General features: G+C 40.9%; 6 protein-coding genes and 1 pseudogene across 7 annotated transcripts; 3 read left to right on the top strand and 4 right to left on the bottom strand.

The window, feature by feature from the left end:
• The first annotated feature begins 13,312 nt into the window (after positions 1–13,312).
• Positions 13,313–15,923, top strand: agrp (agouti related neuropeptide). The gene is made up of 4 exons (XM_057332995.1): positions 13,313–13,539; positions 13,681–13,851; positions 14,269–14,354; positions 15,018–15,923. The coding sequence occupies exons 2-4, from the start codon at positions 13,743–13,745 to the stop codon at positions 15,207–15,209; spliced, it is 387 nt and encodes a 128-aa protein (XP_057188978.1). The 5' UTR covers positions 13,313–13,539; positions 13,681–13,742; the 3' UTR covers positions 15,210–15,923.
• A 15,357-nt stretch (positions 15,924–31,280) lies between these two features.
• LOC130556937 (chymotrypsin A-like) lies at positions 31,281–32,859 on the bottom strand. The gene is made up of 7 exons (XM_057338294.1): positions 32,808–32,859; positions 32,605–32,708; positions 32,448–32,527; positions 32,248–32,326; positions 31,940–32,120; positions 31,565–31,698; positions 31,281–31,448 (listed from the first exon to the last, which is right to left on the bottom strand). The coding sequence occupies exons 1-7, from the start codon at positions 32,857–32,859 to the stop codon at positions 31,287–31,289; spliced, it is 792 nt and encodes a 263-aa protein (XP_057194277.1). The 3' UTR covers positions 31,281–31,286.
• Positions 32,860–59,686: 26,827 nt separating this feature from the next.
• On the bottom strand, positions 59,687–61,233 carry LOC130557024 (chymotrypsin A-like). Its single transcript, XM_057338437.1, has 6 exons — positions 61,112–61,233; positions 60,928–61,031; positions 60,642–60,721; positions 60,234–60,493; positions 59,944–60,077; positions 59,687–59,848 (listed from the first exon to the last, which is right to left on the bottom strand). The coding sequence occupies exons 1-6, from the start codon at positions 61,161–61,163 to the stop codon at positions 59,687–59,689; spliced, it is 792 nt and encodes a 263-aa protein (XP_057194420.1). The 5' UTR covers positions 61,164–61,233.
• An 874-nt stretch (positions 61,234–62,107) lies between these two features.
• ctrb.3 (chymotrypsinogen B, tandem duplicate 3) lies at positions 62,108–65,592 on the top strand. The gene is made up of 7 exons (XM_057347959.1): positions 62,108–62,435; positions 63,201–63,304; positions 63,448–63,527; positions 63,728–63,812; positions 63,921–64,101; positions 64,644–64,777; positions 65,170–65,592. Exons 1-7 carry the CDS (start codon positions 62,384–62,386, stop codon positions 65,329–65,331), a joined length of 798 nt encoding a protein of 265 aa, XP_057203942.1. The 5' UTR covers positions 62,108–62,383; the 3' UTR covers positions 65,332–65,592.
• Positions 65,593–73,511: 7,919 nt separating this feature from the next.
• Positions 73,512–112,843, top strand: galr1b (galanin receptor 1b). The gene is made up of 3 exons (XM_057347946.1): positions 73,512–74,287; positions 75,063–75,128; positions 111,599–112,843. Exons 1-3 carry the CDS (start codon positions 73,634–73,636, stop codon positions 111,914–111,916), a joined length of 1,038 nt encoding a protein of 345 aa, XP_057203929.1. The 5' UTR covers positions 73,512–73,633; the 3' UTR covers positions 111,917–112,843.
• A 1,112-nt stretch (positions 112,844–113,955) lies between these two features.
• ddx28 (DEAD (Asp-Glu-Ala-Asp) box polypeptide 28) lies at positions 113,956–116,467 on the bottom strand. Of its 2 annotated transcripts, XM_057337510.1 has the most exons (2): positions 114,849–116,467; positions 113,956–114,746 (listed from the first exon to the last, which is right to left on the bottom strand). In XM_057337510.1, exons 1-2 carry the CDS (start codon positions 115,752–115,754, stop codon positions 114,054–114,056), a joined length of 1,599 nt encoding a protein of 532 aa, XP_057193493.1. In that variant the 5' UTR covers positions 115,755–116,467; the 3' UTR covers positions 113,956–114,053. The 2 variants fall into 2 exon arrangements, with proteins under 2 accessions (XP_057193493.1, XP_057193485.1); XM_057337502.1 differs by having other exon boundaries at positions 113,956–116,465.
• A 5,004-nt stretch (positions 116,468–121,471) lies between these two features.
• LOC130548358 (amine sulfotransferase-like) lies at positions 121,472–123,615 on the bottom strand (annotated as a pseudogene).
• Between the last annotated feature and the right edge of the window lie 546 nt (positions 123,616–124,161).

Below are 124,161 nucleotides of genomic sequence, written 5' to 3'. Positions count from 1 at the left end.
TAGGAAATGTGTAGGTCTGTCATGTGTTGGTCTGTCTTGCTGTTAAAAACTGCAAAAGCATTACACAGAGACGTTCAGGAAAAGCCCATGGTTCTTTCACTTTCGATTTCTCCATATATCAAACAAAACAAGTAAAGGTACTTATCAAAACAATAATAGCCATGGAGTATTATCCTCCCAAGATGGCGGCGCCACTGCAACATAGGGCGTGACGTCAGCTTCACATTCTCTATTACAATGATGGCCTCCTGGAACACAAACACACACAGTCTGATTCATCCTTACAACATTTATTAGGGGTCAAGCCAAGAAGTGGGGTTTGCACACACATAGGCCACGTACACACTGCAAAGTTTCGGGAGTGACAACCGCCTTTATATGCAGGAGTGAATTCACCAAACGATTGTTCCATGTATGTACAGAGCGGGAGTTCCTCCCGCATTTTGCAAGTTGTAACTATAGTAACGCGTTGTCTGAAGCAGTAAAGAAACACGAAGAGTTTAACCAGTTTGGTATGTTGTTTTCCGGTAAAGATTGGTTATGTTCCACATTTTGAGATTACAGTACCGCTAACTCATGTACCGCGTCAACGTATTCGACAGTGAGTACACTAAAATGTATTTAAGGCTGTTTCTTCTCCAAACTTTCATGTAGCTATTGACATGAAACTTGGTATGTCATCACAGTCATGAACTGACGTAACATACACAGTTTCGGCACAGCAAAATCCAGACATGTTAAAAATGACTATTTTTGCATATAACTTTTGAAAACGTTGGTCTAAAACAGTTCTCAACTCTGGCCCACGAGATCCATTTTCCTGCCGAGTTTAGCCCCAACTCTGATAAAACACCTGAAGAAGCTAATCAGCGACTTCAGGAACAGATGCGCTCAACTTAATGTGGGGCTGCGCAGATTGTTTGGCACATCGCATTAAAGTACCACGAGAGTGATTCAAATGCGTACGGAGCAATCTACACTTCGCTATCGCGGTATCGCACAGAATCGCTATCGCGGTACTTAAATGTCATACGCTGATAGATTTGCACAGAGCCGCATTAAATTGAACGCATCTATTCCCAGTGGTGTAAAGTATTTGAGTAAATGTACTTAGTTACTTTACTTAAGTATCTTTTTGGCTACTTTGTAGTTGTACTGAGTATTAAAGATATTAGCAAATTTTACTCTCTAATTGACTACATTTTTTAACAAGTATATGTACTCTTTACTTCACTACATTTGCAATTACCAATGCAATAACACATTACATTTACTCAACTTTTCTGAAAAATAAAGGTAATGACCTGGTTTAATTTAATTTTAAGGTAAAGCAAATTATGTCGAAACAGTTAAGTCTTCGTATGGAACATTTAATTACACCATTTAAATTAGTTAAACCAGATAGATTTTAGTAGACTAATATAATGTAGATTTCGTCGACTAAAAACAGACTAAAACTTGATAAATTGGGTTGACTAAAACTAAATTGCATTTTAGTCAAAAGACTATGACTAAAACTAAATCAAAATTTGCTGTCAAAATTGACACTGATCTTAATTCTAATTTCAGTTAAGCCTTAAAATGTTAAAATTCTTTATTATGTTGTATGTGCTACAAAATAAGTTACTGAAATTGTTAATATTTTGAAAATAAATGTTATTTGAATTTTTAATTTTGTTCAAAATATCGAGATGTGTGTCGTACCTTGAACCCAGCATCGAGATATGTACCGAATCGTGAGCTGAGTGTATCGTTACACCCCTAGTATTAAGTAATTACTTATGATCCGGAACCGTATTATAAAGTGAAAAACATGATAACTTTTTAATAATTACTCAGGTCTTATCACAACAGTATTAAGTAATTACTTATGATCCGGAACCGTATTATAAAGTGAAAAACATGATAATGTCATGGTAACGAGGAGAGACATGGACAGAGAACCCAAGTGCAGACAGCGGGTAAGGGGTTAACATAAATGTTTAATAAAATACAAAACATGAAACAAAAACCCACGAGGGGGTAAAACATCACACAGCAAGGATATTAACAAGAAGGGTAAACAGGGACCTAGACAACTACACTAAACTAAACTCAACCCAACAAGACTATATACAATACAAGCCATAAACTACCATTAACAAAACTATACAATGCACTACAGATAGGGATGGTGACAAGGTACGGACCAGGCAAAATGAACTGACACAAGACAGAAAGCACAAGGGCATTAAATAAGGGAACAAATCAAGAGGGAACAGCTGACGGGCATGAAACAACAACGAGCAATAATGAGGAGCCGAGAGGGCGGGAACAGAGACAGTCTGGAGGGAGTATGGCAAGCCATAAGGGCCAAAATTACCTCCCTCCACATAAAACATGAGGTTCTGTCATGAACCATGACAGATAACTTTTTAATAATTACTTAGGTCTTTTCACAACAGTATTAAGTAGTTACTTATGATCCGGAACCGTATTATAAAGTGAAAAACATGATAACTTTTTAATAATTACTCAGGTTTTACCATATCAGTACTAATTACTTATGATGGATTATAACAATTATAAAGTGAAAATCATGATAACCTGGTAATAAAAAATTAATTCTGGGGTATATTCCAAGTATTACCAATAAATAAAACAGTACTGTTAAAACAAAAGCTTGTAGTGACTAATTTACCATCCACACATACACACACACACCTCAATAGAGCTGACTTTTATGGACACAATAGATACATTTTAATAAATCCTAACAAAAACTTTACAGCTACACAATAGTCACAGTAGTCAATGCAATATGAAATTGAAAATGGTTTTATCGCAGAACTTAAAATAACTTAACATATCTGACACAAAATGTCAACTGTAAATGCAGGTTTCGGTTATTAGCTTCCAGTTGTTTCTGTGAATCACAGCGCCTTGTTTGCTTCTCTTTTCTGTAGCTTTCTGTATCTGTCTGCATAAAGACATTGGCGATTGCACGTTGAATATATCAATAAAGTAAACTGCACAACTGGTCTTTTTCATTTTAGAAGCGCTTTAGCGTTAGCAGCATTCTGTCATGGCTCTGCTTCATTTAGTCATGTTTTTCTTGGTCCTGTAGCAGAGCCATGGCAAAGCCTTCGGTTCTATGTGAGAAAGCCATGAGATGTTTATGTTTTTGACATCTCATGTGTTTTCTCGTGTCTTTGTCATTGGCCCCGCCCCTCTCATTTCTTGTATTGCTTCCCTGCCGTGTCTAATGTTTCCCACCTGCCCTGTGTCATTATCCCTCATTTGTCTCTCCTTTAAAATGCCCTCGTTTCATTGTCTTGTTGCTCTTGTATTACGTTTGATGTGCGTTCTGTGCATGTATTCCTGAACGTGTCTCGTGTGAGTATTTACCTTACCTTGTCTTGTTTGCTTTTGGTTATCCTTTTCCTGCCCCTGGACGTTGTGTTGTGTTGTGTTGTGTCGTGTTTTGTTTTGTTTAGTTTAGTTTTGCCCCATCGAGGGAAGTGTTTGTTTCTTGTTTTGTATTTTAGTTCGTTCCTGTTTTGTGACACCCCCTCGTGGGTTTTTCCTTTGTTTGTTTATTGTCAAGAATAAAAGATTTCTGTTAACCCCTTCACCACCTCTGCCTGCCTGCAATTGGGTTCTTCTTTCCACGCAACCTTGACAGAATACAAGAACCATACTGAACCCAGCAGGTATGGACAGTTCCCTGCAAGCCCGCCAGACCCGGTTATTGTTCGGGCTTCGCCAGGGGGATCGGGGGGTACGGGAGTTTGCCCGTACCTTCCTGGATGCGGCGGCAGAGACGGGGTTCGGTGAGAAGGAACTTACCGTAATTTTTAATGGCTGTCTCACCGAACCCCTCAAGCCCAGCGAGATGAGGATGCTGAGTCCCCTGTACTTTGGTGACATGCTCAGGTACGCGGTCAACCGGGATGAACCATGGCCCACTACGCCATCCTGGGTATCCTCTCCGCTGGCTACCGTCCCGGAAGACCTTGTCCTGGCCACCGTGACCTTGGGGGACTCAGCCCCTCCATCCTCAAGCTCTGTCGTTCCGCCCACCTCCAGCTCCGCCGATCCATCTCCACCCTCCGCGACCCTCCGTGGCAAGCGGGGAAGGAGGGCATCCGGGGAAGTGTCTACGGACTCCTCCGGTGCGAAGCTAGCCACTCCCTCCACTGCTGCCTCGCAGCCAACCACAGGCCCTGCGGTTCGGTTAAAGAAGAAGAGGCAGCGGAGGGGGGGACGCAGACTCCTGAACAGCCTGTGTCCAGTCCTTTGTCCAGTCATGTGTCCAGTCCGGTGAGCCAGCCGGCATCCAGTCCGGTCCAGCCAGCATCCAGTCCGGTCCAGCCGGCATCCCAGCCGGTTATCCAGCCGGCATCCAGTCCGGTCCAGCCGGCATCCCAGCCGGTTATCCAGCCGGCGTCCAGTCCGGTGCAGCCAGTGTCCAGTCCGGTGCAGCCGGCGTCCAGTCCGGTGATCCAGCCGGCGTCCCAGCCGGTAATCCAGCCGGCATCCCAGCCGGTGATCCAGCCGGCGTCCAGCCCGGTGCAGCCGGCGTCAAACCCTGTCCAGCCGGCTTCCAGCCGGCCTTCCAGCTGGGTCCCAGCCTTGTCCCGCCGATGCTCAAGTCGGCGGTCCCCTCCAGGACTTCCCCTACGTCCCCCAGGACTCCGCGCCCTCGAGCGCAGCCGGGGACTAAGACTATTCCCCCTTCTCCCTACCCCCATGGACTGCCCCCTATGAGCCCTTGTTTGGCCCCCCCCCCCCCCATGTTTGTTATTTTTATTGTCCCACCCAAGCCCTGTTGTTATTTTGTCATGTCTGCCGTTGATTTTGTTTTCTCTGTTTTGCCTTGTCCTGTCTGTCACCCAGTCGGTCTTGTCCCGTCCGTCTACCCCTTGGTGAGCACCTGGAGGTGCTCATTAAAGGGGGGGCTTCTGTCATGGCTCTGCTTCATTTAGTCATGTTTTTCTTGATCCTGTAGCAGAGCCATGGCAAAGCCTTAGGTTCTATGTGAGAAAGCCATGAGATGTATGTTTTTGACATCTCATGTGTTTTCTCGTGTCTTGTCATTGGCCCCGCCCCTCTCGTTTCTTGTATTGCTTCCCTGCCGTGTCTAATGTTTCCCACCTGCCCTGTGTCATTATCCCTCGTTTGTCTCTCCTTTAAAATGCCCTCTTGTTTCATTGTCTTGTTGCTCTTGTATTACGTTTGATGTGCGTTCTGTGTATGTATTCCTGAACGTGTCTCGTGTGAGTATTTACCTTACCTTGTCTTGTTTGCTTTTGGTTATCCTTTTCCTGCCCCTGGACGTTGTCGTGTTTTGTTTAGTTTAGTTTAGTTTTGTTTTGCCCCATCGAGGGAAGTGTTTGTTTCTTGTTTTGTATTTTAGTTCGTTCCTGTTTTGTGACACCCCCTCGTGGGTTTTTCCTTTGTTTGTTTATTGTCAAGAATAAAAGATTTCTGTTAACCCCTTCAGCCTGCCTGCAATTGGGTTCTTCTTTCCACGCAACCTTGACAGCATTCAATCTGAACACGCTGCTGCTGTGACTTCCGCATACGCTGATGTCATTTTCATGCCCCTCCTCCTTAAAGTAAAAGTGCATCATTTGTAGTTAAATAGTGTAATGGTTGATTCACAAGAAAAGCTTTCAGTTTTACCACAGAAACATTAGTGACAATACAATGATTAAGAGGGAGATTATTTTTTTTACTATTTTTGGTTGAAAAGCACAATAGATTGATTGATTTGTTTTGAATCAATTTAAATTAAAATATCACAGTATTGAGATTTCTACGAAATTCCCAAAAGAATTTGTTGAAATTAATTTCAACTATTCATATAATTAATTCGGTAACACTTTAGTATAGGGGGCAATTCTCACTATTAACTACAGTAGTTGTTATTAGCATGCCTGTTATTGTCATATTGGCTGTTTATTAGTACTCATAAAGCACATATTCTGCATGACCATACTCTACTTCCCTAATCCTACCCAATACCTTAACCTAACAACTAATTACTAACTATTAATAAGCAACAAATTAAGAGTTTATGGGGGGAAAAGTCTTAGTTAATGGTTTGTTAATAGCGGGAATTGCCCCCTATTCTGAAGTGTGACCATTAATTCTAATACCAAAGATGTATCTTTAATAGGCTGCTTACCGGCAAAATTATGTTTAGCAACTGTTAATGAGTAGTTAATGGATAGCTATTTTAAATGGGTCTTAGTTACTGTATAGTTCTGCAGGAGACATACAGCATTTAGTTGTTATTAATGACAATTAAATAAGTAATAAGTAACTAATTGTTACTTACTTTAAACATCGGCATGCTGTTACCTACTGGTTAGTTAATCTTTCTTCCTTATTAGTTATCAGCAGGCACGTGCAGGGGGGGGGCTTTGGGGGCTTGACCCCAGGCCCTTTTTCTTCCTCGAGAGAAAGTGCCCTTTTTTCTGGGATTTTTAAAAATAAACAAATGTGTGTGTGTTTGTGTGTGTGTGTGTGTGTGTGTGTGTGTGTACGTGTGCGTGTGCGTGTGTGTGTGTGTGTGCGCGCGCGTATGTGTTTCTGTTCGCGCACAGCTTTCCCTGTCAAACAAATAGAACATCTCAGGTCAAGTCGGGAAATGTTGAGAGTTCCGATGCATTTCTTCCATCCGCGTCTCCACGCAGGCGCGTAGCAGCGCATAGCGGGCACGCGCAGCGCACTGAGCACAGCTGTGTGCAGCACGTTTGGCACATCAGGCAGAGAGCCGCAGAAGTGAAGCCCTCCCTCCTTTCCAGTAGCGTTTGTCTTGGCGTGGAGGTGAGTGGTGATGAACAGACTAGCTACATGTGCCTCGAATTCACAGCTAATTATCCAAAAGACAAACCGCAAATATTGTTTTGCTAACATCCATCACTTATGAGCTGAGTTAGCTAAAGTTTCGCTAAGGCAGTATATTATTAACTTACATGCTAACTAAATGAAGTAACGACAGCTGAATACAGTATAATTAATAACGTCATCAGAATCGCCTCATTGATATGTAGGCATTAAGTAATTAAAATGTGCTAACTTGCAGGCAATGCAGATGAATATTAAAAAAAACTAAAGCATATCACCAGTTATTAGTTAATATGACTTACATCAAGAGTATTTTCCCTTGAAATGTTATGTTTAAATAGTCAGATATATATGCAGCTTGTTTTGGGTTAATTTAGAAGAAATCTACAGAAGCAAACAGACGAGGGTATAGAAGGCTTAAAACAAACACCTTAATGTGTATTTTGGATGTTTCCTTTCCATTAGAGCAAAAGAAGACATGAAAGCAAAATAGACCAACATCTCAAAATTGAACAGTACATTAAGTGTCCCGCCTTAAACAATTTGACAAGTTTGATGTCAGACTCCTCATCTAATAACTATGCAGACTCCTCATCTAATAACTATCCATTTTATATGTTGTGTATGCTGATAGATCTAAGCAGCCCTCCCTCAAAAGTGAAACAAAGTTCTTGTCACCATCAGTGTGTGTGTGCGTGGTACAGTAAGTGTAATTATAACAACAATAATAATATTATTAATAATAATAATTAGTTAAGCTGCTGTATTTGTGTATTTTGTCAATCATTTTTTGCAGTGTGTTTTAATTAATTTTTCAGGTTTTTGTCATGAAAAATATCAAATTAGCACCGACTGCCTTTTTCAGTTTAGTGTGAAGGTCATTGTTGGTGTCCCAATAACACTAAAATAATTAAAAGTTTATTGGCTTGTGCAAAATAAACAAATTATTAGTGAAAATATGTCCTTTTCCTTTGTGCAGTCATTTATTCTATGTATATACTTGAAACTTTAGCATAGAAATCATACACATTGTGGCTTAGTATCCTTTGTTGTTGCCTGTTCTTGTGATAAAATTAGTGAATTCTAAGGAAGACAATGGTCTCTATGTGAACTGATTATTTTGTAGACATTGTTGGAAAATGAAACAACATGAAACAATTGGGTGAGTGTGAGGGATTTTAAAAAAGTTGTTTTTAATATATTTAACATTTTGTTTGGAAAAAATTAAAACAAATATGAGAGGTGCCCTTTTTTTCCACTTGAGCCCATGCCCCTCAAAATGTCTGTGCACATCCCTGGTTATCAGTAATGACTACAGTGTTAATGCAGAACTAACCATTTGTTCTGCATTAGTTCCTACATAACTATACTATAAGTATGAAACAGTATTATGATACCGCAATTTATTATATTCTGAGTGCCTTTACCTGTTTTTAATATTGGTTTAATATTAATCTGACATGTCCAAAATATTTCCCCTTGGGCCATTGTTGAGCCTGACCCCGTAATTACTACTTGCAGCTATATTTCATACTTAAGTATATAAATATATTATTTCTTTCTATGTGGAATCTTTCTGTGTGTTGAATGTTGGAACATTTTGAACTATTTTTAATTCCTTGTTTTACATATTCTTGGTGTCAAGGATTGGCAGAAGAACCCAAGCGCAGGCAGGCAGTGAAGGGGTTAACAGATATTTATTTTAACAACAAAACAGAAAACACCCACAATGGGGGAAAAACAGAACTAAGAAATATATATATATATATATAAAACAAAAAACTTCCCACGATGGGGCAAAACTGGAAAATAACAAAACAGACTTACGACACAACGTCACAAAACAAGGCACAGAACAGGAACCAAGGTACACAGGAACATGAGCACAAACGCAATGCATACACAACGTAGTACACGCAATACAAGAGCACAGGACAAAGAAACAAGAGGGTATATATAGGGAAGACAAACGAGGGATAACGACATGGGGCAGGTGTGGGACATTAAACACTCAGGGAAAGATAACGAGGAAACGAGAGGAATGGGGCTCAATGACAAGACACTGGAGAGAACGTATATTATTGTCAAACGGACAATAATATGTTTCTCTCCACACATAACCAAAGACTTTGTCATGGCTCTGCTACAGGACCAAGAAAAACATGACTAAGGAAGCAGAGCCATGACAGAAGCCCCCCCTTTAATGAGCACCTCCAGGTGCTCACCAAGGGGTAGACGGACAAGACAAGGCAGACCGAGACAAAGACAAAAACCAGACAAACATGGTGAACATGACAAGGGGTAGACAGGACAACAAGACTACAGGATTGGGGTGGGATAACAAGAACAACAAACATGGGAGGGGGGGTGGGGCAAAACAAGAATTTACAGGGGGAAAACCAAAAGGGTTGGGGGGAACAGTCCCAGTCCCCGGCTGCGCTCGAGGGCGCTGAGTCCTGGGGGACCTAGGAGGAGACCCGGGGGGGACAGTCTTTGACCCCGGGGTCTCCCCGGGGCCTGCTTGGCTGCCGGACTAGGGACCGGCTGGAAGGCCGGCTGGACCGGGCTTGACGCCGGCTGGAAGGCCGGCTGGACAGGGCTTGACGCCGGCTGGAAGGCCGGCTGGACAGGGCTTGAGCCGGCTGGAAGGCCGGCTGGACAGGGCTTGACGCCGGCTGGGCGGGACCGCTGGTCACCGGACGCCGTGAACCCGACTGGCAGCTGGACCACGGACTGGACCCGTCCACCGGACTGGACGCCGGCTGGAACGACTACGGGACCCGGACTGGACGCCGGCTGTCCCGAGACTGGACGCCGGCTGATCACCGGCACTGGAGCCGGCTGGACACCGGACTGGACGCCGGCTGTCACCGGACTGGACCGTGATCACCGGACTGGACCGACTGGACGCCGACTGGACCGCTGGACGCCGCTGGACCACGTGGACGCTGCACCGGACTGGATGCCGGCTGCACCGGACTGGATACCGGCTGCACCGGACTGGATCCGGACTGCACTCGGCTGGACACCAGACTGGACACCGGACTGGAAGGAGCCTGCGCTGCCCGCCGCTGCCTCTTCTTCTTCAGCCGAGCCACCCGCCTGGAGGTCGGCTGAAGGAAGGATGTAGAAGGCATGGCTGGTTCCGGCTGGGACTCCTCGGAGGTGGACTCCCAGGATGCTCGCCTCCCCCGCTTGCCAACGAGGTGGATGGTGGAGAGGCTGCCGAGAGTGGGAAGGATGGAGTGGCGGTGCCCACAACCCCGATCTGCAGGGAACCACGCTCAGGAATCGTGACCAGCGGAGATGGGTAGCTGGTAATTGCTGAGGCCGTGGACTCCGATCGTTCCGCGGCGGACAGCCACACAGCGTCGAAGTCCAACGGTCTCAACGCCCTCATCTCCGCCCGCAAAAGTGGGTCCCTGAGACCGGAGTTAAATAGCACCGCGAGCTCCTCCTCCCCGAAGACGCCATTCTCGACGACGTCCAGGAACCTGTCCACGTACTCATCCATGCTCTCGTTCCCCTGGCGAAGTCCGCAGAGGAGGCGAGCTAGGTGGGACCGCCCGGTGCTCATGCTGCCTGCTGGGTTCAGTGATGGCCGTGATTCTGTCAAGGATTGGCAGAAGAACCCAAGCGCAGGCAGGCAGTGAAGGGGTTAACAGATATTTATTTTAACAACAAAACAGAAAACAGAACAAAAACACCCACAATGGGGGAAAAACAGAACTAAGAAATATATATATATAAAACAAAAAACTTCCCACGATGGGGCAAAACTGGAAAATAACAAAACAGACTTACGACACAACGTCACAAAACAAGGCACGGAACAGGAACCAAGGTACACAGGAACATGAGCACAAACGCAATGCATACACAACATAGTACACGCAATACAAGAGCACAGGACAAAGAAACAAGAGGGTATATATAGGGAAGACAAACGAGGGATAACAACATGGGGCAGGTGTGGGACATTAAACACTCAGGGAAAGATAACGAGGAAACGAGAGGAATGGGGTCAATGACAAGACACTGGAGAGAACGTATATTATTGTCAAACGGACAATAATATGTTTCTCTCCACACATAACCAAAGACTTTGTCATGGCTCTGCTACAGGACCAAGAAAAACATGACTAAGGAAGCAGAGCCATGACACTTGGTATATGTCCATTTGAAATATATTACACTTACATTACATTACATTTAGTCATTTAGCAGATACTTTTATCCAAAGCGACTTACAGAGAGTTCAGGGAGCAATAAGCGATATGTCATACAGGAGCAATAATACAATAGGTGCTAATACAAAGTTACTAGTTTCAGCAAAAGCCAGACCACTACCTGTTGAGAGAAAGAGAGAGGGTTAGTGTGTTTTTTTTCTCATTTGTCTGTCAAATTCACAGAAGAGATGGGTTTTAAGTCGTTTTTTGAATGTTGTGAGAGATGTGCTTGACCGGACTGAGTTAGGAAGAATGTTCCACCAGGAAGGAGTTGTGAAGGAGAATGAGCGGGAAAGAGATTTACTGCCCTTTTGAGAAGGCAATACAAGACGCTGCTTGTTTGCTGAACGCAGGGATCTTGATGGGGTGTAGGAGTGTAGGAGGGTGTGAAAGTATGCTGGTGCAGATCCAGTGATAGTCCTGTAGGCAAGCATTAGTGACTTGAATCTTATACGGGCTTCAACCGGTAGCCAGTGGAGAGAGATGAAAAGGGGTGTCACATGAGCCCTTTTGGGCTGTTGGAAGATGAGGCGTGCTGCTGCGTTCTGAACCATCTGGAGTGGTTTGATAGCCTTTGCAGAAAGACCAGCATGGAGAGCATTGCAGTAGTCCAACCTTGAGATTACCTGGACAAGGAGTTGTGCCACATGCTCAGTGAGATAGGGTCTAACCTTTCTAATGTTGAATAAGTCATATCGGCATGACCACGTTGTCTTTGCAATGTGATCATTGTAGGACAGCTGTTCATCAAATATGACTCCCAGGTTCCTGGCTGTTTTGGAAGGAGTGATTGTATATTGCCAAGATGGATGGTGAGATCGTGTTGCACCGTGGGGTGTGCCAGAAACACGAGTACTTCTGTCTTGGCAGGGTTCAGCTGGAGGTGATGCTCTTTCATCCATATATCTTTATAAAGCAATTAAAATGTGTTAAATACATTAAAAAGCCTTTGGATTAAAGGGTATTGGCTTTTGAAAGACACCGGATTCATGTTTATGGTGCACTTGAATCAACTTCTGATGTTTTGTTTCATGGTAAGGTTTATTGAACATTGACATAGCCAACCTATGATGTGATAAATGAAAAGGCTGGGGATAATGGTCTTGATCAGAACCTGGTAATTCATGTACATTTTCACATGGATTATTAATAGATTTCTGTGAACTCAGCATTGCTTTTTTGTAAATTCCTGTTGCTACAAGATTAAATGTTGATAAATTCGCTTTCAGATGAAACGCTCAGTCCATTATTCGTTCAGATATGTCGTTTATGTGTTCCAAACAGCAGGATATGAACTAAAATGAGCTTAATTCAATATCAGACATAAAAGCTAATCATGGTTTAAAATAGCAGCAGGTATTTGTTGATGAGACGTCATTCCTTTATATTTTAGCATTACAGACACACACTCACATTTAATGTAAAATATGAACATATATATACTGTACACATATTTCATATATCATTTTTATTTCTTTATTAATTTCTAGTTTCACTATTATAATATAAGAGATAAAATAATACTGTGACCACTTCTCATATGAACTGACCTTTTATTTGACAGTTATGTAGCACGTACTTAAACAACATATGCTTGCTTAACACATCCTTGTATGCTCACATACACACAACCAAAAAATCACAAAAAAATCTCTTCTCTGCAAGTTGTATCTTTTGTACAATGTGACAAATAAATAAGTTGAATTCAATTGAATAAGTTACATTTTGTTAAATCTTATACATTCTATAGATCCTATACATTCTAGTTGTCATTAGAAGCACATAAATCTGACCTTGCAAAGTTCATCCTCATAAATGTTATTTTATTTGATCCTTGCAAATGGATGTTGTCTTGCGTCATGAGCACTAAACAGCAGGCTGGAGTCATCAGCTGATTGTAGATGTATTAGCGTCATAACCCGCTTTGAGTAATGAAGTGTATACTGGTTAGTAATCAAAAGTGAGGGGCAATATTATGTATCAATATGGAATGTTGGCTTAAACTCAGATTCCCTGAAGTACATGCGGTGCCTTGCACAAGGATTAACCAATGCCCGTAACCAATTAATTAGTAGTTTAGATTTTTATTATTATTATTCATCACACTGCAAAATCTAAATCTTGTCACTTTAATATTTAAAAGATCATAATATATGAACGACCAGCAGTCCCCATGATGGAAATTGATTATTAAACATATTAAATGATGTAAAAATGCAAAAAAAAAATGTTTGTGTGATGGTTAGGTTTGAGGTGAAGGTTAGGGGATAGATTAAACAGTGTTTACAATATAAAAATCATTAGGTCTATATCATTGTTACTATGTGTGTGTATGAGTGGTTTTGCCAGGCACACGAGACCACTCCTCCAGCAATGATCAGCACGATGTGATCCTCACCTCCCACTTCAAGAAGCAGCTTTATAAATCAAGAGTCTTGTATACGCCCTCAACCAGGGACGCAGATCACTGCAGGTAGGTAAAACACCCACACTTCAAAACTCCACACACAAATTTGAAAACAAACAGACTGACAAAAACATTTGCTGATTCATGCAAGATTTCAAACATCTTAAAAGGGCTTAACCTTAATCTGTATTTCCTTGATTTCTTTAGTGAAAAGGTTCAAGTAGATCATCAAAAGGGTGGCTGAAGTTAATCTTATATGTGAGTTGATTATGATGCTGAACGCAATGTTTTTCTGCTGGGTTATAATGAATGTCATGGTGTTGGCATTACATCCAAATCTGAGGCGAAGTCAAAACTCTGTTGCCTTTTCTGATGCAGGTAAGATTCTTTTATTCAAGTTGTCTCTAAGACATAAAACGCGAAAGAGTGCCTCATTTTCTGTTGATAAATTAAAATATGAATATGAATGTGAATTAAAATTGTGGAAAAAGAAAATGTATATTTGTAAAACAGAAATTTAAATAGTTTCTAATGTATTTTGATAAGTTGCAGATAATTTCTTGTTTTTGTAAGTCAAATAGCAGATGACACTGTGTCAGAAGGAAACATTTGCATATAATATTTGCATTTTAATCATTATTTTAATATAAATATTTATATTTAAAAGAAGTAACTTAAAAGACTTTAGCATTAATACTACAAAACATTACGTTTCAAAATTATGAAATTTAAAATATTATAATATAGCTTTTAAAGCAGTTTGTGTTTGGTTTATTTGTATTATTCATGGTGAAGACTTACTATCTGAAGTGGATCCAGAGCAATTTGAAATAAACTCAGCAGAAGACAAAATGATAGAAGAACTTGGCTTCTATGATGAGGTAATGACATTTAATGTACTGTATCTAAAATAAAGTGACTTGCAGAAGTTTACTTTTATTATAGGGGATGCTCTCATTCAAATCTGTGCCTTATTCTACCATATAGGGATAGTTCACCCAAAAATGAAAATTCTGTCATGAAGTACTCATCCAAACCTGTATACATTTCTTTGTTCCGTTGAACACAAAGAAAGACATTTGGATAAATGTTAGCAACTTAGTTTTATGGGGCACCATTGACTACTTTTTTTGTTCTGTTAAACACAAAAGAATATATTTAGAAGAATTTATGACAACAAAGAGTTCTGGGGCACCTTTGAATACCATTTTTGACTACCCCAGATATCCCTTTAAAGGTATAGTTCACGGAAAAATTACCCAACATTATGTCATCATTTACTCACCCTCTTGTCATTTCAAACCTGTATGACTTTCTCTCTCCTGCAAAACACAAAAGAAGAATGAAGAATGTTGATAACTGAACACTGTTGTTCTTTAAAATATCTTCTTTCATACAAGTTTGAAATGACGAGAGCGTGAACTATCCCTTGAAGCAAAGGTTTAGTGTTGATTGAACTTTTCTGTCATTAACCACAGTCATTATTTGCATCATTAACTGATGAAGTGTTTTTTTAAGTGTACTTTATCTTTCCATGTCCACAGGATGGCGGTAAAGCTGTACAGCTGCAGAGAAGAGGCACTCGCTCCCCTAGCCGCTGTATCCCACATCAGCAGTCCTGCCTGGGACACCACCTGCCCTGCTGTAACCCCTGCGATACGTGTTACTGTCGCTTCTTTAAGGCTTTCTGTTACTGCCGGAGCATGGACCACACCTGCAAACATGAACATGCATAGAGCCCAGCATTACCATGAACTGCGTCCATTTATAGTGTATACTACTAAAGAATGTGAATATGGATAGTGCAAACATACTGCCTACACTGCTTTATAATATCCACAAAGAGGTTTGTTACTATAGAACACATATGTGACCCTGGACAACAAAACAAGTCTTAACGGTCAATTTTTCAAATTGTACATCACATGAAAGCTGAATAAATAAGCATTCTATTGATGTATGGTTTATTAGAATAGGGTAATATCTGGCGAAGATACAACTGTTTAAAATTCCGGAATCTGAGGGTGCAAAAAAATCAAAATATTGAGAAAATTGCCATTGAAGTTGTTAATCAGACGCACTGTAGCAGGCCATCCACTCATAATTTTTTTATATATATTTACTGTAGGACATTTACAAAATATCTTCATGGAACATGATTTTTACTTAATATCCTAATGATTTTTGGCACAAAAGAAAAATCTATAATTTTGACCCATAGAATGTATTTTTGGCTATTACTAAAAAAGTTCCCATGCTACTAAGACTGGTTTTGTGGTCCAGGGTCACACATATTATAAAAAGAGATATAAGGTGCCCAATGCATAGAACAAAGAGCATTTCATCTTTTTATTCCTGCAGGACTGCAGGTGTTGTTTTCTATCAACTTTAAGGTTAATCTTAAACGTTGTCCTAAATATTTTTCATATATTTGCGTTCAATAAACAATGGTTACTGCATACAGTACTGTATGTTTGTTTGTTATTGGAAGAGCTATAAAAAGTCATAAAACATCAGTTCTAAACTATTAAAATAATTAAGAAATAAAGAATTAAAAGAAAAAACTATCTGAAGGCTCCATGAATCACGTGACGCTCGAAAAATTAGAACTTCCGTTGTCGCACCTCTCTCTCTCAAAGGCTGCGTCCTCCAGAGGTCTCATTCGAAGGCTGCTATGTCATCGAGGCTGTCTCGTTTCATAAAATCAGGTAGGACTCTCCGGAGGCACCCTTCAAATGTGACCTTCTTCGACAGGAATTCGGAGGATACATGAGCTGTATCCTTCGTTGCTGGAGATAACCCACGATACGCCCTTTTCACAATGACGTCACTTAACTTCCGCCTTTTTGCAAAGCAGTATCATAACATCCGTCTTGCAACAAACAAGAAGAACAAGAAGAAGAAGAACTTCCGTTTTGCCGTCGCGATGGAATTTAACAACAGTGAGAAAAAAACTGACAGAACACTTATTCAAGTACTTATCCTAGCACCTTTGCTAATACAAAAAGAAAACAAAACACTTACCTTCATAATCAAACAGGTACTGTTCAACGAAGAATTTGTATCCTTTCTCTAGCTTTGATCTTGTCGTTAGCGAAAATTTGTCTGCAAGACGTTGTGCATCATCTAGCCGTATTTGTGGCAGATGTGCAAGCCACTTGGTAAACTCCATTCTGAGGCGCTAGCGGAAGTAACTTCTTCTTCTTGAGTTTTACTGGCGGTTGGCAAATCTGCTTATAGGTGCATTACCGCCACCTTATGAACTGGAGATGCTAGCGGAAGTAATGATACACTGCTTCGCGGCAGAACGGAAGATGCGTGACGTCATGTGAAAAGGGCGTATTCTTTGCGTCGACCAACGTCTGTTATTTGAATAAACAGCAACAGCTGCACATTCAATCAAATATGTGGTGTTTAAATATTAACAGTTTACAATTTGTGCCACTTTTTTCATCTTAGCAGGCATATGTAGTAAATAGGTTTACAAGTGTTTAGTGATTTTTAAACGTTTTGAAACAGTAAGGCAAATTTTTTATATTTGTTTAACTCTTTTGGCATTGTTTAGGCTAGAAAGTAACCAACTTATACCTCTTAAATCATGTAGAAATAATTTTAATTAATTTGACAGGTGTGTGAGTGCAACGTGTTGTCATAGCAACGTGGTACTTCCTATTTCCTTTTCTGCAAGGATGATACCTCTGGAGGACACAATGACGCAGCCTTACGAAACGAGATACAGCTACTGGCTGCGTTCGGAATCGCATACTCAATGAGTAGGTACTTAATTTCAGTAGGTACGTACTCAACGGGGCTAAATGGGTAAGTAACAGTTACTTGCTGCGTCCCAAACCGCATACTGTCATACTATATAGTAGGCAAAAAGCAGTAGGCGAAAGAGTAGTATGTCCCAAACCTCAGTATTCATAAAACAGTAGGCGAGAAATTTACGCCCGGTGCACTATTTCTCGCGAGATTTGGACGTGTGTATATTACTGTGGCGTCCGAAACCGCCTACTTACCTACTATATAGTATGTGAAAACAATATACAGTAGTATGTCTCCAACCTCAGTATTCATAAAAGAGTAGGTGAGAAATTCCCGGATGGCTTAGTGGTTACTTCTACATTATGAAGCACCCAGCGACAGATACTTGGGATACTACTATATCCCATGAGCCCACGGGAATTGATAAGTTCAAACAGTAGCATGGCGGAGAACTGCGAGGCAGGTGTTTTCAAATGTGAGTATTACTAGCCAACAACGCTTCTCTTGGCGTTGCTGTAGGGGGCCAGTGCCCCTGTGTCAGCACACTTGGCACCCCACTGGCCCCCCTAAATCTGGAATCGTTTCTGGAATTTTTTACCACAACCGAGCAATTTCGGGTGCAATACACAGTTTGTCCTGCGAGTGGCAGTAACGATGCATGTGTGCCAAAAGGAAGATTATGCAAGCAAGACGCAAACAATCTCGAGTCTGTGTGCATAAGCAAGATTACGTCTACATCATACAGGTAATGGAAATATTTTGTAAAAATATAACGAAAATGCATATCATTACACATCATATTAAAATACTGACCTATTTTTTCCGGTGTTGCGCATGTTAAATCTACATATAAAGCAGTCGTGACTCGTGCGCACACAAAGAATCAGCTGCTGCCAGAGAACGTGTAACACACTAAAGAAATTTTATTTGTTGATGAAATGAGATCAAATGCAACTTACATTCATTGGGGTGAATGTTTGATAAAATGCACTTTTGCCTTATAATTAAAATAAATGGTCTGTCATTCCCAAGGAATTAGCAGAGCAGAGGTGGACAGTAATGAAGTAAATTTACCTAAGTACTGTACTTATATACACTTTTTCAGTGTATATACACAATCTGTACTTTACTTGAGTATTAATTTTTCTGAGTACTTGTACTTTAACTTCACTACATTTGAAAGACAAATAACATACTTTTTACTCCACTATGTTTAAAAAAGGTCCAAAAGTAGAAAATGGTTTCTATGCAGCGGGGTTTCCTGTGTGCGCAATTTATCTGGCTTGCGATCGCCAGGACCTTTTACTGTTGCCAAGTATTTCAGTTTTTCTAAGATCGCGGTTTTCCGGCAAGCTTTGAATGGCCATTTGGCAGATTTTTTTACGCAAATCTGGCAACTCTGGGATCTTCCCTGCTAAACTAATGTAAACGTAGGCGCTGTTACATTGTTGATAACGCTCTAAAAAGGCAAATAGAACAATAAAAGAGGAAAAAGGCACATGTTAAAGTGTGGTGTAATCATCTGTGGGTTACGATCAGTCAAAGATCGTTGAAACATTGTCATGAAAATGATCGGCATAAATAAGCATCACATACACCTTGAGCTACGCGTGCGTGTTAACTTCTGAACTGCTGCTATATCATTTAAAGCGATTTGGAAAATGAATGATGTTTTTACCAATGGTGTAAAGAGTACCTGAAAAGCATACTTAAGTAAAAGTACAGATACCTTGCAGTGAAAATTACTCCATTACAAGTTACAAGTCACCAATTCCAAAACGACTTCAGTAAAAGTCTTCGAGTATCTGATTTTAACAGTACTTGAGTATTTTACTCATACTGAATATAGGCTCAAAGCAGCACTAGTCCTCAACACTTAAGAGACATTAAATCATAATAAGACTGAACACCTCAAAATTGCAACAAATCATGGTCGACACCATAACCTACATCTATTACAAACACCCAAGTCTCATTTAAGTTCAAGTGCTCATAAGTAAGCCAACATTCTTCAAGAAGGTCTCTTCAATATATCGGACAAATAAAATAATGTTAGGTAAAATTAAAAAGTCAAAGTCATCAATTGTGCACTGATAATGCACTCGTATTCACACAAAGAAGCCATGTTGACAAGTTTCAGTAAGTAAGGGCAAAATTCACAAGAAGTACATTCAATGCCCTTTAAATGGAAATATTAATTCTTCTGTAGCAAAAATAAACTGCTGCAAAAAAAAGATAGGTTCCATGCAAAATGTAATGTGTAATTGCATTAGTCATTACAAATGTAGTGGAGTAAAGAGTACATATACTTGTTCAAAAATGTAGTCAAGTAGAGAGTAAAAGTTGCTGATATCTTTAAAGAGTACATTCCTCGAGATCATAAAAAATACATTTCATGAAGTGTTTAATTTTGCCGTGTTTGAATGTAAGCAATCTGCCAAGTTGTAAATCCGAAGGTGAACGAATAACAAAGTTATTAGCTTATAAAAAAGGTAATCGACTCTGAATCACGCGAACAAGCCATGACCTGTCCGAATCTTTAACCACAATGTACCTACGTCACTAGAAAAATCCCCGCCTACTGACTGCGAAAACTTAACTCTCTCCTCCCCAAACACTGTACTAGCTCATTCGTGACGTGTGCATCATGTCTAAGAGAAGCTGTGTTCTATGTAGTGAAACTAAGTCAGTCTTATTTTCACTACCAAAGGAAGAACTTCTGAGGAAAAAATGGACACCAAAGGAGTATAAACCGAACGTTTTACTTTGCGCGCGTCATTTTACCGAAGATTGCTTCATCAATCTTGGCGCCTTTACTGCAGGATACATTAAACGTTTTTCCTTAAAAGATGTTGCAATACCAACTTTATTTGGACCTGTAAGCTCCACCGAATCACAACCTGTAAGTGTGACTCTTTATTTTTGTCTTTACTTAAAATTAAATTTGTGTGACGTTATCTCATGTCTGCGTTTAGCTAACGTTACCGTTATTTTTGGGGTTGTTACTGTTTGTTTACCTAACGTTAGCTATAAACTCGTTGCGCTAATGTAAGTGTTCAACCATATTAACTCGCAAAGTCTTTATTTCAAGAACTGCGTGGTGTACTATAGTTATAATAACATCTGAAGATATGAACACCGTACACTGTATGCCGTGATAACTAACTGTTACAAGAGAAGTGTCTAAAACCTGTCCTTTTTCTTACTGGCATCTGTATAAGGATTAAAGAATGACTCGTCAGACTCGGGCTCGAACTGGTAAGGTAAAATCGACGCCATCTCTCTCTATACACTGTTAATATCCAACCACCTGCAAACCGTAATACAGCAGTAATGATAGGCGGTCCATTTGCGACACATGCTGAACGCGTTTGACCAATCACAGCAGACTAGACCATTTGACCAATCACAGCAGACTAGACCATCTGACCAATCACAGCAGACTACACTGTCTGACCAATCAGATCAGACTACGCTGGCGGAAAGGCGGAGATTACACAGATGAATCGCGGAACGAATCATTTGAGAGTCAGTCAAGAAGTAAGGTAATAAAAACTGCTTATTATTACGAAATAATAGTATTTTTACATCATGTATGTACATAAACTTGTTGTCGGACACTCCATAAACCAAAATAAGCCCTTAAAAATATTGAGGAATGTACTCTTTAATACTCAGTACAACTACAAAGTAGCCAAAAAGATACTTAAGTACAGTAACTAATTACATTTACTCCAATACTTTACACCACTGGTTTTTACTGAAGTAACTATAGTTTAAGTATTCTTGTTGAAATAAAAACAATAGAACCCTGCCCAAAATACAACATAAAATGTAATGGATTCAATGGTTATAATGGGAATTGTACTATGGATACTTGTTGTCTACTTGTATGTGATGGATTGTATTGGTGGGATGGTAAATCCTATTGGAATAAAACCCAAAACACACTACAAAGAGGAATTTAATTTTAAAATCTCATTCTAATTCAAAAATTCATTGTTTTTTTCAGCAGGGATGGTATTTGCAGTAAAACCACAGTATCCACATATTTACCATTTTCTATATATGGGAACCATACTCCAATTAATAATCTTTAGTAAAACCACAGCAACTAAAAATACCATAGTTTCATTTTACTAGCTATAGTTTATGTTTGTAGTTAAATTATGGTAATACAAATGGTAATAAATCCAACGAACACATGGCTTCTACACTTTACTATTTACAAGAACCTTATTACTTACTGGTAAATTGCTGTTAAAACTGGTTAAGGGAATATACAAAATAAAAGAACACTGCTCATAAATACATATTGGCCCAGGGGGCTAATGAGGATAATTAGGCTAAATGATCATACAGGATTATATCTAAACTAAACATACATGTGAACATATAAAGCTCTTAAAGGAGTTGCTCACTGCAAAATTTGCCCCCATTGACTTTCCATAGTAGGAATAAAAATTACTATGGAAAGTCAATGGGGGCAAATTTTGAAGTGAACTACTCCTTTAATACAACTGATACTGTGAGATACTCAGTGTATTCAGTAGGTTGCTTCAGAGGCATAAGGTATAGACAATAAAACAATGCACAACTGACATAAAGGAAATTTACTTTTAATACTTGAGTACTTTTAAAAGCACGTACTTCTGTATTTTACTAAGTAAGAATCTGTCTTTTCAACTTTTACTTGTAGTGGAGTAATATTTGACCAGTAGTATCTGTACTTTCACTCAAGTAAGGAAGTTGTGTACTTCGTCCACCTCTGTAGCAGAGTTCAAGTAATCAATACAGTTTATTCTATACTGTCCTGTATATTACTTGTGGTGTATTTGAGAGTCGAGCTTTAGGTTTCATTTACACATTTTCATAATTTTCCATTTGCAGTTAAAATGAAGAGAAAAATTCTAAGGACATAATGTCCTTTTTTAATAAGAAAACTAAAGATAATAGTCAGTCAAGGCTGGAGAAAGAAGATGCTTCTGAAAAAGAGTCAGAATCAGAGATGCACAAAAGCTTAGAGAATGAAGAAAGTCCAATAGAACAGAGGACCCATCAGCAAGGTGATTTAGTTGTGCAGAGAGACAACTTTTGTAACCCTGAAATTCCATGTGAAAAACATGAGTTTTTACATGAGTATTTAGTTAACATGGCATTCACATGGAAATGTGCCAAAACCACATATATCACATGTGAAAATTTTGAAATTCATGTTTTTTTTCTTTGTGTAAAGGAAATACCTGATAATGTGACTCATGTTAAGATGACTGCTTAAGTTGATTTTTGGATATCTTGTTTGTGGGTAGTTTTTCATTTATGTATGTACATTTAAGAGGCAGAAAAGTGCCTAAATGTTATTATTGTTGTCATTGTTATTTTGACTATATACAATGTGTTGTGAAATAAATTACCATGGAACATTAATTTGAGCTGAACTTGTTTTATTAGCTTATTAGTTTACTTGGAGAAAACAGTAATACATGACAGTGAAAAATGACTGAAAATTAATCATGACACATGTTAGTGTGCCCCCTAAAAGCATAAGTGGCCCCTGCCTGGCCCCCCCAATTACAGTAGTCTAGAACCGCCACTGCCCGTGTCATGACATGTTTTAATATGTATAGCATAAAGGGGAGCTCCACACACACACGCGTCTTCGAAGTAGACTTAACGTTATATATATTAAAACCATACGCATGTTACAGCCGCTTTTTAATGTCTGTGTAACATGTGACCTGTCATTTCTCGAGAAGTATTGCAAATGAGCACATCACAACATGAAATACACTATCACAGTAATGGAGCTTATGTCTGTTACAGTTTTTCTCAATTGCTTAAACACATTTCTTGAAATTATGCCTCGTATTCTCAAAACAGTAAACACAAATCCATAACGTCTCACCTAATTCCCCAAACATCCTATTTTCAGTTCAAAATGAAGCTCTCTTCTCAAAACCATTCAAACTTGCTGAAAAACCAAACTTTTCCTGCAGACATGATTTACAAGCCCTCAAAATCACCCACACTGCAACATAGTTTTAGACACTGGTGAGATCAATTCAAAACACTGTTACTAAAACTCTTAGTGGGATTCAAGAATAATTTGACAGCTTAGTGTTTGTTAGAATATACAACATAAAAGAGTGCACATAGAGCAAAGTGTAAGAATGAGCTTTAGGAAAAAATAAAACATTACACTACTGTAAAGTAGATGAAGATGATCTTACAAGACAAGAGAAGTTCAAAAACCAAAGAATTTAGCAGATGCTTTTATCCAAAGCGACTTACAGAGACGATAAAGGAAACAATACAGTGAAGCGATTTGTCAATAGGAGGCAATGTAAAAAATATGGCATCCTCTGCACCTTTGGCCCAATTTTGTAAAAGTATTCCGTATTTTCTGCAAAAATACCGAACAGGTAAAAGGGTGTACACGTGCTACAGTTTACTGGATACAGAATAGAGAAATTTCTCTCATATAAAGTGTGTACTGTAATTATACTGTATGTTTACAGTAAGTAGTATAAAGCCCAGTATGATTCTAGGATGCACAATTACCTGTGCTCCTATTGATATTATCCTGAGATTCTGATTGGTGTGTCATCAGTTTTGCAACTGAATGTTTACTGATGGACATATTGTTACAGATAGTTTACATATTGACACTTCAGTTCATGTGTGTTTGTGTTTTCTGAATGAGAACATGGTTAAACCTTTGCAAATTGAGACTGTTTGTGTGTGGGGTTTGTACAAGTTGGTGTATTGTTCTGAGAATGTGTTTATAGTTGTCAGAAAATGGTGAATTGTTTCATGAATTGTGTGTTAGCAATCGAGAAAAACTGTAATATGTGGTACAAAGCATTGCTCACTGCTTGCATAGATACATATAAGTAATGTAAATAAACTTAATGTATATATTTTATTTTTCCTTTAGTACTGATGATGAATTCAGGAAAATTTGAGTTGAATAAACAGCGAGTTAACACATGTGCAACTACCTCCACATTTAAATGCAGTATTGAGCACAAATCACAGAGGTCACTTGAATCTTGTTTGACTGTTACAGGGATGGATGAGCACACTCTTTAAAATCACGAAGGTGGCAACGGTGGTCAGCTGCGAGATGGCAGTAGGGTGTGGGGTTCAACAATAATTTGTTACAACAATAAATTGAAATAAAGCTTTGATTTATGTGATGTTTACTTGTATATGTATTAATAATGATTAAATTAATTTATTTTCTTACATCAATTGTACGTATTTTTTATTCATGTTTATTCTATAGTTTTCTGTAAATAAAACATATTACATTACTTCATGCATTATGTCATTGCTTCACTGAAAACGTATGCATTCACATTTTTGTAGTCTGTATTAATGCATATATGGCATATACAATTAAATTTAGTAGCCTGTTTTAATACAAAATATCATTTGGTCAGCACTTATCAATAATATTGTGCACAAGTGTAGGTGTGGGCTAGCAATGCATTTCTAGGGTACATTTAATTTATAAGCAATAATACTTATATTCCTTGACAATAAAATCAGCAGTGCTCTCCTAATTTAAGGCGAGATCGTCTCCTTTGTGAAGGCATTACAAACATGTTGCAAATGCTGGGAAAACTCATGGAAGGTAAATTTAGCATTACTGATGTTAATGCACCTGTCTCTCATAACTTGAAGTTGTTGCGGTTGTTATTATGTCGATTGTTAATCTCTGGCCATGTACACTCCAGTACAGTAGGTGGCGGATATGCACCACAACCGTAATTTGCTCCCCGCCATTAAAAAGGAGAAGAAGAGCATCAATATGGCGGACACCGGCTGATCGCGAACATACTACACCCATTCACGGAAAATAGTACGTACCCATTTTGCCCCGTTGAGTACGTACCTACTCATTGAGTATGCGATTTGGGAGCAGCGACTGTTTTCCCTGAATGGGTGTAGTATGTGATGATCTTCTTTTCCTTTTTAATGGCGGGGAGCAAACTACGTTTGTGGTGCATGTCCGCCACCTACTGTACTGGAGTGCACATGGGTCAGAGATTAACCACGCGACGTAGTAACAGGGCAGCTGCTCGACGATCTCGCCTTAGGAGAGCACTGCTGATTTTATTGTCAAGGAATATAAGTATTATTGCTTATAAATTAAGTTTATTCTAGAATTGATCTAATTGATAAGTGCTGACCAATACTTATTAAATTTTTCCTGAAAATGATACATTGTATTAAAATAGGCTACTAAATATAATTGTATTGCCATATGTCATCTATTAATATAGACTACAAAAATGTGAGTGCATACGTTTTCAGTGAAGCAAAGACATAATGCATGAAGTGTAATATGTTTTATTTACAGAAAACTATAGAAAAAACATGAATAAAAAATATGTAAATTTGATGTAAGAAAATAAATTAATGTAATCATTATAAATACGTATACAAGTAAACATCACATGAATCGAAGCTTTATTTCAATTTATTGTTGTAACAAATTATCATGTATCTACAGGCATTGAACCCCACATCCTACTGCCATCTCGCAGCTGACCACCGTCGTCGTGATGTTAACGAGTGTGCTCATCCGTCCCTGTAACAGTCAAACAAGATTCAAGTGACCTCTGTGATTTGTGCTTAATACTGCATTTAAATGTGGAGGTAGTTGCACATGTGTTAACTCGCCGTTTATTCAACTCAAATGTTCATCAACAGTAGGCTACTAATGGACAAATAAAATATATACATTATGTTTAGTTACTTAAGTAAATATGTTTATTTACATATATGTAGGCCTATCTATGCAAGCAGTGAACAATGCTTTGTACCACATATTAACAGACATAAGCTACGTACTGTGATGTGATGTGTATTTCATGTTGTGATGTGCTCATTTGCAATACCTACCGAGAAAATGACAGGTCACATGTGTAAGACACCACCCGCTGGTCCAATGACGGTATCCAGAGGCGTGGCGAAGGCTTCACACGTGTTCTTGTCTTCCTTTGTTTAGTGAAACAGTATTTGCATGAAAGCACATTTCACTTAATTACCTCTATTTTATCTGACTCCAATTTAATATCTCGACTTCTCATTTAGTTTACATTTAACTTTTATCATTAATAATTGTGATATTTGGACGGATGTCTGATTCCTCTGTTTTATTCTAAATTACACTCCTTCATCCGATTCTCAATGTCGCTTAGAGTCTCGCGCCGGCCGTTATACGCGGATCTCACGGTCACAAACTCGCCAGTCTTGGTCACTGCCAGAGGTTTCTATGACTAGTAATGCTCAGATGGCCGTCTCCAACCAGCACTTCCTGAAACATTATTTGATCTAGTCCCCTTAGACTATTGACAACTTAATTAAAGTAATGATTTTTCCAACCAGAGGTCATGACCACTCCATAGAGATAAATAGACCAATCTTACTTCCTCTGACGGTAGCTTTATATAATCATGCCATAGTTTCCTATGTACACTTAGTTAGAATAATATTACAATAACCAGAGGTTTTGGTGACTTGCCCTATTTAGATTGGTCAGACAACCCATGTGCTGTTCTAAACGGAAACGATAGCCCCTACGGTCTAATTACACTTAAACTAATGCCAAGCAGTTAGCCGGAGCTCTAGAATCTCAGCTGGCGTGCCCAATGCTCCACCTAATACAGGATTCTAGTCCGTCACTAACCTGAACGTAGATTTGCGGTAACAAAGGATATAGCGTGTTTATAAGTTTATAAACTCGGAACAATACAGAATGAATTCAAACATAATTTATTAGCCAGGTAAGCATAATTCAAAATCCAATTCAAGGTTCAATTCAATAATCAATGGCAATCAATATAATTCAATAACAAATAATAGAAGATCATAAGAAATAAAGCAAAGAGAAGTTCAATGTTGCATACCTGGCAAGAGACGACACACAGGAATTTGTGTGGGAGATCTGGCTACAGATTCCCTGATATTTTTGTCAACTTCCCTTAAATACCAAACCAGAACAAAGCATTATGGAAATATTCTTTAGAGTTAGGAATTTGGCTGTGATTGGGTCTTGTGATCCCTGGGGCTGTACTTAATCTGCATACAGTAGGTGATTGGTGAAAGTCACCAAATGTGTGAGAAATGTTCCAGCACTGAGGGAAGTTTGTTAAGTTCTTACAAAACTTTGTCATTACATTGTTGTTATGGGAGTGAGACCATTGTACCAGTTGCACTGAGACCTTTTGGACGTTACCAAACATGTGTATGTTTTTTTTGTGTATGTGTCGTGTTCTTTTCTTGTGTACGGTTCTCAGGGCTTTTGGGTGTCCTGTGTTGAGTGAGAGGGGAGGAAAGGAACAGTTGGGGGTGCAGGGTGAGGTCTGCATCTGTGATTCACTTGTATGCATCGTTTGAGATGTAGGTGTTAGCTCAGTAGGGAGTTTGCTGTACTGGAGGGAGTCCGTTGTTTCTCAAAGGAAGGTGTCCTTTTGGTTCAGGTTTCTCACTGTATTGAGAGATGCTCTTTGTCCTTTTCCCGAGATGATTATCTTTAGATCAGGAATCGGTGTGTTCTTTCAGGAAGGGGCACCCTTTTTGCCTAGGTTCCCCACTGTGCTTAGAACCTTTCTTTGTTTCTCATGAGAAGAATAGTCTCTGGTCGGGACATCTTGGCTCCGACCTTACACATGTTACACAGACATTAAAAAGCGTCTTTAACATGCATATGGTTTTAATATATGTAACGTTAAATCTACTTAGAAGACGCGTGTGCGTGGATCTCTTTAAACTATAAACACTGCATTTTCACAGCCAGCAAAATCACAAATGTACTTTATCTAGCATCTTACAGGTTAACTTTATGCTACAACACTTCAACAAATGCGACTGCAACGCAAAGTAAAGCGTTGTTAGCTAGTAATACTCACATTTGATAACACCTGCCCCGCAGTTCTCCGCCATGCTCCTGTGTGATCTTATCCTGTCCCGTGGGCTCATGGGTTAGAGAAGTATCCCAAGTATCTGTCGCTCTGTGCTTCAGAAAGTGGGCGTAACCAGTAAACCATCCAGGAATTTCTCACTTACTCTTTTATGAATACTGAGGATTCGGACATACTACACTTTTCACGTACTGTTTTCTCCTACTACATAGTAGGTAAGTAGGCGTATTCTATTCGGACGCAACATTAGGCTTGTTTGAGATGCACCTTGCCTCGCCTGAAAAGAAGACGAGAGTAGGCGGCTGCAGTAAGGGGAGTATACTGAAAACAGCGCAAGCAAGACGGACACTTCCCAAATCGCGCTATCGAGTCGAGTGGAAACGTCAGCAATGGACTAGATCGCGTTCACGTTTTTTATCGCATTTTTCTTGGGCCAAGTGAGTTTAAAAGTGAGAAATGTTCTAAATCGTATATTAGACAAACTCTCAACCATGTCAAGGCTGTACGAAAGAATTTAGATATGTTCTTTGACAAACGAATGCTTAAACTTAGAACCTCCTATTTCAAGTTTCCAGTTTATCCCAAGAAAAATACATTTCAAAATTGTATGTGATATTTATCCTTCTGGGGAGTTCCTATATTGTGTAAATTCTGTAACTCATTTCCAGAAAACTCATTTTTTCATAGCATATTTTTCCTGGACAAAGTGCAATAATTGTGGTTAAATGAGTAAAATGTTGTGAATTTAACATGTCGTTTATAAAAGATGTAATATGGAAACTGTGAAAAAGGAGGTCTAACTTTTTTTTATATATTAATAACTTACTTTTGTTAGCTAAGAATTTAATTCCCAAATGTATTTTTTTAATTGTTTGTAGTATTTAAGAATTATTTGGGACAATATTAAAAAATGCTGTCAAAAGCAAATAATAAAAAGCTGGAATTTTGTAAGACTTATTCGATAATATAAATTATATTTCTTGTTTTGAATTTATTAATATGGATGAATTGAACATTTTGATTTTTTTTCTTTCTTTTTTGTCTTTGTTGTTTGGTTTGTATTATCTTTTATTATTTTTTTCTCGTCTGTTTTTGTAATGTTTTTGTTACTTTAATAAAAAAGCGCTTTTTATCGCAGATGAAATCTATGCAATTGAATTGCCACTGCTTTTAGATCAAGGTGGTTATGAGGACTATATATTTCACATAGGTGTGTTTTTTCCACATATAAATCTCAAAACCTACTTCAGTTAATGGACTTATTAATGGAACGCTTAAGAAAAAAGATATCAGCTGACATTCTCGCCCAATGGGCATTTAAGCTGTGTCGTCAGCAAGTTGTTTCCCATCGTGCTTTTCATCAGCGCAGTCGGTGGAGAGCAACTGCGCCCGACTGGAGAATCCGATACAGCCGCCTGGCCGTCGCGAGAGTTTTTTGACACACGTGAGCATGACATCAGAGCAAGGCGGACGTAACTCGGACACATTTCTTACCGGCATGCATCTCGCGCTGATCACCGGTGATCGGTTCTGCGCAGAATTTGGTCATCTCAAACGAGCCTATTAGTATACGCACGTCCAAATCTCGCGAGAAATAGTCCAACAGATATTTCTCGCCTACTGTTTTATGAATACTGAGGTTTCGGACATACTATTTGTTCGCCTACTGTATAGTATTAAAGTATGCGATTCCGAACGCCATTGGCTCTGGGTTAGTCCAGTTATACCGTACATTAAAGTAACATGACTTTTTGATGTGCGTGCGTCAAGGAATTTATTGGGTAAATATGTTTTTTTTCGCATTTCATTACTTCTAATCAAATAAACAAATGATCCGACTCAATTGAGCGCATTCGTTTTTTTATGCACATTTTTAGAATTTATGCGCATGGCATTTACATCCAGCATCGTTCTTTGCGATATCCCAACATGCAGATAAAAATAGGTGGATGAAAACATGTTTATAAATGTTTTTTGACTGGTTCATTAAAGGGGTGGTGCAACAGTGTGTCATGCATTCTGTCTTCTTTACAATGTTAAATGTGCTGTCTTCTCATGCAACTTGTCAAAAAATGAGTTGGGCGTATTACTTAGTATTTCTGTGCTCGATACACTCCCCCAGCGATCGTACAGGTTTCAGAAAGTTTTTTTCGAACATATAAAACTGTTTCGTAACAATTTTTCTTAGTCCCTTATTGGACAATTCTCCCGGAAAAGCATGCGGCAGCAAGGAGAGCAGGAGAAGGAGCATGCGCAGACGTCACTTTCACTTGTGTGCAGGAGAGAGAGAGAGAGCATATGTTCGCGAAGTTCAGGTGTTTATTTGTTCACTGCATTTGGGTGTTGAATGTTGTATAAACAGTTGATATAACACTGGATTTGGAGATCGTTTGAAACTGATATATGGAGCCGTCCCAGCACTAAAAGATACCGGACATGAACCGCATGCGGTGAGTGAAACTGATGTCTGTGTTTTGTTGGCAATGGATGCGCACATGCTTTAGTTCAGCCTACCCCTCCCCCCCGCACGCGCCGTATGCTTTCGGAATTAATCGTACAGCTGTATCTATCTTTTATAAATGTGATCAAACTAAATACTCTTCGAAGATATGAAGTTTGCAATACTACTCAATAGGTACCAGTGGCGATCCGTGACTCCTCTTCCGGGGAAGCAGTAATGCGAAGCTTGGCAAAACATGTATTTAGCCCGTCATGTGTGTGGCGAGTCATGTCAAAATACGTGCCTGCTGCAGACGCATCGAAAGGGTTTTTAATAAAAGAGACGCTCGCTTTTGCTAACTTAGTCGCATGTGTAATCAGAGTTAAGTGTAACGCGAGCGTCTCTTTTATCATAAACCCTTTCGACGCGTCTGCAGGAGGCATGTATTTTGACATGATGCGTGATGCACATGAATTCACGTGAAGCGCTGAACACGTATTTTGAATTCCTGCTTCCCCTGAAGAGGAGGCACTGATCGCCACTGATAGGTACTCAAGATTAATGCGAGATTGGTAGAAACCGCGTGTGTTATGGCCGCTTTGACCCAGGAAAAGGAACCGAAAGTGATATCATACATCTTTATTGTTGATGAAACAAAGACAGTAGGTCTTAGTTTAGTATGAAGCAATGGTCTGGTCAATCCAGGCACGGAGCTTGGTGACACGGGCATACACTGCAGGAGTGGAGGTGGAGCATGTTCCGCTTCCCCATGACACGATACCGACCAGAGTCCAGATGTTACTCTTCTGACAGACCAGAGGACCGCCAGAATCTCCCTGAAACACACATAGGAGAGTTTGGTTTCTATCAGCGTACAGTTTCAAAAGCAATTAGTGTGAATATCAGGATTAAACAATTTGTAGATTTTATAACTGTATCTGGGGCAACCCACCATGCAAGAAGAGACACCAGAGGCACCGGCACAGATCATCAAATCAGTGATACTGCTTCCCCAGTAACGCTTGCAATCATCATTGGTCAGCAGAGGCAGAGCAGCCTGCTGGAGACGAGCAGGAGTATCAGGGGCTGAAATGCAATAAAAGATTGGAGAGCACATTTTAATAACCTTTAACATACAGTCCTAAATGATTCAGGCTTGAGAACGGGTTCAGTAGCCTAAGTAAGGTTTGAGTTTATCCCTTAATAAAACTGAGAACACTACAAAAGTTACAGAATGCAAAACTGAGAAAAGTATATGCATTTGAAAAGCATATATACAATAAAATAAATGCACTGAAACTTTATCACAAGTGAGTAATGAACCTACCATTGTATCTGGTCAGACCCCATCCAGTGGTGACACATTTCATTCCACCAGGGAAGTTGTCAGATGTTTCAGCAACACACACAGGAGACACACGACTGTTCAGCTGAGCAGGGGTGGCCAGTTTGATCAGTGTGATGTCATTGTTAATGGTGTTGCTGTTGTAGTTGGGGTGCCTGAAGACCTTTGGGAAGATGAAGCAATTCAGCAATTGTGTTTTTAAGCAGCAGCTGTTAATCTTTTAGGCTTTAAATGGTCAAGAAAAATACTTTTGCCCAGGTACAGTACGAAACAGAATCAAATATATATACCCTGCCAATGCTCATGACTTGAATGGCCTCAGAGTTAGAGGAACGATCATGCTCACCCAGAACGACGCGATGAGAGGTTCTATAACAAAAATGTACATTCCAGATTAACTCTGCGAGTGGGTCAGTGTATTTATTAGAATATTAAACCTTGTATGATTTATTATTATTATCATAAGTTTGTTCTTTAATACGTGTCTTACGTCACACCACAGTGAGCAGCTGTCACAACCCACAACTCGTTAATCAGAGAGCCACCACAGAAGTGCCAGCCAGTGTAGTCCTGTGACGAACATAATATTAATGTGCAAGTCTGAAGGTAATTTAACGTGCAAGATGCCAAGTGATGCCTATGTTTACCTGCAGAGACACCTGCCAGGGCCAGGAGTGAGGACGTGCCTCCTCACCATTTACAATCCTGGAGTAGCCAGTGATGACAGGGGGAATGGCAGGATCGCCACAGCCTGGAAGACAAAAGTGATTTCAAATCATCCTTCCATAAATTACAGAAAAAAGTCAGGCAGGTATTAAAGTGTTTTAAAATAAGAGCAACAGGATCATACCATAGGTTGTGCCGATGAAGGCAAGGCAGGAGAGGATCCAGAGGAAGGCCATTGCTGGAATTAAAGGTGTCTGCTATTCTGAGGTCTTTATATATCCAATCCCCAACTATCTGCTCAATGTTTTATCGCACCACTCTGACATATTGTACAAAAAAGATATTTCTTCAGCTTACAAAAGATAAGGCTCCCTCTGAATGATAGCAGTTGCTTTAGATTAACATTAAATCTTTCACACATAAATATCCTTCAGAACGAATGCCAATAATTCACTATGTGGAACGACATTATGTTTATAATAAATAAATATTTTCTCTATATAAAAGAAAGTGGAAATTTGCTTTAATGGTTTGTTAATCAGTGTTAACCTGTGCTCAGAATTGCGTGTGTTATGTAAATGGAAATATGTGATAATAGCTGTTTACTAGAAATGACCATGACACATTTCACATATACCTGTAGCTGCTAGTGCCTGTATGCTTTTTTTCATGAAATGTATGTAATTTCTCTTAATTATCCAGCATAAAAAGGATGTTGTAGCTTTATCTGGAAAATGTTACAGTAGATTTGCACCGGTCTATTTACTGTACATTTTCATCACATATAAAGTAACATCATTTTTAAAGTCTTTGACTGCAGTAACCTTGACTTTACAGGTTATATTTCTCTTCATACTGATAAACACATGGTTCCATTTTCAAGGCCTTTAATTCACATCTGCACAAATTCCCAGAACACATAAAAGTCCTCAGGCAGCCTGTTACTTATACGTGAATGATTGAGGCTGTCCTTGTACATTTACTTTATGCACATTGCTGAAGCAATACTATACAGTACTTCATACTAGGATTACCTTACCGTGGTCCTTTCCCGGGTCCTTTACCCCTCTCATCCCAGCATTTCCTGGGTCTCTACACTGTCTGGCAAAAAAACTATAAAAAGGCCAAAAAAAGAAGGTGTAATATAAGAAGTGCTCTAAGCCAAATATTTGAATGGTCAAATGTTGCAGAAATAGCGGATTGTTTAATTCAGTGCCGATATGATGTCATACGGTATGTGGCTGATACTGTAATCATAAAAGAAATTTCTAGGACACATTTAAATTGAACTATTGGGATTTATTGGGATATTTACGTGGCCTCACTCTCCTTGAACCTTCTGATTCTAATTTACATCAAAAAGATGTACAACAAAAAATGTAACTCATGATGATTACACATAGTACTGTCAGGATCAGTAACATCAAAAAACGATTGACAATTACCATACAGTTTATATTGGCAGTATGGTTCTGTTCTGGTCAAAAACTCCCTACCCATTCATGCAGCCAGCATGACCCCCCTCAGGGTAAACAGACCTAACAGATGTCATTATTTCTTAATGGCATTTAAGGTGACACATAATTGAGACTTATGAAAAGGAATAGCAGAAAGTCGAATCCTTGATTGTAAACGTGAGGTGAAATTGGCGACGGAAGAGGGTAATTTGTTCCTGAGCAACATGATGCTGATAGCTGAATTAACTTTAAACGGAAGCTGTGATGGCATCATATTTCTGTAGGTAGATGATGAGGATCAGCTGATGTGAGCTTGACTCACGTGATCTGCCAGAACTAACGCTATACGCTTGTGTTACGACCCCCTGTGCCCTCCTTAGGCCTTTCTTTGCCAGTGCACGGGCATGGTTGGGCCTGAGTGGCTCGATTAGATAACTGGGCACACCTGGGGCATGGGTCTTGGTATGCCTTTGGTTTTCTATATAGGGAGCTGGGTTGTTGGTTTCCAGGAGGACACTCTCTTACTTTTTTGTTTTTCTTCTTTAAAATATTGATTTTCTCCTACTGTATTTGAATATGTGTTTAACATATTTTTATTTTTCCCCTAGATAATTTATATTATTATTTTTAATTGCCTATATCTCAATTAATTATAATTTGTTTAAATCTTATTTGTGTTGTCCAACTCCCTCTTTATGTTGCGGTCTTTGGAACGAGCTAGACCATAACATAAATTGGGGGCTCGTTCGGGATATTTTTGATTCATTGTTATCCAGGTGATTATGTCTTCCGGTCGTTTGATTCACGACAGAACAGAACTCTGGTTACTAAGAGTGCTTCAGCTGGATCGTTTTTACGGTCCTTCCTGCGGAGTACTGTTTGTTATTTTGGTTTATTATTTTGTTTTGTTATTTTTAGGGGTAATTCCAGGTGGGAATTATAATTTCCTGTCGGTGGTACGCTTTCATGCAGTAGCTAAATGCACTGCAACAAAGTTGAGCGTTTCAAGTTGCCTTGTGCCTGGAAATCCCTGGAATACTTGTCAAGTGGAGTTAGTTATTTGCATGGAAGTTAGGATTACCGGGGCTCTGTTCAATGACCAGTCGACGTGGTTTTCACCTGGGCGAACGTGGAGTATGGCATGTTGAAATTTGGTAAGTGATTTGTAGTCAGTTGTGTCTTTCGCTGTATTAAGGGCGTAGGCTATATGAATCATGTCTGCATGAATGCGTTTATTTATTAAGTATTCATTATAGCCTTAGGTTGTTTGTCTGCGTTATTAGATGGAACATGCGGATGTATAGGAGGGCTAAGCTAATGCTTGCTCAGCATTATGAAGTAATAATCAATTTTCAGTAAAATAAATTAAAAAAGACGTTAGTAATTGCTGTTAAAAAATAACTTTTTGAGAGAGAGGTGTTTGGGGACGCTAGTGCCTCACCAGGAAAGACAATCGAGCTTGAGAAATGGAGGGCTGAAAGAGAAGTCCAAGTGCTAAAAGAGATTGAATTTCGTAAGCTTGAACAGCAAATCGACTTAAAACAAATGGAAAGTGAAGAACGTGAACCTGAGCGTGCGTATGAACGCGAACTAGATGAGCGTGCATTTGCTCTTAAGAAAATAGAACTGGAGATTGCTGCCAAGCGGGATGACTCTCCAAGGCGTAGTGAGTCTCCCAGGCATGATGAGTCTCCCACGAGTGGTGAGCCTCTGACCTGAATCTCTGACCCCCTTAGACTTGGAAATTACCAAAAATATCTGTCTTGTGCCTCCCTACTCAGAGAAGGATATTGACCGATATTTTGTTCATTTTGAAAGAGCAGCAACCACGCTGAAATGGCCAAAAGAAATGTGGCTACTTATGTTGCAGTGTGTTTTTACGGGCAAAGCCCAAGAAGTATTTGTGGCCCTTGGTGATGAACAAGCTAGTCAGTACGACATTGTTAAGGCTGCAGTCCTGCATGCTTATGAATTAGTTCCTGAAGCTTATAAGCAAGGAAATTGGAATAGCCGACTTTTGTAGAATTCGCTCGAGAGAAAGAGGGACTGTTTGACAGGTGGTGTGCTTCACAAAAGGTAGAGTCTAGAGAAGACTTAAAACAACTCATCATTTTAGAAGCAGGTTTCCATCAGAAACGAGTGATGGAAATGCCAAATTTTGAATTAAAACCCTTAATTTGCAAAAAGTGTTTACTTTAGGTGTTTTTTCATTTTTTTGAAAAAGAGTTAATGCGAATAATGGGAGATGGAAACGCATTTGCCGAATACATTCATCCAAAAAGTCACGTAACTGCACTATGGCGTAACCTGACTAACCAGAGTACTGATCTTGTTACACAGCATCAGAAATGTTGTTATGGTCATTCTAAAATGCCTGAGCAAAGTCGTCAAGTTTTTCTGTAATTGCCTCTTAGAACTGTCACGACTATGTTTCCCAAACAGCAGGCATCCACAAAAGCACCGCATTTCTTGTGTTTCGTAATCGTCTGCTTCCGCAAGTATTATTATATGTGAAAATTATTATATTCAGTGGCTTCTCTTACTGATATTTAGTGGCAGTTTATTAGGAAAGTGACTGCTGACTAGTTGGATGGAAACGGTGCTTATTCGTAAATGTTTTATGCGATATTCCAATTTTGCACAGAAACACACGTGCCTCTCCGCAGCACGAGCACAGAAGGTGCATAAAGCCACGTTTTAAAGGTTGGAAAGCGATCAAGTTAATTTAAGTGTTGTGTATTTTCGTGTTAACAGTTTTGATCAAAGTAATTTCAAGTTTAACCTGCGTTTAGAAGCAGACAACGCTATTCTCGCATCTGACCTTATGTTTGGTGATTATGTCACGGTCCTGCCTTCTTGTTCAAGATTTTCTGGTCGTGTGGCAGGTTCGGGACAGAGCCCTTATGTTTAGTGTGAGAAGCCATGGGGTGTTTACCTTTTTGACATTCCATGTGCCTTCTCGTGTCTTGTCATTGGCCCCGCCCCTCTCATTTCCTGTATTGCCTCCCTGCCGTGTCTTATGTTTCTCACCTGCCCCTCGTTATCTTCCTTTGTTTGTTCCCCTTTAAAATGCCCTCATGTTTCATTGTCCTGTGCTCGTTCGTTGTGGTTGTTGTGCCTTGTGCTATGTTTTGTCAAGAGTTCCATGTACCCCGTGTCCGTTCCTTGTACTGTGAGTTCCTGTGCATTGTCCGATACCTGTGCCTTGTTTGTTTATTTTTATTACCATACCCTGCCTTGATGTTGTGTCGCTTATTGTTTCGTTTTTCTTGCCCCATCGAGGGAAGTGTTTTGTTTTAGTTTTGTATTTTAGTTCGTTCTTGTTTTGACACCCCCTCGTGGGTATTTCCTTTGTTTGTTATTTGTAAAATAAAGTCTTTGTTAACCCCTTATTTCCCGCCTGCCTGCACTTGGGTTCTTTTGCCTCGCAGTCTTGACAGATTAGGACTCTTGCATTCATCCATAATTTAGCTAAAGACAAATGGTAGGCCTATTTTTTAGTTTTTGATTTACTAACGAACAAAAAATACTTGCTTAACTATATTTGTTTTCATACTCAAATTATTTATGGTGTATTATAGATGTGTGTCATCACTACACAGCTTTTATGGCATAGTTTCTGCCTTTGGTTACTAGGTCCCCTTTCCGGAATCACTTTTCGGATCAATCCGGGATGCGTTTGTGTTCACACAGAAGGCACTCTGGCAATTTTTTGGCAATTTTCTGGGATCAGCGGGCTGTGTGAATGGGGTTTAAGAATTGTCTCCCTGAAGTTGTAGCTGTTTATTTAATTGAACCGAAAGCGAAACTACTGGATGAGGCTGCTTTGTTGGCTGAACAATGTTTTAACCCATAAGCATGTTTCTGAGCGTTAGGTTAATAATCAGGAGAAAAACTGGATTTTTCCCCCATAGAAATAAACAGCCTAATGTTGGAGACACTAACTCCTTATGGTCCCTTCTTTCTGCTAATTCCAGGCGTTCTCCTACAGTCAAGATAGAGATATACTTGTTTTTTTATTGTAAGAAGGTAGGCCACAAGGGGCCCGTTTCAGAAAGGAGGTTTAGTGAAAACTCTGAGTATATTAACCCTGAAATGAGGGAAACTCTGGGTTCCCTTTCTGTCGGTTTCTCGACGTTGTGTCGAACCGACAGAATGGGGTTTGTCTTGAGAACCTATCATCTTCTGAGTATTTAGAAAAGGCCAATGAAAATTGGCGAATGAAATTTGCATGCCGGGCTCCTCCCCAGATGTCCGGGTATAAGAGGGAAGCCGGCGTGCTCATTCATTCACCTTTTGTTCTTCAGAGCCTACGCATCTGGTGAGCTTCTCTACGATCTGGATAATCTTTCTTTCTGCTGGAATCTACGACGTGGACAGCGGATGGTCCCTTCCTGCAGTGACTCTCCCCTGGGCGTCTCGGCAGTTCCGGAGGTGTTCGAGCAAATTTCCTTTTCTAAAAGAGCAAATTTCTCCAGTGTGGCTTGTCCCGCTGTTCTCATGGGTGCAACACACTCATCAAGGAGGGGGACGGACACAATGCCTGCTTCCAGTACGCTGGGGCAGACGTTGTGGATACGTCCTGCCCGCACTGCGGGCGGTGACGATTCAGACGTTGCGTCACAGGTGGCTGTGTTCCCACGGGACTCAGCCACCACCTCGTTTGCTCCCCGTTCCGTGGCGGCAGGACTACGGCCCTGCCGTCCGCTATGGCAAGCAGCGAGGGTGAGATGAGGATTACTGTGAGCGATAATCCGCCAGCCACGGCTCACGGACCGTTCACACCTCGTTTCGCTCGTCTGACCGTTCCCCAAAAAGACGGTCCGCCGTCTTATTCCTCAATCACGTATTCGGACACGATGCGTGATGATGAGAGGTCTCTTGCAGCATCGGGGGGTGACGTACTGCCATCCGACTCCGACGATTCCTCGGGCTCCCTCCCTCGGGGGGTCGAGCCCAGGAAAAAGCGGATGTCGAGATGTCGGCCATGCTTTCCCGGGCCGCCGTGAGTGTTGGGTTGCAGTGCCCGCACTGCCTCTCCCGGCGCTCGCGGCTGGCTACATGGCGCCTCGGGTTTGAGCGCGGCTCCAAGCCGCGCCCGCCCCCAGTGCCGTGTTTACCGGAAGTGCATGAGGAACTTTGTAAGACCTGGAACGCCCCTTCCCGGCACGTTTCACGTCAAACAAAGTTCTGTCACCCTCTCTTCCCTCGAGGTTGAGACAGCTGGAGGATACGTCGGTGTCCCCCAGGTGGAGTATGCCGCCGCGGTGCACTCGTGCCCGTAGGTGGCGGCCACCTGGGGGGGCTCGACCTAGACTCCCGTCCAAAGCATGTGGTGTCTCGGCATCTCTGGTGTCGAGAGCTTACATTGCGGCGGACCAAGCTGCCTCCTCTCTCCACGCTATGGCTCCTGCCAGGCCAGGGCGTTGAGAGAGCTCCACGAGGGTAAGACCGACCCAGCGCTTATGCAGGAACTCCGCGCCGTCACCGACCTCGCTCTACGGGCGACCAAGGTGACCACGGGGGCCCTGGGTCGGACGATGTCCACACTTGTGGTCCATGAGGAACTCCTCTGGCCGATACTTGCGCAGATGAGTAACGCTGAGAAGGTCCGCTTTCTCGACGTACCCGTCTCGCAAGGGGGGGCTGGTTGGTGTTACTGTCGAGCCGCAGCGGCCCCGCTCACCCCCCGCCCGTCGGGGGGGGCGCGAGACCCGCACGCGGCCTCCCCGGAGGGTTCTCGACAGTAAGAAGCAGTCCTCCGTGCCGCAACTCGGCCGCCTCGGCCGTCGAGTCCCGTGCACTGTCTGCTTCCCAGCAGCCCTGGTCCTCTTCAACGCCCTCCAGCTCTGGCGCCCCCCACTCAGGCGGCCCCCCCTGGAGGAGACAGCGAAGAGGAGACCATCGCCCCATCAGCAGCCGCGGGGCAGCGGCCGTCATGGGAACACCTCAGGGGGATCGAGGCTACCATTGGGCCCGACCCCAGCCACATCGCTGGGAAGTCGGATAGGGACGGATCCTGCCCCGTCCCTCCATCTGCTGGCCCCCTCCGGGGGGCTGGCGCCCACTTACTCTCAAAAAGGAGAGTTTCCTCTCTCTCTGGGTTACCACAGCCGCTCTCACCCTCTGCACGACGGTGAACGGCAAACTCGACGTTGCGTCATGGCGAAGCGCAATGTCGAGTATAAACACCAGCCCTCAGCACTCTCAGTCAGACAGTGCGTTGAGCTGCGCAGTCGCCAGGCAGGAAAAACAGCAGAGCCGATCTCCTCCCCGGGGGACCTCCCCCGGCAAGGAATCCGTACTGCTAGCCATCGAACCACCCCCCGGGGGGACGATGAAAAAGATCGTACCTTTAGTCCCCGTCTCATTTCTGGGAGCCTGTCCGGCTTCCCAGACTGTCAGGCTGGCTAGGGAAGACGATCCGTCTCGGCTACGCGATCCAGTCGCCTCACGCCCGCCAAGTTTCAGGGCATCCGATATACCTCAGTCAGAGGCTAGGATGTTCCCGTACTTCGGGCCGAGGTCGCCACCCTTCTGGTGAAGGGAGTGATCGAGCCCGTCTCACCAGCCGAGATGTTCAACGGGTTTTACAGCCTGTACTTCATTGTCCCCAAGAAAGGCGGGGGGTTGCGCCCTATCTTGGGTCTGTGTGTTCTGAACAGGCACCTACACAATAGCTGCCTTTCAGGTTGATCACGCAGAAGCGCATCCTGACGTCCGTCAGGTGTCAGGACTGGTTCATGGCAATCGACCTGAAGGACGCGTACTTCATGTCTCGATCCTCCCTCGACATCGGCCGTTCCGACGGTTCGCGTTCGAGGGACGGGCATATCAGTACAGGGTCCTCCCCTTCGGTCTGTCCCTGTCTCCACGAGTCTTTACGAAGGTCGTGGAAGCCGCCCTCCTTCCCCTTAGGGAAGGAGGTGTGCGGGTACTAAACTATCTCGACGACTGGCTCAGTTTGGCGCACTCTCGAGATCTGTTGTGTACACACAGGGACCTGGTGCTCCGGCACCTAGATCGGTGGGGCTACAGGTCAACTGAGAAGAGCAAGCTCTCCCCGGTGCAGAGCGTCCTCTTTCTCGGTATGGAACTCGACTCTGTCCTCATGAGCGGCCCCGCTCACCCCCCGCGGGGGGCGCGAGACCCGCGACGAGGAAGCCCGCACCCACGCGGCCTCCCAGAGGCAGTGCGACTGACTACAGAGCGCACCCGATCAGTGTTGAACTGCCTGAAGCTTTCAGACAGTCAGCGGTCCCCCTGAAACAATTTCAGAGGCTCCTGGGATACATGGCATCCTCGGCGGGGGTGGTCCCCCTCGGGTCGATGCACATACGACCGCTCCAACACTGGCTGCAGAGTCAAGTTCCTTGGAGAGCGTGGCACACCGGCAGCAGGCGTATGGTCACACGCTTTTCTGCCGACACACCCTAACCCCCTGGTCTCCATGACCTTCTTGCGGACAGGGGTCCCCTTTGGGATGCCTCCCTGCAAGGTTGGGGTGCCGTGTGCAACGGGCAAGCAGTGTCGGGGCGGTGGACGGGCCCCCGCCTGCGTTGGCATTTCAACTGCCTAGAGTTGTTGGTTGTGCTACTTGCATTGAGGAGGCTACTACCTCTCGTGCAGGGAAGCACGTGCTGGTCCGGTCGGACAGCACAGCTGCTGTGGCGTATTCTTTCACTCACAGCAGCTAACATGACTCGCCCGACGCCTCCTCCTCTGGAGTCAGCAGGTGATCAGCTCCCTGCGAGCCACACACATCCCAGGCGTCCTGAACCAGACAGCCGATGCGCTCTCTCGTCAGTCGACGCCTCGCGGAGAGTGGCGACTCCCTCCCCGCGCAGCCGGCTCATTTGGGGCAGTTCGGCCAGGCACAGGTGGTCCTGTTGCCTCCCCGGACTCCACCCATTGTCCGCTTTGGTACTCCCTGTCCGAGGTACCCTCGGCACGGATGCCCTTGCGCACAGCTGGCCGCGGGACAAGCGGAAGTACGCTTCCCCCCAGTGAGCCTCATTGCACAGGGCCTGTGCAAGGCCAGGGAAGAGGAGCATCAAGTGGTACTAGTTACGCCCCTTCGGCCTAACCAGGACTTGGTTCTCGGAGCTGAGGCTCTGACAACAACTCCCCCCTGGCCGCTCCCCCTGGCGGACAGCTTCCCCAGGGGAAGGGGCACGTTACGGCATCCCAGGCAAAACCTGGTCTCCATGTCTGGACGGGACGAGGAGATCCTGAGTGACCCACCCCCGGTCCGGTTGGGACGTCACTCAGGCTAGGGCTTCGGCCACTGGGCGGCTATACGCCCATAGGTGGCGCCTCTTCTCGTCCTGGTGCTCTTCTCGGCGAGAAGACCCGCGGAGTTGCTCGGTCGGGTACGAGCTGTCCCGTCCTCAAGAGAGGCGGGGGAGTAACCTCTCCCCCTCCACACTGGGAATGTATGTAGCCGCTACGGCCGCTCATCATGACCCAAGTGCTGGGTAGCCTCTGGGACAGCACGACCTGGTCATTAGGTTCCTAAGGGGCGCGAGAGGGTGACCACCTTACCCGCGCTCCGTACCCTCTTGCGACCTAGGTGGCGGGCCTCAAGAGGCCCCGCCCCCTTCGAGCCTCTCGGGGTTGCCGCTCTTTCTCAGTCTTGATAAAGACGGCTTTCCGCATGGCGCTCACCTCCAAGAGGGTAGGGGATCTACAAGCACCCTCCGTGTCCACAGATTGCCTAGAACTCGGGGCCGGGATTCTCACGTTATCTTGAGACCCCGCCCCGGCTACGTGCCCAAGGTTCCCACCACTCTCCCGAGAGACCAGGTGGTGAACCTGCAGGCGCTCCCCACCGGGGAGGAAGACCCAACCTATCCGTGTTGTGTCCAGTACGCGCACGGCGCCTCTACTTGGACCGCACGCAGAGCCCAGAAGCTCTGAGCAGCTCTTTGTCTGTTTCGGAGGTCAGCAGGAGGGCTGTCTCCAAACAGAGGCTGGCGCACTGGATCGTGGATGCCCTCGTTAGGGCATACCGATCTTTTTTCCTGCCCGTTGGGGGTGAGGCACACCCCTCGTGGCTGGCTCAGGGCGCCTCTCTGGCAGACATCTGCGGAGCTGCGGGTTGGGCTATGCCTAACAACTCCGTGAGGTTCTAATACCTACGCGCGGAACCGGTGTCAGCCCGCATCCTGGCAAGGTGTGGGACCGGCAGCCGGTAGGGCGTACGCCTGCGGAAGCCCTTCCCCCTCCGGGGGGAGCAGTGGCGATCCCGCCTCACTTCTTTCCCCTCGGGTAAAGAACAGGCATTCCATCCATCACTAAGCACCCTTCCAGGGGACAGGCTGGGCAGAGCAGCCCTGCCCCCTTAGGCCGGGGAACAGTTGAGTTATCTCCCACATAGCTCTAACCGGACCTAGTGCTCCAGACGTGGTAACCCCCCCTCCGTGGGCTGTTCCGTCTGATGTATCCTCATGAATGGTTCCCACCTTGGCAACCCATGACCTCCCCAGGTGGACTCCCACCTTGCGGTTAACTCCTGCAGTCCGCACATTCCTCCCATGAGTTCTCCCCTGATGGTGAGACCATGTGGTGTCTCCACTAATTCCTCCCTACGGTAGGTAGTGGCCTCTGCAGCGTTTTTTCCCCCCAGGGGGGAATAATGCTTACCCAGTGGCCCGTACGGTGCCGGGCGGCTTCTCGCCATTTAGAGAATCAGGCCTCCGCCCGTGACGGCCGGCGTTAGGGGGCTTCCCAACTTTTTGTGGAAAGCTCTGGGTCCCCCTTCCTCTCCACTGGAAGGTCATAATTTCGCGCTAGCGTGTTCGTCTGACTCGCCCAGGCCAGTCAACGTCGCTCCGCAGAGATTGTGACGCGGCTCAGTGCTGTGGCGTTTTCCATAGGAACCCCATTCTGTCGGTTCGACACAACGTCGAGAGACCGACAGAAAGGGAACGTCTTGGTTACGGATGTAACCTCGGTTCCCTGATGGAGGGAACGAGACGTTGTGTCCCTCATGCCACAACACTGGCCGCCCACCCCAGCGGTCGGGGGAGGATGTTTAGGCTCCTCAGACAAAAGGTGAATGAATGAGCACGCCGGCTTCCCTCTTATACCCGGACATCCGGGGAGGAGCCCGGCATGCAAATTTCATTCGCCAATTTTCATTGGCCTTTTCTAAATACTCAGAAGATGATAGGTTCTCAAGACAAACCCCATTCTGTCGGTTCGACACAACGTCTCGTTCCCTCCATCAGGGAACCGAGGTTACATCCGTAACCAAGACGTTTTCCATTTCAGAATGTGAGGTATGTCAAACCTGAGAAAGCGGGGTAACTCAAGCCCGTTTCTAAAGGAGAGGTAAGTTATACTCAGAGTCAGTAACCATAGTAACTTACTCTGTGAAGCTAACCTGTTCGGGAGCAGGTTTTCTTTGGTAAACCCAGAGTTTATTTTGATCTCCTCCCCCTTTTAAAGTGCAAGTGGTGTAACTCATTCATTAATACAGTCATTCATGGCACACATTTTGATCACACAGAGACCATCTCAGTGACTTATATAGCCTGTCATATGTGCTTTTATAGAGGATTCATGAAGAGGCTGCATTAATTCATTGGGGTGTACTTTGATTTCAGCAATTTAGGACCCAGGTGGAATTTTGTCATTTCCCTGTACATTTTTATTAAAACTGTACCGTTTTTCTTTACAGTGAATTAGATATATCAAAATATATCTCATCCATCCTTACAACAATAACATCAGCCACCGTACGTGTATTACATCAGAGCATAATTTTCTACAGACGATGAGAAATTACTTAATAAAGTGTATAAATAAAGTGCATGAATAAAGAAATTAATAAATACAGACATACTGTACATGCAGACATGAAGCGATAAAGGTAATGAACAAGTAATTTTGACGTGCAGCCATTCCAACTAAAATCTGCTCAGAGCAGGGTTCGAACCGGCAATCAGTCTAATTTTGCCCGAGAGTCTGACGCCCTACAGGTATCCTATACACCATGGCATCTCATTCGCGTAACAAGAGCTGTCATGGCGAGTGAGAACATACGATTTCTGTTTTATTTCTGTTGTTTCATTTTCATTTAATGATTAATTTGTTTGTTTATTGGTACATTTATCTATTTATTATTTTAAACTTAAGTCATTTTTAGCACATCAGTAAATCCACTGTATGCAGAGCGGAAAGTGTGCCTCACTCTCAAGTGCTTTCTACCGCCATGTTGCTTTTTTTGGTGCCGTTGCCATGGTGAATCGTAATATCAGAGCTCCATTGATGATGGCTTTTTATAGTTGTGGTGCACATACTTAACCCAGGGTAAGCCTACCCAGAGTAAATTGAACTAACTCAAATCAGCTGTTCTGAAACCAAAAACTCAAAGTTTCTAATTTCTAAGTAAACCAACTCTGAGTTCGAGGTTTAACCTAGAGTTGGTTGAACCTCCTTATTGAAACGGGCCCAAGGTGTCTGACTGTTCAGCTCTTAATAGAAAGAGGAAATCTGCTAAATCTGTGGTCTTAATTACTAATGATAATGATTTGTCTGGCAGGAAAAGTGAGGGAAAATGTAATTGTTTACAGATGACTACACCATCAAGTTTTAAAGACTGTAATGAAATAGACTATGCTACCTTTGTCATGATTCTGTCCTTCTTGTCATGAGTTTTCTAGTTCTGTGGACAGAGTCGTGACAGTACCATGTCTTTTGTGCTTGTTGTGTTATGTGTGGAGACACGTGGCCTTTGTTGTGACTTTGCGCCAGGTGTCCGCCTGTCATGTCTCTTAGCCCCGCCCCCTTGTTTCCCGTAATCTCTTAGTGTTGATTCCCGTCACCTGCCCTATGTAATTATCCTTTGTTAGTTTCTCCTACTTAAGGCCCTCTTGATTTTTGTCCCATGCTGGTTCGTTTTGATTGATTCCCTGATACCTTGTCTGTCTTGTTCCTGCCCAGCTCCTGTAAATAAGTAACCTTGTTGATTCCAGTTTTTGTTCTTGTTATGCCCCCTTGCAGAAAGTGTTTATTTTGTTGTTAGTATTCTACCCTTGGTTCCTTGTTTATGTTCTCTTTACCCCCTCGTGGGTGTTTGTTTTATTAAATAAAGGGACACATACTTAGGGACACAGGGGCTGCTTAGTCCTTTTTATTAGCTGGGGTGTTGCCACTTTCAGAGTATACTGCCACTGGAAAACATGTATTGGTTCGTGGACTAGAAATGAGCCCTGTTTCAGTACAATTACATAGAATTCACCTTACATCTAAGTTAGTTACCGGTGATTTAATAGTAGGGGTGCATTCATTTCTCCCAGTGCCTGGTGTCACTTTTATACTAAGTAATGATTTAGCGGGAGGTAGAGTGTGGGATAGCACTGACACAGTGTCTCCACCTATAGTGGTGGCTATACCTGAGGCACCACAGAAACCTGATGAATGTGTGCGCAGACATCCCTATCTGTTTCCAGCATGTGCTCTCACACGTGCTATTGCAAAACAGCAGGACCTTGGGGTTGGTTCAGATTTAGCATCTTTAGAGGACACATTTATGACTACATCTGAGGTTGATGAGGCAGAGCAGAATAATTTCTAAGAGTTCTCTGTAGATCAGGTAAATGAAAACTTTACTCCTTTTGATGATTGTCAATGTGTTAAAGGTGAGCATAAAGACACTGACTCTGAAATGGCTTATGGGGATTTAACTCTTACAACATTGAAAGATGAGATGGATGTTTGTTCGTTGACTGAATTGTTCAAGGTTTCTCGTAATGAGTGGATAACTGAACAGGATGCTAACCCTTCTCTAGGTTTAAGAGAAGGGTTAGCATCCTGTTCAGTTATCCACTCATTACGAGAAACCTTGAACAATTCAGTTGTTAGCGTTAGCCCTGTCTAAAGAAACTCCTGAGATGGAGTCCCCACGCTATCTTATGAATGAGGGTTTGTTATGCAGTCATTGAGTATCAAACAGGGATTTTTTTTTAACCCTGTGTTGCAAATTGTTGTACCAAATAAGTTCAAAAGAGCTGTGTTAGAACTGGCTCATAATGGTATAGGGGGACACACTGGTGTGCGGAAGACTTATGATAGGATAATACGCAGGTTCTTCTGGCCAAAATTAAAGAGGGATTGTCATTTTATGTAAAACCCTGTCAAACATGTCAGATGACAGGTAAGCCCAACCAGAGGGTTCCAGTTGCTCCTGCTCTAGCGAACCCCTTTGAGCATCTGCTTATTGACTATGTGGGTCCCTTGCCGTGTTCAAAAGCTGGAGATAGTTTTTTACTAACTGTTATGTGTCAGTCTACTTGTTACCCCGTGGCATATCCTTTAAGGTACATCACCACTAAGTCTGTTTTAAAGGCTTTTACTAACATCATGTCTATCTTTGGGTCACCTAAGGTTATCAAAGTGACAAGGGTCCAATTTCATGTCCAAGCAGTTCTCTACAGGCATACCTGGAGCTAGACAACTCACGGAGTATGTGGCAAGGGATACAGCACATTACCAACTACAAAGGCAGTACCCATAGCGAGGTGAAAGGGGATGCCTCCCTGTGCGAGCAGCTGAATTGCTTCTTTGCCCGGTTTGAGGCTAAAGGGCCTGTTTTAACATCTCCCTCCACACCTGACTCTGGACATTACGCACTTAAGCTGCAAGAACATGATGTGAGGCATGTATTGAGAGCAGTAAATCTTAGGAAAGCCACTGGACCTGATGGAGTGCCAGGTAAAGTGCTCCAAACCTGTGCTGACCAGATCACCGTGATCTTTACAAAAATATTTAACATCTCTTTATCACAGGCAAAAGTTCCATCTGGCCTAAAAACCGCTATCATTATTCCAGTCCTCAAAGAGCAAGACCCCTCAGACCTAAATAACTATAGGCATGTTTCCCTCACCTCTATTATAATGAAGTGTTTTGAAAAACTGGTCTCGTGTTATATTAAAGGCAACCTCCCTCCATCCTTTGATTCATATCAGTTTGCCTACAGGGCTAAACGAGCTACTGAAGATGCCATCGCTTTAGCCATCCACTCAGCTCTGCATCATCTGGAACGTCGGCAGAGCTATGTTAGGAGGCTGTTTATCGACTTTAGCCTTTAATACTATCATACCAGACATTCTTGTGGATAAATTGTTGCTCCTAGGTTTTCATTATTCCACATGCAACTGGATAAAGGATTTCTTAACAAACCGCTCTCAATATGTTAAACTTGGTGTGGCGAGGAGGACGTGGTTTAGCGAGGACTGCGGCAGGAGAGAGAGCCGGGAGATGAGCGGTAAGTGAGTGGTGTAAATGCAAACAACCAACACCTGTGTCTCGTTCCAGTAAGGGCGCAGGGAGACGATATATAAAGATCCAAGGGATGCTCAACGGGGAGAGAGAGAGACGGACTGCACACGGGCTGCCATGACCACAGAACCTCTCAGGAAAGAGCGAAGGACTTTGCTGGATTAATATCTTCTCAAGCCAGGCTGAAGGAAAAGCCGTGGATTTATTTGTTGTATGAATGGACTTTTTGTTTTCTTGTGTGGCAAAGGAATAAAAGCTTGTGTCAGTCCCGCCAACCTCGTCCTCTTCCTTCCTTATTATAGCGAACCCGCTACACTTGGTTCACACACATTACATTGAATATTGGGGCTCCCCAGGGTTGTGTGCTGAGTCCAATTTTGTACATCTTGTACACCTATGACTGTTTACCTACCCATTCATCAAACACTTTTAATAAGTTTGCTGATGATACAACGTCTTGGTTACGGATGTAACCTCGGTTCCCTGATGGAGGGAACGAGACGTTGTGTCGAACCGACAGAATGGGGTTTGTCTTGAGAACCTATCATCTTCTGAGTATTTAGAAAAGGCCAATGAAAATTGGCGAATGAAATTTGCATGCCGGGCTCCTCCCCGGATGTCCGGGTATAAGAGGGAAGCCGGCGTGCTCATTCATTCACCTTTGGTCTGAGGAGCCTAAAGCATCCTCCCCCGACCGCTGGGGTGGGCGGCCAGTGTTGTGGCATGAGGGACACAACGTCTCGTTCCCTCCATCAGGGAACCGAGGTTACATCCGTAACCAAGACGTTCCCTTTCTGTCGGTCTCTCGACGTTGTGTCGAACCGACAGAATGGGGTTCCTATGGAAAACGCCACAGCACTGAGCCGCGTCACAATCTCTGCGGAGCGACGTTGACTGGCCTGGGCGAGTCAGACGAACACGCTAGCGCGAAATTATGACCTTCCAGTGGAGAGGAAGGGGGACCCAGAGCTTTCCACAAAAAGTTGGGAAGCCCCCTAACGCCGGCCGTCACGGGCGGAGGCCTGATTCTCTAAATGGCGAGAAGCCGCCCGGCACCGTACGGGCCACTGGGTAAGCATTATTCCCCCCCGGGGGGGAAAAACGCTGCAGAGGCCACTACCTACCGTAGGGAGGAATTAGTGGAGACACCACATGGTCTCACCATCAGGGGAGAACTCATGGGAGGAATGTGCGGACTGCAGGAGTTAACCGCAAGGTGGGAGTCCACCTGGGGAGGTCATGGGTTGCCAAGGTGGGAACCATTCATGAGGATACATCAGACGGAACAGCCCACGGAGGGGGGGTTACCACGTCTGGAGCACTAGGTCCGGTTAGAGCTATGTGGGAGATAACTCAACTGTTCCCCGGCCTAAAGGGGCAGGGCTGCTCTGCCCAGCCTGTCCCCTGGAAGGGTGCTTAGTGATGGATGGAATGCCTGTTCTTTACCCGAGGGGAAAGAAGTGAGGCGGGATCGCCACTGCTCCCCCCGGAGGGGGAAGGGCTTCCGCAGGCGTATGCCCTACCGGCTGCCGGTCCCACACCTTGCCAGGATGCGGGCTGACACCGGTTCCGCGCGTAGGTATTAGAACCTCACGGAGTTGTTGGGCATAGCCCAACCCGCAGCTCTGCAGATGTCTGCCAGAGAGGCGCCCTGAGCCAGTGCCCATGAGGGGTGTGCCTCACCCCCAACGGGCAGGGGCGAAATGAGATCGGTATGCCCTAACGAGGGCATCCACGATCCAGTGCGCCAGCCTCTGTTTGGAGACAGCCCTCCCTTCTGCTGACCTCCGAAACAGACAAAGAGCTGCTCAGAGCTTCTGGGCTCTGCGTGCGGTCCAAGTAGAGGCGCCGTGCGCGTACTGGACACAACACGGATAGGTTGGGTCTTCCTCCCCGGTGGGGAGCGCCTGCAGGTTCACCACCTGGTCTCTCGGGAGAGTGGTGGGAACCTTGGGCACGTAGCCGGGGCGGGGTCTCAAGATAACGTGAGAATCCCGGCCCCGAGTTCTAGGCAATCTGCGGACACGGAGAGTGCTTGTAGATCCCCTACCCTCTTGGAGGTGAGCGCAATGCGGAACACCGTCTTTATCAAGACTGAGAAAGAGCGGTAACTCCGAAAGGCTCGAAGGGAGCGGGGCCTCTTGAGGCCCGCCACCTAGTTCGCAAGAGGGTACGGAGCGCGGAAAGGTGGTCACCCTCTCGCGCCCCTTAGGAACCTAATGACCAGGCCGTGCTGTCCCAGAGGCTACCCAGCACTTGGTTCATGATGAGCGGCCTTAGCGGCTACATACATTCCCAGTGTGGAGGGGGAGAGGTTACTCCCCCGCTCTCTTGAGGACGGGACAGCTCGTACCCGACCGAGCAACTCCGCGGGTCTTCTCGGTGAGAAGAGCACCAGGATGAGAAGAGGCGCCACCTATGGGCGTATAGCCGCCCAGTGGCCGAAGCCCTTAGCCTGAGTGACGTCCCAACCGGACTGGGGGTGGGTCACTCAGGATCTCCTCGTCCCGTCCAGACATGGAGACCAGGTTTTGCCTGGGATGCCGTAACGTGCCCCTTCCCCTGGGGAAGCTGTCCGCCAGGGGGAGCGGCCAGGGTGGAGTTGTTGTCAGAGCCTCAGCTCCGAGAACCAAGTCCTGGTTAGGCCGAAGGGGCGTAACTAGTACCACTTGATGCTCCTCTTTCCTGGCCTTGCACAGGCCCTGTGCAATGAGGCTCACTGGGGGAAGCGTACTTCCGCTTGTCCCGCGGCCAGCTGTGCGCAAGGGCATCCGTGCCGAGGGTCCTCGGACAGGGAGTACCCAAGCGGACAAAGGGAGGAGTTCGGGGAGGCAACAGGACCACCTGTGCCTGGCCAAACTGCCCCCAAATGAGCCGGCTGCGCGGGGAGGGAGTCGCCACTCTCCGCAAGGTGTCAACTGACGAGAGAGCACATCGGCTGTCTGGTTCAGGACGCCTGGGATGTGTGTGGCTCGCAGGGAGCTGATCACCTGCTGACTCCAGAGGAGGAGGCGTCGGGCGAGTCATGTTAGCTGCTGTGAGTGAAGAATACGCCACAGCAGCTGTGCTGTCCAACCGGACCAGCACGTGCTTCCCTGCACGAGAGGAAGTCCCTAAATGCAAGTAGCACAACCCACAACTCTAGGCAGTAGAATGTCAACGCAGGCGGGGGCCCGTCCACTGCCCCGACACTGCTTGCCCTTTGCACACGGCACCCCTTAGGGTGTGTCGGCAGAAAAGCTTGTGACCAACGCCTGCTGCCGGTGTGCCACGCTCTCCAAGGAACTTGACTCTGCCGCCAGTGTTGGAGCGGTCGTATATGCATCGACTCGAGGGGGGGCCACCCCCGCCGAGGATGCCATGAATCCCAGGAGCCTCCTGTTACAGGGGGACCGCTGACTGTCTGAACTCAGGCAGTTCAACACTGACCGGGCGCGCTAGTCCTCGCGCCCCCCCCTGGGAGTGAGCGGGGCCGCCCGTGAGGACAGAGTCGAGTTCCATACCGAGAAAGAGGATGCTCTGCACCGGGGAGAGCTTCCTCTTATCTCAGTTGACCTGTGGCCCCACCGATCTAGGTGCCGGAGCACCAGGTCCCTGTGTGTACACCACAGATCTCGAGAGTGTGCCCAAACTTGAGCCAGTCGTCGAGATAGTTAGTACCCGTACACCTCCTTCCCAACGGGGAAGGAGGGCGGCTTCCACGACCTTCGTAAAGAATCGTGGAGACAGGGACAGACCGAAGGGGAGGACCCTGTACTGATATGCCCGTCCCTCGAACGCGAACCGTCGGAACGGCCGAAGTCGAGGGTGGATTGAGACATGAAAGTACGCGTCCTTCAGGTCGATTGCCATGAACCAGTCCTGACGCCTTACGGACGCCAGGATGCGCTTCTGCGTGACCTTCCTGAAAGGCAGCTAGTGTAGGTGCCTGTTCAGAACACACAGACCCAAGATAGGGCGCAACCCTCCGCCTTTCTTAGGGACAATGAAGTACGGGCTGTAAAACCCGCTGAACACCTCGGCCGGTGGGACGGGCTCGATCGCTCCCTTCACCAGAAGGGAGGCGACCTCCGCCCGAAGTACGGGGGCATCCCTGCCTCTGCCTGAGGTAAAAGGACGTCCCGGAACTTGGGCGGACGTGTAGCGACTGAATCGCGTAGCCGAGACGGATCGTCTTCCTCAGCCCGCCTGACAGTCTGGGGGCTCCCAGAACTGTGACAGGGGACTAGAGGTTGATCTGCTTCATCGCCCCCGCGGAGGGTGGTTCGATGGCTAGCAGTACGGATTCCTTGCCAGGGGAGGCCCCCCGGGGAGGAGATTGGCTCTGCCATATTTCCTGCCTGGCGACTGCGCAGCTCAAGCACTGTCTGACTGAGAGTGCTGAGGGCTGGTGTTTACCGACATGCGCTTTGCCATACGAACGTCGAGTTTGCCGTCACCGTCGTGCAGAGGGTGAGAGCGCTGAGGAACCCAGTTTTACTGACATTGCGCTTCACCATGACGCAACGTCGAGTTTGCCGTTCACCGTCGTGCAGAGGGTGAGAGCGGCTGAGGTAACCCAGAGAGAGAGGAAACTCTCCTTTTTGAGAGTAAGTGGGCGCTAGCCCCCCGGAGGGGGACAGCAGATGGAGGGACGGGGCAGGAACCGTCCCTATCCAACCTACCAGCGCTGTGGCTGGGGTCGGGCCCAATGGTAGCCTCGATCCCCCTGAGGTGATCCCATGACAGCCGCTGCCCGCGGCTGCTGATGGGGCGATGGTCTCCTCTTCGCTGTCTCCTCCAGTCACTTGACGACCGGTAGGTGGCCAGGTCGTGGCACGGCAGGATCTGTTTGATGGCCTCAGCCTGCTTCTGCACCGCAGAGAGCTGCTGTGACACATCCACCACGGTGTCACCGAACAGCCCAGCTTGCAAGATGGGCGCATCCAGAAGGCGGGCCTTCTGGGTGTCACCCATCTGTGCAAGATTGAGCCACAGATGTCTCTCTTGGACCACAAGTGTGGACATCGACCGATCCAAGGCATGTGCCGTGGCCTTTGTCGCACGGAGTGCGAGGTCAGTGACAGTGTGTAACTCGCTCATGCGAGTTGGATCAGCCTTCCCATCATCCAGGTCTTTCAGGGCTTTTGCCTGAAAGACCTGAAGGACTGCCATAGCGTGGAGGGCAGAAGCGGCCTGACCCGCAGCATTGTAAGCCTTCAACACAAGTGTCGAAGAAAACTTACAAGCTTGGGAAGGAAGTCTAGGTCGACCCCTCCAGGTGGCAGCTGTCTGTGGGCACAGATGCACTGCGACTGCACGCTCCACCTGGGGGATGTCGACATAGCCCTTGGCCGCCCCACCATCCCGGGAAGTAACAGCATCTGAGCCGGCAAGCCGAGAACGCGTTGAGAATGGCAGAGTGTGCTCCGTCCCCAGAAACCATAAATCCAGCTGCGAGAGTTTCAGGGAGGGCGGTGCTATGCACTGCAACCCGATGCTCGCGGCTGCACGGGCAAGCATGGCTGACATCTCAGCATCAACCTCATCTTGGGCTCGACCGCCTGGGGGCGGGAGCTCCGAGAGGTCTTCCGCATCTGATGCCAGGAGGTAGCTGTCCAATGCGATGACAGATAGTTCGTCCTCATCCCTCTGTTGAGTCTGCCCGCTATGGGAAGGTCCACCACCGCCCATCGGGGATGAGCCAGGTGAGCGTGATGGGGTATGGGTGGTCCGCGAAGCTGAAGCTGACGGAGCGACATCCATAGGAACCCCCAAATCACCCCTGCTGCTCGCCAAAGCGGTTGACCTTGCCGAAGCGGCAGTCGAACTCGCTCAGGAAGCAGACTCAGGATGAGTCTGTCACGCCCAAGAACACAGCTGCGAGACATGCTCGCAGCTGCAAGGAATTTGCTCTTTTAGATCTGTAGCTCACTGCCGAGATGCCCAGGGGAAGTCCGCTATCGAGAGGGAGAAGTCTGCTGTTCTGCGTTGTAAATCCAGCAGTCTGGAAGAGTCTAGAAGAATCTAGAAGAGATAAAGCGCTTGACATGTATGTCACGCAGGTTCCGAAGAACAAAGGATGAGTGAATGGCTGCCGCCACCTCCCTTTTATACCCGTATGCACGGGGCAGGGGCTGGCGTGCGTGTGCCATTCGCCAAGCCCATTGCAGTTTTNCCTAATACCTGTGTTTACATAGACTCTCATAATGCAGTTAATGCCAAATAGTCAACAACGTCAAGAGTCTTGATTACAACAATAAACATTATTATGCTTTTTCAGCCATACTCATCTCTAAAAAGAAATTTGATCTGTCCCACCTTCTGTGGATAAAACATCGATACAACAATTAGCACAGCCTTTTATGCTTAACTTGAACAAGAAAAAGCATACTAAAATATGATATAAGTGTCATAAAAACCATGTAAATGTACCTTTTTTACACATTATTATGTGTATCTCAGGAGAGAGTAGATATTATTGAATTAATCAATTCTTTCCCTTCCTTGTTCCCGGATGTTCCAACTCATACCTCTGTGATTTACCATGATATTGATGTTGGTGCAGCGCCACCTACTAAACAACACGCATATTGTGTTAATCCTAGAAAGAGGGAAATATTAGGTAAGCAACTATGTAGAGTCTTGTTCCATACCGAGATAAGAGGAGCTCTGAGCTGGGGAGAGCTTGCGCTTCTCTCAGTTGACCCGAAGGCCCAGACCTTCTAGGTGCCGGAGCACGAGGTCCCTGTGTACACAACACATCTCGCGAGTGAGCCAAGATAAGCCAGTCGTCAAGATAGTTGAGTATCCGCACGCCTTGCTCCCTGAGGGGAGCTAAGGCAGCCTCTACGAGTTTGGTAAAAACCCGGGGAGACACGGCCAGACCCAAGGGCAGGACCTTGTACTGATACACTCTTCCCTCAAACGCGAACCACAGGAACGGCCAGTGCTGAGGGAGGATGGAGACGTGAAAGTACGCGTCCTTCAGGTCGATTGCCACGAACCAATCTTGGTGACGAACTGAGCCCAATATGCGCCTCTGCATCAGCATCCTGAATGGCAGTTTGTGTAGATGCTTGTTCAGGAGGCGCAGATCCAGAATGGGGCACAGCCCCCTGCCTTTTTTGGGCACTATGAAGTATGGGCTGTAAAACCCGAAAGACAACTCGATTAGAGGGACGGGTTCGTTAGGACCTTTCGCCAGAAGGACGGCAACCTCGGCCCGAAGCACGGGAGCGTTCTCCCCTCGAACCGAGGTGTGGAGAACGCCCCAAAACCTGGGCGGGCACCTGGTGAAATGAATCGCATAACTGAGACGGATCGTCCTCTCTAGCCTGCATGACGGGCTGGTGCACTCTAGCCAAGCGCCCAAGAACAGTGACAGCGGAACCAGAGGGACGATATGCTTCACCCTGCCGTGGGAGGCTGTTTTGGTGTCTGACAGAGCGGTCACCTCGCACAAGGCGGAACCCCGGGGAGATTGACAGCTCTGCTGACTTACCTGCTTGATGTCGCTGACCGGCGCAACGTCCGATGTAGGTTGCGGCCGGCAGCATAGTGTGGACTCGTCCAAGACACCGTCGAGTCGAGGGTGCTGTGTGGAGAGAAAACCCAGGAGAAAAGCTCTTTTTGTGAGAATGTGGGAGCCAGCAGGCAGCATCCCTCTCCGACCCATCTCCGAGATGGTATGGCCGGGGTTGGCCCAATGTTGGACTCCCTGGATTCTTCTCGTCAGGGCCGCTTACAGGTTTTCATCGCGGACTGCTGATGGGGGGCAGATGCCTTCCTCTGCGGGGGCCTACGTCTCTGGTGTGCCGTCGTCTGGGAGGGCCCTGGTACCGAAGGAGCTGCCGCAAGGCTGCGGGGAGCAGGCTGCGCTCGGGACCGTGACGACCGGTAGGTGGCCAGGTCGTGGCACGGCAGGATCTGTTTGATGGCCTCAGCCTGCTTCTGCACCGCAGAGAGCTGCTGTGACACATCCACCACGGTGTCACCGAACAGCCCAGCTTGCAAGATGGGCGCATCCAGAAGGCGGGCCTTCTGGGTGTCACCCATCTGTGCAAGATTGAGCCACAGATGTCTCTCTTGGACCACAAGTGTGGACATCGACCGATCCAAGGCATGTGCCGTGGCCTTTGTCGCACGGAGTGCGAGGTCAGTGACAGTGTGTAACTCGCTCATGCGAGTTGGATCTGCCTTCCCATCATCCAGGTCTTTCAGGGCTTTTGCCTGAAAGACCTGAAGGACTGCCATAGCGTGGAGGGCAGAAGCGGCCTGACCCGCAGCATTGTAAGCCTTCAACACAAGTGTCGAAGAAAACTTACAAGCTTGGGAAGGAAGTCTAGGTCGACCCCTCCAGGTGGCAGCTGTCTGTGGGCACAGATGCACTGCGACTGCACGCTCCACCTGGGGGATGTCGACATAGCCCTTGGCCGCCCCACCATCCCGGGAAGTAACAGCATCTGAGCCGGCAAGCCGAGAACGCGTTGAGAATGGCAGAGTGTGCTCCGTCCCCAGAAACCATAAATCCAGCTGCGAGAGTTTCAGGGAGGGCGGTGCTATGCACTGCAACCCGATGCTCGCGGCTGCACGGGCAAGCATGGCTGACATCTCAGCATCAACCTCATCTTGGGCTCGACCGCCTGGGGGCGGGAGCTCCGAGAGGTCTTCCGCATCTGATGCCAGGAGGTAGCTGTCCAATGCGATGACAGATAGTTCGTCCTCATCCCTCTGTTGAGTCTGCCCGCTATGGGATGGTCCACCACCGCCCATCGGGGATGAGCCAGGTGAGCGTGATGGGGTATGGGTGGTCCGCGAAGCTGAAGCTGACGGAGCGACATCCATAGGAACCCCCAAATCACCCCTGCTGCTCGCCAAAGCGGTTGACCTTGCCGAAGCGGCAGTCGAACTCGCTCAGGAAGCAGACTCAGGATGAGTCTGTCACGCCCAAGAACACAGCTGCGAGACATGCTCGCAGCTGCAAGGAATTTGCTCTTTTAGATCTGTAGCTCACTGCCGAGATGCCCAGGGGAAGTCCGCTATCGAGAGGGAGAAGTCTGCTGTTCTGCGTTGTAAATCCAGCAGTCTGGAAGAGTCTAGAAGAATCTAGAAGAGATAAAGCGCTTGACATGTATGTCACGCAGGTTCCGAAGAACAAAGGATGAGTGAATGGCTGCCGCCACCTCCCTTTTATACCCGTATGCACGGGGCAGGGGCTGGCGTGCGTGTGCCATTCGCCATGCCCATTGCTGTTTTAAAATTCCTCACGGAGATGATAGGTTCTCAAGATCAAACCCCAGTCTGTCTCTTAACACAACATCGAGAGACCGACTGAAGGGGAACTCTCTGCATTCGTGACACCTGATAATTTCTTGCAGTACAAGGTCATGCCATTTGGAGTCCGAAACGCTCCACACACGTAATCGTGTGTTATATGGGATGCGTGGGTGTGAGGCATACCTTGATGATGTGGTTATACTGTACATAGTAATACCTGAACTGATCACTGTCAACTTTTTTCTCATCTCGGCGCTGCTAATCTTATTATAAACCTGGCCAAGGGTGAGTTTGGAAAGCCCAGGGTCACTTATCTTGGTAAGGTAGTGGGTGGTGGGCAGGTTAGGCTTATGGAAGAGAAGATTGAGGCTATTTGTGAATTCCCTGTGCCTCAAAACCGACATTAACTTCGCAGATTTTTGGGTATGGCAGGATATTATAGTCTTATGTAAAAACTTTGCCACTTTCGTGGTACCTTTGACTGATTTTCTTAGTGCCAAAGTGCATTTTGAATGGTCAGAAAAGTGCCAGGAGGCATTTCACAATGCAAAAATGTTGTTGGCCACAGCTCCTGTACTTTTGGCCTCAAATTTTAAGAATCCCTTCAGAGTTGCAGTCGATGCCAGTGAGGTGGTGCTGTTTTAATGTACTGTATTTATTTACTGTAGTTTGTAGTTAATGGGAGACATTTCAGAGTTTAAGAGGACAAATTGTTGTGTCTAGTCAGTGGCGTCAATTCACCTAAAGCCAAGGTATGGCAGATTCTCAGGAGGTTATCCAATCTTACTACGGTACCTCCACATGACGGTCTCAAGTATATTTATTAATTCCTGACCTATCATACATGCTGCTACTGCAGCAGCCATCCTAACGTATGATAAGGCACAACACACTTAAATGATCTATTGATAAAAACATAATATAGTTTAAAAACAAATGGAAGCAGATCTGATACAGTATGTGATTTTAAAATATAGAAAAGTAAGTTTGGCGTATTCGAACTTGCTTTGCAGCAGAGTCTATAACTATAGGTCACACGTCTTTTGCACTACACCACTGAAGCGGCTATTGAAGCTATGCTGTTTTTAAACTCTTTCCTTTTACATTCTTTTCCTCCGACGCCCATGTTTCTGCAATAAACTGCAGTAAAATATTACTTTGAATTGACCTGACCAGACAGCCAAGGTATGGCAGCCGCCAGCCCCTGACATACCCAAATGTCGCCCCTGTATCTAGCTGGTATAAACTTCAGATCTTTGGATTTATTAATTTTAGTGTCCAAATGGGCTCCGAATTGAAATTACCATGCTGTCACTAAATATATAAGATAGGATTCTGAGGATGTTTCTGCTATACAGCACCAGGACAGCAAGTCTTTGGTATCTTTGCTGCATTGAGAGCCACAGTATCCAGAGTAATGTCAGCATACCATCATGAAGGATGAACCACATCAAAAAGTAATAAAGGGTATCCAAAAAATGTAAAGCTACAGCGGCCCAACTCTACAGAATTAAGTAGGCATTTTAACTCCATACGGAGTCTGAAGGACTATGTGCACCTACTGTAATGGTACAAACATTGTACCCAATGATAATGCACCAACACACAGATCAAAACATGTGACAGAAAGTTTCGATGAGCATAAAAATGTATCATTGATCTGAAATGCCCTGCACAGTTGTTAGATGTTGTTTTTCAGCCAATTCAGCTTGCTCAGGAGAGTCAGGAATTGTTTTCCTCCACCAGCACCTGACCACATTTCTGTAAAAGGAATGGCTCAGAATCCCTGTTGCCACAATGCAGGACGTGAAGTCATTCCCAAGACAAACTCATGCAAACTAAAAAGAGGCCCTACACTATTATAATTTATTGTGGTCAACCAGACAAGATGTTTCAGTTTCACTGTTCCTGTATATACACACAGACTCAAAGCCATCTATGTGAATGTAATTATTACGACATATACAAAAGACCAAGGAGAGAGAATGTTTTTTCTCAATATCACACTTTATTGATTAGCTTTATTCTTCATGTCTAAAGACTTTAAAGCACAATGGCTGCTTTAGTTTGCAGCAATGGTCTGGTCAATCCAGGTACGGAGCTCAGTAACACGAGCATACACTGCGGGAGTGGAGGTGGAGCACGTGCTACTGCCCCAAGACACGATACCAACCAGAGTCCAGACGTTACTCTTCTGACAGACCAGAGGACCACCGGAATCCCCCTGAAACACATAAAAATGAGTTAGAACTTAAAGTTCTACATTCAAGAACAGAACAGTAAAATATGAAAAGTAAACTGAAATGCTAAGAAATTTACCATGCAGGAAGAGGCACCGGCGGCACCAGCACAAATCATCTTATCTGTGATATTGCTTCCCCAGAAACGCCTGCACTCATCGTTGGTCAGCAGAGGCAGAGTGGCCTGCTGGAGCAGAGCAGGGGTATCAGGGGCTGGAAAATAAAGATGTATTGTGTTTTATAAGATATATAAAAAGGTTTGAATACATAGTAAATAGAAAATCAAAGAGTATACTGGAAGCATATGCAACAGAATACAGTGATAAAACATTTAAATTGAAATGCTGCGAGAATGTCTAAAATCTATACCATTGTATCTGGTCAGACCCCATCCAGAGGTCACACACTTCATTCCACCAGGGAAGCTGTCAGATGTTTCAGCAAGGCACACAGGAGATACACGTGTGTTGAGCTGAGCAGGGGTGGCCAGTTTGATCAGCGTGATGTCATTGTTGATGGTGAAGCTGCTGTAGTTGGGATGCCTGAAGACCTGGCCAACAGCCATGGTCTGAATGGGCTCAGAGTTGGAGGAACGATCATGCTCACCCAGGATGACACGGTGAGAGGTTCTAACAATAATATATATATATTTCTTTCAGAACTTTACAGAATTCCATTGACTACAGAAACATGTTTTTGATGCCTCATTCTTAAATAAGAATGTAATGTTTTAATAGTGTCATCCATAATAAATGACTAGACTAGTGTCTACTGTACCTCACATTGCAGTGAGCAGCAGTCACGACCCACATTTGATTGATCAGGGATCCACCACAGAAGTGGAAGCCAGTAGAGTCCTTAGGTGAAACATGAGTTTTATTCAGTTAATGAACATTCTAGATACTGTATGTACAGTACAGTAGTGCCATACATGTAGATGGAACAATTTTAGGAATTTGTCAGCAACTGCTGAAATGAATATTTAATACATTACAATACATATATTTTCAGATTTTCTCAAAATATCCACAAGTCATTTGCAAATGAAGATGTCTGACTGTACCTGCAGAGACACCTGCCAGGGCCATGAGTGTGGCACTGCCTCCTCGCCATTCACAATCCTGGAGTAGCCAGTGATGACAGGGGGAATGGCAGGATTGCCACAGCCTTAACAATATAAATAAGTATTAGTTGAACTGTAGATGTAAAACTTAAAAATAAAAAAAGGAAAAAAAACGGTAACATACCATAGGCTGCTCCAATGAAAGCAAGGCAGGACACGATCCAAAGGAAGGCCATTTCTGAGCTGAGATCTCTGAGTTGTCACAGCAGCACTCTGGGCTTTTATATACCTTGCTTTACATTTGCATGTTGCAAAATACCTAAAAGGTGCATATACCGTGTAACCGCTTCACCTGTTCATGTTATCTCAACCTCATAAGACAGAAGAGTGGGAAATGTCTATGCAATATTTTACCTATATAAGTGAAAAAACTGAGAGACATGTAATGGGCAAAAAGAAAAAAGTGAACATTGATTGACATAGGTCTCTAAACAAATGTAAAATAAAATGTGAAATATAACCAACAGACTGTGTCCCCAACAGTTTTTATTTCTTTTTTTGTGGCAGACACAATAAGTTTTGCTAAGTTCTTCGGACAATGCAGTAATTGCTTAAAACGTTCATACTGCATTAACAAGAAAAACAGTCCAACAATATTTGTAGAACCACACAGGTACAAATAGCTTTTTCTGAAAATGGCACCCAAATCTGGAATATGTTGACTGTTGAAATTAAAGCAGTACAACATATAAAACATACGCTGATTGTAAAGTGCTGGTAAAACAAATCAGTGCTGTACCATCTTATTATCATATTGATTTATTTAATATCTATTTAATCTCTGTGTTGCCAGGATTGGAGGTTCTTAAAACGTATATTTAGTTTTATTTTCACTTGCTGTAAATATGCATAAATGTAATTTGATATATTATTACAGTTCAGGTATTCTTTTATTTTGTATATGAAGCCTTTCGATAGGGACTTGAGATGTAAATTAGAGTACACCTGTGTAAATCTCAATCTGCACATTCAGCTCTTTCAGCCTGGAATCATGTTTACAGTATGTACTATGCCTATTCAAATAAACCAATAAGATACAAAAAAAACATCAGTTCAATATAAGTTGTTTAAATATATTATAACAAATAAAACAAACAAAAAAATATTACAACAAATAATACAACATTTTCTCAAAATCAGTCAAATGTAAGTGTTTCTTTGTCACCCACTTGAACACATGTAACAGAATAAATGTGTTCCAATTTCAGTGTTCACATAAAGGGGTGAGAAAAGTGGGATTGTGTACAGGTGGTGAGCAGCTGATGAAACCTTTCGGGGTTAATTTTTGACCACACACGTTCTCCTCTGGTTGTCATGTTGTCAGTGGTAAATGTGGGTTCATATTTTGGTCTTAAATAGGGCTTACTGCTGTGTATAAGTCCATCTCTTCTGCAGAATGTCTTTCCTGTGGCTGTTGTCCTGTTTTGCCTTTCTTAATGCAGCCTATGGTGAGAAATACTTTTTATTTTAAAATTCCATGAAGTTCACAAATAGCCTATACAGTTAGAATGTGGATTAGCATGAAACGTCTATTTATGATGTCATGAGATTTGGGGTTTTTTGATTGAATAATTTAGTTTTTAGATTTTAGCATTTGTAAAGTTAAAATATCTCATTATTCAGCAAATAGGCTACTGATAAGCAAATCATTTATTATTAATTTATTATTTGCTTATTCTGTATTAGCAAATAATATTCTAACAAATGATTAGTCATAAAAATGTTTAAACTCTGTCCAAAGAGAAACTATAATGATATAACATTTAAATAATTCTAAAAATCTAATATTGGGTAACCGTTTATAAGATTGTATTTGTTAACATTAGTAAATGAATTAACTAACAATGAGCAAAATAGTTTTTCAGCATTTATTAATCTTTGTTACTTGGTGTTAATTATTCATGTTAGTTCAATATGCATTCACAATATTTTATTTAAACAATGTATTGGTAAATGCTGAAAGCCAAGATTAATAAATGCTGATGTATTGTTCATTGCTATTTCATGTTAGTTTATGCATTAATAATGTTAACAAATACAACCTTGTTGTAAAATGTAACCAAATATTGTTTGGTAAATATGAGCAAAAAATTAGGAACTTTAGAAAAATTGGAAACTTTTGGCAAATTTATGAAAGCATTGACTGCTTGGCCTATTTATACTTCCTATCAAATTTCACCAATTTTGCATCCATTTTTACCTCTTTCTTTTAGGCTGCGGTGTTCCTGCTATCCCACCTGTTGTTAGTGGCTATGGCCGCATCGTAAATGGTGAAGAGGCAGTGCCTCATTCATGGCCCTGGCAGGTGTCTCTGCAGGTATGTTATAACTAAAAAGCGTCAAACTACATTTTCAGACTTTCGACATTGTGAATCGACAGCCTGAAAATGACAACAAGCTAATACAAACATTTGTGACTAGTATTGTTTTTCTGTTTTGATTTTGATTGTTAAAATTGCAGGACGCCTTTAACTGGCACTTCTGTGGTGGGTCTTTGATCAATGAGAACTGGGTTGTGACTGCTGCTCACTGCAGTGTCAGGTAACATTATATACAGTATATACCTGCGGTAAAATTCTTCTGCAATGTTCTGCAATGCTCTTTCTAATCGGCTTTACTCTGTTGGTAGCACAAAACAGTTTGGACAAAGATTTATTTTCCTTAGTGCACCACACTGTAGTCATTATGTACGAAATAATATTGGCATAGACGTAAATTAATTGAATGTGGCTTTTCTGCAGAACTAGTCACCGTGTGATCCTGGGAGAGCACAACAAGGCAAGTACTCAGAATCAGGAGGACATACAGACCATGAAAGTGGAGAAGGTGAGAACAAACATTCAAGAATTTGTTTTACTTTCCAGCTCTATTGACTTGTTTTCTATTGTTACCTTGAAAAATGTGACATTTATGATGCAATCATGTGAATTGCAGGTGTTCACCCATCCCGCGTGGAATCCAAATACCATCAACAATGACATCGCCTTGGTGAAGCTGGCCTCCCCCGCCACTCTGAATGACCACGTCTCTCCGGTCTGTCTTGCAGAGACTACTGATGTATTTGCCCCTGGCATGACCTGTGTGACCTCTGGTTGGGGAGTGACCAGATATAATGGTTAGATATCTATAAACATGTACATGTAGACTAATATATTACATTCTACAGTACTTAGACTTAGTATAGAGGGTATGCATTGATATCACTTTCCCACATGAACATGTCGGGACACGCCCTGGGACACGCTCCCTTGGGTGGCAAACGGCCAGCAAAATGACTGAGGAGAATAGGAGAAACAAAGAAACCGGGACTAAAACACGCAATTATCTGCTGAAATTACAAGCATTTGGACTTGACGGTGATCCTTGCAACTTTCTTACAACTTACAAAGGAATCAGGTGTTCCTGGACACTGAAATGTTGCGCGGAATTGCATTTCCTGAATTTTTAAGTAGTCATTTTGCTGAGTATTTGCCACCCATGGGGACACACTTAGGTGTGCTCACGTGGTGTTCACGTGATAAAGTGACGACACGTCCATACCCTCTATTAGAATCTCAGGTTGTGATATCAATAATATATTAATCTCTCTATACTGTAACTTTTTATAATATATTTTATAACATATTTAATTCCTGCTCTTTCTCTGTTTGCCTGTAGCTCTGTTTACTCCAGATAAACTCCAGCAGGTTGCCCTGCCTCTGCTATCCAATGAGGAATGTAAGAACTACTGGGGAAGCAACATCAGTGATGTTATGATTTGTGCTGGTGCTGCTGGTGCCTCCTCCTGCATGGTAAGACTTTTCACTCTCTCTTTCATAAACAGTATTTTAAGTGATTAAGAGTAACTCTGTGTGCCTTCTTATGAACACTTGACATTAAACGTGGAACACACAATTCTATTTTACATTATTTATTCACCAAATTTGCACATATCAGACCTGTACATACATAATTGTCTATATTGTATATTGTGTTTTTGCTGTTTTGTACATTGCCTATTTCTATATTATTGTATTTTTTATTATTATTATTATTATTATTTTTATCATCTGTGTTCTGTCCTGTTGCTGTCTTTCTGTTGCACTGTGGAGCTTCTGTCACTATAACAAATTCCTTGTATGTGGAAACATACTTGGCCAATAAAGCTCATTCTATTCTATTCTATTCTATTCTGTTGGTTTAGGGTGACTCTGGTGGTCCTCTGGTGTGCCAGAAGGATAACATATGGACACTGGTGGGTATTGTGTCCTGGGGAAGCAGCCGCTGTGACACCAGTATACCCGGTGTTTATGCCCGTGTCACAGAGCTCCGTGCCTGGGTGGACCAGATTTTGACCTCCAATTAAAAAAGAATGTACTGTATGTAGAGATTTCCTGACAACAATGAACAGCATCTTTAATATTACAAAATTAATTTTATAGTAAAACATCTGTAAAAAAGGAACAGTACATTCCAAAATGAAACATTATGTTATTATTAACCCAAATGCCATACAAATGTAATATCACTGCTGTCCTTATGAAACCTCATATCTCCATATTTCGTTATTTTTGTTTTTTTGCCATAAATAATTATTATTAGTCACCCTTTATGTTTGTCACATGGTTTTGCAAATATCTACCTAATAAAAAGTATTAAAAAGTGCTTTTCAACTTTGTACTTTTTAAAAACTGTATTTGGACATCCGAGGTTCTGGAAGGACAGCGACGATATTTACAGAATATCACTTTAATGGAAACTTACTTTCACTCCAAATATTCTTTCTGGTAAATATATTTTAATGTTTTGCCAAATAAAGACTAATCTAGCTATGTAACATTCGTTATTTATTCATTCATATCTGAGTTGATTTAAATTTAACAAATTGTGCAACTAAAGCCCTATTTGCACGGGATTAGGATTACCTGGGGACCTCCAAAGGTGGACAGTAAGAAGTAAATTGCCTGAGTACTGTACTTAAGTACACTTTTTGAGTATCTGTACTTTACTTGAGTATTATTTTTTCTGAGTACTTGTACTTTAACTTCACTACATTTGAAAGACAAATATCATACTTTTTACTCCACTACATTTATAAAAAGGTCCAAAAGTAGAAAATGGTTTCTATGCAGCGGGTTTCCTGTGTGCGCAATTTATCTGTCTTGCGATCTGCCAGGACCTTTAATTGTTGCCAAGTATTTCAGTTTTTCTAAGATCGCGGTTTTCCGGCAAGTTTTGAATGGCCATTTGGCAGATTTTTTTAACGCAAATCTGGCAACTCTGGGCTCTTCCCCGCTAAACTAATGTAAACGTAGGCGCTGATACACCATTGATAGCGCTCTAAAAAGGCAAATAGAACAAGACGAAAAAGGCACATGTTAAAGTGTGGTGTAATCATCTGTGGGTTACGATCAGTCAAAGATCGTGGAGACATTGTCATGAAAATGATCGGCATAACGGCTAAACGGTAAATAGGCATCACATACACCTTGAGCTACGCGTGCGTGTTAACTTCTGATCTGCTGTGATTTGGAAAATGAATGATGTTTTTACTCAAGTAACTATAGTTGAAGTATTCCTGTTGAAATAAAAACAATAGAACCCTGCCCAAAATACAACATAAAATGTAATGGATTTAATGGTTATTATGGGAATTGTACTATGGATGCTTGCCTACTTGTATGTGATGGATTCTATTGGTGGGATGGTAAATCCTATTGGAATAAAACCCAAAACACACTACAAAGAGGAATTTAATTTAAAAATCTCATTCTAATTAAAAAAATCATTGTTTTTTTTCAGCAGGGATGGTATTTGCAGTAAAACCACAGTATCCACAAATTTACCACTTTCTAAATATAGGAACCGTACTCCAATTAATAATCTTTAGTAAAACCACAGCAACTAAACATACCATAGTTTCATTATATTCATTATACTAGCTATAGTTTATGTTTGTAGTTAAATTATGATAATAAATCCAACAAACACATGGCTTCTACACTTTACTATTTACAAGAACCTTACTACTTACTGGTAAATTGCTGCTAAAACTGGTAAAGGGAATATACAAAATAAAAGAACACTGCTCAAAAACATATATAGGCCTAGGGGGCTAATGAGGATAATTAGGCTAAATGATAATACAGGATTATATCTAAACTAAACATATATGTGCTAAACATATAAAGCTCTTAAAGGAGTTGCTCACTGCAAAATTTCCCTCCATTGACTTTCCATAGTAGGAATAAAAACTACTATGGAAAGTCAATGGGGGCAAATTTTGAAGTGAACTACTCCTTTAATACAATTGATACTGTGAGCTACTCGGTGTATTCAGTAGGTTGCTTCAGAGGCACAAGGTATAGACAATAAAACAATGCACAACTGACATAAAGGAAATTTACTTTTAATACTTGAGTACTTTTAAAAGCACGTACTTCTGTACTTTTACTCAAGTAAGAATCTGTCTTTACAACTTTTACTTGTAGTGGAGTAATATTTGACCAGTAGTATCTGTACTTTCACTCAAGTAAGGAAGTTGTGTACTTCGTCCACCTCTGGGGACCTCTAATTTAGTCATTTGTAATAATTGCTGAGGTTGTTCTTAATCCCGCACGAATCGGCCATGTTTGTAATTTGAGAAGTAAAAATTCCCCCGCAAATTACCTACCATATTTCGCCAAACACCGAGGTCCTGTGATAATATTAGTCCCGTGCAAATCGGCATCTCTGTGATTTGGTGGGGTCGTTTTATCCACCGTTCACGAGTGGAGACTGTGTTAAAGTGTTTTGACATTAACATATTTCGGGTGCTGGGTCGTATCCTGTGCGAATGCGCCATATGAAATACAGATGTGGGGAAGTAATTTCTAAATCACACAGGTCCCCACAAAATACTAATCCCGTGCAAATAAAATACAATGTATCTCTGACAGAAGATGGCGATAAAGACTGAAGACAGAATACAAAGCCTGATATTTCTCAAAAACTGTTACCAGGTTGCTTCTGTTCTATTTACGGTGTGTAGTATGAATGCTGTGTCAAAAAAAGTTCTTATTGGTCTTTAGTCTCAAAATGTATGTTCTTCTGTTTTACTCAATACAACAGAGTACAATATTAAAATAAGAAAATGTGGTCATTTCGTACATAAACGTAACTGAAAGATACTTTTGTCTAGACAAAATATTGTGTATTCAGTACAGTCTCTGGCTGCCCTTCAGTCTGTTAAATATGTAGCACAACAACAGAGGTTTCCATGGCAACCTCTTTGAGACACATACAACTGTTGAGGCAGTTGTTTCAAATAGATGTTGAATAGAAAAACAAAAGATGAAGAGCCGAGGCAAATGACAAAATAAAAAAAATCTCTCGTCTTTTCTCTGTTATGATGCTCAAGGCTGTTATAAATAGAGTGGCATTAATGACCCAGTACACCAATTTAAAAAAATCTATAAAACCCCTGTCATGTTCAAGTGAAAATACATGTGATGTGATAAAAGCCTGACTCAGTCCTCAGAGAAAATTCAAGGTGAATGTCATTCTGAATCAAATTCAAACAGTTCAGGAGCTTCGCTTTTCATTTTTGTCACCTTTGAGTCATCTTTGAGTTTTCTGTATCCATGCAGGCATTAGCCAGACCAGAATTGAACATTCAAGATTAGTAGCATAAGATTAATTCTATTTTCAATTTATGTTCTTTGGATGTCTTCATGTTTGCTTTTTGAGATCAGGGGTTTCAAGGATCAAGGGAGTTGAAATTAATTGACAGCTGGTCCAACTCAAATTGAAAGAGAAATTGAAAAATCATGCCAATTTTCCCATAGGACTAATCCGAGAATTGAGAGGATCCAGCAGCCCATGTGAGTGGCGCACAAGAGATGGTACTCTAGCCATGATGTGGTAATGCTATCTGTGGCTCTGCATAAACCTCTCACAGTAAGGGTTTCCAGGCATTGTTGGCATAATATCTTGTTTTTCCTAATTACAAGTATTTGAACATTTAATCAAGTAAAAAGCTTATAAAGAGAAAGAAAGAATGCTATTCCTAATGCTTTTGGGCATTGTGGATAATTATGTGTTATGCAAATAAATACATCCAGCAGCCTCAAGAAGTTTTCTGAATCTGTGTTTTATAAAACGATAAAAAATGTAAATATTTAAATGAATGTAAATGTTTAAATTATCACAGTGGAAGGCAAATAAATAACTTTTTCTATGTTGTGTGGAAATCACCATGCACAGATTGCCACAACTTCATTATTCATTTTGTTTTGCTTTCTTCCGGACTTGTTAGACCTTGAACTAATGTTTGACGAAAATGGGTAAACAGTTAATAAATAAACTGCAAGGGGTATAAAACACGGAAATATTTATAAATTATTCAAATATTTCCTTTTTAAATAAATTCAATACATTAATTAAAACAAAATGGTCCCATTTCACACATTATAGAATAATGTCTTTTATATGGGTTTTGACTGTTTAAAATGTTTATTTAACTGAACAGTCAAGGGACGTGTGTGTCACCATATCTTAAGACCCTTCACTCCGTCCTAGTTCCATAATTCCCTCTCCATCTTTTTTCACTCTGTTTCTCAGTTTGAGTCTTCCTTTGGGAATAGCGTGTGCTTCACTGATCTGAGATTCTCTCCCTCAATGAACCAGGAAGCTTTCTTGTGTTCCTTTTGCCCACAGCAGGAAAAGAGAGGATCAAAACCACAGGACATGCCTTGAGAGTGTCAGCCCTCCTGGGACACAGTGTGGTATACTTTGATATCAGTTGTATCCATAGACTGCAAAAGAAGACATGTTTGTGGAGGTTTAATACATTTCCCAGTTCTCAGGGTCTTGTTCAATGCGGATATTGTAAATCATATTTGGATAGCTGAGACCTCAATGTGTGACACTTTCACTCAACACATTGTGTGGCACAATACTACATTTGTACCTGTTTCTTTATATAGCTACAGTACAACTAAATTATACTGTAAAAGAAATAAGTCTAAAGCAATTTGTAAATGAGCCGGTAAGATTAAGTATTTGAGTTTTGCTAAATGTATCAAAAGACACCTAAATTCATTTTTTTTATTAAATAAAGTCAAAACCAAACAGGAAAATTCTAAGTGTTTTACACAGTGTTGCAGTGATTATTATAAACTAGCTATCCGTGCAAACCTTTTTTTTATTCATTTGCACTTGTAATCTTTAATCAAAAACATTAAGCTCATCTCCCCCTCTCAACAACAACTGTTCACCACATGACGTAAGCAACAAAAAAGAGGTAGGACTATACTCACTGCCCAATGGCCAGGGATTTTTAGCCCTCCCCTCCAGGCCCAATTTACAACAAACCAATCAAAAAGGGAAGTGCAAAATAAAGCCCTGCCCTACATTCTTTTCTAATTTCAGAAGCCGTTTCACTTGGATATACATCACGATCAAAAGTAATTAATTACTAGTTACTGATTACATATTCAATAGTGTAATTAGATTACTGTAAAATTACTCTCTCCAAAAAATTATTGAATTATTACTAATTACTTTCTATATCCTATACATCAACTTTGATTAGAATTGATTCAAGGATAGACATGAAACTGCTTATCATTAATTCATCAAAATAAATAATAAATAACTACATAAATGAATCTTATTCTTATACTATGTACTGTATGTATAGGTTTTCTTAATGTGTTTTCAAAATGTCTGTTAAATTGTGTATGGTACAACAGAATACAGTAACATTGGTTTCATCAGTCATCAGTTTGCCACTTTAAAAACCATAAGTATTGCAATATTAACTTTAGCTTTGTATAGCTTGCATTCCTTTAATTAATCTTATTTTAAGAATAAGAAAACTGGTTCTTATTAAGGTTAGTTCAAAATGGGAAAAAAGAATAACAAAGATTCACATAAAAAGTCCAACTCACAACTCAACAGATCAATTTGGGTTTTTGATCACAATGCAAAAACAAGCGATGTGGCAGAAGGTAGAGAGGTCAGCGGGTCATCCATAACAAGACTTGCAAAACAAAAAAGAAGTACTGTATGAGAACATGTTTTCTAATCATTTAAAAACCTCTCTCTCACTGTTGTGTATTTACAATATGACATTTTGGGCATTTTATATTTTGACAGAAATGCAGCTGCTTTTAAACAGTCTTCAATGGAAAAACATGCTTTTTGTACACATAATGGCGTAGTTATGTCATCTGCCAGCAGGGGTTATCTGCCCATACAAACCAGCCAAACCCTGACCCCTGACACTAGCCAATTTACAACAACAAGACTCCGTTACTCTGATTCAGCCTTCTACTGTCAGCAGTACCCTCACTAATACTATTTTACATGGCTACATCACCTGCTTCTTTTTTACTTTTCTTTAATGCGCAGGACTTCTCATGGGTGTGAAATTGATTGACAGATCTCCCTCTGGTCAGTGATCAATCACTGTAAAAATAAGTACTGTTTAGTCAACATGTTGACATTCTACAAACTTCCAGTTTTTGTTTCTAAACCACTTTAGATGTTCCCTTTTAGTCTCACCTTTACTTTTTTATACCTACAGATAATGGCAAAGGTTCTGAGACAACCAGATTTATAATAGTATGTATATTGTTTTCTTGACTTTTAAAACATTGTTTTTTAGGTTGGTGAGAAAAATTATGTTACAAGTATTATCTCATGTCCAGTGTTTCACATACGGTAATTTGTCACAACCTTTTTAACTGCCACATTATATTAATGTCTCTCCACCAAAATATTTAATATGTTTGTTTTAATCTTTTAGTGCAAATGTGGCTGCTGCTGCGTGAAATATGCACCTTGCAATCATAGGCTATAACAGGAACCCCCTCAGACCAGTTTAACTAGAACTTTAATGAAAGACAAAGTCTTCATGATCTACTGAATGACTCAGTCCTGACCCTCTCCTGCACCCTATCCATCCGCTTCCAATTTCACATTACCACACTGTCACCTCGATAATCCTTCTCTATAATGCCACTTTATTTCCCAGTCATATCAATGAGGATGATGCCCACAGACTTCTCAAAAGACAAAACATCAGGAAAGCTGTGATGATGTAAGTAGGCACATTGGAACACTGTGGAGCTCATCTGGCAGTACAACCATTATGCAAAGCATCCAACTAATTTACAACGTAAGCACTACTAAATATTTTTGTTAAAAACACGACCTTTCTTTCTTAAACCAATATCAGTCCCATTCTTGACTTTCTGCCTCTAGGGTGCAGTCAACACCTGCTACTGAAACACAATCACATACATATCCTGTCTTAGAATTCTATCTCTGGCAGAAGAAAACATGAAATCATCCTTTTGCTAATGGATCACAAGCACCTGGCTGGAGTACAACCTGTTAAACTTCATTATAAGCACTGGAGTGCCTCAGGGCTGCTATTGCTACCTCTTGGAAATTAAACCCACCTCCCACTGGAAATAGGTGTAACACCTGCAGATGTGGTTGAGTCACGCAGAAGAAGACAGGTTTATATTGGTTCTCCCCCTTTATATAGTACGTACAAAATCTGATATTACTGGTGAACAAAAGAGAGTAGAGGTCCATGTTCTTAATACCTCTTTAAAATCAGCTGCATGTCTTCACAAAACCACCTTGTTTGAAACCTGCTTTGAACATGCTTTTAAAAACAGTGTGACTATATGAAATGAAAGAACCTACAACAGCTGCCAGTGCCAGTAAAGGTTTACATGTTTTTTCAGAGTATCTATTATCATTTTATTAAGGTTATCTGTGTGGGTGGCATGCTGCCTAGCTTAAAACCGAGTACTGAGATGATAAATAATACATTAGATTTGACCAAATGAAAAAAAAATGCTTCACTCTGTTGTTGGCATTGTGAGTTATAGAAGATATTTCGATGAACATTGACTTCCATTATGAACACAAAGCCACTGAAATATTTCTTCGAAAATTATTCTTTGAAATATCATCTTCTGTGTGCCACAGAAGAGTCAAAAACAGGTTTTGATTGACATGATGGTAAATAAAGGAAGACAATTTCTGGGTGAACTATTCCTTGAAATATTTCAGCTGCAGTAGTGCACTAAACAGAGACCAAACAAATTAGACCTTGCTACAATGAGTCATGAGTAAAGACAAGTTATCTGTATCGTGACGCTTTAAAATAATCAGAAAACAAGTGTCAAGGTCCTCAGACTGTTTTTTTTTCAGATGTCGCCAAGTTCGTAATTACAGAGACAAACAGCGCTCTTTGACCCAAAGTCTGTTATGGCAGACAGGTAGTCGTTATTAATTAAACTTCAGAGAAGCAATACAATATAAAATGTAATCGCGCAAGAGCACATCACGACGCAAACGCTTCCGGGCGGGAATTTTCCCTACAGGGTGTTTTACAGTGTTATTCCCTGGAAGAAATGTAGTATGATGTGCCCTGTCACTCGAGTGTTTCACACCCAGCCGGTGCGTTTCCCAGCCTGCCCGAGTACTTCATAAACGAGCCAGCGCGCAACGGCACAGATTTGAAGGTGTGCGCTAACTTGGGCAAATTGCAAGTGGAAGTAGACAAGAACCCGAACTAGGGAATGATCGTAGCACTTTCTTTGCTTTTGAACGGACTTATGTCATATTATTTCTTCTGGACTTGAATCGTCAATCCCAGGAACATGGGGTTATCCCAAAATGAAACGACCGTTTGGACGGATGAGCGCATCGCAAACCAAACGACCGACACTTTCGGTCCGGAGGTGGTGATTGTGCCAGTCATATTTGGATGTATATTTTTCCTGGGAATTATTGGAAACACTCTGGTGATGGTTGTCATTGGGAAAATCAAGTCGAGGCGCTCGAGAAGTACTACAAACATTTTCATCCTAAATCTCAGTATAGCAGATTTATCGTTTCTTCTGTTTTGCGTCCCGTTTCAAGCTACCATATACTCTCTTCCCGAGTGGATCTTCGGGGCGTTCCTGTGTAAATTCGTGCACTATTTTGTCATGGTCAGCATGCTGGTGAGCATTTTCACACTTGTGGCAATGTCCGTGGACAGGTACATTGCCGTTGTTCTCTCTAAAAAGTCCCCCTGTATTCGTAACCGGAGGAATGCGCTCATAGGCGTTTGTGTCATTTGGATGCTTTCCTTCATCTTTGCCGTCCCGGTTGTGCAGCACCAAATTATGACAGATCACCCCAAGGCTCCCAACAGCTCGTTCTGCTGGGAGATTTGGACCGAACGGGTGGCCAAGCACACTTATAAAGTCACCATTCTCGTGATAGGTTATCTGTTACCTCTGGTTTTGATCACATGTTGCTATGCCAAGGTAAGGATTTATTTTAATTGCTGTAAAATCACGCATCTTTATGCTTAGGCTAGGCTTCTGAGTTTTTGAGCACGAAAATATGAGTTGTGCCATCACATTACCAACAGTTATTCACTATGGGCTAATTGCTGTATTAATAACATTCCAGCTTTAAATACTAAACAGTCAATCTCGAAAGCATACGTGTTTATAGCATGCATGTTTCATAGTCAAGGATGCAACAGGTGGCCACTAACCCATGTTGGTAGTTTATGGTGTAGTTTTGCCTGTCATCCTGTCTGGAAATCGAAATGGGAAACCGTCATAGACACTAAAAAGTAATTGATTACTCACTAACAATTAATGTGTGTTACAGTTTCATTTGTAACTGTGCATGTGTAGCAGTTCTACACTAGTTTGCGATCACTTTAATTGTAACAGAAATCAGCAACGCGTAGTTTTTTTTTTTTTTACCAAAAATTGGAACAAAACCATGTACCACTATTTTAAAGCTTTTTAATGTTAATGAATGTGGGTCAGAGTCTTTATTTTGTGTGTTCAATGAGGAGTAATTTATGTATTTAAATGGGACAGGAACATTATTATAACTGTGTGTATGTAGTACTGGAATGATTGAAATTTTGTCTCCAGCATGTGAAAACAATATTCTAAAATAGCTTTGTTTACTCGTCGCTTACCTATTGTAAAATATTTAATGTGTAACCTCATGTTTATTGGTGGAAGACAGTTGTAAAAGTCCACAGTCTTTGAACATAGTGTTGTCTTTGATTTTCAGGTGTTGTATCATCTTCATAAAAAAATGAAAAATATGTCGAAGAAGTCTGAACGATCAAAGCGAAAGGTAAAAGAATTGTTGGTTTCTACTAGTCTTGACAACAAATAATGTTTGTATTTTGTTATAATTTTTAATGGATATGGCGATATCCTGCAGTGAAATTTACCCCCGTACTGTAATTTCCAGCATTTGGCTAGAAGTATTTGCTATAAAAATCCATTGAAGGGTATGGAAGCAGATCTTCATGGCTCTTGCATCATACTTTACTTTCATGGTCCAGGTAGCAGGGATATTTTTTAGTTTCAATGTTTGGCCTAACTTTTTGATAATTTCCTTAAACTTTTTTTGGAGATTATCAGTCCTTACCTTAATTAGGCTGGAAAATCTAGACCTGTTGCTTGCCTTAAATTGGTTTCGTTAATAATCTGTCATTCCTAAAAATAATCAATAAAATGAGCTGTCATATTTAAAGCAGAAGACAATATGTATTTTTATGTACATTTTCACTGATGATAAATGTCTGACAAAATTAAAATATAGACGGTTTCATTTTAACAACATAAACAAACATTACTGCGCATGCGCATTTTTGTGACCCCCCCAACTTAACTTCCGGTACACATTCACAAACAATAGAGTGCCTGTATATCATTTCTGATAACAATCAAAAGAAACCGAGAAGAACCGTTGCTTGGCTAAACTTATCTCTCCAATATTTTTATTTAGACTGCGATACCAAGCTCAACTGCTAGATGTCAATGTACCACAAGGTTTCTTTATGAATGTTCAATGAATGCTTTTTTTAATAAAACGAACATACAACAAAATCGTTTATTTAATACAATTATTATACAGTAAGATAATAGTACAAATGAATATTAACATAAATAAAATTAAATATAGTTATATTATTAGACACTAGCCAAACACAAAGCGGTAGTTAACTGGGGGTCAGGTGCGTGCGCGTCCGATGAAATGGTCTATACTCAGAGTTCATTTTTGTGTTTATCAGAAAGAAACATTGTATGTCCTTCGGGAGCATAAACAGTGCAGACTAGGAATTTCATAGTTAGACTTTCAAATTAAATATTTCAGATGCATAAAATAGTCTGTTTAAATCAAGAAATGCATATCAGACGGTGGTTTTAGCTCCTCACTTAAGTTAATGGTTTGTATTAGCCAATACGCTGGAGAGTGGTCTTCGTAACCATTGACGACCAAGACACCTTTTTTGAGCTGGACCTGTAGCACTGGGAGTGGATGTTCTGGAGTCAGAGCAGAATTACAATATTTTTACTGTTACCTACGTCCTAATGTCACACACACACAATGTACTTGACTTGGATGAGAGTAAATGTAATGATGCAGCAAAACTGACCTCTAATGTGACAAAGATCACTGTTGGAGCATAACTACAAATCTGAGGTCTGTATCTATAGCAACAAATCACTAACCTTGGATCCTTTCAAAGTAGATGGCACACCTATTCTTGTTTATAATCTGAGGTGCACAATACATAACAGAGCTTTGTTAGTTCATGGAAAATGCGGTATGTAACCTTTTTACCAAATTGAAAAGTTTCCGTACTTTAAAAAAACGAGCATGGAGTAGCAGTGTGCAAAAGTAGATTTATTACGTTTCTTATCAGATGCTTTCTTATAAGAATGTAGATATATTGCCAGGAGTGAAAGTGTTGTATATATTTTGACAACTTGAATATGTGTTGCTTGAATGTTGACAAAAGAATGTTGGTAACAATGGTTTTAGATAGCCATGAGTTAAAATAACTCACTAAATCAGAGCTGTTGTTTAAGTTCAGTGTTCCCGTTTACGATGTGAAGCAGTCAAAAGTGCAGCGAGAAAGCTAAACATACTCTGTACATAGAGTATTTCATTATTGTAACAATTTTATATTCTTAAATTGTGAATCACAGTACCGTATACAAACAGATAAGAAAGCCAGATAATACTTTAATTAACCTGATTGGTTACCTTCCCTTTTCTTTGTTCTTTTTTCCTATATTCTCAGAATTCTCATATTTCTAGGTTCCTGCTAGATGATAACATGAATGCCATAGCAATTGTAATGTTGTATCAACACTATATAAATCAATGGAAGAGGGAACTTAATAGTCAAGTGATGAGTGCTAAATGCTACATGTCATTACAACTTCTAGGTCACTTGGTCTCTATGTTGGGACACGTGTGTAATCTTCCATGCATTAAATCATTCAAATTAATTATGGTAGAAGTAAAAACACAATGTGTCTTTGTGTGTTTGTGACAGATGCAGTAACAGAACAACAAACAAACTACTCCAACTCCTGTCCTGTTAGTCTCTAATATACATAAAATATAACCTGCTAAAACAATTACTGTCAAAAAGACAAAAATATACATTTTTAGCAAAGCAATTTTCAAGTCTATAAAAATTAATAGAGAATTTAATATAGAATTTTATATACTTTTATTAATATATAGCTGTGGAAAAAAATAGGAGACCATTCCAAATTTTCATTTAATCAGCATTCTATACTGTGGCTAATACAGTCCAGTGCAGGGGCGGATTTAGTGATTTGGGGGTCCTAGGCAAATCCATGTATGGGGGCCCCAACTGCAACCCTTATTTTTCTTCCTCCTCAAAGCACACAACTTTTCACCCCCAGTCAAAGTGACAGGGGAAAACTAAGCTTAATAAACACAGATACTGACTAATTAAAAAATATATTATAATGAATTCCCAAATGAAAAACATGGGATAAGTGTCTTAACAAAACACTTATATTAAAGTTCTAAAAAAATGATAAAATTAAAACTAATAAGTTATATAAAGCATTGAATTTATTCAATCAAACAGAAAAGTTGAAAATTTTAATACAAGTCTTTTTATAAGACTTTTTAGCCCATAAGTAACCAGTCTAATTAAATGAGCAAAGCTCATTCACACCCTACGTTCTCTTGTAGTTCACTGAGCTTTGAACGATTCACTGATCTCTTACATTCTGTGTAAACGAATTGGTTCAAAGGAGTCATTTGATTGTGAGTCGTTCTGATCGCAATGTGCGTTCATACTGGCGAACTCGCTGTGTACAGAATAACGCTGATTCAACGAGCCAACTTCACAGCTAAAAACATTATAATGATGTACAGCAAGTTAATTTAGGAAATCTTTTCAAGAAATTCAAGAAAATGTAAATTGAACGTAAAACTCCTGAACAGCCGTGAAACACAGCTAATACAGCTCCTAATATAGCTCTTTTACTGAACTCTTCAGCGTCTCACTGCTGGTAACGAAACAGCGCCTCCATTGTGGCGTAACTGCAGTTACAAATGACAATCTGTTTAATAATGCACGCAGTGTTTTTTGTGAAGACACTCAACATATTTTTGACGAGAGTCTAAGGCGGAACGAAATTTGATTGAGGCGGCCACCTCCAATTTCTTTATGCACGAAAAACCCTGATCTGGGATTACTATATACAAAGTGTGCCCTCTCTCCGTGTTTTTTTTGTGGTTAACGACCTTTCATGCGTTTAAATGTCACCAAATTTCTGTACTAGTGCGTACAGTATGAATCGTTAGCACCATACTGACGTTATTATATTATGTCTTTATGTGCCCATCGGTCTGCGCAGCGGAGTCAAACAACCTTTCTACCTTTGAACTGGCCCTCTCCTACCAAGCGCACAGCGCTCTGTGTTTGACAGATGTTTTGGGTGTCAGTCATTATAACTGTGTTGTCGGTGTTCATGGAGAAATACTCACCGGCACATTATCATTGCTCGTGGCCGGGAGAGTGCTGTGTCTGGCGGGAGAGAGATGCGCTACTGCTGTAGGAGCAGCGGTGGAGTTTGTGTGGGGGAAAAGCAGAGACTTTGGCAACAATCTTTTGTAAATCGTCCTTTTTCCTCTCCGCTGATGTAGCTGCGTTCTTTGTTGTTTTATTTCCCTGCGACTTTTACTTCGTTTTGCAGCTAATGTACCACACAATGAAAATCTCGCTGTGGGCAGTTCTACTAATTCCGCCGCTGCGTTCACTTTCAACTGTCTCGCGCATATACGGTGCTAATGGAATGGTCCACTCTAATCTATAATGGGGGGAGTGCCTTCGTACAGATATAATAACGTAAAACGTTAACAGGGATATCCCGACTATTTTGATGATTACTTGGGGCTCTACGTGCCTGCTGACGTGGCTTATTGGTTAAGTCCACCCCTTCTTTTTGGGGGCCCCTGGTAGCTCGGGGCCCCAGGGTATTGCCTACCTTTGCCTAATGGTAAGTCCGCCCCTGCTATTATGCACTTTATACAATCTGTTCTGCAAAAGTTTAATTTGATCATAGTGTAGTTCCACAAAGCTTAATTGCAGTATTTATGTTTATGTGATGATTAAAGAACAGACAAATAGTGGATTAATGACAATGTGCGTTTACAAAAAAAAGTTTTCTGCTTTTTGTGTGGGATTGACAGCAAAACTGTTAAATCTTACAGTTCACAACTAAGACTAATAATATGTGCAGGGGAAAAAAGTCATTAATTGATAAGAAGCTTGTCTAAGGTATTTGTATTGAATAATTCATAGTTGTTCATTCCACCTGAGCTTTGTTATTGAAATTGATCTTTTCCTTCATTGTGATTGGCCTTTCTCAGTGTTTTAGGGCCTTGTCACAGGGACTCTGCACTTTCTTCATTTGAAATTACAGCCTAGCATTTCGTTCTTCGGTTTTGTTTGAACTATACCATCGCCTTCACAGTTAATGCTACACATTGGTACAGATAAAACTGAAACAAAAGGATGCAAGGGCAATGTGTAATGTTGTAAAAATTTCTTTTAAACATAATCAATCAAGGTCAATCATAATATGAATTCTTGTATTGTCCAACATGACAGTATTTTGCAAGACTGATAATGTGATATTCTTGCTGCAGCACTGATGTTAGATCCGAAGCCATCATACAAACCATGAGGTCAGATGGTCTCATTATGCATTGACGCTGCCTTGCTTTCTCCACTTCTCTTCACTGTTGTCATTGACATTTAAATTAATTTACATATACTCATTCATGCATGTGTAACGGAGGCCAGCTAGTGAAGAGCTGTGCAGTGTGTAAACCTCACTCCCCGACGAGCAGAGACGCACGCTCTAGCGAGCCTCCTCGTTAGAGCGCCCGTCTCCCATCCGGACCGACACCGGTTCGAGGCTCGCGCATTGCGGGGTGAGTAGGACCGGTCACACATGCACACTTTTATCCAACCTACAGTGGGAATACTTTTATCAGTTTATGCGTTGCCTATGAATCAAGCCCATGACCTTGACATTGTTAGTATGGAAGCATATTGGCCAGCTCGAAATGCATTTTCAAGTCCACATTGAATTTTGCAACACCCAACTCGCTGTTTGTAAATGAAGATGCAATCCCAAATGTTCAATACATTTAAATGATTATTTTGCTACAGTTTTCAGCTTCACTATCTTAAACATATACAGTATAATAAAACCTGGGAATGCATTTTCATTTTCATTTTGCAACTTAAAGAGCGTTAAAAATATCCATTCAAATAACATTAAAACTAGTGTAGGAACTGACAACTGTAATTTATATAATTTAATTTTTATTTTGCACCTAATGTTGCACATATGTCATTTAAAATGTATATTTAAATACACATTTGCATTGTCATTTTATATACTGCATTGCCATTTTGCGTATTGCATTTCAAATTGAAAATAGCTACCAATATGCTTCCATATGTTAGCACCATTCTCTACCAACTGAGCTACAGAAACTTTGTGCAAGACTGAAAATTTTAACTATTTAAACTGACAAACTTTTATACATTGGTGCAAATACACATTTGGATGGGTCAGATGCAGCAGTCTTGGTTTGATTCAGCTGGGGTTCTTTAACATTACTGTAAAAACAGCATGATCCCTGCAATCGTATTATGTCTCACTCCAGGTGACCTCCACATGTATGTGAATGACATTGATTCTGAACAGTCATCTACAGTATGATTCCAGATTGTGTCATTTAACAACTCATGTTCTGAATGTCTGAATGTTGTTTGTCTGTGACATCAGTTCATTATGGTGAACATTACAGCAGCTATAGTAAAATAATCCCATTTAAAAGGAAAACTAGCTAATCAATACTTGTTGACAAAAAGCTTCTCATGAGTAGGGGTCTGTATGCCAGAACATTTCTTTTTTACTGGCGAGTCAAAACGTTTTGTACTTTTTGTTAAATCAAAACAAAATATTAAACATTAAATAAAAAAAAGAATAAGTTAATCTTATCTGGCCATTACTAGAACTCTGATATGTGTCTTTCACATTTTTGCCTTACCTCTGTCATGCACTGCCACGGACCACAGACGATGAGGTGAAAACAAACAGCTTTTAATGTTCTCCACAAGCGATGCAATCACGGAGTATAATACAGACGACACCAGACAATGAACAGAGGAACACAATGGGTATATATGGAGTCCGGTAGATGAGGGAATCGCTGACAGGTGCAGGGATTGTAGACGAGTGACACGGCTTAGCTTAAGCCAGGACTAAGCCTTAGTTGAATTAAGATATTTATGTGGGTTTTATAAAAATGCCTTAGAAAAATGCATTACTGGTGTGCATCTTGAGACAAAACAATGGCACTGATATATTGTAAGATATTTCTGGGCATGTTATATTGAGTTAAGACAGGTCAAACATTAATTTTAGTCTGTGACTAACCTTAAGCCTTGTCTGTGAAACCGGGCCTATATGTGTCCACACTATGCGGGGTAAATTATACACTTTTGTGATAACTTTTTGACACCCATTTGATGTAACTTTAACACCAAGTGTTGTTAAATGTTAAACCACTTCAACACTATTCAATGTTGTTTTTGCACTACACTGGTGTTTGCATACAAATACAGTGTTATGAACACTCATCTTTTAACATCAACACCAGTGTAATGTAAATTCAACAATTGTGAGTGTTCAAAATACTAGACCTAACTATTGGCAGTACTTTTGTTGCTTTAAATAGTATTTCTGTTAATACTTAGCAGATTGCAAAAAGGACAAATAATAGTAAGTACTGCCAAGCCTCTTTTTATTTAAGTACACAAGATTTAAAGGTGTCATGAACTGGGCTTGTTTATTGTTTTAAACTGTTGTATGAGGTCTACTTATGACTATGATTGAATAGCAGTTTGCGGAGTAAATTTAGTTGGAGCCTTCTGTGTATTTGGTTAGAGACGTAACGTTAGGTTAAACATTAGCCCTATTCGCACGAGATTAGTATTATCTGGGGACCTCGTGTGATTTAGAAATTACCTTCCCACATCTGTATTTCATGCGACGCATTCGCATGGGATAAATGAAGCCTGTGATTTTAATCAAATGTACTGATTTATTTCCCCGGATGTGATGGCAAGGCTTTGCGTATAGTTTGTATGGCCTATAGTTGTATGGTGTTTAATGATATATGACATTTGAGCATTTGAGACCCTTGATCGCGAACCAGACACAAGATCACCACGATCGCGGGTCTCAAATGTTACGAGAGTTTCCATGATAAATAAACAAACGGGAGACCCCGTTTGTTTCGGCAGCACCCGAAATAACACCAAAACACTTCAAAACAGCCTCCATTATTCGCAAACGGTGGATAAAACCTTGAAAAATGATATATGAGCCCGCCAAATCACAGAGATGCTGATTCGCACAGGACTAATATTATCACTGGACATCTTGTTCGTCAAAATATGGTAGGTAATTTGTGGGGGAATTTTTACTTTACAAATTACAGACATGGCCGATTCGCACGGGATTAAGATCACAGACAACCTCTGCAATTATTACAAATGACTAGAGGTCCCCAGGTAATACTAATCCCGTGCGAATAGGGCTCAGGGTATATCGAGTGATATCTAACAAAGCAATAGTGACACATAGTACAAAAATGTTGTACTCACATAAGATTGCTGCGCCATTCCTATCGGTTCCAATATTGACAGCACAGCACTGCTTTTTAATTTTACTCTCTCCGCAAATCCAGCGTCGACCTGTGCCTTGTTCACAAAGCAATCCGTAGTAATGTATTACCTATGTGAGCTGGAACGTCTTTAAAAATAAACTGCACAATATTTTACGATCTTTAACGGCATGTTTATTGCTTGCTCGCTCTATCTGGTTCTGCGCAACTTGTGTTACTTCAGTACTGTCATGCGCGGATCAGTGGGTGGGGCTAGAGAAGTAGTCGTTGATATTCTTCTGTGGAGGCAGTGTTCAACCTATCTATGATAGGTGCATTCCAGTACCTGGCGTTCGCTGGGCCTGGTGTCAATAACAGTTGTAATTTCAGTAACAAGGGCGTTTTCAGTTCTGACACTTACAGGATGTTTGCTTGAATACGATTCCCTCTTATATAACAAGAGCACAGGTTAAAATGTGATAGGTGCCTTAATTCATCTCTCCTTTAACACTCACAATCAAATTCATAATTTACTGCATATTCAAAAAACTACAATATCTCAATCTCACATCACAACCATATAAACACAGCCATCTTCTTTGGAAAGGCATGGCGTTAGCCATTATTGTCTATATAAAATCACGTTTTCCGTTCAACAGAGCAAGATACATAGAAAAACCAAGCTGTATTGGGTGGGAGACTCTGTGCAGTATCTGTGACTGAAGAAACAACCCAACGGAATGGCCTCGAGGTGTCGTTTCGCAACAGTTTTGTACCTGATTGAGTCTCCAGCTACGCGACAACTGTAAAATCAGTATCCCAGGGTCATTCAACAGTCTATACAGTCTTTTCAATCTAGTCTATTCAACAGTCTTTTATCCCATGTTCATTAAAGCTATGATATAACAGACTAGTATGTCTCAACATATTAAATTAATACATTTTATGCACAGTTTTGACAGTTTTTGACGCAATGGTTTCCTACATAGAAGTCCATTATAAGGAAACATCTTAAGGCAGCGATAAACAAAGAACACAGAATTTTCTGATATTACGTTGATGTTTGATATCAGTGGTAAAGAAATGTATTTAATTATTTGGTTACACATGGTCGTGGTTTGGTTTTAAGCCACAAAGCTGCTTTCTTATAATGGACGACTATGGGGAGGACAAAAGTATGTGTAAGGGTTATTTTAATCAAATAACAATTCAGTGTTGCAATTAAGAAGCATATAATATTTTACCTTGGACACTTTAAATCATTTATGATTTAGCGTTCTTATGATTATAACTACAAAACTAACTCTATGAAAGAGTGTAAGATAATAACTAGTCACACAAACTATCCCGAACTCGGGGTACAATTTACCAAACCTTTTTTACAAAGCGACTTACAGAGAGTTCAGAGAGCAATAAGCGATATGTCATACAGGAGCAATAATACAATAGATGCTAATACAATTATTATTATTATTAAGTAGTTTTTTGAATGTTGTGAGAGATGTGGTTGACCGGACTGAGTTAGGAAGAATGTTCCACCAGAAAGGAGTTGTGAAGGAGAATGAGCGGGAAAGCGATTTACTGCCCTTTTGAGAAGACAAGACGCCGCTCGTTTTCTGAACGCAGGGTTCTTGATGGGGTGTAGGAGTGTAGGAGGGTGTGAAAGTATGCCGGTGCAGATCCAGTGATAATCCTGTAGGCAAGCATTAGTGACTTGAATCTGATACGGGCTTCAACCGGTAGCCTGTGGAGAGAGATGAAAAGGGGTGTCACATGAGCCATTTTGGGCTGTTGGAAGACGAGGTGTGCTGCTGCGTTTTGAACCAGCTGGAGAGGTTTGATAGCTTTTGCAGGAAGACCAGCAAGGAGAGCATTGCAGTAGTCCAACTTTGAGATTACCAGGGCCTGGACAAGGAGTTGTGCCACATGCTCAGTGAGATAGGGTCTAACCTTTCTAATGTTGAATAAGGCATGACTGCGTTGTCTTTGCAATGTGATCATTGAAGGACAACTGTTCATCAAATATGACTCTGAGGTTCCTGGTGTAACGGTTTCAGCACCACCGGCCACGCCCCCCATGTCGTCACCGCCAGCTCGCTTCACCCGTTCCCTCTCCCCGGAGTTCTGAACTCAGTTTCCCAGCATGCACCGCACATCCACCATTTTTGATTAGCCCACACCTGCATCACATCATCAGGATTCTATTTAAGTTTGCACCTTTTTGTTCTTCCCTGTTCAGTCTTGTTGTCTTCACTGCAATTCTTTACCCCGATAAGTATACTTACCTGTTTTTGAAATACTTACCTGTTTTTGGATATTCCTGTTTTTGAAATACTTACCTGTTTTTGGATATTCCTGTTTTTGAAATACTTACCTGTTTTTGGATATTCCTGTTTTTTGAAATACTTACCTGTTTTTGGATATTCCTGTTTTTGAAATACTTGTTTTTGGATATTCCTGTTTTTGAAATACTTACCTGTTTTTGGATATTCCCGTTTTTGAAATACTTACCTGTTTTTGGATATTCCTGTTTTTGAAATAAACTCCTTTTTCTTATCTACCTCCGTGGTGTGCTCTCCGTCTACCAGAACCCTGACAGTAGACTGAACCACACACCATGACCACACCACAGATTTCTCCTAAAAAGTCCTAAACATCTTTCCAATGTGTTTTATAGTATCGCACCTCTGTTTTATAAAAATATCTGACTTAGACGCTTTTTATCTGCTTTTAAAATTAACGCATGCGCAGTATCATCGGTTCTGAGTCGGACGTGTCCGAAAGAAGCGGCTCTTCGGTTCGTGAATCGAAAGCTGTTGCAACCGGTTCGTGTCAGAAGAAGCGATTCGCGAACCGGCAACCGGTTCAACGGTTCACAAATCGGACATGTCCGACAGAAACGGTTCTCGTGACTCTAGATTCTTCTAGTCTGCGAGAGCGATTCAAGGAATCCGCTTACTTCTCGCACATGATGATTACGTCATGTTTAGAGTTATATAATCTTGTTTAGAAATTAAATAAGATGTTCATGAAAACACCATGGATTACTTATGAAATAAGTAAATGTTAGTTTATTAATAAATGTTTAGTTTATTATTTTTACAAACAATTATTTTTAACCTTTACAATAATTAACATAAAAGCACAACTGCACAAACGTTTTCTGTAATGCATTTCAACCAACATTAATATAAAGAATATGTTTGTACAAATATTTATGACCATTAAAGTGTGATCTGTGTTCAAATGTTTATGTTCATGTTGCAAATGTAGTTTCTTATATGTTGAACCGGTTCACAAATCGGACGTGTCCGAAAGACTCTCGGTTGGTTCAGTGGTGATCCGAAAACTGTGGCAACCGATTCTTGAATTGAGAACGTGGATCGCTCTAGGCGGAGCATTCGATAGAACACGCCACTGCACGCATGCTCACTATATCAGCTAGCTTAGCTATAACTTGAATAGCTTCTCCGCTCGTGCTTAACAGTTCAGTTCAGCATGTAGTAGTGTACTGTTGGATTTACTGAAAAGTCGTTGATACTGGCTGGTTTATTTTGAGTCGGATGGGTTTTCATGCATGTCAAAAGTGAGTAACTGAAGGAATTTGTGGATAAGTGCTTTTTGTAGACACTAACTGTTTCGAACGATTCAGTCCGATTTGGTGAACCGGTTCGACCGGTTCACTAAAAAGAACCGGTGAAATGAACGATTCGTTCGCGAACCGGCCATCACTACTGGATTTGAGATTTACGGCGGACGGTGATCGCTTTCGCATCTGTTCCTCATACAAATCGATCGTTTCGCGTTGCTACCCTTGGAATATCTGTATTTTTGAACGACATTGTGGCTGCTTGTATTATGTGTTTTATATTACGATAAATAAACTGTTACATTACTTGCTCAAACTGTGAAACTGTCTGAATAGCGTCATGTAAACGCAATTATCCTGGCCATTAAACTTAAATTAAACCCCGAAACATCATCATTGCAAATTATATCTAATATACATTTTCATAATAACGGTAAAATTCGCATGCCTTTCACGTCGAAAAACGACGCCAAAGGGGTACCCTGCGTGTTCAAAAGTGACGCCGAAGAGCGCTGACCGAGCGTAAATATGTGACGAGTCGGGAGTGAGAATGTGTTGGAGCAGCGGACTGGGGATAACTCTGTCATATCACGAAAACATTGTATAAAAAAACTTTGCATGCCGTAGTTTACACAGGACTGGCGGGAAACGTGCATTGATACTCCTTCATTCTTCATGTTATGTGGTTTACTTTGATCGGTGAACTGTCTTTCCCGCGTCCCACCGCGACATCCGACAGGTTTTCCCAGATCGCATCACATATGTCTAGTCATGTAACAATGACAGGTGAAAACACGCACGTCCTTTCGCAAGCAGATCACGCTCTAATGAAGGGAAACGGGGAGTTACAAATTGCCCTCATTGTAATCCATCAAAATGACGGACGGACGTCCGCCTTCAGATATTTCCGTCACTGGTAAAAAAAATCTGTCAATGACAGAGAATTTTCGTTTAACGCGACCTCTGGAACACACCGGTGCGACCTCAGATTTTTCTTAGTCGCACCATTGAGAAATAAGGTCGCATGTGCGACCAAATTGGTCGCACTCTAGAGCCCTGTTTGCACTCACCCAAGCCGGTGCCACAACGCTCACCTGGGTTTCCCCTGAACTGTGTTCGACTCGCTTTTTATTAAAGGGGACCCCGCAGTACTAGTTGAGCTGTTTAAAGGGGACCCTTGCGAGTTTTCAGAGCCCGCTTCCGAGTGGCCAGAGCCGAACGGTTCTTGGGAACAAAACAATATTCCGGATTGTCTGCCCTCCCACAGTGACAGCACTGGTCCTAACTCATAAACAGTCTGTGACACAAGACGTTTCTAGACTTATGTTTCTAACCTTTTATTTGGTAACATTTGGCTTTTGTCAAAATAAATGTCATGGTTACAACAAACTGAAACAGAGTGCAAAACAATATCTTTCACCCATTCTAAAATCATTTTAAACTATATTAGAGTGCAATAAACAAGGTTTGAAAAGATTTTTGTTGCTGCCTCAGTTAAACAAATAAAGCTGGATTAGAAGGAACTGAAATATAAACAGAAAGTACAATAAGGAGAGAGACTAGATGTGTATTCATATCAAAGCGACAATATAAATGTCTGTGTACTGTATGTGGGGAAAGGATCAGCAATCGGCTGTTTATTTATTTTTTGATGACTCATATGTTTGATCATTTACATTACATTTACATTTGACAGACGCTTTTATCCAAAGCGATTTACGTTGCATTTGTACTATACATTTGTTTCTGACTATGTGCAATCCCCTGGGATTGAACCCATGACCTTGGCATTGCTAGTGCCATGCTCTAACCACTGAGCCACAGGATTGATTGCATCTTTACTTTACCGTGCTAAAAACAATGTGTGAGGGTTGGATGGTCTACAACCCAAAAATATACTGGGTACATTTTTACATTTAGATGTAACACTACTGTAGCATTAGGAGGCTTTGTGGTCTTTAGGGTTTCAGCTACACAAGGAAAAAATGTGTTTAGATTTCATCTAAAAAAACATCCAAAAAAATCAGAATTTAAATCACAGCAGTGCAGTTCATATAACCCCATGGTTGCATGAAAACATAAGTAGACAAATGAAGAAAACATTTTTTCATGATATCAACATCGCAGAGAACTAGACTAAAGACTTTAATTAATTCCCAAATGAGTGGTCATTCTGTGTATTCATTCAAAAATCTATTTCCCAGGCTTCACCACGCTAAAACTTCAGACAGTGCAGACTGAAATGTTACTTTTCGGTAAGTTTATTTGAAGGGGTGTTCATAAGACTGACATGACACCTTCATAATCATGACATGACAGATGTCATGAATATAAAGGAGATTTTATGCATGTTTATGACAACTGTCATTAAGTGTCATTCGCTGATTTATGTCATTTTTAATGCAAAGATGACATTGTTTGAGTTGTCTTTGTTATGACAACTTGACGTAAAGCAATACATCATAACCTGTCAGTGTCTTTGTCATGACAACTTGACATTACCAAGACAAATGTCATAAATCTGTCATAAACATGTTAATTCGTACCACTGTAGTTGAGGTCAAGAAAAGTATTCGTGATACTGTTATAAAACTATTTGACAGAGTATTAACACTTAATGACATTTTAATGACAGGTTAAATTTGTACCACTGTAGTTGAGGTCAAGAAAAGTATTCATGACACTGTTATAAAACCATCTGACAGAGTATTAACACTTAATGACATTTTAATGACAGGTTAAATTTGTACCACTGTAGTTGAGGTCAAGAAAAGTATTCATGACACTGTTATAAAACCATCTGACAGAGTATTAACACTTAATGACATTTTAATGCAACATCCTCCATCCCATATGACATACGTATGTCGTTTGTCCCTTCCTCAAATATGACAAACAATGACTAAATTAGCGCCATTCCCGACAGTACGCAAGACTATCGCCTACCGTCATTAAAAATGTACATTTTCACCAGTTAAAATGTTTAAAACGTACAAGTAGTCCAAGTGTACCGAGGTGAAACCATTGATTTATATGAGGAACAGAAGCGAAAGCGATCCCCATCTGCTGTCTTCCGGTTTCTGCTGTGTTTCCAAATTTTCAAATCTGGCGCCAAGTTACGTCAGCCTTAATAGTTAAATATCATTGGCTTTCGTCTGTCTCATGACAGACAGCGTCATTGCATCAGCGTTGAGTGTGAAATGCTATTGGCTCTCGTTACCGATTACGTCATTCGAATGTTCCGGCTTGTTTACAGATGTGTTAATGTTCGTAAAATAATATTAATATTAAAAAAGATGCGTTGATGTCCGTTCCCGGAGTTCCTTGAACTAAGTTATTGTATGGCTTCAGTTCAGAAGGTTTGCAAAGCGACTTGTTTGTAATACGTTTATACTGTTTTGTTCATTTTATGGAATAAATACATGTGACTGTAATTTTACTTGTGTGTTGTGTTTAATGGTTGACAAGTGGTTAGGTTTAGGGTAAGGGGTGGGATAGGGGTTAGGTGCTCTTAAAATATCTTTGAATCTTTGACATTGGTAATGTCAAGTTGTCATGACAAAGACCCTGACAGGATATTGTGTATTGCTTTATGTCAAGTTGTCATAACAAACAATGTCATCTTTGCATTAAAAATGACCCAAATCAGCGAATGACACTTAATGACACATAAACATGCATAAAATCTTCTTCATATTCATGACATGTGTCATGTCATGATTATGAAGGTGTCATGTCAGTCTTATGAACACCCTTTCAAGTAAAGTGTTACCTAATTTTCTTTCAGTACACTTCTCGGGTGTGTATTTAAAAAAAAATGACATGAGAGAAGTTAGTTTGGCAGCAACATCATATCATGACATGATATGACTCTGATTGTGTCACTGTGCCAGTGACTCATTTAAGTGGGGGAGAGATGACACTGTGACAGTATCACAGTGAAAGAGAAACGTAATTAATCTGCCAGGTTTGGAGAAAAAATATGTAAGAGCATATCAAATTTGCAGCACGGCACACACATTTGAGATGCTTGTTAAAGGAACAGTTCACCCAAAAATGAAAATTCTTTCATTATTTACTATTTACAGATTAAACCTCTGTAAAGGGTATTCCCATGCACACAATCCCTAAATACTGTACACGTACATACAAACAATTTTCAACAGATTTGAGTGCGACTTTTGTCAAATTTAGTGTCAGATTCACAGACGGTGTTTTATTAAAAACATAGCCTACATCACACAGGATCATACATCAAACGTAAAGTACTGTACTCATAAGTTATTTGTGTTATTCTTGATTTATTGTGTAACACCATGGAACCATTATATAATTCATTAACATTTTCTTAACTTTACTATAGTATACAGTGTTTATCAATTCACTACAAGGGCACTACAATTTTCAAAAGCAAATACTATAGTACGCCACAGTATTTTTTGTCTGAGTGTTCAATTTAACGGGACTTTTATTTTGTCTTCGTGAAGACGCTTGTTTGCGGATAGCTTCACGCAAACAGTAAAACGATCGTAAAATAAACTCACGGAGCAACTCTGACTGGAGATGAAGTTCATGTGTTCATATCCTCATACAGTGCAGACGCAGATAAATCCTCGACCATCACTCGTGTTGTATGTTAAACTGTGCACGTAATTCACTCAGACACGCAGAACAGCCAGCTGACATTGAAATAACAGGATTCAGCTCCGCATGTAGTTACATGGACTCAGTGCGATGCGCCATTGATTATTGTCACACACACAACAAGCACCACCACACACAAACACGCAGCTCTGTCTAATGCATATATTCTTATTATTCTACATATATGTCGCACTGTTGGTATTTTTTTCAAGTTACTTGTCCAGTCGGGCAAGTAAAGTTATCTCTCACTTGCCCATACAAAACATTCACTTGTCCCGGACAAGCGTTAATGTCGAGCCCTGCTTTTCACATTTTAAAGTTATGATAAACGAAATAATTGTAAAACATTTGCAAAATGAATTTGGAGAATATTAATTAAAGAAGCAACAAGAGCTAGGCGTCTTTGAAATGGAGACTACAAAACGGCAGTGTGCAGAGACGAAAGTATGAAGGTATTTTTGGTGCGAAACTACTGAGCACCTGTGAGTGGAATTTGTAGTTGTAGAGGTCGTCCACATCAGTAAAATTGTAGTCAAAATTTGAAGTTGCAAACTTGTAGATTTTTTTTCTCCCCCGCAAATACAACACATCAGTTACACCTTCTTGAATCCTTCAGTGCAAGTGCACAAATCCAATTCTACAAATCACAAACTGAGATACTCGTGCACTCACATTTTTTGCTACAAATGCTGCAGTAAATATGGTGCAAAACTCATTCACACACCTGCACCAAAGGACGTGCGTTCACAGACGAGTTTTGCACATCCGCAAACAGTATGTGAATTCATGCAATGAGAGTTGAATGCTTGTAAAATATTTTCTCACAAATTAAAGGTTTTATTCTTGCACATTGTTCTAGCACAAACACAAGAACATAACTACAACTGCTTGAATCTGCTGCTGCGAGTCTCTGACACAAGTTCGCTCACACTCTCATTTTGCACCACATATCTGTGTGATATATGGTGCAAAAGTGATTTGTGCATTTGCAGCCAAACGAGCTAGTTTTGGCTCCCAGCAGGTGGCGCCCTAACGCGCAACTGAAAAACTCCGCGAGAATCATCCCGAGCTGCTTTATTTTCCTGAAATCACTAATCGTGATGTCTAAGATGAATGAGTACATTCAGTGCCGAACCTAGACATCTGGTGGCCCTAAGCAAAGCATTTTTGAAGGGCCCTTGTCATAATTGTCATGATTCTTGGGTGAGGTGAGACACAGTGACAAGGAGAGTGGACCCAAATGCAGACAGCGGTTAAGGGGTTAACATGATATTTAATAAAGACAAAATACAAAACAAAGACCCACGTGGGGGTAAACAACAAAACAGAGGAACAAGAACAAGACTAACTAAACTGACAAGACTAAACTAATAACACATCACATAGGGACACAATAAACTAGACTAACTAACATGACCAGAACTCACCCACACGACACAGTGCAACATAACAGTACAATGATCCGACACCAGACAGAGAACACAGGGGCATTAAATAGAGGGACAAATCAAAGGGGAACAGGTGTGGGGCATGAACTAATAAACAACCAATAACGAGAGATACAAAAGGGCGGGAACACAGACAAGGACCGGAGAGAGTATCGAAGGCCGACAGGGTCAAAATGACTCTCTCCACACATAACAAGGGATCCTGCCGTGATTCTACCACAAGATCAAGACAGACATGACACGACGAGGTAGAATCACGACAATAATAGTTCAAACTAGATATAAACATAGCTGTAGACTATAAGAAATAAAAAATAATAAATCAATTAACACACTTAAACGAATAAAGACTGAAAGATAAAAAACATTAAACAGACAGTAAGAACAATTCATTCTAAAATAAAGTTCACATTTTGTTTGACATGTAAATTATTATTTTCCTTAATTAACACGTGGCTTGGAACCATCTAGCTGTAAAAAAAACTATAACGTTATGTGGTGTGGTATAACTATAAGTGGTGTGTTTTTCTAACCAAATGAGTGATTAACAAAAATAAAGCATGATAAATATAGTTTACTTAATAAAGCTAAGTATACGAAAACACACCAATAATTCTCTAATTTTTTTACATATTATCATAGGCAAACCAAATGCAGTAGATTGCAGTGGTGTGCATTATAGCTGAAACTCACATGAACAATGTAGTTGTTTTAGTCCTGTAAGTCATTCCCTCTAAATGTTATTGAGCTGTAAATATATATCTTTTGAAGGAACCCATATAGTAGATGGGTATAATATACACAGCAAAACACATGGCAATATTTACATATGACTTCACAGTTTACTGTAATAAATATAAAAAATCAAAAGGTGTGCATTATAGCTGACACCCACATGAACACTGTAGAGCTGGTTTTGTGGTCTAAGTTATCCCCTTTAAATGCTGCGAAAGTTAGAAACGTGTATTAATGTGTATGTAACTTTGGAGACGATCCCTAAATTCACGAATATCAAACGTCCAACCTCAAGCAACTAACTTAAGTGTGTCCATACTTAATACTTAATTTGTAAATACGTTCTTCCACAATTTGGCAAAAACTATAATAATAGTTATAGGTATAAAAACTAAAATACTATGAAAACACATGCCTCTTGTTCTTTTACTTTGCGTTGTTGGCGTTTACCTTTTTTCCGCTCCAGACGGATGGCGCCGTTTAAAACCATAGCAAGGGACATCAGCAGCACATCACGCGCATGTCATTCCCTGCCCCGCACTGATGTCCAAGAATGTCACAGTCATTAAATATATTAAGCCAAATAATGCCTCTAAAGTTGGATCCACAAATTATAAAAATAGCGTCTTAATTGTTTACAATAGTGTTTTTGATTCGGTACTCAAGGGGCAGCTCGGAATGATTCTCGCGGAGTTTTTCAGTTGCGCGTTAGGGCGCCACCTGCTGGGTGCCAAAACTAGCTCGTTTGGCTGCAAATGCACAAATCACTTTTGCACCGTATATCACACAGATATGTGGTGCAAAATGAGAGTGTGTGCGAACTTGTGTCAGAGACTCGCAGCAGCAGATTCAAGCAGTTGTAGTTATGTTCTTGTGTTTGTGCTAGAACAATTTGCAAGAATAAAACCTTTAATTTGTGAGAAAATATTTTACAAGCATTCAACTCTCATTGCATGAATTCACATACTGTTTGCGGATGTGCAAAACTCGTCTGTGAACGCACGTCTTTTGGTGCAGGTGTGTGAATGTGTTTTGCACCATATTTACTGCAGCATTTGTAGCAAAAAAATGTGAGTGCACGAGTACCTCAGTTTGTGATTTGTAGAATTGGATTTGTGCACTTGCACTGAAGGATTCAAGAAGGTGTAACTGTTGTGTTATGTTTGCGGGAGAGAAAAAAAATCTACAAGTTTGCAACTTCAAATTTTGACTTCAAATTTACTGATACACATGTGTGGCCGACCTCTACAACTACAAATTCCACTCTCACAGGTGCTCAGTAGTTTCGCACCAAAAATACCTTCATACGAAAGTCCCAGGGCGGCGCGTTGCATATTATGCATGCTAGAGCTCAAGTTCAAAGTCTACTCCCGATGGACGATGGGCAGGAATCAACTTTATTTTTACTCTGTGTTTTAGTTAAAAACGTTAATCAATAAATAGTCAGTGTGCGGCAGACGGGCGCAGAGATGGATTTCTTTGCGCACTCAGTTAATGTAAGAATGTGCTGCTTTTACAAGCATGATTTAATTACAGCTTCCTATCGGCGAGGCATATCGGCGTTATTTTCTTTATCGGGCCGATGCCGATAATTAATTTATAAGCCATTATCTGCCGATAATATCGGCATGCCGATAATATCGTGCATCCCTACTTGATACACAATAAACATCCAGACAAGGGGCAAGGTAATCCACAAGGCAGGGTAACAGGACCACGAGCAAGAACCAGAAACAAGACAGCATAGCAAACAACCAAAACGAACGAGCACAGGACAATGAACACAAGGGCATTTTATAGGGAGACAAACAAAGGATAATTAACAAGGGACAGGTGTAGGGGATGAAACACTGATGGAAAGCTAACGAGGAAGGAGAGGGTGGGAACAGAGACCCAACACCGGAGGGAGAGTATATGGAAGAACGTCGAATGGCGTCGCTTAGGGACGTAATGACGTGTGCCATTAATCGAACTATGTAGTGTAACATGTAAAACGGGAACATGAAAGGTATATTCTTAAAGCAACTCACGTAAACACCTTAATTGTAATATTAGCCTACTCAGAATACGGCAAATAATTTGATTACTGACGTCCATGTAAACGTGGTCAATGTTAACAATCATGCCAATAAATCTGGGTTGAGAATGAAACGTGAATCGTAATTTAATAAAGGCAGAAAACGACAAAACACTCACACGTCAACAGAAAAGACGCTCTGCTACTACATGCATCAAAGGGAGACATATTACAAGCCTGTTGTATACCTCAGCGAGGATTCTATCTCCTTTGAGATCACTTGATTGATGTTGCTGCCAAACTAACTTCTCATTTTGTTGCAGATAAGGAGTCAGCATGCTATGAAGGAAAAGCTTGCTTGTAATTGAACTAGAGAGATGTGTGATGTCTCCAAAGGATACACTACAAATCAAATGGACAAACTCTTTTAAAACTTTTCTCTTCAGAGAGCTTGAGCATTTACATTTTAAATGACCAGAAGCTATACAATCTAAACGTGTCAGAGCTAGTGGTTAACATGTATTACATTTACAGTCAGTTTTTATCCAATACGACTTACAGTGCACTAAAGATATACATTTTGTGAGTATTTTCTGGGAACCAAACCTTTGTGTTGCAAGCACCATACAGTTTTTACAGAAAAGTTCTTATTTTAACACATTAAGTACAGGCACTCATGAGCGTCTCATGATTCCGTTTCCTTGGCAATGCCAAAAATGACATTTTAAAAATGATACATTAATATTGAATTGACATATTAAGAATACATGTGTTTATTTAATTAATGAAACTAACTTCTGAATGTATTTACTTACGAAGGACTTCTTCTCTCTTTCTTCTTGTGCACAGAGCTAAATGGATCTAATGGTATCAGGGTCACAGCACTGACATTAGCTTCAAAATGTCGTTCTATGTGGATAAAGACTCTTTTAATGCTAGCAACAAATCTCAATTTTCTAGTCAGAGATGGGTAATGTGTGTAGAAATGTACTTGAGTAAAAATAAATCAAAACTGTTTTTAACAGATGTAAAAAGTAGTGAACAAATGTATGCTTGACTATATTCAAGTACAAATAACATAAAAAGTAAAACACTGACTTAAAATCTCTCACCAAACATATTCTTTTTAAATTCAGTTCAAGTTTGTTTATGCAGCACTTTTCTTTTACAGTGTTGCGTTGTTTCAAACCAGCTTTAGATGAAAAATGAAAACAGAAAAATGATCAAATGTATAAAATACATTCAAGAATACCATTCAAAATGGTATCCAAATTTATACTCAATTTAGTGTTACATTTACACTACACGGTACATTTTTAGCTTTCAAACTGCTGAAATCAAGACACAGTTGTAAAGAATCTGTTTATTCGTGACTTTCTCAATCTTCTAACTATGTAAATCTGTGTATCACACCAGATGTTTAACTGAAACCTTCATCCTATCTCCATCTTCAGCAGTGGCTGTAATTAAAATATAGACCATTCAAATACAGATTTCACTAAAATGAATATCAGTGGCTGTAAAAGATTAGCTGGGTTTGTGAGTAAAATGAACAGGAAAAAATTAAGTCATGACAACCTTGTTTATTCAAACCTCTGTTCCGTGGATATGTATTTGTTGTGATTGGGTTAGCATAAGACACCATGTAGAGTATAATCAAAAGTAAATGTATTAGAGAAAATGTAGCACTGCCCAACTCTGGTGCTCTCTTAATCTTAATCAATCATTACACAGCTTGCATGCATATTGAACAACAAATGACAATCTATTGCTCTGATTTATTATATTAGACCGTGACAAAGATACCAATACAGACCAGAATAAAGAGATATTCCAACAAACCTCACTAGGGTCACGAAGATTTGTCATTTAGACAGAGTTCTTGATCTTTCATCTTAAAATAATTTCTCACATCTTTATGATAAATTACAATTCAATATTCAATATCGTTCACACAACACACACTGTCAAAGTCACTTTTAATGGCTTTTTTAAATTGGGCATTAAAGCCTTTACTTGTCAAAGATATTTGCCATTTTCTTTGCAGATTCACTTTCTTATGGTCCCAGTGTGGCATTTATTAAAATGCGTAGAAAGTGAACACGACAGGAGAAAGAGAGAGAGAGATATGTGTTTAAAAGTGAAATAGACCATTCAGAGCGAGAAAAGAAACATGGGTGAGATAAAGAAAAGCATTTGAAACACAGTTGAGGCAATAGAGTTCACAGCAGGTGTCTGACCGCTGACAAACTCTTTCAGCACCTGGTAACAAGCTGCAAAGTTAACTGTTACCTTCTAAAGCAATTGTTTTCTTTAGCCCATACTGCTGGATATGTGGATAGTAGCAGTGGGAAAATAATAGTAATTATGTTTGAATCAGTCTGAGAGCTGTTATTAGCCTCCCGTAGTAATCCATGTGATCACTGTTCCATACACCATACAGTATGTTACGCCAATTTATTTTTAATTTGTGGAGCACAGGTCTTTTTATCGACTTATCATGTCTTGTATCCCAAATACCAAAACTTAACAAAATAATTTTGATCTGACAATTCATAATTTCATTACATGCAATTTATCTAATAAAATGTAATTTAAAGTCTACATGAAAGCATCCCTTTTTATTTTATTTAATTTGTTGTGATTGATTCATAAGTGCACATAATTAAAAATATATAATCACAAAATTTCACAGATATTTGGAACTCAGTATTAAGTAAAGTGGCTGATTTGTATTTGTACGATCTCATTATACGTTTTACTGCTGTTTGCTTTCGCTATAGTGACAGCTAGGTGTAGGGGTGGGGTTAGGGGAGGGGCTTCACTATTGCTTTTTCTAATAATCATACTGTACGTTTTTATGTTTCACATCGTACAAATTCATACAAATTAGCCACTTCAGAAAACAGTTGTGAATTCCAGTGAGATCAGGCTGTGAATATCATTTTTAGCTTGAAAATATGTATTTGTTTTATGTTGACTTTAGTTGATAATTAACTAAAGTTCATTATTATTTGATACACAGTCGTATGGGTTGGAGGATATGTTGCAGAAAGATGTGATCTAAACGAATTGTGAGCTTCAACAAGCTTTAACATGGCTTCCAGTTTAATGGCTTCCCATTAGGTAGATTTTTTTGGCTTATAATATAATAACATACATTTAATCATACGTTTAATTCTCTACAAAACATCTCCAATTTTACACAGATACCACATAGGAGAGTGATGAATCTAACAAAAACTTTAATAGTAAGTAACTTTAATAGTAAATCATTCCATATCTAATAATAATTAAGTGCAATATTAATTATATCCTCCAGATAATACACTATCTATTTTTTATACAACTTTTTCTGTAAATTATATTTCATTCATTCTGCTGTATATAGCACATACCTTGTACTACAATAGTCTATTCTTATTTTTTACTTGTACATATTTACATACATACATAGCTTTACTCTCTATATCTTTATCTTATGTTTATTGTATTGTATTTCTTAAATTTTTATACCCATAGGCCCTTATTTAAATCATTGTGTACTGTATTCTATTGTGTTATGGTCTCTGTGTACTGTTGTTGCTGTTTCTGTGTTCTGTGTCACCAAAACAAATTCCTTGTATGTGCAAACATACTTGGCAATAAAGCTCTTTCTGATTCTGATTCTGATCTCAAAGCACAAAGACTCTAAAGTGCTGAATTGCTTCACTATAGGGCTAATCTATCAAAAAATTAAACTCACTTAAATTATCATGCTTTGACAAATCATAGTGGTTAAACTATTTTGCGTCATTTAATTCAGTTGTGCCGTCTCTCTTCCTCTCTCTCTCTCTCTCTCGTGCACATGCGTGAGTGTTTGTTGAGCGAGCGGGTGAACGGAGTGTGGTGAGTGTGCGGAATTTTCTCTTTTTTCCTGTTTTGTAGTTAGTGGTTTTTTTTTTTGGTTATTGATTTATTTATTTTTTAGTTTCTGTTGTTGAGGCGTCTGCCGACCATTTTTTGGCGGCTTGATCGCCACAAGTGAGAAGAATCTAGACTTCCTAACACGCCGTCATGGCGTAAAGTTAGCCTCGGGTGCTAACATTGAGGAGTGTAGTTTGGCTGTGGGAGAAGTGGTTGGTTTTGATAATGTGCTGTCAGCATCGCGTATGAATAGCGCGATTGTTATTTTTGTGAAAACCATTGATTTAGCTAACACTTTGGTTGAAAGTGGTGTAGTGATTGATGGCATTTTCACATCAGTTCTTCCCCTTTCTACCCCGTCCAAAAAAGTTATCCTGTCTAATGTTCTGCCCTTCATTAAGAATGATGTACTTGTTCAAGTGCTGTCGCGGTATGGCAAGTTGGTGTCCCCGATAAAGATGATTCAGATTGGATGTAAGTCTCCCTTGTTGAAGCATGTAGTTTCTTTCAGACGATTTGCTTTTATGGTTCTGAATGATAATAAAGAAGAGCTAGATCTTACTCTGAACTTTAATCATGAAAGTCACAACTATGCAATTTTCGCTACAACTAATAACATGAAATGCTTTAATTGTGGTGAAGTGGGTCATTTAGTGAGGGCTTGCCCAAAGAAAGGAGAAAAATCAAAAAATGAAAATGAAAAAGTCATTGTTGGAAAGCAAGGTGATGGTGGAGTACAAATTGTTGAAAATGAGGTACCTGCTAACTCAAAAGAGGTTGAAGAGAATGTGGTACCAGGGCCTAGTGAAGAAGCTGGTTTGGAAGATCAGCCCAAGGAAGCTATGGTAGGTGAACAGACAACTGAGGAGGATGGGATGGTTGTTGAAGATGCTGGGGAAGTTAATGAGCCAGGTGGGTTTCAGTCAGATGCTCTGAATGATACACAGAGTAGCATTGTTACAGATATGAGTCAGATTGTGGGGATGATGGAAGAAACTTGGTTCATTGGAAGAACAGGATGATTGTGTGTTTAAAGCACCTTTGAAGAGGAGATTGAAACATAGTCATTGTATTAAACAGAAAAGAGAAGACAACACTGAACTGAGTCAAACTGACCCTGAGAGTGAATCTGAATTCTCAGATGGTAGCATGTATGATGTACCCCAGAGTGATTCTGCTGATCGAGAGTATACTGTTAGTGATTTCAGATCCTTTTTGAAAGTAACAAGAAATGCTAGGAATGTCCATATTGCTAAATACTTCCCGGACTTAAAGCAATTTGTTGAAAAAGCAAGAATTTTTAAGAGTAAAGATCACTTTAGTACCCAAGAAATTCACAGGCTTAGAAAGTTTGTTACTAAGGCTAATTTTCAATTAGGTACTAATGGCGGTAATGAGAAATTATAAAATTTGATTTAACATTCATATGAAAATTTTTTTGTTTCTTTTGTGTATCCTTTTCTTTGCTTTTATGAGAGAATTACATATCGCTTCTCTTAATTTAAACGGTGCAAGGGAAGGGAAGAAAAGGTTTGCTCTTCATGAGTTAATGAAGATAAAAAAATAGATATTTTATTTGCACAAGAAACACACAGTGATACTACTAATGTAGAAGATTGGGCTAGAGAATATGATGGACTTCCTATACTAAGCCATCGCACTTCTCTAAGTGGAGGAGTTGCTATTTTATTTTCTAAGCATATGATTCCAGTTTCATATCAAACTGAGGAAATTGTAAAAGGGAGGATTTTAAAGGTAAGAGCCCAGTTTGAAGATCAATTCTACTGTTTGTTGTGTGTATATGCTCCTACTAATGCAATTGAAAGAATGATGTTTTTAGATGATTTATGTAAGGCTGTGAATGATTGTAACACTGAAGATTTTTTAGTATTATGAGGAGATTTTAACTGTACTGAGTTTTCAGTGGATAGGAATAATGAAGAACCTCATATGCCCTACAGGAGAAGGCTTGCTCAGTTAGTAGAAACGAATGATCTGGTTGACATTTGGAAAAATTTCCATATGACTCAGAGACAATATACATATGTACATTCATTTAACAATTCACTATCTTTGGCAAGACTGGACAGGTTTTATGGATTTAATCATCAACTTAATATTTTTAGAAATTGCTCTATTGTCCCTGTTAGTTTTTCAGATCATAGTTTGGTGCAAGGTTTTTTAGCTTTGAGCTCAATAAAACCGAAGAGTGCCTTTTGGCATTTTAATAATAATTTGTTGAATAATACAAATTTTAAAGGAATTTTTATTTTTTGGGGGGAACAATTTAGAAATACAAAGTCTGGTTTTCAATCATTACAGCAATGGTGAGATTTCGGAAAAGCACAAATTAAACAATTATGTCAAAATTATACTTTCAACATCACTAAACACTTGACCCTCTCGGTGGTGTCATTGGAAGAGGATATTAAGTAACTCCAAGAGTCTGCTGAGATTTTGCAAAATCGAGTTTTGTTGGGAATTTTTAATAATAAAAAACGAGAATTAGCTGGACTGCTAGATTTAAAGGCACGAGGGGCTCTGATCAGGTCTCGGTTTCAAAACATAGAGTGGATTGATATACCTTCAAAAAAAAAATTCAGTCTGGTGAGAAAGAACGGACAGAAGAAGTATATGCATGCTTTGTGTTCTAAAGATGGACTACTTTTGTCCGATCCTGTAAAGATTCGCAAGAGAGCAGTAGAATTTTATGAAGAACTGTATAGTAGTGAACTTACGCACAAGTCAAACATTGATGATGTTTTTCTTTATGGTCTTCCTCAGGTCTCTGAAGAGGCCATTAATGAACTTTGCAGTGTGGTGACCTTAGACGAGCTTAAAAAGGCTCTTCAAGGTATGGAAAGTGGCAAAGCCCCTGGCATAGATGGTCTGCCTATAGACTTTTATAAGTCTTTTTGGCCTGAAATAGGTGAAGACCTACTTGCAGTGATCAACGAAAGTATGAAGGAGGGGAAATTACCCTTGAGCTGCCATAGAGCAGTGCTCACTTTACTGCCAAAGAAAGGAGACCTAAATGAGATAAGGAATTGGAGACCTGTGTCACTTCTGTGCAGTGATTATAAAATGCTCTCAAAAATTTTAGCAAATAGATTGAGTGAAATTTTGAAGGAAGTTATCCACCCTGATCAGACTTACTGTGTGCCAGGTATGCAAATAATATTTCATTTATTAGAGATATTATGGATATTGGAAAGCTTCTTGACATTGATTTTGGTTTAATCTCTATTCACCAAGAGAAGGCCTTTGATCGAGTGGAGCACACCTACCTGTGGAATGTTCTAGAGGCTTTTGGCTTTAGTAAGAATTTTATTGATAAAATAAAAGTTTTGTATTGTGATGTTGAAAGTTTCCTAAACGTTAATGGTGACTTATGTGCTCCTTTTAAAGTTGTTAGAGGTTAGACAAGGTTGTGCCCTTTCGGGTATGTTGTACAGTTTGGCCATTGAACCTCTTCTAATGAAATTTAGAAGAGAGATTAATGGGTTAAAAATACCAAATTGTGAACAGGCATTTAAGATATCAGCCTATGCCGACGACATTGTGATTCTTATCAATGGTCGAAGTGATGTGAATAAGGTGACAAACATTTTAAATGATTTTATGATTGTGTCCTCAACAAAAGTAAACTGGCCTAAAAGTGAAACTGTTTTAATTAGAAAATGGTTGCAAGGACTGCCTGTTCTGCCGGCTGGTTTGAAATGGAATAAAGAAGGGTTTAAGTATTTAGGTGTTTTTATTGGAAATGAAACGCTTCATGAGAAAAGCACAGAGACGGCCCAGATGCGGTGAAAACCAAACTTTATTATTACACGGCAGACAAGGTACTGAATAGACCCGACCGCGAGCGTTTCAGCCCGCGGTGGTACGAGGTGATCACAGTCCGTGGATGCTGCAGTAGCGACCCGGTGAGAAGTGATGATCCCGGAGGGAGTAGAGCACGGCGGCGAGGATGGAGGATAGGAACCCAGTGAAGGTGAGCCGGATTGAAAGCTGAGGTTCCTCACTCAGCCCGAATGCCGTGTCGGGAATCCGGAAGTGGATACGGGCGAGAAAGAAGATTGCCGAACCTCCGGGGAACCACTGGTAGCAGATGACAGCAGATGAACTAGACGCCCACGGGAGCTGCTGGGACACAGGGAAGTATCGAGGTGACAGACTAGGAAAGCAGAACTTGAAACGAGACAAAACTGTCACTAGACTAAGACAGGAACTTCATCAGCCGTGCCGCGGCAGCGTCTGGGTCAGTCTGAACTGGCTACCAAGAGCAACGGTCAGACAACGGATTAGAGACACAGAGGGAATATATATGGGAAACATAACGAGATGAAAGGATAGTCAGGTGCGGGGTAATTACCGGGAACGAATGCTTAAATGAGTAATAAGGAAGCAGGCGTGTGGGTGTGGAGTGGAAAATCACCTGTGCGGGGAATTCTAGGGAGACACGGGGCGAGGGAAGATACGCAGACACCGAGCACGAGATCAGCCACCGGCTAGCCACGTGCTCGACAAACAACAACACAACCCATGTGCAGAAAATACCCCGACCAGACCAAGACCGTGACAGAAACGATTGTAAAGAAAATTTTGAAGGGGTGGTTGAAAGAATTCTTGGACGATTAAATAAATGGAAGTTTGTGTTTTCAAAAATATCTTATAGAGGACGGGTTTTAGTTATTAATAATTTAGCTGCCTCTACGTTATGGCATTGGTTAGCTTGTATTGACCCGCCATCACTCTTATTGAAAAAAATCCAATCTTGTTTAGTTAATTTTTGGGGGGATAAGTTGCACTGGATCCCACATAGTGTTTTATATTTACCCAAAGAGGAGGGTGGTCAAGATCTTATACATTTGCAAAGTAGAACAGCAGCATTTCGGATTAAATTTGATAGTTCTTTAGATGTCAATTGGAGTATGGCAACTGCCATAATATTAAGGAATTTTGAAGGGTTGAACATGGACAAATCTTTTTTTTCTGGTTGAATGCTAAAGTGATGAATCTTTCTAAGTTGCCCATTTTTTATTGTAATTTATTTAAAGTATGGTCTCTTTTTAAAGTTTTTAAAAGTAAGAATACATCTTCTTTACATTGGAAATTACAAGAACCACTTATTTTTGGCTCACGTTTTGATATTTCAAGTGGAAGTTGCTTTCCGGCTCTGACGAATATCCTTCTTAGATCTCGTGTCATTACTCTTGGAACTCTAATTCAAATAGCAGGAGTGGACTTTTCCAACAATGATGCTCTGGCTGATACATTGAAGACTAAATCAACTCGTCTAACAGCTCAGTTGTTGAGGAACTGGAAATTGGATATTGCCGAAAATTAACTCATTTGTTAAAAAACTTTGTCGAAGGACTGATTCAACCAAAAAGTGATGATCATTTTCCCAACTTGGTTTTGTCACCTGATTTTGAAATGTGTAATGGTTCTTTCCTGAATTGTAATAATTTGGTGCTATTGGGAGAAAACAAAGCAACAGGAAAAGCTGTATATAAATGTTGTGTTAAAGTGTTTAATAAGAATATTCTTAATGGAAAAATAGATACACATTGGCGTAATGTTTTGCATTTAGATGAAAATACAAGACCAGATTGGAGGGCACGTTATAAGTCACCATTACCTAGGAAAACGGGGGATTTATAATGGAGGATTTTGCATGGAATCATTGCTGTGAATGCATTTGTATCTGTAATTAATCAAGAAGTGGATTATAAATGTCCTTTTTGTTCCCAAAGAGAAACAGTGTTTCATGCTTTTATGTTTTGTATAAGATTGAGACCATTATTTGATATTTTACAAACACTTTTTTGTTGTTTTGGTGAACTTTTTTCAATGGAGGTTTTTATTTGTGGTTTTAAATACAATCGAAATTGAGGTAATGAATGCCAACTTTTAAATTTTTTACTGGGACAAGCAAAAAGAGCAATTTACTTGAACAGAAAAAACAAGATTGAAAATAATTTGGTTGTTGACTTGACGTTGTTGTTTAAAATCCTAGTAAAGTCTAGAATTTTTATTGGTTTTATAAAGCAAGGAATGATCTTTTGAATTTTTGTTTTATATGGTGTGTAAAAAATGCTTTATGTGAAATTGTTGAAGATTAATTAATTTTCAGTGTCCAATTATAATGTAATTGATAAGTGAATTGGTAATAAAATGGTCAAATAAAAAATAAAAACTCTCTCTCTCTCTCTCTCTCTCTCTCTCTCTCTCTGTATCCATCACTCACCCACACACTGTTTCAAGTGTCCAAATCCAATATAACATTTCACTGTTTCCTTTTGATGTTCCACTACAGCAAGCATTTAAGATACTTCAAACTTAGACAGAATAGAATTTGAAAAGGATATATACTGTATAGATTATGTCCATCTTTTATACAGCGATGCAACCTTGGCAATTATTACCTTATTAAAAATGATTTAGTTACAGGCAGTACTTAACCTTCACAAAATTACTATGTGTGGGTTGTGATTTGCGTGAAGCAGATGCTGTCTACTGTCATGTACTCAGCTTTTATTTAAAAAATGGACTTACTCTGTATAATCACTGCACAAGTCTGGTTGGGCTTATCTCCATTGGTAATGAGTTTATATATTAGAGGGAGGTTGAATATCTGCTTTCCAGGGAACCCATTCTTTGTATGTCGCTTAATACATCTGAGCTAAAGTTATGTATTTCAGTTCTTCTTGATAATTCCTCCCTGGCTAATTACGTTCTTCAAACACATTGGAGGATTTGATTAGTCCAGATTGAGCGGTCTGACAAAATTGTGCATTCCAGTGTAAGGAACACTGAACAATGCTTGAGTATATGATGCATTAATCTTGTAGCTAACCAATCCCTGCACTGATATCTTAAATATTTTATCTTAAAAATATAATAGACGCATGATCATCCGCGTTGTGTTTCAGCCAGCTCAGTTACATCCAGTGCACGTAGCATCCATAGGGAACAACAACGTTTTTCACATGGTCACTTCAAGATGCCCCAGTCAACGACGTGAGTCATATTATCCAAAGTCTACATCATACATTGACAACCAAAAAGGGGAAGCCGTCAAGCTATACATTTCAAGTTACATCCACAAATATGAAAAAAATGAAGTAAACTTTTGCACCTACTTGAGGCTTGATTGTTGATACACTCAACAATGTTCAGCAATAGTGCTGTCGGTTCACTGAAATTTGAATGTTTTTTGTTATCGCTTGGTGGCAAATTACCGCAGTGCTATGAGAGCGGAACTGGCTTAGCCAGCTGAAATGTTAGTGGACATACAGTACATCATCACCCTGAGTGCATATAACCTATTCTGAAAACCAGCTGAATAAAAATACATTTCAGAATCCTTTGAATAAATTATGCATCTTATAAGAGCCAAAAACAACACAAAAAGACATTATAATTGCATTCATCATTGTCAGTTGTGTACTTCACAAACAATTTAATTTTATCTGTGATATGGTTGCGTGATGGATTTATTTTGGATTATTGTTTTTGTACGTGGCCAGAAAACAGCAAAAATGTATAGTTTTTAAACAGTGCATCAATTATTATTGTATGTAGCCTATTGTATCAGTTATTACTGCCCATTATTTCATTTATGTTAAATAAATCTATCCCAGAACATTTATAAGCCTGCATACCAGTTTGTATGAAGAAAACTCTCAGATAAGATTATAAGAATGACAATACATGACTGTATGCATTCATCAACAATTCAATCTGAATAATCTACATTTTGTCGTTTTATCATTATAAGGTTCTATCTGCGTTCTGAGTAGTTTTGAGATATTGAGCTTCAAAGTTTTTGCATTTCATATAGCAAAAAATGATATGGGAAACAAATCTCTTTCATACATGAAAAAGATTGAGACCCTAAATGTATTCTGAATGTACAACATCAACATTTTCTGAAATTTGTAAATGGGGATTTTTGGAACAGGTCAAACGCAGATAAAACCTTCTGATTCTGAAAAATCACTTTCTGCTGAGAATTATAAAGTTCTATCTGCAAAATATTAATTAAATCAATACATTCTCAAGCAAAACAAACAATTTACTTATATTGTTTGTTAAAACATGAAATTAGTGTTGTAGTAATGTGTTGACGTATAAAAAAAGTTACATTTATATGCTTTTATGACATTTATTTCATATTTTAGGACGCATACATTTTTGTTCAAGCTAAGCATAAAAGGCAGTACTAAATATTTTATCTATAGTGCAGATGTTAATTTTAGTTAGGTATATGATGGGTATTTCAACACATTATTGCAGGCACCATTAAGTTTCCGTTGTTTTAGACAGAAAGCAGCTACTGTAATCTGACCTAGACTCTATTCCACAGAAGGTGGGACAGGTAAAATTCCTTTCTAGAGATGAGTATGGCCAAAGATATTAATATTAACAAGATGCGCCACTGCCATTACAATGAATGGGGAGGAATGCAACGCTCAATATGGCAGCTCTAGCGAAGGAAGTCCCGCCTTCCAGTAAAACGAGCCAATCGTCAATCAGTATTGACTCACGATTCTGTGGGGCGGGGGTCTCGTGAGGCGCTTGCCAGCCTGTGTGCATACACAGTAGATGAAGGTGATTTTTAGCGCAATTTAAGCTGAGCAAACCCAAGTTATGGTACATGTCAGGTTTAATTATTGATAGGACATACAGTATGCTGTTTAATTGTGATTTTTGCCAGCGATTTTAAAAATATCTGTCTTCCCCCATTCAAGTAGATAGGACTGTGGTCTTGCTGTTAACTGCCCAGAGGCGTTGCAAACATGGCCGCCGAGTGGCACGACATCCGTAAATGGACTTTATGGCTGAAATAACATGATAATGTTTATTGTTGTAATTAAGACTGTAAAATATATTGTAAAATGTAAGGCATTATGAGGGTTCATGTAAACACAGGAATTAGGAAGCTAGTGCTGCTGGCTAGTGTTGTGTCTATATATATAAAAATAAACTCCTCAACATAACCTAAAACAAAACAGAAAAAATACTGTAGTTTGAGCTGCTCTAGTCCCAAAATCTACACATTTAAAAAAACAATCATGGCATAATGTAAATAAGTAGTCACGTAATAAGAATATGTGAATAACTCAATTTTGACAAAAATGTTAGATAGAACCTTATAATTCTAAGGTGACGATTTGTGCAAAGGAATGTAATTGAAGAAAATTAATGTTTCATCCTCCTTTCCGTGATAGGCGACAACTGAGCTGTCAGCAGTTTTCATTTTTTGGGGCACCATTTATTTTACAGGTTGTAAATAGACAGACTACATAACACCCATTATCAAGGCAGCACAGGGCGGTACATTTCATTTACATTTGATACTCATCTCCAATCTCTACACATCACTGCTAAATTTAGTGCCGTGATTTAGTTCATTCTTCTCTCATCAATCTTCTGGTATGGTGCTTCATCTACCCAGTCAAAGGATATACTGTATGTAGCATCATCAGTAGCCACATGAGCTGTGTATTATCAAACCCACAGCTAGATTCATCAGGGCTTCTGTCTGTTTCTGAAAACGGTTTGGCTTCAGAAAGAGAAACATGGAAGAAAATGTCACACCTCCCACTCTAGTTTACAACTGCATTATAGGAGTAAAATAAGACCAACAAACAAGACCAAATACACCTGAAGTGTCTCCATCCCCGTTGCTGTCTCTAATGACCTGACCAGCCTCTGATTCCTAGCCCACTTAGACCATTCTGCAAGACGTAAACAACAATAGCTGTTTCCATTACCCTTGAAAATGTGCAAATTGAAAGAGCGCATTGAAAGTACACCCAATGGAAACATGTCAATTTCGCAAAAACTCCCATGTATCGCAAAAAATTTTCCCGCTTACATGAGGTGTTTTTTTAGGCAATACGATAAAGGCATATTTTGCAAAACTGCAATGGAGACACATTTTGTCGTATTTACTGTGCATTCACACCGCTGCCGTCGAGAGCGTCAAAGTGGCCGGAAGTCATTCATTTTCAGTGTGAGCTGGCAGCGGGCAGGCAGCGGCGCATCTTGAGCGGCCGTTGAGGGCGTCGAGGAGAGTTGAAATCAGGTCAACTTTATGATAGTGAGCTATGACGCGGTTCGGCGGCAACCAATCGGAACGTAGAAGTCCACCGCTTGAGAGGATTCCAGAGAACGCAGCCCTGTAAACTTTGGTCTATGCCAGCCCAGAGCGTCAACGAATCTTTCTACAGCGTTGTTGGCAGAGCGATTTTTGACACGCTCGACGGCGGCTGTGTGAACGTACAGTTACAAGTCACGTGGCGTATAAAAAGTCACATGACCATTCGCGGTATGTTTTGGCAGAATATTTAGAAAGATAGGATGTAAGGAATTCACATTAAGTATTAATGTGATTAAGCTTTAAGCTTTCCTGTAGCTCAGTGGTAAGAGCATGGTGCTGACAACGCTAAGGTTGTGGGTTCGTTCCCAGGGGATTGCACATACGCTGTACTTAGAAACAAAATGTATAGTATAATGCAATGTAAGTCGCTTAAGCGTCTGCCAAATGCGTAAATGAAAGTAATATCTTATATAATGACCGTAATACGCAGGAAAACGAGTGAGTGCAGTATGGAGATTTATTAGGAACAGTGAGGTAATAGGAAAATATACAAGGAAATATAGACATTTCTCTTAACTCTTTTATCACAGTAGGTGGCACAATGCGCTAAAGTTGGTTTGCAACCTGCCATAAAATGTACAAAGAAGAAGTATGGCCAGAATGACTTATCTTGAGAAGAAACAAAATACACTTTAATCGTATAACATCGTTTAATGGAAACAAAGTCATTCCGCAATATTTTTTTAATCGACATTTAGAAAATATCGCTTAAGTTTTGCGCAAATCTGTAATGTAAACATGGCTTCTGATCCAGAGGCAAATCCTATTTCTGTTTTTTTGTCATTTTTTAATGGGCTCTATGCCTGTGTGACTATACGTTTCACGGTCAGAACCCTAGGCAGTTTCCAGTTGGGGAGACTTAAAGGAGAGAGAAAAGGAAAAATTAGAATATAGTTCAATTTCGCAGATGCTGTACATTGCGGCACACAGCAGTGGTATATAGAAGTGGCGAGTTCTTACGTATTTGAATGTTATAACGAAATGTTAACTTATGAAAGTATCACTTCAAATACGGTAGTACACTTCTATTTACCACTGCTGTGTGCTGCAATGTACAGTATCTGCGAAATTTAACTATATTCTAATTTTTCCATTTCTCTCTCCTTTAAGTCTCCCAACCGGAAACTGACTAGGGTTCTGACTGTGAAACGTGGAATTCACGCATGCATAGAGCACATTTCACACATGGGAACATTTAAAAAGCCAAAAACACACTGCAGGCCTATGGGTCAAAATGATCTAATTTCTTTTATGCCATAAAGCATCAGGATATTAATAAAGATCATGTTCCATGAAGATATTTTGTAAATTTCCTACCACAAACATATAAAAAATGTGAGTGGATGCAGCAAAATCGCTAACAAAAATGGAGAAACGAGCCTACAAACTACTCTCGCTGCTGCCCGCACTTTGGGAATTACCCACTCAAGTTGGTATCTACGTATGTAAAGCTTAGAATTTCAGCTTTCAGGAGCGTTAAAACAAACCTGTTTCTCCTAGCAACGGCCTGCTACAGCGCCTCTGATTAACAACTTCAAATTTTTTGTTTTTGCATCCTCGGATTCCAGATTTTTAAATAGTTGTATCTCGGCCAAATATTGTTCCATCCTAACAAACAAAGTCTGCATGGTTTTGTTGTCCAGTTTCACATATGATTAAGTATTAATGATGTTTAACTTTTTCATTTGGTCTGTTGGTCTGCATAATCTGTTGCTTGTATTTGTCCTTTCAAGGCAGTAAAATTTTGGAACAGGAACTGCTTCTGGACCAGTGCTGTTTACATCTTGCAAAATTGTCAATAATAATGGTCAATAATTAGGGTGTAGTATTGTATTGTATTGTATAACTTTATTGTCCACCTAAGTGTAAATTTGTCTTTTATTTAAAATTAGTCCCATACACCCTCACAGACTGTAGACTGTGTTGAGTGTAAATTATTACTCATTAAACTGTTCTTTGGGATGTTTTTTTAAAGAATAACTCTAATACCTGCAAACATCTGCACATTAAAAATTTGTGGAATATGATTAACCAACATATTTTTCTGTTTTGCAGACAGCTCAGACGGTGTTGCTGGTCGTCACTGCCTTCCTCATCTGCTGGATGCCACACCACATCATAGCGATGTGGGTGGAGTTCGGCCAGTTCCCATTGAACAATGCTTCCTTTGCATTCCGCATCATCTCTCACTGCCTGGCCTATGGAAACTCCTGTGTCAATCCCATTCTTTACGCCTTCCTTTCTGAAAACTTCAGAAAAGCCTGCAAGCAGGTCTTCACATGCCGCTTTTTTTACTCTCCTCCTCCTGTGGAAAAAGTGGTGCGGATTCGCATGGAGAATTTCTCCACAACACATTCTACCACTAACATATGAGTTAGGGAGGAAACCCTTTATCACTGTTTAGATATTACTAGAAGGGAAGAGATAGTTTTGTTGTTTCTGCTTCATGTTATATATTTCATCCAAGGTCTAACTAACAAGGACAGTTTAAGTTACCTTGGCGCGGAAAGCCCAATTAATCTATCAAAGACATTTGCTTCTAAAATGTTTTTAGTGTTTGTCAGTAGACTTCTTTTTTATTTCATTATTTATGTACATATTTAATGTGTGTTTGATGTTTTTTTGGAAATAATTAAAACGTCTGTAGAAATTTGGTTATTTAATTATGTTTTAAAGAATAACTAAAAAACATGACTGTGTTTGTGGATGACCCAAAGTAGTGATCTGAACACCATTTGTGCAGTTTATGTATTTGAACAAACACTTTGTCTTAGTTTAACAATACCATACGTTAAACCAGGATATTGTGCTGTAATTTTGTATTTATTCTGTAACATTGGTTCACATGTTTAATGTCTACTATATTGATTATATGTAATGTATAGAGAAAGAAAATAATTTAAGAAAATATCTATTTCATTGAACAACAAAAAGTGTATGAAGAATATGGGAGAGTGTTTAAAGTGGATGTATCTGTACCTAAAGTAAATGCTTATGGGTAGCTGTTTGACATACCTGACCAATGGAAACTTTTGTGTATGTGTGTGCATCTCTTACTTACTCACACCCGTCTGTGAGATACCAGGACAGAAGCTCTTATAAACACAGATTTTTTAGCATTAGCAAAGAGTCAAGAGAGTTGCAAAGCTTCCCTTTGAAGTAACAAGGAGCATAGACTTGGCTGGATGGCACACAACAGGTCAGTTTCTTATAAGGTGTATATATTCACCTGCATAATAAGACTGTCTTTTACTCACGACTTTGATCCTTATAGAATACATCTCCATTACAATGCAGCTCTCACATTAATGTGACATAATAGCACTGCAAAAGAACAGAGTGCTCTAGTAGCCCTAGAAATGACACTGTTTTTACACATTTCACATTAACCACACTGTCTCTGCAGTCAGTATGCAGATTCGTAACTTCAGGTTTTGGATATTGGACATAAGGATCAGAAACAATGCTACGTTCCACACAGGGTCAACACTATTGATCTAGCATTGTGCCATTTATTAAAAAAACCTCTAATGGGGATTTGCAGACGAGTAGACTTTTGAAAAGTAATTCATATTACTGTGCATCATATCTCAAATATAAGTATTATCTAGAAAAATAAAGATGGAATGACACATAACTCTCAGTACCTTGCCTGCATTCCCGGTGAACCAATGTCCCTATGAGTAAAAGCACTGGACTTTAACTCAAGACAGTCTTTGTTGCATTTCGAACCTAAAAAGTTGCTGCACTTAGCAAAGTCAACAACATTAGTCACTGTCCAAATACATCATATGTCTGATGGCTTGCCTTTATGCATCAGTTAAAGCATATTACTATCAAAATGGAGAAATTATGCGTATGTATATTTGCTTTAAAAGGGAGTGCTTCAGCTGACCAGATAGCATTTTCTTTGAATTAAGCCCATCAGAGCGCCTCACGGCTAACTGTTTATGCTTCTTCTAATCAATGTTATGAAAAGCTCCCTTCTCAATAACACTGCTGCAAAGTTCAAATTTATCTCATGACAACCCTCCTGTTGTGCAGGGATAATAAACAGTCGGTAGTGATGCATGTAGCCTTACTTTCAGACCTCTCTATCACACTCACCCCCATTACAGAGAAGATAACAATTGCTGGTTTAAAATAAACTCATAAATAACCTGCTTCATATCAACTATGGGAAAACGCTAGAATGCTTAATGTAAATATGTTTTAGTCTCAACTGCATTTGAATGATCTTGGTTTTGTGCGCTCTTCAAATTAGACTATTGTTCTCTATTGAACACCTCAAATAATGGCGTGTGCAGTAAGCCTTAATGTGACATTGAGAGGTTCGTATAAAATATAAATTGTCAAATGATCAGAAATATTAAATAAATTTAAACTTAAGGGTAAAAAAGCAAACTTTCATATTAAATGGTTTATTATAAAGACTCAAGTACAACAAATATCTCAAATCTTTCCATTTTTATGCAAGGATTCATTAGGTGATGATACAATAAATTACCTTTTACTCAATTGTTAAATCTGTTTTATGGCTGGGATTTTTTATTTCAGACTCCATCCCAGGTAAAGACGTTCTTCTCCTGGCAGCTGTCTCTATTTTTTGCACAAGTTCAACATCCCAGCGGTGGGTAACAAAGCTCAACACCTCTCCTCCACCGGAGCCACCTGCTCTCCCCACACGGCCTGCTCGGTGGATATAGTCCGTGTGAGATTCTGGAAAGTCATAATTGACGATAAATCCAACCCTCTGTGTGTCTAAGCCTCTTGAAGCTATATCAGTGCATATGAGAACATCAACGTTTCCTCTCTGAAAGTTTCTGAAGATACCTTCTCTCATTGCAGCAGGCATTTCTCCCTGGAGCCTCATGTGACAAACGCCCATTTCCTCCAGCGTGTAGCCCAGCCAGTTCACGGTGGACGCTGAGTTGCAAAACACCAGAACACCTTTATGCTCCTGTTCGGCCTTCTTCAAAGCCTGATGAAGCTCCAGGATCTTGTCGGCACCTTTCACCCTCAGAAACGTCTGCTTTACATGTGGCATGAGATAATGTAGCATCTGGCTTTTAATGACGACCATGCTGCCCAGGTCAGTCACCTTGCTGAGGATCTCACCGACACCACCAGGAAACGTAGCTCCCACGACAACCAGCTGAGCTTTACGGGTGAACCCAACAGTCTCGGAGAGCCTGGATGCCACCTGGGTATGGGAGAGAATTTTCTCAAGCATGCCTGCAAAACTAGCATCAAACATGGTGTCAGCCTCATCAATCACTAGGAAGTTCAGTTCACTCAAACTCACAAATCGCTTCCATAGGGCCTTTAGAAGGGCACCAGGGGTGGCCACCAGCACATCTGGTTGGCTGTGTGAGAATGTCGCTTTGATGTTTCCTACACCTCTGCCTCCACCCACAACTTTGACCACAAGCCCAAACCGCTGGCCTATTGAACGAGCCACAGATGTTACTTGTTCCGCTAGTTCCCGTGAAGGCACCATGACCACAGCTTGAATCTGTCTCTCCTTGTCTGTGAACTCCTCTAACCTCTTTTCCGCCTGCAACTTGTGGATGATGGGAAGAAGATAAGCCAATGTTTTACCACTCCCCGTCTCTGCAGCACAGAGAATATTATGCCTCTTCAGTATTTTAGGAATGGTTTTCATCTGCACTGTCGTGGGGTGAATTATATTCAGACTCTGTAATGTCTCAACCAGTTCTGGACAAATATGAAAGCATTCAAATGTCTTGTGACCAGCAGTGTCATTGTCCTCGCCCTCGTGTTTCACCATGAATGGTGGTGCGCTCTGGATGCTGTTTATGGTGAAATAATCCCCTGGTGCTTCCTTGCTTTTCCATCCCTTAGAGGCAAGCGCTGGCTGTTCAAATTTCCCAAGGGTATAGCCAACAGACTGGTTTAGCTGAGGATTCTTGCTCTTGATCAGCAGTCTGCCAGCCTTGACTGTTGGGAGCTTGTTAGTTCTTTTGCTTTGCACTTGTTTGATGTTTTCTATGCGTTCTTGCATGCGTCTCGGGATGCGGATCACCACAGACGGCGAGGCAGCTGTTGTCATTTTGCGTACCGACGCAAACATCGCATCGATGTGTCCACAGATTAACGGAACGTAATCGCGCGCATTAAAAGAACTGCGCGTTATTGGCAGCTGTTTGGAAAAGAGAACGGCGACGTTTCCGACCTTCACAAACTGCATCGCGGATATTCTTGTTCTATAACTTAGAATCAAAAGTGAATGTTGTTATGTATTGCTATTGTGTGCAAATGGTATTATCGCTTGACCTCTGAAATAGTTAATGGTATTATCGCTTGACCTCTGAAATACATACATTGGTTTGTAGTTTCATGTGACAAACACAGCAAACTTTCACGTGAAGACAGCCTTGGGTCTTCCTGGCGTGGAATGATGACGTACACCCAGGTCGTGACGCCAAAATAAAAGTCCCATTGGTCAAAACTTGCGCACTGTTTTCCCAAATGACATACTATGCACTATGCACTCAACCATGTAGTGTAAGCATTTTAAAAGGGTAGTACCGTCCCAAATGGAATACTAAACGGTTTTATACTAACCGGAAGTATTTTGGTTTCCCAGACGAGCGCAAAGGATGTCAATCTCACGGCACAATGCGTGTGAATAAAAATCTACTTGTACATTGTACATTTCATGTAGTTTTAAACTGTTTTGCCCAGCATGAGAGTTTTGCTCGAGCAGCGTCCGATAGCCGAACGTATGCGAAACTGCGACCATTGAGTGTGTGAAGTATCCACAGTTCCACACATAAGGCGCGTCCCAAATCGCGCACTTATGTACTATTCTACGCCATTTTGTAGTATAAATAGTGTGAGTAGTGCGTTCACATCGAAAATCCTCAAAAACGAAGTGCACTGTAAGTACCCGAATGATGTACTTTTTCGACCGAAAATGTGATGTGTGGAACTGTGGACAGTTTACACACACAACGGTCGCAGTTTCGTTTACGTAGCAGAAGGGAGGCGGGGCTATCAGACGCTGCTCAAGCAAAACTCTCCTGCAGAGTGATACGCTTAAATCTGATGATGACTTAAGTAATGCTGGGCAAAACAGATTAAAACTACATTAAATGAACAATGCACAAGTATATTTTTATTCACACGCATTGTGGCGTGCGATTGACGTCATTGGCGCTCGTCCGGGAAACCGATAAACTTCCGGTTAGTATAAAACCGTTTAGTATTCCATTTGGGACGATACTACTGAAAGTCATATACTAGATGGCTGAGTGTATAGTGCATAGTTTAAGGGCATAGTATGTCATTTGAGACACAGCTGTATTTTCGGTAGAAAAAGTGCATCATCCGGGTACTTCAAGTGCACTTCTTTTTTGAGAATGTGAATGCACTACTCACATCATTTATACTACAAAATGGTAGAATAGGGTATGAGTGCATGATTTGGGACGAAATTAACTCAACTCAACTTTATTTATATAGCGCTTTTTACAAATTTCATTGTTTACAAAGCAGCTGTACATGAGACATATAAGTTATACCTGTAAAAACAAGAAAAATGTGAAAACACAGAAGACAGACATACCCACATACAAAACACTCCACACACACAATATGCACACATACTAACACACATAGACATAGACAGACACACGGACGCGCACACACACACACACACACACACACAGACACGCACGCATGCACAGTGAAAGCACACATTTAAGATAAAGGAGAGAGAAACGCAGGTCAAATATTAAACACCTATAAATACCTATATGCAATATTAATTAAGTAAAACTTTAAAATTCTAAAGCAGTCATGGAATTCAAAACCTCAGAAGAACCCAGGCCCAACCAGGGGATTCCAGTTACCCTCTGGCAAAAGCTGCTGCCTCTGCACAAGCTCAACAGTGCTTGCACAACAAGGCTAAATAAAAATAAATTATAAGGTAAATTATAGATTTAAGATTATCATTAATAATCTAATAGCATTTGAAATTTTGTAGTGAAGACGTGTCAAGTCGCCGCATCCTTCTTTATCCAGCTCTATCATCTCAGCTCTTGTCAGGTTGCCGATTCCCATTCTCCGCTCTACCACCAGGTCTGGGCATCCTGCTCGCTGTGGTAACCTTGGAACAATGAGACAAGACTGGCTGAGAGTAGAGTACTGTTCTGCACTCTTTGATGCAACAAGTACATCAGTTGTTGTTGGAAGTGTTCCTGGTTCCGGTTCTAACTAATGCAGCCTAAACCCTCAGAGGATTTATATTATGGAAGTGTAGTGTATGCAAGATTAAAAAGATGCGTCTTTAGTCTAGATTTAAACTGACAGAGTGTGTCTGCACGGTGTGACAGTGCAGGGAAAACTATTCCAAAATGTAGGCGCTAGATAGGAAAAGGATCTACCACCTGCACTTGATTTTGAAATTCTAGGTATTACCAACTGACAGGACGCCTGAGAGCGTAATGCATGTGAAGGACTGTAATACAAGAGGAGTTCACTCAAGTATTGAGGAGCTAAACCATAGGGCTTTATAGGTAATAAGCAAGATTTTAAAGTTAATGCGATGCTTTATAGGTAACCAGTGCAAGGTTGACAGATCCGGGCTAATATGTTCATACTTTTTTGTACGTGTAAGAACTCGAGCTGCCACATTTTGGACCAGTTGGAGTTTTTGTAATAAGCCTGCAGGGCAACCACCTAACAGTGCATTACAGTATTCTAGTCTTGATGTCATGAATGCATGATTTAACTTCTCTGCATCTGATAATGACAGCATACGACATAGTTTAGATATAGGCTATTCTTAAGATGGAAAAACGCAATTTTACAGATGTTGGCGATGTGGCTCTCAAATGACAGACTACTATCGAATAGAACGCCAAGATTCTTTGCTGACGACGAGGGTTTTATGGAACATCCGTCAGTTAAGCAGCGGACTTAATTCAGAATGAAGTGGCTGTAGGATAAATATTATTATCTGATCTTTTTGACATTCCTGTGCGTTAAAGTAATAAATTAAGCCATAAAATACGATTTTTAAAATACTACTACTACTACTAATAATAATAATAATAATGTATAAGATTAAACAAAAATATTTTAATTTTTTTAATATTATTATTATAAAAACATTGATTTATTCTCTCTCTCTATATATATAGTTTTTTTTTTTTATTTTTTTTTAGAGTATTACAACCCGTCCTTAAGAAATAAAAGAAAGCAACACACTTTACTTAAATTGGCAAAAGTATCAAAATAGCTTAGTTTTTTAGTAGTCTAATTTGAAGAGTCTTACATCATCTTATGTACATGCACTTGATAAAGCATACTAACAAAAAGTACGTGAAAATATGTTTATAATTTGCTTTAAAAGAGAGTGATTTAGTGGATTTAAATTCTACACATATTTTAGAATGTGTCCAATAAATACAACCAAAGCGATGCGGAACAATTATTTTAACAATGCAGAAATATTTTTAATTGTATGTGATATTTATTTAATAATGTGATATACATTTGATTCATCACCAACATTAATATATTAGATGTATGTCTTGCCAGATTTAGATTTGCCATGGTAAACAGAATGAAGTCATAAGGTTAAATGTTCACCACTTAAAGTTCAAATGTTTGTCTTCACATACTAAGTCGAAGGAATAAGTAATCAGCAATTTGCCCAAATTTGTTATGAACCCCTGACAGCTTCATTAATCTCTGCTCTAACCTAAAGCTACAGAGGTGTGCTGCTACTGACCTGAATTCACTTTATCACAGACATTCAGCTGTGTCTGCACAGGGAGATAAACAAACTCCTGTGGTTTGAGTTTTAGAAGGCCAGGTGTGTTCACGTATACATCTCCATGTGATGTGTGCCTGAGAGCGAGAGAAAGAAAGAGATACTAGAGGGAGTTTGTCGTTTAATAAATAGTTATGTGGCAGCCTTCAACAATACTTTGTTAGAAAAAACTCTATTGAGGTCTTGTCTCTACTTTAATGGATATTGATGGACAGAGAAGCACTTGAAAAAGGTTGGTTATCGACTGCGTCACTGCTTATTCAATCCTATTGGTCCCCTAGTTGACTGGAATGTTACCAATAGAAATACCATTGTGAAATTCACTGATGATACGACAGTTATAGGCCTGATCACTAACAACGATGAGTCGGCCTATAGAAGGTATGCAGTCTGACACACTGGTGTAAGGAGAACCATCTCTTACTCAACACCAACAAAACCAAGGAGCTGGTGGTGCATTTCAGGAGGCAGGACAAGGAACACAGCCCTATCACCATCGACGGGACACCTGTAGAGCTGGTAAACATTTTCAAATTCCTTGGGGTTAACATCACTGATCATCTCACATGGACTGTTCACACTGATGCAGTGCTACAGAAGGCACACCAGCACCTCTTTTTTTCCTCAGGCGCCTGAGGAAGTTTGGGATGAGCCAAAAAAATCCTCAGAACCACCTGCACCAGTTGAGAGCATTCTAACTGGCTACATTACCGCCTTGTATGGAAACAGCACCGCCGGCAACCGCAAAGCACTGCACAGGGTTGTGCGAACTGCCCGTCGTGTTGTGGGAGATGAGGTTCCCTCTATCCAGGACATCTACACCAGGCGGTGTATGAGGAAAGCCAGGAAGATCATCAGTGATTCCAGCCACCCGAATCACAGGCTGCTCTCCTTGCTGCTTTCGGGCAGACGATACCGGAGCATCCGGTCCCGCACAACCCAGCTGAAGGACAGCTTTTTTCCTCAGGCTATTAGACTGCTCAATATCAAAAACTGGTACACTCCACAAGCTCACACTTCTTTTTACAATGCACTACAGTTTCATGGACTATAATGCATCATGCATTGCACCTAATGCAATAACCATCCATTACCAAACTTACATACCTATATCTGTATTATGTGCACTATATGGTTGATCCATTATACATACATGTTCATGTGTACACCTGCATATTTATTGTGTATGTTCAACTTCTAATGTGTATATATTGTGTATATACTGTCCATATGTGTATAATGTATATTGTTTTTTTGTACAGTCTGTCTATTTATACTTTGCACTGTTCGTCTGCACTACATACTGTCACTTAAGTCTGTAAAGTCATACAGTTGTTTGTCACACAGTTGTCTGTTCAACTGCATTCTACTTTGTATGGAGTATGCAGTACGCACCCAAGACTTTCACTCACCACACGTGGTGATGTGACAATAAAAGTGAGTTGAGTTGAGTTAGAAATCAAAGAAATTCATTTTGAGTTCTTCAGCATTTTGAACAGGAGGGAGATAACAACACTGCCTGCCCTTTGTGAAGATATTTGATTGCTTTAATATTTGTATAAATCTGGTGGGGATGGTACATAATCATAATATAATTTAGTCCACTATAGCACAGATACAAACCATTCTAACCATTCAAACGATAAACTACAATGACACATTGTCTGTTCTGCACAGACAGAGGGTGGTGAAACACTCATGAAAACCCAATTGTGAAAGCAGAATTTGTTGTATTACAGATAATCATATCCGGACAAGAAATAGCTTCAACTAGGCATCGGTGTTATAATTAAATTGTGCTTGAATGTTTTTTCTGTGTAGTCTTTGTCTGACAGACATGCAAAGAGTGTCTTGCATGCTCTAAACTAACTAAACCCTGTTAAAAAAAGTTTTATTTAAACGTCTGTGTAGTGTTATTTTAACAACCAACATAGGAAAATTTCCTGTGTGTGTGTGTGTGTGTGTGTGTGTGCGTGTGTGTGTGTGTGTGTGTGTGTGTGTGCGCGTGCGCGTGTGTGGGGGCTAGACATCCGCAGCATTTGTATTTGTTGTAGATAATCTAGGAACAAAAAAAGTGATGCAGTAAAATGTAATATATAGGGATTACTGTAACGTATACATTATCACATACGTACTTTGACTTTTTCTTCCAATCCTTTGGGCACCATGTGCTTGTGTAAATGAGATGCGAACATGGTTAGGAATCCACTGGAACGTCTATCCATATGGAATCTATCTTCCTCATAGAGTGAAGTAATAATATGTTCCGTACCTAACAGAGAGGATATGAGAACAAAGTATCATTATCGTAACCATCACTTTATTCTATTAAGAAAATATTTTCAAAATATTTTATAATAAAAAATACTAAATACTTTATTATCAAACACCTGTTAGCCATTTTCAAATATTTTCTTAATTTTGTCAAAAATAAAGTGCCTGAAATCTGAGATCAGTCATCTAGTCATTTTCTACAGTATTGTACTGCCATGAATAAAACTTGGATGGAGGCCTCCAATCCCCCGGGCCCAAAGGCACCTGCTGCATGACATGACATAATGGCTCGTTGGAATGCTTGATTCTGATTGGCCAGTCGCGACATTTGCAGGTTTGTTAAATATAAATGTCTTTTAATAACATAATATTTATGAATGATAATACCAAATTGTGTCAGGAATGAGTCTGGATTCAGGTGCGGGGAACAAACAATTTATTAAATAAAACAGGCAAAAACAGAGGCACAACAAAACAACAGTTCTAGACGGGGCAACAGGCTGGAGTGCTTGGCCAGGGAGAGAGCGGTGGCTGGTGGAAAACTCCTGTTGACGATAGACCCACTAGGGAGAGATTTAATCCACTTTGGGAGAGGTGTAGACCACCCCAGGACACCTGAGCCCGCACGGGGGAGAAGCTCACAAGAGGGGCCAAGTTGTCGTTGGCAGGCTCTGAGATCCGTGACAGGACCATCACTGTCACTGGGAGGCCGGGGAAGCCGCAGCATGCTTGACTGGACTCTCCAGGTGTGGAGAACGTAGCCATGGAAGCCAGGGGCAAGATCTGGGGCTACAGCACAGATCAAAAGGCACTGGAGCCTAAACGAGACAAGCTAAGACTAAGAGCGCGATTAAGACAAGACTATGTCAGTCAGAGTAGCTACACATTCAAAACTGTCTTACACAGGACAAGAGAAACACAGGGAATATAAAAGGCAGAAAATCAGACCACAAACGAGGAACAGGAGAGGAGAGAGAGAAGACAATGACCAGAAACAGGTGAGGGGAATGAAAACATAACGAGATAATTAACAGGATAACACAGGGGCGGGTTCACATCATGATGACAAAAGAGCACATGGCTGGCTGGCCGGCCATGTGCTCACCACAAAACAAAACATCAAGACAAAGACAAAACAAAGACACACTAGACAGAAACCCTAACAAATTGCCTGTTCGTGACGTTTGAATGTCATTTCTTACCTTAAAAACAAAAATAAGCGGCTTTTCCTCGTGGAAGGTCTGCAATATTTCAAATTTACATTTCATGTCCAGTTTTTTTCTCATCTGGCAATTAGCCGTGTAATAAGCAGGATAATATACAAGCAGCCGGCTGTTATCGTGGAATAAGCCGCTTGATTTCTGCGGTAACAAATGGCTCCCTGTACATTATCCCTTACATAACGTTTAAATAACTTTTTAAATAATACTATGACACCCAAACTTTTGGTTATTCAACTTTCTCTGACCTTTTCGCACAAAAAGTCCTTTAGGCCAGTCAGTGATGTTCTCAGGACAGGAATTTGTGGTTGGCTTTCGGGTCTTTTTTCGTGTTGTTGAAAGTGGCTTTTTCCACCACTTTATCGATCGCTTCATCTGACAGATTCTTCCCCCAAACCTGCAGGTTTTCACAATGACGGATCTGAGGTCCTGATAAAGGATGGAAGCACTAACTGCATTTTCAAAACAAAAGACTTGAGAAACCAGCCAAACAATTCTCACCTTGATCATCTCTTCATAAGTCAGGATCAAGATGTTGTATTTGTCTTTGTTTGAGATCCATCCTCTGACGTGATCAAACCAACATCCACCGACCACTAAACCAAAAACAAAACAAAACAACCTTTAAAGCTTAATAACACATCAAATACATTTCTCAATGAACTTCCACAGAGTTCAACGGTTCAGTAAAATTCTGTAAGGCTCTTACTCCATTCTGTGAAGAACTTATCCAGCAACTCATCGTAGCTTTCTACAAATTCAATGTTCTTCATTTTATTTGCAAAATGGACACCAAGACATATTTCGGGTTTCTCGTCATGTAGCTATCAGCCTTAGTAATAGCAGTGTTGTTTGTCAACCTTGGAAAAACCTAATGAATATTTATTGTATTGCAAGGCCATCTTCCTACAGACTTCAGGCTGTTATTGGTGTTGTTGGCCACATACAGTATTGTCTATTTGAGAGGAAAAAACATATCATTCCCCAGAACTGAAAAATAAAACAGACAGGCCAGTTTTGTTACAGGTTTGTCACAGCACATTTACATTTTAATGTTACATTGTCAACACAAACAGCATTTCTTTATTTGTTTTAGATGCAGACAAACAATGCCATAGCTTTATTTTAATACATAGTACATTTTAGTGCAAAGTCCTGTTGTATGAGTTCCTTCAGACTTGCCTTTCGGTCTCCCTGCAATTTAGATAGAATGTTCTTTAATGGCAGCAAAAACACATTTTGTTATGGCCAAATTTTTACTTTTGTATGTGCTTGGCACTAGGTTACATCATTTTTATGGCTGCGTTATCTTTTTAAAT

This window comes from Triplophysa rosa, linkage group LG1, assembly GCF_024868665.1.
Source record: "Triplophysa rosa linkage group LG1, Trosa_1v2, whole genome shotgun sequence".
In the NCBI taxonomy this organism is placed as follows: Eukaryota; Metazoa; Chordata; class Actinopteri; order Cypriniformes; family Nemacheilidae; genus Triplophysa; species Triplophysa rosa.
This window is presented reverse-complemented; position numbering and strand designations above follow the sequence as displayed.

Coding starts and splice junctions, on each gene's coding strand:
- ctrb.3 (XM_057347959.1), top strand. CDS start 62,384: ATGTCTTTCCTGTGGCTGTTGTCCTGTTTTGCCTTTCTTAATGCAGCC. Junction 63,305..63,447: donor CCTGGCAGGTGTCTCTGCAG/GTATGTTATAAC, acceptor TTAAAATTGCAG/GACGCCTTTAACTGGCACTT. Junction 63,528..63,727: donor GCTGCTCACTGCAGTGTCAG/GTAACATTATAT, acceptor GCTTTTCTGCAG/AACTAGTCACCGTGTGATCC.
- ddx28 (XM_057337502.1), bottom strand. CDS start 115,754: ATGCAGTTTGTGAAGGTCGGAAACGTCGCCGTTCTCTTTTCCAAACAG.
- galr1b (XM_057347946.1), top strand. CDS start 73,634: ATGGGGTTATCCCAAAATGAAACGACCGTTTGGACGGATGAGCGCATC. Junction 74,288..75,062: donor TCACATGTTGCTATGCCAAG/GTAAGGATTTAT, acceptor TTTGATTTTCAG/GTGTTGTATCATCTTCATAA. Junction 75,129..111,598: donor CTGAACGATCAAAGCGAAAG/GTAAAAGAATTG, acceptor TCTGTTTTGCAG/ACAGCTCAGACGGTGTTGCT.
- LOC130556937 (XM_057338294.1), bottom strand. CDS start 32,859: ATGGCCTTCCTCTGGATCCTCTCCTGCCTTGCCTTCATCGGCACAACC. Junction 32,528..32,604: donor CCTGGCAGGTGTCTCTGCAG/GTAAACATAGGC, acceptor TGTTCGTCACAG/GACTACACTGGCTGGCACTT. Junction 31,699..31,939: donor GGGTCTGACCAGATACAATG/GTAGGTTCATTA, acceptor ATTGCATTTCAG/CCCCTGATACTCCTGCTCGT.
- agrp (XM_057332995.1), top strand. CDS start 13,743: ATGATGCTGAACGCAATGTTTTTCTGCTGGGTTATAATGAATGTCATG. Junction 13,852..14,268: donor TGTTGCCTTTTCTGATGCAG/GTAAGATTCTTT, acceptor TTCATGGTGAAG/ACTTACTATCTGAAGTGGAT. Junction 14,355..15,017: donor AACTTGGCTTCTATGATGAG/GTAATGACATTT, acceptor CCATGTCCACAG/GATGGCGGTAAAGCTGTACA.
- LOC130557024 (XM_057338437.1), bottom strand. CDS start 61,163: ATGGCCTTCCTTTGGATCGTGTCCTGCCTTGCTTTCATTGGAGCAGCC. Junction 61,032..61,111: donor TTTCATTGGAGCAGCCTATG/GTATGTTACCGT, acceptor TATATTGTTAAG/GCTGTGGCAATCCTGCCATT. Junction 59,849..59,943: donor CCGGTGCCTCTTCCTGCATG/GTAAATTTCTTA, acceptor TATGTGTTTCAG/GGGGATTCCGGTGGTCCTCT.